This window comes from Lepidochelys kempii, chromosome 18 (genome assembly GCF_965140285.1).
Source record: "Lepidochelys kempii isolate rLepKem1 chromosome 18, rLepKem1.hap1, whole genome shotgun sequence".
Taxonomy (NCBI): domain Eukaryota; kingdom Metazoa; phylum Chordata; order Testudines; family Cheloniidae; genus Lepidochelys; species Lepidochelys kempii.
In genome coordinates, this window is record NC_136397.1 from 24,747,245 (window position 1) to 24,891,423 (window position 144,179).

A 144,179-nucleotide genomic window follows, 5' to 3' on the forward strand; every position below is an offset into this window, starting at 1 on the left:
TTTTGTATATTACATTGGTGGATGTGCAGGTGAATGAACTGGTGATGGTGTGGCTGATCTGGTTAGGTCCTATGATGGTGTCGGTGGTGTAGATATGTGGGCAGAGTTGGCATCGAGGTTTGTTGCATGGATTGGTTCCTGAGTTAGAGTTACTATGGTGCGGTGTATAGTTGCTGGTGATAATATGCTTCAGGTTGGTGGGTTGTCTGTGGGGAGGACTGGCCTGCCTCCCAAGGCCTGTGAAAGTGCGGGATCGTTGTCCAGAATGGGTTGTCGATCACTGATGATGCGTTGGAGACGTTTTAGCTGAGGACTGTATGTGATGGCCAGTGGAGTTCTGTTGGTTTCTTTCTTGGGCTTGTCTTGCAGCAGGAGGCTTCTGGGTACACGTCTGGCTCTGTTGATTTCATAGAATCATAGAATCATAGAATATCAGGGTTGGAAGGGACCCCAGAAGGTCATCTAGTCCAACCCCCTGCTCAAAGCAGGACCAATTCCCAGTTAAATCATCCCAGCCAGGGCTTTGTCAAGCCTGACCTTAAAAACCTCTAAGGAAGGAGATTCTACCACCTCCCTAGGTAACGCATTCCAGTGTTTCACCACCCTCTTAGTGAAAAAGTTTTTCCTAATATCCAATCTAAACCTCCCCCACTGCAACTTGAGACCATTACTCCTCGTTCTGTCATCTGCTACCATTGAGAACAGTCTAGAGCCATCCTCTTTGGAACCCCCTTTCAGGTAGTTGAAAGCAACTATCAAAGCCCCCCTCATTCTTTTCTTCTGCAGGCTAAACAATCCCAGCTCCCTCAGCCTCTCCTCATAACTCATGTGTTCCAGTCCCCTAATCATTTTTGTTGCCCTTCGCTGGACTCTCTCCAATTTATCCACATCCTTCTTGAAGTGTGGGGCCCAAAACTGGACACAGTACTCCAGATGAGGCCTCACCAATGTCGAATAGAGGGCAACGATCACGTCCCTCGATCTGCTCGCTATGCCCCTACTTATACATCCCAAAATGCCATTGGCCTTCTTGGCAACAAGGGCACACTGCTGACTCATATTCAGCTTCTCGTCCACTGTCACCCCTAGGTCCTTTTCCGCAGAACTGCTGCCTAGCCATTCGGTCCCTAGTCTGTAGCTGTGCATTGGGTTCTTCCGTCCTAAGTGCAGGACCCTGCACTTATCCTTATTGAACCTCATCAGATTTCTTTTGGCCCAATCCTCCAATTTGTCTAGGTCTATCTGTATCCTATCCCTCCCCTCCAGCGTATCTACCACTCCTCCCAGTTTAGTATCATCCGCAAATTTGCTGAGAGTGCAATCCACACCATCCTCCAGATCATTTATGAAGATATTGAATAAAACCGGCCCCAGGACCGACCCCTGGGGCACTCCACTTGATACCGGCTGCCAACTAGACATGGAGCCATTGATCACTACCCGTTGAGCCCGACAATCTAGCCAGCTTTCTACCCACCTTATAGTGCATTCATCCAGCCCATACTTCCTTAACTTGCTGACAAGAATACTGTGGGAGACCGTGTCAAAAGCTTTGCTAAAGTCAAGAAACAATACATCCACTGCTTTCCCTTCATCCACGGAACCAGTAATCTCATCATAAAAGGCGATTAGATTAGTCAGGCATGACCTTCCCTTGGTGAATCCATGCTGGCTGTTCCTGATCACTTTCCTCTCATGCAAGTGCTTCAGGATTGATTCTTTGAGGACCTGCTCCATGATTTTTCCAGGGACTGAAGTGAGGCTGACTGGCCTGTAGTTCCCAGGATCCTCCTTCTTCCCTTTTTTAAAGATTGGCACTACATTAGCCTTTTTCCAGTCATCCAGGACTTCCCCCGTTCGCCACGAGTTTTCAAAGATAATGGCCAATGGCTCTGCAATCACAGCCGCCAATTCCTTCAGCACTCTCGGATGCAACTCGTCCGGCCCCATGGACTTGTGCACGTCCAGCTTTTCTAAATAGTCCCTAACCACCTCTATCTCCACAGAGGGCTGGCCATCTCTTCCCCATTTTGTGATGCCCAGCGCAGCAGTCTGGGCGCTGACCTTGTTAGTGAAAACAGAGGCAAAAAAAGCATTGAGTACATTAGCTTTTTCCACATCCTCTGTCACTAGGTTGCCTCCCTCATTCAGTAAGGGGCCCACACATTCCTTGGCTTTCTTCTTGTTGCCAACATACCTGAAGAAACCCTTCTTGTTACTCTTGACATCTCTGGCTAGCTGCAGCTCCAGGTGCGATTTGGCCCTCCTGATAACATTCCTACATGCCTGAGCAATATTTTTATACTCTTCCCTGGTCATATGTCCAACCTTCCACTTCTTGTAAGCTTCTTTTTTATGTTTAAGATCTGCTAGGATTTCACCATTAAGCCAAGCTGGTCGCCTGCCATATTTACTATTCTTTCGACTCATTGGGATGGTTTGTCCCTGTAACCTCAACAGGGATTCCTTGAAATACAGCCAGCTCTCCTGGACTCCTTTCCCCTTCAAGTTAGTCCCCCAGGGGATCCTGGCCATCCGTTCCCTGAGGGAGTCAAAGTCTGCTTTCCTGAAGTCCAGGGTCCGTATCCTGCTGCTTACCTTTCTTCCCTGCGTCAGGATCCTGAACTCAACCAACTCATGGTCACTGCCTCCCAGATTCCCATCCACTTTTGCTACCCCCACTAATTCTACCCGGTTTGTGAGCAGCAGGTCAAGAAAAGCGCCCCCCCTAGTTGGCTCCTCTAGCACTTGCGCCAGGAAATTGTTCCCTACGCTTTCCAAAAACTTCCTGGATTGTCTATGCACCGCTGTATTGCTCTCCCAGCAGATATCAGGAAAATTAAAGTCACCCATGAGAATCAGGGCATGCGATCTAGTAGCTTCCGTGAGCTGCCGGAAGAAAGCCTCATCTACCTCATCCCCCTGGTCCGGTGGTCTATAGCAGACTCCCACCACTACATCACTCTTGTTGCACACACTTCTAAACTTAATCCAGAGACACTCAGGTTTTTCTGCAGTTTCGTACCGGAGCTCTGAGCAGTCATACTGCTCCCTTACATACAGTGCTACTCCCCCACCTTTTCTGCCCTGCCTGTCCTTCCTGAACAGTTTATAACCATCCATGACAGTACTCCAGTCATGTGAGTTATCCCACCAAGTCTCTGTTATTCCGATCACGTCATAGTTCCTTGACATCACCAGGACCTCCAGTTCTCCCTGCTTGTTTCCAAGGCTTTGTGCATTTGTATATAAGCACTTGAGATAACCTGTTGATCGCCCCTCATTCCCAGTATGAGGCAGGAGCCCTCCCCTCACAGACATTCCTGCCTGTGCTTCCTCCCGGTATCCCGCTTTCCCACTTACCTCAGGGCTTTGGTCTCCTTCCCCCGGTGAACCTAGTTTAAAGCCCTCCTCACTAGGTTAGCCAGCCTGCTGGCAAAGATGCTCTTCCCTCTCTTCATAAGATGGAGCCCGTCTCTGCCCAGCACTCCTCCTTCATGGAACACCATCCCATGGTCAAAGAAACCAAAGCCTTCTCTCCGACACCACCTGCGTAGCCATTCGTTGACTTCCACGATTCGACGCTCCCTACCTAGGCCTTTTCCTTCCACGGGGAGGATGGACGAGAACACCACTTGCGCCTCCAACTCCTTTATCCGTCTTCCTAGAGCCACATAGTCCGCAGTGATCCGCTCAAGGTCATTCTTGGCAGTATCATTGGTGCCCACATGGAGAAGCAGGAAGGGGTAGCGATCCGAGGGCTTGATGAGTCTCGGCAGTCTCTCTGTCACATCACGAATCTTAGCCCCTGGCAAGCAGCAGACTTCTCGGTTTTCCCGGTCAGGGCGGCAGATAGATGACTCAGTCCCCCGGAGGAGAGAGTCCCCGACCACCACCACCCACCTTCTCCTCTTGGGAGTGGTGGTCGTGGAACTCCCAACCTCAGGACATAGCATCTCATGCCTTCCAACCAGCGGAGTCTCCTTCTGCTTTCTCGCCCCAGACATATCATCTGGTCCACTCTCCGCAACGATACCTGTGGAGAGAACATGGAAGCGGTTAGTTACCTGTGTCTGTGTTACTGGAACCCGGACATTCCGCTTACCTCTTCTGGAGGTCACATGTTGCCAAGCTTCTTCACTGGCCTCTTGGCTCCTCTGTGCAACCTGCTCTATATCTGTAGAGCTTTGTGCCCCTAGAAGCCTATCCTGAGTTTTGTCCAGAAAATCCTCAGTTTCTCATATGCAACGCAGGGTTGTTATCTGTTGCTCCAGACCTTCAATCTTCTCTTCCAATATGGAGACCAGCTTGCACTTTGTACAGACAAAGTCGCTTCTGTCCTGTGGAAGAAAGACAAACATAGCACATCCAGTGCAGGTCACAACAGCTGAACCCCCCCCTTCCATATCACCTTCCTACTACGAGCTTCCTCAGAGCAGTTTGCAAGACGTAAGCCTCACTGGGCTCACTCCAGGCGAACTCCCAGGCAAACTCCTGCTGCGAGCTGCTCTGCTGTCCCCGCTGCTCAGCTGGTTCTCCGCCGCTCAGCTGGTTCCCGAAGCTCTGGCTATTTTTAAACAGCCAGGCTTCCCTGTGGCAAACAAACAGACACCCTACTGCCCGCCCCCTGCAGGCTAGCAGTCAATCAGACACTCACTCAGGCTCTCACACTGCCCCCCCGCCCCCAGCAAACACACGCTCGGATACTTCCTCAGCAAGCAAACAAACACACACACACTCGGATACTTACCAGTCCCAGGCAAACTCCTGCTGTGAGCTGCTCTGCTGTCCCCACTGCTCAGCTGGTTCTCCAAATAAGGATTTGTTTCCTTATTTCCTCGTGTGGGTATCTTATTATAACTCTAGATATTTCCTGTTACCTATATGACGATTCAGTCCCTTCTCCATCACATCCTGTTGTCAAAGTTCTGCCCTGACTTCTTGCCAAACCCTTCTTTTTGTCTCCTTCATTCACTTTTGCCTCTTTTCCTTTCTTTACACTTGGAATGGCAACATCCCCTAAATGCCCTCACTTTTCCTTCCTCAAATCACCCCTAAACCATGTTCATGTGACCTAAGAATAATGCTGACACAAAACTCCTCTTTCTACTACTTGTGTCAGCTGTTCTATATTCACTTCTGCCTTTAGTATGTACAATTTTGTGGGAAGAGATTTTGTCCATTTGTTACATGCATTTTTCCTTATGTAAGACATGTCATAAATAAATGACATCTGACACTCACTCATCGCTGACTGGTGTGGGTGTGAAAGGAAGGGAAATTCTTTTCTGGCCCATGTGGCAACCAGCTGACAATTTGAAGGATGAGATAGCAGTATTGTCTCTTTAGCCTATAGATCTATGGATTGTTTTTGGCTAAACTATCCATCTGTTAAAGCCCTGACCCCCTGACTCATAGAGGTTGCCTACATGCTGGGTGAACTGGTATAGGAAAAAGTGTTTGGCTACACAATTTCTGCCACAGTTTAGCTGAACTAGTGTTTCTTCTGGGGTTTTGCCTTTATAATTCCAGTAGCTGGGATGTTCTTTTCAGATGTAAGATGCAAACTTGTTAATTTTGTTACGTTTTCCATGCAAACAGGGAAAGAGAGTGATTCTTATAAAACATATCTACAAAACTCTAAATAGTCTGGCTACCAGCACTGAAAACTACCCTATTATATCAAGTCCTTTATCCCAGCTCCTCTCTAACCCAGCCCCGAGGGGACACCAGAAAAGTGATTATGCCAGAAGTTGAAAATTATGGGGATTACTTACAAATTTTCTATGTATTTTCAATTATTCTGGTCACTAGAGGCTGGGGAGGAGCAAGGGCCCTTCTGCCTTTGGGCCTCCCCCAGGCTCCAGCGGCGTTTCTCCATGTCTGCCCCAGATAGGGTTGCCAACTCTGACTGAAGCTATTCCAGGAGATTTTTTATTTCCAACATGACACAATGCCATTTTTCTTAAAATATCCTATTAAAATCTCCTGGATTGCTTTCAGTAGTCGCCAGGAGATCGATGCTGATTCTGGGAGACTCCAGGCCAATCCTGGAGGGCTGGTAACCGTAGCCCCAGGAGACCTGCTGAGCGCTGCCAGGCTCCCTTCCCCCAGACAACTGGATCCCCGCAGAGCTCTCGCCTGCCCCTGCCCACTTGGCACTGGCCAGGGCAGGAAGTGCGTCTCCCAGCCAGGACTGGCCCTGTAGCCGCTGCACGGAGGAGGCACTGGGCAGTCCCCGACAGAGCAAGCTAGAGCTGCAGCTGTGATGGCAGGAGCGTGACTGAGGGGCCCCGGGTGGGGCAGTGCCCGCTGCGGCCCCCCTACCCAGTAACAGGAGCTGGCCAGAGCCAAGCTGCAAGCACCAGCTCCCCTGTGGACAGAGAGAGAGAGAGACACGCTGAGAGCCACAGGCACCTACAGACATGCAGGACAGACACACACACAGATACCTACAGAGAGAGAGACAGATACTGACAGACACGCAGGGACCTACAGACGCCCAGGACAGACAAACACATACAGGCACCTACAGACATGCAGGACAAACAGATGCACAGGCACCTATAGACAACCAGGCATAGGCGCCGTCTCCATGGGGAAAAATTGGTGGGTGCTCTGCACCCACCGGCAGCCAAGCTCCCTGCCCCAGCTCACCTCTGCCTCCTCCCCTGAGCGCTCTGTCCCCACTTCTCCTCCCAGCGCTTGCCACCACAAAACAGCTGTTTCGCGGCGTAACAAGCTGTGGGAGGGAAGGGGGAGGAGCAGCAACATGGCACACTCAGGGGAGGAGGCGGGGTTGGGGTGGGGATTTGGGGAAGGAGTCCAATAGGGGCAGGGAGGGGGCGGAATTGGAGCGGGGACTTTGGGGAAGAGGTTGGAATGGGGGCAGGGTAGGGGTGGAGGCGGGGGCGGGGGAGCACGAGCACCCACCGGCACCAGGAGAAGTTGGTACCTATGCACCCAGGACAGACATGCACAGGTACCTACAGACACCCAGGACAGACACACACCCAGGATAAACACACACATACATACAGACACAGAGAGGTATGGAGACACTCAGATGCAGGAACAAATACATGGAGATAGGGGCATAAATAGACATAAGTACAGACACACACACACACAGACACAGAGGGATATTTTCTGTTGTTGTCTGCAGTGTTATTATAGCTGTCTCAGTGCAGTGTTGTTATAGCTGTGTTGGTCCCAGGATATTAGAGCGATGAGGTGGATGAGGTAATATCTTTTATTGGACCAAGTTCTGTTGGCAAGAGAGACACTTTGGAGCCATGCAGAGCTCTTCTTCAGGTCTGGGAAAGGTACTCGCAGCATCACAACTAAATACACAAGGTGGAACAGATTGTTTAGCATAATTAGTGACACATTTTGTAAGAGGTTTCAGAGTAACAGCCGTGTTAGTCTGTATTCGCAAAAAGAGAAGGAGGACTTGTGGCACCTTAGAGACTAACCAATTTATTTGAGCACGAGCTTTCGTGAGCTACAGCTCACTTCATCGGATGCATACTGTGGAAAGTGTAGAAGATCTTTTTATATATACACAAAGCATGAAAAAATACCTCCTCCCACCCCACTTTCCTGCTGCTAATAGCTTAGCTAAAGTGATCACTCTCCTTACAATGTGTATGATAATCAAGGTGGGCCATTTCCAGCACAAATCCAGGTTTTCTCACACACACCCCCCCACACACACACAAACCCACTCTCCTGCTGGTAATAGCTTATCTAAAGTGACCACTCTCCTTACAATGTGTATGATAATCAAGATGGGCCATTTCCAGCACAAATCCAGAGTTTAACAAGAATGTCTGGGGGGGGGGGGAGGGAGGAGGAAAAAACAAGGGGAAATAGGTTAGCTTGCATAATGACTTAGCCACTCCCAGTCTCTATTCAAGCCTAAGTTAATTGTATCAAATTTGCAATTGTACAATCATACACATTGTAAGGAGAGTCTTGATTGTCATGCACATTGTGTAAAGAGTTGTCACTTTGGATGGGCTATCACCAGCAGGAGAGTGAATTTGTGTGGGGGGGTGGAGGGTGAGAAAACCTGGATTTGTGCTGGAAATGGCCCACCTGATGATCACTTTAGATAAGCTATTACCAGCAGGACAGTGGGGTGGGAGGAGGTATTGTTTCATATTCTCTGTGTATATATAAAGCCTGCTGCAGTTTCCACGATATGCATCTGAGGAAGTGAGCTGTAGCTCACGAAAGCTTATGCCCTAATAAATTGGTTAGTCTCTAAGGTGCCACAAGTACTCCTTTTCTTTTTTTAATAAAAATTGTGAAGATCTCAGATGCTTTGGCAATGTGAGCCATATAAGAACCTTGGATAGACTAACATTTTCAGCTTTCAGTGCAAACATGCTGGGGCAACACTTTTTCTAAATTTACAATACCAGCCTGCTCTTGTGTAATATATTGCCATTGGCATCTCTGACACTGCCTGAAGTTATCTTTTAAAGAAAAAGAGCAGACCAGTAACGTGCTTCTTTTGTCTTTGTAGACTGTCACTGTATTAATGCCAGAGGAGGTGCCTGAGAGCTGTTAGCTGTAGAGACACAAAGTTGCAGCCCTCAAGATGACTGAGGTTCAGATAGATCGCTCTCGACTCCCTCGGGTTCAGGAAGGTAAGGCTTGATGTTGCAGGGAGGAGGGTTATTTTACAAAGGTCTCCAAACTTAATGTTTATTCTTTACAAATTGATTCAGATTTGTGTGATTAGTAGAACTGTATTTACCAATAATGAAGCAAGAGTTCCAGGCAGTGGATATATCTAACTGGTCGCCAAAAATCTGTACTGTGTGCACATATGTATGTTTGAGTATATATGTGTCTGCACTGCTCCCTTTATGTGTCCCAGGCATCAACATTATGCTGCTTTCCTTCTCATTTTTATACTTTGGAACTGCAGAGCGGATGGCACAGATTTGGAGTGATGCCAGCATGGACTTTTTTGTTTGCTTTTAAAAATTGAACATATACTTAAATCCTGCTTCATGTAATTTATTAAATGGACTAAAAATAAGTTCCAGGATGTGTTCTAGTTAATAAATGCCCATTCCCAGCTGCTCTAAGGGTAACACTATACAAAAGGGAAAACAGCCTTGGTAATTTTACCATTGGTCTGTTTTATTACTCACTTTAGTGAAGCCCTCAGTAGATCATGTCCTGCACTGTTTGAGCCCAAGAGGGTCAGAAGTTTTCCTATACAGTTTCAGGGAAGGCTAGAACCGTTTCTGCATAGTTCTCTTTCTATATGTGGGAGACACTGCCTAGTAGATTATCCCTAAATTTGACCTACATCTGATCTGAAAAAGGTCCTCTAGATTCTAAATATCTGATATTAAAATTACCCTATTATATGTCACTGAAAAACAAAAATCAGCCACTGAGATAGCTGTGAATCCTTCTAAAAATGCATTCTACTCTTTGCGTTGGCTCTTCAGCAGTAGTTAACTAGCAAACTCAGAGGCTCAGCTTCTATAGTTCTGGTGGCTCGAAGAGGCTGCACAGTGCAAAAAGGAATGTCTCTGAAAGAGAGATGTTCCAAAGAGATATGATGCACTGGCTTTTCTGGATCCTAGATTTCCCAGGAAAATTAGGGATTCCTCTGATCTGGGCTGGTCAGATGGTTGTCCCCATTAGGATGCCTGTCTGGCCAGCCCCCCAGGAGAAGCTCTCTGAGGATTCTAGTGGAGGTTATGCCAGAAGACCTGGTACCAGAGTGTGGTGCTGTTCCTCAAATATTGCCTCATAAGATCTGTCAGAGCTATAGCACGTGGCTTTGGTGCTCTGATCCAGCAGGCATGCAGATTACTTGAAAATGCATGAAATCTTGGTTGTTAATTGTTTCCCAAGTTAAAGCCATTTTGTAAAGATGCAAAGGTAGCTGGTAAATCCAGATATAATTCTCCATGAGAAGCAATCATTGCCAAAATCTTCTTTAATTATTTTAAGGCTAGTATGACATGTATAAATGCTCTAATGGTCTTGAGGTTATGTCCAAAGGCACAATCAGTGTCGCCAGTACTACACCCATGTCCAGTAATTATTCTTCACAAATAAATGTTAAAAGGTACCAATCAAACTTCTTTTAAAATTGCCCACTTCAAAGCAAATGATTGCTATAACCAGATTTACAGTGGTGGGCTCCTTGCCTCAGCAAGTGATGACATAGTGTGGATTTTCTGCTGTAGTAGCAGGTTAAAAAGCACAATAAACAGTGTGAGCTAAAGAAACAAAAGGGAGAGAAAATGAAGGGTAAAAAGCAATGGGATCAGTAATAAAATTATTTTGATCTGAATCTTATCTGAATGAATCAGTCTGTTGAAATATCTTTAAAATGGCAGTAACTTCCCAATGACCAGAGCTAGCATCTCACTGCCTTGGGGATGTGCTTGGCAAGGAACTTTGATAAGAGATTTTTGTGATGGTGGTGATTTTGATTATCCATGTTAAATAAAATAATTTGTCTTTCCTAGAAACTCTATTGGTTTCTACCATGAAGCATCTCATCTGATAGTCGGAGAAGTAGAGGAGGAACAGTGAAAGGCACCATATGTTTTCACTTTAGCCTTTATGGCCATTTGGGATATGAAAAAGTTATATTTTTCAAATCCTAATATAAATTTTGTAATCATAACACTGCAGAATGTTTTTGTCTGGTGAGCTGTAGTTCTTGAAGGCAAATGGCCTGGTGTATAGATTGTGCCGACATGTTCCTCTTGCAAGCTGATTAGGGAATTGAAATAATTGATTCTGGTCATGTGTATATGGTGAGATGCAGCTCTTTCCAGACAAATACAGCCATCAGCTAAGTAGGGAGAGCTACTATGTAGTGGTGTAAAAGAAAATCATCTTCTCTGGGAGCTTCACCCAGATCTTGTGGGGGAAGGATGACGTCCAAGGTATTAAAGGTGCTCACTTACATTATGGTCTCCCGTATGCAGTAATTTTCACTGTTTTTGTCCCCCTCCAACCTCATATCCATTTCCTATGGGTGACCTTTCTCCAGGGGAAAAAACATTGAAAGGTGATAGCTTAAGTAAAGTTAATTAATGTACGGGCTTTGTTTATAAGTTAAGTTGTAGCATTTCTACACATCTCCTTGATCATTTCCTTTGTGGTGAGTAACCTTATATTACAGTTTTGTAGCTATCTTCTGTGGTTGGGGCTAGTACCAGCACATAATCTGGGGCACAACAGAAATTAATTGATTTACTTTTGGAAGACTTTATAAACTCATGTGGCCCTGGATGACATACATATGCTATATAGTCAAGTAACTATGTATAATTCTTTTCATTGTCAGCTCTCTAGTAGTCTCTTCTCTCCTGTATATCATCAGTCTTGAAGTCCTAGTGGAGTTTACGTTCGGATGGCCCTTTCTTCTTCTCCTTCATCTGGTCCAGCAGCCCTTTTGTTACTTCCAGTTCTAAACTCAGTTTGTAATGGGGACTTAAAGCCAGTAAATTGCATTAGCAATCATAAGGTTTGCTTAGATGATGTTTTATTGCTGTTTTCTGGCTGATTGGCCACTTCCCCAGCTGTCCCACAGGAGAGATAAGGACTGATTGTTTTCTACTTCACTTAAAACAAATCTCCTAAAATTGCACCATTTATTCTTGAAAGGCCACCTGTGCCACCTTGCAAATATTCTGCTTTGAATGCATCTACTTTTTGCATTTCCCTATCCTCTTATTTTGAGGGTTGTTTGCCTGCAAACAGGATTCTTGTTTCCTTAAACTCTAGAGCATCTCCTGCTCATTCCCCTTAAAGTGATAATGCTGTTGTGATGTCCCAGTTGTCTGTTATAGAAAGAATTTTGATAAGTCTGAGGAGTCTGAGTTCATGTGAGGAATATGCAGCAGGAGTGTTTGTTTAGCACAAGGCACATATTAAAATGTTAGGTTGTATCTCGATTGGTCAATTAAAGATTGCCCAACTTTATAAATATTATTTTGCCATATTTGTCAATAGAAATTGAATTCTAGCCCATTCTTCAAACTTTAGAATAATGCACACAAACAGGGCCTGGAAATCTGTCAGTATTTGGATATACTCTCCATGGAGCAAGGGGAGTGGCGTGTTCTGTTTCCAGCAAGGGGGCAGTGCACAGAGCTCCTGAGCTTGGCTGTCAAATTTTAATGTATCTGGGATACCAGGTTTGAACACCAGACTTGGGGTTTCTCCAACTTAGGTCTTGTGGTGAAGCAGGAGCTTACTGTTGCAAGTTGCACATGGGACATCTTGTTTGAAGTACAGCTGTTTCCATGAAAGTATGTGGGAGATCAGTAATAGTCATTTTGATGAAAAAGAGTTCCTTGCTGCTCTGTATGCTTGCATTTCATGTCAGAGGCATCTGTACCGTGGCTGACTGTTTGGAATATCCTGGCTTGTTTGTCTTTTCTTTCTCTTTGAGTTGTGTAGCTGTTTGAAAGAGTCTCTCTCCAAATAGCTTCCAGTTGTTCTTTGCCTGTCTGTTCTGTGCTCATTCCTGTTTTGATGAGAAGATGCCACTCTAAACCCACAGAGCAGTATGCAAAAATATTCCTTGAATGTACTTGTTTCAATTGTGGGGGAAGCATGCATTCTGACGACATGCATAACAAATTATAAAATGAAGGAGCTAAACAAGTGGCTTTGAAGCTGTTGTTTTGCAGGGTTCAAATTCTCCTTAATTAAGTACCTCTCCTTAAAGTCCAGGTACCCTTCTCCCAAACTGTGATCGTCCCTCACCCTGTCGGTATAAATAAAAATTACATGCTATTTTTTAACTATCCATCTCACTGTATAGAGTATATAGATATACTTTCTCTATAACTCAACACAAAGGCTCTCCTGTGTCTATAAAAATAGCTGCTTTTGTGTGATCCTGCAAGTAGAAACGACCATACAAAATTCCAGTTGCTTCTACTTTTTAGTGTATACATTTGAGTAAATATAGTTAAAATGCATTTTGAAGTACTACATTTGAACAGGTGTTTTCCATTCTCCTAGAGGCAATTTGCCAGAATTGCTTATAAACCGGATCAGAAAGCAGTACCACATAGCCCTAGTCAGAAGGCCCTAACATCAGCCACAGCACTTTAATTACATGGAGAAGGGGTGGCCAACCTGTGGCTCTGGAGCCACATGCGGCTCTTCAGAAGTTAATATGCAGCTCCTGGTATAGGCACTGATTCTGGGGCTGGAGCTACAGACGCCAACTTTCCAATATGCCGAGGGTGCTCACTGCTCAACCCCTGGCTCTGCCACAGGCCCTGTCCCCACTCCACCTCTTCCGGTCCCCTCCCCTGAGCCTGCCGTGACCTTGCTCCTCCCCCCCCCCAAGTCTCCTACACGCCAGGAAACAGCTGATCGGATGTGCGGGGAGGGAGTGGAAGGTGCTGATCGGTGGGGCTGACAGTAGGCAGGAGGTGCTGGGAGCGGGGAAGGGGGGAGCTGATCGTATTACTGTGGCTCTTTGGCAATGTACTTTAGTAAATTCTGGCTCCTTCTCAGGCTCAGGTTGGCCACCCCTGACATGAAGTGACATGATCTTTAAGTACAAACAAAAACTCAATACAATGTATAATGTAGCCTTCTACAGCACAGGTTTTCCATGAACAGAGACACCTGACTTAATTGCTGAGGCCTGCTCATTAGTAAGTGTTGAGCTTTATGCCAGTGTGCTAAAGGGAAGATACACAGCTTGATAGTTGCCTCCCCGTGCTGTGCCAGGTGATCATAGAAACTTTGAATATGCCTTAAAAACTGTCAAAGTCTAGTGAAATCCTCAGATTTCATTAACTACTTCTCTAGTCTTTCACGTGGTGTTACATAAACAATGCAGATAACCCTAAGTACAGATAACCAAACACATAATTTCAACACATAGTTAAGAGTAAAGTCTTGGCAGCTGAGAGCTGCAGCTTCTCAGACTGTGGAATGTAGTCATGTAGCTTCCTATAGCCGGGGAGTGCTATTACCTTGGTTTTCAAACATGCCCAGTTTCTGATTGAGCTGGTGTTATCTGTGTCTGACAGATTGCATTCTTAGAGAGGGTGTTACTGGATGAACTTCTGATAGCTCTTCATTTCACTAAGTCCTTGTCTATACTGCAGAGTTTTGTCAACAAAAGGCAGCTTTTGTCGACAAAACAGTGGATACGTACATACTGCAATGTGACTTTTGCCAGCAAAAATACCCTGTTTTGGTGACAAAATAAAACCACCTTGATATGAGAGACAAGGGTTTTTGCACAAAATTTTTGTCGACAAAGTGCCAGTGTATACACCATGCTTGATTTTATCGCTTTAATTGGCGTCCAGGAAGTGTCCCACAATGCCCTTCCTGACCGCTTTGGTCAGTAATTTGAACTCCACTGCCCTACAGCCACATAAACAACCATCCACCCCTCCCCCTTAGAAGCCCCAGAAATTTTTGAAATTCCGTTTCCTGTTGGCTCGGCATGGAGAGGTCTCATCACATCTTCCCAGGCGACCATGACATCTTATCGCACCAAACACTCTCCCATCTGGACCACTGCGGAGCTGCTGAATCTGCTCAGTATAGGGGGAGAGGAGGCTGTGCAGTCCCAGCTGCACGTGAGCCGTAGGAATTTTGATACCTAAAGGCAGATCACTAAAGGGGCTATGATCAGGACATGCTGCAGTGCAGAGTGAAGATAAAGGAGCTGAGGCAGGCGTACCATAAGGCGAGGGAAGCAAACCATCACTCCAGTGCTGCACCTAAGACCTGCCAGTTCTATAAGGAGCTGGACACTATCCTCGGTGATGACCCCACCTCCATCACCAAGAGTCCCATGGATACTTCGGCGGGCCTGGAGGCGGCAGAAAGAGGACCTAACCCGGAGGATGAAGTCATTGATGAAGAGGTGGAGTTAGATGATGTTGAGCTCCCGACGGGGTGGCCCAGTGGGGCAGGCAGGCAGACAGGCACTGTTCTCCACTCCGGAGGGGTCTAGCCAGTCTCAGCAGTTGCTCTCTTGTGAGCAGGAGAGGAGACACCTGGTAACTGGCTGTGTTTTGTGTAGCACAGAGGGGTTCAGGGTATAGAAATGTACAAGGCTGGCTGTGTTTCTGGGTGCTGGATATTTCCCTTTGCAGCTAATCAGTTCGGTTGAACAGGGTGCACACCAAGATCTCATGGGAATCCTCCAGAGAGATCTCTAGGAAAGTTTCCTGGAGGTACTTGGCAATCCTCTGCCAAAGGTTCCTTTGCAGAGCTGCTTTGTTCCTTCCCCATGGTAGGAAACTTTCCTGTGCCATTCGGTAATCATTTGTGCAAGGACCAAAGTGGCACACAGGCAAGCAGCATAGGGACCAGGGCAGAAGCCACAAGCATGTAGTAGATGTACCCTCGCTTCCCTGCTTATCCTCAACAGTGAGATATCTGCAACAATGACCCCTGCCTGTGGAAAAGTGTGAAAGAATTTTAGAATTTTTTCCCAAGTCGACTGCACCACAACCCCTGCAGAGTGCTCTTTTCGCCATGTAGAGCACCCCCTGCCCCAGCCAACACTCACCATGCTTTGGGTGTTTGTCGAGATGTGTGCTTGCCAAGAGTCTGTAAGAAAGTGATTGTTTGGTTCTAATAAAGAAAAAAGTTAATTGTAGCTTCTTGCAGCCTCTGCTCCGTAACAGGGAGGGCTGGCAGTGCTGTTCTCTTGTATTCTCTCTGCCATTAAATGAGGATTAGTAAAAATGAAGAATTTCCAAATTACAAGTGACTTAGTGAAGTAGAGGGAGAGAGTGCCTCCCCTTTTGACAGCAAGCTGGGTGGGGATGCATGCTTTACTCAGTAAATTGGACTATGTTCCTAATTAATTTTTTGTTTTAACCTTTTTGATCTGCAGTTTGTTGAGATTTTGCTGTCCTTGAAGACGGTGTGCTGGCTCACTGTCTGCAGGAACAAGAGAGTAAGAGCTGGAATCCACAGTAGGGAACAGAGCAGAAGCAGTTCTGCCATGGCAGTCCTTATCCCTTCTCTCCCCTGCTGACCTGTTTCCAGGTTTTGTATGTGTTTCCTGCCTGCTTTTCCATAGACACTGAAGAGCAGTGGAAGGGTAAAGCTGCTCCCGTGTGCATTTCCTCCAGTCCAGCTAGTTGCTGCAGAATAAAACAGTTTAACCCTTCCAGAGTTGAGTTTAGAGGACAAATGTGAGGCAGACTGTAACATCCCAGACCTTGGACAAGAGCCACTGACTAATTAAAGAGGCCTCCTAATGGTCACTGGAATGTATCTGTCCTACTTACCCTGGGCAGCAGATGAATGGCACATAGAGGCTGATTTTAATTTTGCATTTTGCTATCCAAGTGCATAATCCCTTTAATCCTTCACTCCATGGATGATGTTTTTTGTTTCTGTTGTTAATTAAATGGAGTCTATACAGCCTCAGTGACTCAAATTTTAGGACAAATCTGTGCACTTAAAGAAGCAGGCTGGCCCAGGTCTTCTCAGGCAACATGACATTTAAAAGGACACTTTCAAGGTTATTGCATAGATGAATTGGCCTTTCCTGGCAGCCATCCGTACAGAAGCTTCCCTTCACCATTCCAGAAGTGGATTCTTATTTATCAAATAATTCTTAGTATTACAACAAATACTAATAAATCATCCCTATGGTGTCTGATTTACTGCAGGGCTGATAGTGATTGGAGTGGAAACCCTGCCTCCCTGAAAGGGAGATGATAAACAAGAGTAGGGACCGAACCAGGGTGAAGAGAGAAGGTATTTGTGCATCAGTTTGTTTATCATGGGGCACACAGCAAAATGAACCTTACCTGCTGTATCAGGGATGCAAGAATTAGCAAGGAGTGAATTTGGAGTGGGAGATAGGGACACATCCACTCCTGGAATTTTGAAGGGGAGACTTACAGTACAGGGTCACTCCCCAAGAAGTCAGTGTTTGGCCTCCTATCCTTGTCCCTTTAATAAGTTTGTATTTTTTTTACTAAAGCTTTTAACACAGACAACACCAGATGAAGACTATTAAGATGAGGCTGGAAAATGTTAATGGGGAAGGCCCGCAGAGATGAGGTGTGGGGAGAATGGGTAAGAACAGTACTGTACCTAGAAGGGTGTATTGCCTGGTGGGGCCTAGTCTGAGCAGCTCTGCCAGATATTGGGTTGTGGCTGGCCAGCCTTTTTCTTATGGTTCTGTAATAATGGGAACACATCTGGCCTTTCTTTACTTTTAGATTTTTATAAACAGGCTCCATGGTGAGCTCTGTGCATCGTCGTTCTATAAAAACCCAGCTGGGATGATGCACGGGGAGAGCGTTGTCTCGAAGGCAGCCAGGACACAAGATGTGTAGGGTGGTCTAAAAGTTAGTTAGGAGGGACATGTGGTTTTCTTCAGGGAATATTAGGTTTTAGTCTTACATGTCACAGGGGCATAAGTAAAACATTTTTATTTGGGGGTGGTAGAATTTTGTCCACATTTAATAAAGTGAGATAAATGCATTTCTGTTCCAAACACAGTGTTTCCTTTATTTATTAATGCAATACCTAAGTGTGTATGTGGAGACAGGGGGCAAGAGCCAAACCAATCACTAAGCCCCCAGTTGTGTCCACCCATTATTATTATTATTATCTAGCACAGTGGTGTCCTGGTCCATGACTAGGGCATGCAGGTGCTACAGAAGAGGTGGGCAAACTACGGCCCACAGGCCACATCCAGCCCACAGGACTGTCCTGCCTGGCCCCTGAGCTCCTGGCTGGGGAGGCTAGCCCCAAGCCCCTCCCCCACTGTTCCCCATCCCCCGCAGCCTCAGCTCACTGTGCCCCCGGTGCAATGCTCTGGGCAGCAGGGCTGCGAGCTATTGCCGGGCAGTGCAGCTGCAGAGCTGCGGCCTGACCCAGTGCTCTGTGCTGCATGGTGGCGTGGCTGGCTCCAGCTGGGTGGCACGGCAGCCTGTCCTGGTGCTCTGGGCGGCACGGCTGTAGTGCCGCCAGCCACTGGTGCTCCAGACAGCCTGGTAAGGGGTCAGGGAGAAGGGGGGGTTGGATAGAGGGCAGGGGAGTTCGGGGTGGTGGTTGAAGGCAGGGGTGTGGATAGGAGTTGGGGTGGTCAGAGGTCGGGGAACAGGGTGGTTCGATGGGGCAGGGGTCCCGGGGGGTTGTCAGGGGACTGGGAACGGGGGGTTGGATGGGGCCGGAGTCTGGGGGGGGCATCAGGGGGCGAGAAGGGGGGGGGTTAGATAGGGGGCAGGGGCCGGGCCACACCTGGCTGTGTTGGGAGGCACAGCCTCCCCTAACAGATCCTCCATAAAATTTCAGAAACCCGATGTGGCCCTCAGGCCAAAAAATTTGCCCGCCCCTGTGCTACGGTAATACAAAATCATCATCATCATACTAGTTGTTGGTGTTCTTATCTAAATCTAGATTTGGGAGTTGTCTCATTATGTCAAACTTTTGCTTTCTTATCCACTTGTCAATGGAAAGTAATGAGTGTTCCCTGAGCCTCCCTCGGAAAGTGACTTTCAGTTTCAGCACCGTGAAACCACTGCCAAAAAAAACAACCCTCACTTGAATATCCCTATGGTTAGTGGTAGACCACATCTCGGAGGAAAAATGCTAGGCAGCAAATGATATTCTGTTGCAAGGAATAAGTTTAAAACATAAAGTGAATAATTTAATGGCAAAGAAGATTAGCCTGGAAGAGAGGTTAGGAATCTCTCTTACACTATTAGTTTAAGCCAAGAAACTGAAAGAGTGAGAGCAAAAAGCAATCTCAAGTGTCTAGCTCAGGGGTCTGTTCTCCTGACAATGGTGAAGACTAAAATTCCTGTCTTAGGAGAAGAGGTGCAGGTCCTAGTCTCCATCAGGGAAGATGCCCTTGTGCTCTTGACCTTCCAAAATACAGGTAATTGTTTTGTTGTTTGTTCTCAGAAGCAAATGCTGGCATGGCAGTCTTCTAATCTTTGAAACCACCCCACTTTATGAAAGATTCAGGCATACTCTTCATCCAGCTCATCTGATTGTATTTTTTCTCTTTCACTGTTGAGATTTAAATGTCAGTACAACTTTATTGTTGTTCAGTGTTCTTCCTGCATGATATCACAAGAGAAGAAAGGTGTCAGTATTGTGATGCATGTGGTATTCTTCTACAGGTCAAATAATGCAAAATAAGAGATCCCATTCATGTTTAGGTATCACATTTAGGAATTTGATATGGATAAATATAAACTTTTTAATCCTTTACCATTTTTTAAAAAACTCTAGTTTCCACAGATTCTGTACATTTTTGGCATTTTGGCATGCAGGAATTTTCACCACCTGTAATGGCACAAAATATGTACAGCCATCTGCAGCCAATATAGACTGATTCCTTAACTACAACATGGATGAAGTCTTTGGATTTCAGTGAACCTGCTTAAGATGTTATTTGCACAGGAGCAAATGAAATGTTTAAGAAATTGCATCAGTTGAAAACTTGGGCAGACCAATGAAATAATATTCAGTACAACCTGGCTTCTGCCACATGGTAAGCCATGATAAGCCTCTTCATGTCATCACTGGCGGAGACTTGTGCCAAAGGCTCCTCTTAACAGAATAAGTTCTTAAAGGGATATTGCCATTTTGGATATTGCCATTTTCCCCCTAAAGAAATGAGGACTCTGTGAATTGTTAAAACAGATTTCTGCATCCTTCTTAAAGGTCTTCCAATTACTAAAATATTCTGAATTAAATTCAAGTCTCAGGACACTTTTACCTGTTGTGAATGCCCACAGAGTGTGTGCGTGCACCCTGGTACTTATATTTCAGAGAGTGCATGAGCTGCTCTTTGAGTGCATCACACACATTCAGCAGAGCTAGGCTTGGCGATATGTGGTTATGTATTTTTAAATTATGCACATTGCCTGAAATAAACTGTTTTCAGGCGTTTTCTGGAATCTTTATTTCTGTGGTATAAATACATTTCCCCTTCCTTGTGTCACTGAATGGATGCTCTGTTTTGCAAATTGGATATTAGAGATTGGACCTGCTGTTAGGGAGCACAATGTGAACTGTAGACCTACAGTTCACTGAAAATAATGTGCTTTCATACCTTGGTGAATGCACACTTTCAGTCAGAGGTTTGCCATGTCCATGGAACCTCCCTGAACATGCTCAATCAGCTTAATTAAAATTAAAAAGACAAGATGTAACAACAGTTAATTTGTTTTTAGTGAGATGTATTTATTTTTTTGCAAGAAAGGAGTGATTTTTTTCAGGAGGGGGTTGGGTGACAGGAGTTGCATGTGTTAATTGTGGCCACAGTGTTTGTGTACGTTTTTTCATCTTCTGGTCTTGTATATCGCTACATGGGATGGTTCTTATATGATTCAATATAGGAAGCTTCTTTTCCTCCACTCTTCATATTTTCATAATGTGACTCAGAAGGCAATTGTATTTGGCTTTTTGGTGGGATTTTAACTTTTGAGACAATAGAATTCAGGACATCTGGTGTTGAACTGAAGTGCTTCTGTCCCTGTGTGCTGAAGGACTTTTTCCCCCCCTCTTGTATATTCCCCTCTTTTTTAGGGTCACTGTCTTTGTTTCACACTCTGATTCAAGAAAGTGAAGTTGTGCTTTAGAGATTTGTGTACAGAGTGAACTTGTTTTTTCAACTCCACTTTGGGTGGCTTTGGGTTTGGAAAAACGATCTTGTAAATACTAAAAACTTTGTGTTAAAAGTGCTTAAACTACTTAAGAATCTAAGAGTAAAATTTTCAAAAGTTCTTAGCTCCTTAGTCACTTAGGCACTTTTGAAAATTTTACTGAAAATTTTTTGGTATAATTTATGGTATACCATGTTTGTATTTCACTATGCTTCCGTTGTTCATTCTATACATCATGCAGTCTTGCCATAGATTAAGAGTGAATTCAGGCATCCAAGTGTCTGTCACTTTCAAAACTGGGACTCAGCTGTTTTTGAAATTTTTACCTTTTATCTTGAGAGATCATTATTGGCAAAGTTAGACATCAAATATTCCAAAGTTAGACATCAAATTGAAAATTTGGTGCAATTACTTTTACATTAATCATTCAATATTCAGTACATTATATGAGAGTTCTTGTCACTGTGTTGAAAAAACACAGTTAAATAAATATAATTGTAATGGTTTATTTGTCTATTGATGGATTTTCAGTTTACAATATTTGTCTTGGTTTAGAATCAGCTGTACTTTTGACCTCTGTCCCAAGCTAGGGAGTGTTGTGTATGTGATTTGGAAGAGACCACCTCTAAGGCCTTGACATCTGTATTGTCAAATAAGAACCAATGATTGGGCTAAGTAAAGCCATTAACTTTGGTTCCTGCAGACATACAAAACTACCTAAGGCTTATTGTCATTTAGCAAGCAACCCTGTGAACATCATACAAATAATATGCATTCTTCACAATATTTCTCATTTCTATGTAAATGTGTACTCTACTTTTAAAAAGTCATTTAGAAATTACATAATCAGTGGAAATAATCCCTCTGTATGCTTACAAACCAGTCTAATGTTAACTTTAGGTTAAATATCATAACATTTTCTATGTGAGAAAGATACATTGGTGCAGCCTAAGGTGTGAATTTAAACTGATATAGTTAAACTGCTACAACTGTCTGGATGGACACTCTAATTTCAGCTTGCGCATGGCTTTTTTCCGTGTAGCTTTAGTTGTTAGGGAACAGGTTTAAAAGTTTAAGATAAATTGACATAATCTATGCTTAAACTGAAATTAGAGTGTCCGCACAGGGACACTGATTTACCTAAATTGGTTTAAAAACTGGTGCAACTTTTCTATATAGACAGGCCAAATCCCCGAGTACTATACATGCATACCTTGAAGGCAATCACATGAACTGTTTAACATAATAATAATACTTATGTATATAGTATGCTACATGTTCAGAGCACTGTACAGACATTAACTAATCCTCGCAACACTCTGGGAAATGAGGGAGGGGGTATTATTATTATCCTCCCTGTTTTACAGCTGAGGAAACTACAACAGAAAGGTGAAATGACCTACCCAAGGCTACACAGTGAGTCAGTGGCAGAGCCCCTGACTCCCAGTTATGTGTGGAATACATTAGTGTATTCAAAGATTCACTCTGCATCTTGTTTAGGTGGGTGGAGGATGTGTGTGGGATGAGGACAGTAGACGTTATTAATAGATTTTGTGGTTTGCTTATAAATCAGTCTGTTTCTTCCACGTGAGTAATTCTTTTTGGTGACTATTCATATGCTTAAAACTGTTATTACTATATAATAAGTACACGCCTTTATGGAAATGGCTTCATACATAGAAAATATTGTGCAAAATAATTTGATTGCACCAAAGCAAATCCAATATCCATAGTTTTGTTGCTATGAAAGGAATAAAGTAAAGACCACAGTATATTCACGGAGAATTATTTTTTGAATTATTTTCTCTTTTATTCTAGCATGCTGAAATTGCAGAAATTTTCTTGGTTCTTTTGATATTTTCACTGTAGATGCTGCCATTCTCTGCATTTGAGCTGTTCCGCTAATGCCTTTAACTTTAATCTGACTAATTTGCTTGCTTGTTTTTTGCTTTTTTCCCTCTTAAAAATACAAAATAAATAAAATATTTCCTCCTCTTCTTGCTCTCAGAAAAATGATTTACTCACAGCAAATTATAGAATCCTATATAGACTGGACTAGTGGCATAGAAACACAAGAGTGGGTTGATCTGGATCTGCTCTCTTGGCCTTAATCAAGTAGCTTCTTCAAGTTAGGAGGAGGAGACCATGTAGAAAATCATGCCAATCCCAACATGTTGTCTTTCTTTGCTTGAATGTGATGAACAAGGCTGTTGTGAAAATTTGTTTATATCTTCTGTGTAACCCTTACTACCTTCACTTTATATTTGCATGTATATACAAGGGCATGCCAAACTTTCATGTCATTGGTACAACCAAAGAGCAATCGACAATGAGGAAGAGGACGATTATTGCTTCAGCCCTAACAGTAATACTAACAGCCCAAATGCAGCTGATGGCAGGGGAGGATGATGCAAACCAGAACAAGACCATAGCTGGAAATATTCAAAAGAGCTTCTCAGTAACATTAATTCAGACTGTGCTGGAAATGTCACCTGAAACATGCTTAGGGAAAGCTGCCATTACACTAGACACCAAGCACCGTTCAGGAAAGCCTTTCTGAAGAGGACTAGAGCCTGTGAAACAGCTCTGTGGAGGGGCTCCAGAAACTCTCCTTGCAGCTGAGACGGGGAGATTGGGTTCAACTGCAGTAGGACAAGGAATCAGGGAACACAGGGAGAAAAGGTATATAGGAGACATTTCTCTAAACGTCCTGGGGAAAGCCAGCTCAGACAATGAGAACTGTCCTGAACACAGCTCCAGGGCCAGAAGGTAGGTCTCACAGTCAGAGTCGTCCCTTGGGTAGGGCGAATCAGGGCGACCACTCCGGGCCCCGCATTTGGGGGACCCTGCGGGCCAGCACAATTGGCCAGCGCAATCAATCATAGAATCATAGAATCATAGAATATCAGGGTTGGAAGGGACCCCAGAAGGTCATCTAGTCCAACCCCCTGCTCAAAGCAGGACCAATTCCCAGTTAAATCATCCCAGCCAGGGCTTTGTCAAGCCTGACCTTAAAAACCTCTAAGGAAGGAGATTCTACCACCTCCCTAGGTAACGCATTCCAGTGTTTCACCACCCTCTTAGTGAAAAAGTTTTTCCTAATATCCAATCTAAACCTCCCCCACTGCAACTTGAACCTCCCCCACTGCAACTTGAAAGTCCCAGAAGAGACTAATCCATCACTTCTGTCCTGGGCCCCCTGGTTCTGGGCTCTGCACTTTGGGGGCCCCCGCAGGCTGGTGCGATTGGCTGGAGTGGTTGGTCCCAGAAGAGACGAATTCGTCACTTCCGCCCTGGGCCCTGCACCCCCCCCCCCCGAGGGATGGCCATGTTCACAGTAGAGCCAGAGTAGGGTGGGTCACTCACATCTCCCTTTTAGGAAAGGAAACTCTGGCCTCAGATCAGGTACTAGTAATTAGACGCATTGGAGTTTAACCTTATCTGGGATTTCTTATTAGAAAATGCAGCCTACAAGTATAACTAATGCTACCCATGCAAAGACACAATGGTAAAAGAGTTTGACCACCAAATAGTGTATCCCAATGGGAATAATAGTTTCACTGTTTATTATTATTCATATATTTGTATTACAGCAGCACCAACAAATCACAGGAATTAGAAACGGAAAATGCCATTTAATACACTCTTGTAGACCATTCCCCTTTGGCCATGTTAGGATTATTCCCTATGTATATTCTTTGTCTAGTCTTGTTTAAAATGTACCAAGTGATGGTGCTTTTGCCACTTACTGTGATAGACGATTCCACAGCATAATAGATCTCGGTGACAGGATTTTCATTTTAGTCATCACATGTTCAGTAGCAGGGGGAGTGTATTGGGCTTTGGGAACCCTATAACCTTGAGGAACTGAATTCAGTGGATACTGAGGGAAGAAAATCAAGTCAAAAACTTCCTTTTCTTTAATTAGAGGAACAAGAAAATCATCACCGCTTCTCTCTCTGCTCTTCTTGAGTGATGGAGGGCCAGTCCTGTTTCGCTGTGTTTATAAAAGCTTTTGAAAAAAGAAAAGGAGTACTTGTGGCACCTTAGAGACTAACCAATTTATTTGAGTCAAAGGATGCTAAAGCCAAATGCAGTGTTTGTTTTGGAAGGGAGAATTTTTGCTAAGCTGGTTGACTTGTGTTATTTCTCTTTGGGACCTTTTCCCAGTTTTGTCATTGTTGATTATTCTTTGATCCAGCATGCTGAGATTGGGAAGTCTTGGGATTCCCATTAGTAATAGCTTCCTTTTTGACCAACTCTGCTTTTCTGATGGACCCACCTCAGGTCTCTTTCAGTCATGTTTGATACTTGTGATTTTGCAGTTCTGTTCACATGAGAATCCCCAGCAGTCTTGCAGCACTAACCCCCTGAAATGGCAGATGGCAGAACTAGAACTTGGGAAACAGGAGCAGTTCCTACAAAATGAAGAACTGTCTTGGAGACTGCAGGAGGAGTAGTGGACTCATGCAGTAGGTGAACCTTGAGCAGAAAGGGAGCACATTAGACCTTAGCAGTGGTGTTTCTCAAATTGGAAGTTCTAATTTGATTATATTTTTCTATGGGATTGTGTGCTACACACAATCCTATCTCCATTATCTAAAGTACATATACCCTTGAGTCCATATACAGGCCACCGTGACAGGCTACTGGTTAAAACAACTTCAGTATCTCAGAATATTAAGATCTGTTTTTAATAAAACCAAAAAAAGTCACTTTGCATAGAAATAGCATAGATTTCTCCCTTTGCCCCTTGGAGCTGTTGCTGCTGCCTGCTTTCCATTAGTATCTCTTACTATTGATTCTCAACAGACTTTTTAATCTATTCTTCAGAGAGCAAGGAGGAACCAGGAATGCAATGACAACTATCGAGCAGCCCAGGTGGCTCAGGATGAGGTAACAGGCTAAATGCAAGCTGTTCACATTTCTCTCATTTGTTTTTCTTGGCAGTTAGAAAATGTCTTCCTGGCCCGAGTGTGTGTGTATAATGTGGGGGATATCAGGGCAAAATTCCAGGACTGTGGAAGAAGGAGGTGGCTCTTCCTTAAAAATACTTCAAAAAAAGGGGAAACGCACTGCTTTCTTTAGCTTCCAAAGTCAATGCCACTTCATGGCCCAGTTGTTGGCATCTGAACAAATAAGCACCAAACCCTTGAAGACGTATATGTTGCCCCTGTAACATGCTGTCACTTCCTGGATGAGTCAGACAGATTAGGAAAGTGAAAGCCTCAGTTCACACACACAGGTCCAGACCCCATGGTAACTGCAGTAATAGGGGAAAACATACAGCACAATATGAGTGTAAAATGGGGTTTGAATAAGATGTGAAATCTTGTAATGGTTGCCCAAATCTGGTGCTGGCTTGAGATGCAACTTGTTCCTGGATGTCCTGGCAGCAGCTGTTGCCAAGTGTTCCTTCTGGTATCTTCTTATTATTTATTATTTGTATTATTGTAGAACCTAGGAGCCCTAGTTCTAGACCAGGATCCCATAGTGCGGACGTGGCCAACCCGCAGCTCCGGAGCCACATGCGGCTCTTCAGAAGTTAACACGCGGCTCCTTGTCTAGGCACCGACTCTGGGGCTGGAGATACAGGCGCCAACTTCCCAATGTGCCAGGGGTGCTCACTGCTCAACCCCTGGCTCTGCCACAGGCCCTGCCCCCACTCCAGCCATTCCCATTCCCTCCCCTCAGCCTGCCGTGCCCTCATTCCTCCCCTGTCCCCCCCAGAGCCACCTGCATGCCATGAAATAGCTAATCGGCAGGTGCGGGGAAGGAGGGGGAGGCGCTGATGGCCGGGGCTGCTGGTGGGTGGGAGGTGCTGGGAGCTTGGGCGTGGGAACTGATCGGGGGCTGCTGACGTATTACTGTGGCTCTTTGGCAATGTACACTGGTAAATTCTGGCTCCTTCTCAGGCTCAGGTTGGCCACCCCTGCATAGTGCTATACGTTGTACAAACACAGAATAAGAAAATGGTCCCTGCTCCAGAGAGCTTACAATCTAACACAAGAGACAGACAGATACAGACTGACTGGGGACTACAAGGAACAGAGAGACAATATTGGTCAGCATGAGAGGCAGTGGGCTCAGCACACCAGTAGCCTAACCATTGCCAAGTTTTTGTAGGCCTCACAGCAAAGTAGAGTGTCAAGGGAGGATTTTGAAGAAGGTTGATGAGTTAGTTTTACAGGCGTTTACCAAGAGCTTCTCCCAAGTGTACAGATCAGTATGGGAGATAACAAAGGTACTTGTTTGAAAATTTTAACAAGTGAGTGATAGCGGCCAATTGGAGATAGGAGCTGACTCAGAGAGGAGATAGCTAGGAAGGGGATAGGTTGTGAAAGGTCTTGAAAGTGAAGACAAATAGCTTACGTTTGATGCAACAGAGAAGAGGGAGCCAGTAAAGGGATGCAGAGATAGGGGTGACATGGTCAAAGTGACAGGCTAGGAAAATGATCATTGCAGCAATATTTCAAATGGATATCAGTGGGGCAAGACTGCATTTGTCAAGGCTAGAGAAAAGGATTGAAGTATGTTGCAGTAGTTGAAACACAAGATGATGAAAGCCTAGACAAGAGTTTTAGCTGTGTGGATGGATAGAAAAGGCTGTATTGTAGAGAGATCATACAGAGAGAATCTGCAAGACTTACACATAGCCTGGGTGTGAGGATCTAGCAAGAGGTCTGAGTCAAAGATGTCACTGTGGTTACAGGCCTGAGGGTCTGGTGGAATGGTGGTGTTATTCAAAAGTGATTGAGAAAGTGGGGAGGAAAATTAAGAGCTCTGTTTTAGCATGTTTAGTTTGAGTTGATGGCTACATATCCACAGGGAGATGTCAGAGAGGCTGAGATTTTAGTTTGGAGAGAAGGACACAAGTCTGGGCTAGAGAGGTAGATCTGTGAGTCATCTCCATAGAGATGGTAGTTGAATTTATGTTTGTGGATGAGATTATCTGCCCTTGGGAAGCAGGTTATGTCCTTTCCTTTCAGAGCCAGAGCTCACCATGGTTACTTACGCATTGTCATCTCAAGGCTAGTTGGGTACACTTAAACTAGTTGGAAGTAGCAGCTAGTGAAGAATCAGCTCCCCACTTACTAAGCAATGTTTCCTGCTAAGAGCATATCACAGGTTAGCTCTGCAAGGTGCACTAGCTGCCAGGTGACTTCTGATTTCATGCTATTGGCTTTGATCTAAAAAGTCCTAAATGGTTTGGATCCTACCTGCCTGAGACCTCCTCATGTGATAAACCAGTAGTTACAGTTGCCCAAGACGCCCAAGCTAACAGCCTCCTGGTTTAAATGGGACCAAACTAGTGGCAGGGTGTTTCTCCGTGAGAAGTCCTCGACCCTATAACTCCCTTAGCACCTTGGGTCACCAAAGGCCAAATTTGGTGACTTTATGCCAAAAGTCATGTTCCTCTTGGGGTGAGAAGATTTGTTTGTTTTATAGCTGTCCGTGAAATCCTGTGTAATGCACCTTGACCTGTGATAGATGCAGGGCTGTCTTTCTGTTGTAGGCAGTAGTTAAAGACAACTACACTATGAAATTAGGTTGAATTTATAGAAGTTGATTTTTAGGAAGCAATTTTATACAATCGATTGTGTATGTCCCCACCAAGCGCATTAAGTCGGCAGAGTGTGGCCACAGTACTGTGGCTAGGATCAACTTTCGGAGCGTTGCACTATGGGTAGCTATCCCACAGTTCCTGCTGCCCATTGGAATTCTGGGTTGAGCTCCCAATGTATGATGGGGCAAAAACATTGTCATGGGTGGTTTTGGGTACAGTTGCCCCTCCCTCCGTGAAAGCAACGGAAAACAATCGTTTCACGCCTTTTTTCTGTGCAGACGCCATACTGTTGTCAGTTCCTGGGGCTTTTCCTGTCTACCTGGCCAGTGCATCTGAGTTGAGAGTGCTGTCCAGAGCAGTCACAATGGAGCACTCTGGGATAGCTCCTGGAGGCCAATACCGTTGAATTGCGTCCACACCACCCCAAATTCGACGCAGTGAGGTCAATTTTAGTGCTAAACCCCTCTCTGGGAAGGAGTACAGAAATCTATTTTAAGAGCCCTTTAAGTCGACAAAATAGGCTTGGTTGTGTGGACGGGTGCAGGGTTAAATCGACCTAACGCTGCTAAATTAGACCTAAACTCGTAGTGTAGACCCGTGTTTGCATGTCTGTATCTCTGTCCAGGATGCTTTTGGACCTTTAAAACCATGTTTATGTGCTCAGTGAGAACTAACATTCTTTCACACTGTCTCATGACACTCTAGGAGACTGCTAGATATATGCAGAACCAAGAACTGAAAGCCCAGTGGAGATCCCATGAGACAAACCTGGAGACAGAACAGTGATGAGGGGAGCAACTTATCTGAGCCAAGGAGAAGCAAGGACAAGAAGGTAACATGTTAAGTGTCTACCACTTGGACAAAATACTCCAGGTCACAAGAAGACCTAGCTAATGAAACTGAAGACCGTACATAGAGTCCTCTGTGCTTTTATAGCAGCAAAGAGTCCTGTGGCACCTTATAGACTAACAGACATATTGGAGCATAAGCTTTCGTGAGTCCCATGCATCCGACAAAGTGGGTATTCACCCTCTAAGGCTTAAGCTCCAATACGTTTGTTAGTCTATAAGGTACCATAGGACTCTCTGCCACTTTTACAGATCTAGACTAACATGTCTACCCCTCTGATACTTGTGCTTTTATAGTTACAGCAAACAAAATAACGTGGAAATCTGTCCCAAGGGTTCTATCCTATCTGTCCCAAAAATATTTTTGTAAGGTAGGTGCCGGAAACAAAATTCACCGAAGGGCTTACTGACCAGAGAAGAGGAGATGCCTGACAGATCAGGGCATCAAAACAAGCTGTGGAGGTTAGTATAGGAAAAATAGAAATTAAAAATAAGCAAAATGCTTGAAAGTTTCTCTGCTCCTCACCGGTTCAAAAATAAAATAACCCTTCCCCTTCATTTTCCTACAAAGCAATCTCCATATTCTGGCAAGCCCTGGTTTTGCAGCTCCACTGCACAGTTGACACAATTACCAGCACAGCTGTTCACAGTAATCACAAAGATGTAATTCACATAATCTAATGCTGTCCATGCCAAGTGGAGTCAAGCTTCAGTGCTTTATTCACTGGAAGAATTGGTGATGTTCTATTCTAAAGGAGCTCATGGGAATATATCGTCAACTGGTAGAACCAAAGACTCAGGCAGAAGGGACCCAACAGGAGAGTGGGGTAGAAAAAAAACAAGGAATTAAGAGAAACTTCAGCCACATGAGGAGCTGGTAATGCTTGACCCTTTTCTCTCTGAGGGGTAGTGAGGAATCCAAGCAGCTGACCTCTGTTCAAAGTTCTCCAGATGTACTGAAGCAACAAAGAATAGTTTGAGCTGTGGCATGCATCTAATTGTCTGGCTCAATAAGTAGAGGCCTGGACACTTCTTATATGGATCTGGAGGAGAGAATAGGAGTTGAATTGGTCAGCCTGGTTAATGGCTACAAATTTATTTTGATAACTCAAATTCTCCTATTCCTGAAAAACTCTGTTTCAAATTAAAACCTTAAATTGGTGCCAGCCATTGAACTATGCTACCCTAATAACCTTCAGGTTGGAAGGAGGGCTGCTTAACACCCCTAACATTTAAAGGTTTAATGTGGATGTCATGGTAGTAGACAGAGAGGTGATTGCAGATGAGATCATAAGGCTGAGAGTGCTTGTAGCCAGGGGCGGCTCTACCAATTTTGCAGCTCCAAGCAGTTGCTGCCGAATTGCCACCGCCGCAACAGCAGCAGAGCTGCTGCCGAAAGCCGCTGCAGCAGGAAGAGCAGCAGAGCTGCCGCCGAATCGCTGCCGCAGGACACGGACGGCCGCCCCATTCTAAATGCCACCCCAAGCACCTGCTTGGAAAGCTGGTGCCTGGAGCCGGCCCTGCTTGTAGCCTCTTACACACACTTGCTCTCTAGCTGTGGTGGTTAGCTAACAAGCTCACTGGTCTGAGCGATACCACCCCCAGAAGGAAAGATTTCATCACATAGTGCCATTGGGCAGACACCTACCAGAGGTTCAAAACACCCACATTGAGGGAGCAGCGGTGTAAAGCAACCTGCAGCAATTTCCATTATGCAGTCAATGGCTGAAATGAATTCTAACATTAGCTGTGGGATGAAAGAAATATTGTCTGAAGTATAACTGTGTAAACTATTTATTTGAATTAACTTAGAGGCCTTAATTCAGAACCAGCCCCCAATTTTCAGACCCCTTTAGTCTCTGACAAAGTTGCTAACATTATTAGAGTTCAGCAGTTCCTCTGAACTACATTAAGGTTAGTTTCAAGAAAAGTCCCATGAAGTATTTACCTTTTAAGGAAAAACTGTTCATTGTTGTATCATTACTTGGGAAAGGTAGGGGATCTTTCCCCATTCCCTGCTTCATTTGGGATGAGCTCAGACATGTGAATTTCAGCTACTGAATTACAACTTCCTTAAATGAATAAATAAAAAATGCAGTTGGTCCAATAAAAGATATTACCTCATCCACCTTCTCTCTGAGTAAAAAATGAAACTATAATGCTGACAGCCAAATGCGGCACAGGACAAGGAGTGTCTGTTTACTATGATCATCCAGGGGATTGTCCAGGGCAGTGCTGTGGGTAGCCATGTGATCTAAAATGGACAGTCAGAACATATGACACATGCTAGTACTGACCATGGTTTGCTCCTGGGAGTGATGCACTTTTGGATCTGGGGTAGCATGTGCTTATGTTCCTTTGCCTTTTGAATATCAGAAGCCAACTCATACAACTGTGTGGCAGAAGGGAAGGAGTATCATTATCACAAAAGGAGAGGGATTTCTTGAAGCTGTGAGTAGGATTTGACATGCCAGAGGCTTCTAGCTAGCATTTGCAAAACATTATATATTACAGGTATCTTTCATAAGTTGGTTTGCACCCAGTGCCTCTACGTATTGTACTGTGCTGCTCTTTGGTGTATCCCAAGGGACTCAGTAACACTGGCTTTTTTCCAATACATCAGAAGTAACAAATGTGGCTGAAATGAAATTCTTTGCTAGCTCTCAGCCTTTGGCTCATCAGGGAGGCAGCATGGTTTTATGGGCTGCATTCTTACTCGAGTTCAGCTGCTGACTTGCTGGGTGGTGTGAGACAAGTCTTGAACCTCTCAGTATCCATTCCACCATCTATAAAATGGGGATGATAATCCATCTCTCACTGGGATGTCATGAAGATTAATTAGCTAACATGCATAAAGCACAGTATAAGTAACATAGGGTCAAAAGTTTACCTTCAAAGAGTTGGCAGGTTACAATTCAAGTACAATGGTGTGTTCCTAATACCAGTGGGGGGATTTCATGAATCTACACAAAATTATAAGGACCAAATTATTCAAGCTTGGTCTCACTATAGATCTTAAAAACCTTCCCCCTTGGTCAATGTACACCACAGAGCTGCGTGTCTGTCTTCTGTCTCATGGATCAAGTCAGCATAAACTCTTGTTATTGTCTTAATATAAAGAGGTATGGCTAGATGCTGAGGAACCTGGATTCCCCAGTCAGAGGTCAGACCCTGGAAAGGTCAGACTTCCCAACACAAGGAGGCATCATAGACAGAACAAAGTAGGTGTTTTTATTCAGACTAGTAATCTCTTATATGTATATATTCTTGACTATTTTAGGGCCTTGTATACTTGTGAGGGAGTAAAGTTTTAGAGCCTTGTGTAGAAGAGTTATTTTCCAGCTAGTGCAATGCTCTCTCTATCTGCAATGGGGTCTCAGTTTCATAACAGTTCAAAGGGCAGTTTGCGGAAATAAAGATCCAAGATATTCAATGATTTTCCCAGTACTTTCCCTATTTAAGCTAATGTACAATGTTGATATATCAGTCACTCAAGGTAGATAAAAGAACAAGAAATACATGATACAGTGTGTCCAGAACTTAACGTTGCAGCTGAAATGTGTTCTTGTAACCTCCATCTGAATGTATTAGGGAACAAATCCAAATTTTGATATACCAGCATTCCAATTTCAGGAGATACTTCTGAATTCTGAATAATCAAAGTTTACCTTAAAGAAGTTAATCTATATTATAGCCCACCACCAAATAACTTGAATGCAGTAATAGAGACATATATGGGACATGGTAATAAGATACCCCTGAATGTTCTTCTAGGAGGTATGAGGTGAGAGTAAGAGTCACTCTTGCTGTAAGAAAGGACTGAAATAGAACGTACAAGTTTCAGATCAAGATTGCCCAGATAAGAAATGACTAGCTGTCTTAGTTCTGTAAACATGTATGTTCAGAAACTGTCTTCAGACATTTGGAGAAGAAAACTTACAAATATGAAATCCTACAGATGCAAATAAAAAGACAAAAGTATGTAAATCTGCTGTAACATTCAATGTTTCCACAGGCAACAATTTCCTCGAAATACTGATGAAGATCTGGACCCAACTTTTAAGTCAAAAAAGACAGAACCACCTGCTGAAGTGTTTGCATCCTGCTCCCAAGGTAATAATACTAGCCATGCTTAGCTCCACAATCTCATGCTTAATAAAGCCTGCTGTCCTCTCACATTCCAGTCCATGCAGGAGTGGTGTTGGAGTCTCTCTCTATTTTTTCTATTACCTATATAAAATGAAATCTGAGCCCTCATTAACCTAATGTTCTTACTATCCCACATGTGCCATAGTTTGTGGTAGGTCCACTTATGTACAAAGTCCAATGCTCACACGTCTCTTATGATAGGATTCCTCATCAGCACTGGATTGCTAGTGTACAGTTGGTAAATCTGAAGAAATTATATATGGGGAAACAGTAACTGTGCCTGTAAACAATGACTTGACAAAAATTGGAGGAGTGATAAAGAGGATAGGTGACTGATACATAGCAATCTGGATCACTTGGTAAACTGTGCAAGCAAACAATATCTGTTTTAATATGATTAAGGGTAAAAGTATATATTTAGGAATAAAGAATGTAGGCCATACTTACAGAATGGTGGGGGTGGGGGAGACTCTACCCTGGGAAGCAGTGACTCTGAAAATGATGTGTGGGCTGTGGTGGATAATCAGCTGAAAATGAATTCAGTGCTGTGGCCAAAAGAGCTAATGCAATCCTGAGATGTATAAACAGGGAAATCTTGAATAGGAGTTGAGAGGTTATTTTACCTCTGTATTGGGCACTAGTGTGATCACTGCAGGAATACTATATCCAGTTCTGGTATCAACAATTCAAGAAGGATGTTGATAAATTTGGAGAGGGATCAGAGAAGAGCCACAAGAATGATTCAAGGATTAGAAAACATGCCTTATAGCAATAGATGCAAAGAGCTCAATTCTATTTAGTTTAACGAAGAAAGGTTAAGGTGTGACTTAATTACAATTTATAGGTACCTACAAGGGGAACAAATATTTAATAATGGGCTTTTCGGTCTACCAGAGAAAGGTATTATATAACAGGAGCCAATGGAAGTTGAAGCTAGAAAAAATTCAGATTGAAAAATAAAGTATAAATTTTAACAGCATAATTAACCATTGGAACAATTTATGAAGGGTCATGGTGGATACTCCATCACTAGCAATTTTTAAATCAAGATTGGATGGTTTTCTGAAAGATATGCTGTAGAAATGATTTTGGGATAGTTCTGTGTTACACAGGAGCTCAGACTCGATGTTCATAGTGGTCCCCTTCTGGTCTTAGAATCTCTCCCATTCTTTCAAATAACACTTTTTAAATGAGGAATTTACACCTGTAACCCAGGACACCTAGTGGCTCATTTTAGTCCTCCTGCCATTTCTAGTACAGCTGGAGTTATTCATTCTATTCCTTCTTTTTGCAGCTGCCCAGTCACACACTGTTCCAGTTGATAGCCTCTTTGATTATCAGACCTGCCTTTATTTCACCGACCAAACGTCAGCCTGAAAAGCTAGGACACCAAAAATCCAGGGACAAGAAGGAAGGCTGTAAGCAGCAGTGAATCCTAGAGCCTACTTCCTCTAGCAACAATAAAATATATTTCTTCGTCATAGCTGTGAGTTGAATGATGACTCCTTCTTCCTGTCTTAATTACCAATGGCCAGATCTACATAATGCAATTCCTTCTCTGTTCAAGGTTTGCTTTATTACTTTGGTGGAGCCTTTTACTGAACTCAGGTGAATGCACAGAGGTTGCTATTCCTGTGTGTTAATGGACATTGAATCATCATAGTTGCTGTATATTAAAATTCAGTGATTAAATTAAATTAAATGAAAGTTTAACTCTGGGAGAAGTAATTTGTCATGTTGTTGTTAATACAATCAGGGATGAATCCAAAAGTCTGCATGTCACATTTTTCCAGGATCTTTAGGGAGCAAATTGTTTCAAACAATTAGATGTACCATCATGAATTATTGAGTCAAACCGTGATGCTACTATTGCAGTTGAAATTCAACTGTACAGTATATTACTTGTTTACCTGCCAGTGGGATTAAATCTGAATTCCTTATTTCATCTTGTTAGAATTAAGACTTCAGCATAGCTGCAGTGAGACTAGACGTGCAAATTAATTGCTCATTATATTTTCCTCAATACTGCTTGGACAAACTTACCTCATTTTTTTCAGAAGAGGAGAAAATGTCTTGAAAATATTTTCCAGAAAGTATTGAAGAAACTAAACTTGAAAAGATGTGAACAATAGCTTAACATTTCTCTTGAAGACTGTCATATAAGTTGAGGAGACTACATGTGATACTGCAAACTGCAGCAGACACTTCTGACCTGCTGAAAGGGAAAGGAGCTTTTCAGCTGTGTCTACTATATACATGATGATAAATGGGGGTTGTTCAAAAGTGCCATTATTTCAGAAGAACAGGTGCTTCTCTGGGATCTAGAGTGAGAACAGGCCATTCATTGTGAATATAGTAAAGGCAGGTACTACTGGAATATGTTCTAGGGAGTACATGAGCCCATGGCTAAAATTTTAATATTTTATAAAAAGACACTTTACAGATTACTATTGATTATTCAAATGCTGTAAAAGTTTTGAGATATGTTAAATATATTTGCTACAGATATTGTTCACTTGAGATTACCTTATTTCCTATAGAGTTGTTTTTGACATGGAGCATATTGAAGTGCAAAGCACATTGTTTAAAATTGGTGCTGTTTTAGTTTTGCACTTTCATGTGTGTTCATTTTCTGCTTCTTGCACCTTTCATAAAATCCAGTAGCACAGGCTGCTGTTCAGCAGTTCTGTTGGCAAATAAGAACGTGTCCCTTGTAGGAAATGCCCTGGTAGTGTTCTGAACCTTCCTTTGCGTTTGTACCATGTGTTAATTTCAAGCTCTTTTTATAAACCTACTTGTAGATATATGCATTATGCCCTTCATATTTCAAGTTAAATAAAATAGAAGTTTTTAAAATGGAAGTTAGCCAAAAGAGGCTCACAGCTGAACTCCTTGGCCACTTGTTTCTTTCACTGGCTCTGGTTTTCATTCTTTTCTACAGCACCAGAATTGACTAACTAAATGCCCCACATACTAGCCTTTAATTTACTGGCAGAATACTTATGTCACAAAGTAATTTCTACAAATGTTTATTCTTAGAAACACTTTCTACTAGAATCTGCCCCCTAAACTGTCAAGCCCTGTTGAGTCAATTTACTAGCTGAGGATGTGCCCCAAGGACTTTATATTTCAGTTCAATGGAATTTTATATGGAGCTTAAATGCTCAGCATAACACAGAGGACACAAATCAGGTGTGAGAAGTAAATGTCATTAAATCAATCATACGTGGAGAAGAGTTATATGTGAGCACAAAAGATTCTCTCACCAATCGAAGTTGGTCCAATAAGAGATATTACCCCACATGCCTAGTCTCCAAAAATCAATCAATAAACAGCTTGGAAAAAGTACTGTAGTGTGTGTGCAGGAAAGGAAAGGAAAGGAAAGGAAAAGGGAATAAGAATTTCAAGTACCTGAAGATATGCATAGAGTTCTGTGTGTCCAAGAGTGAAACTCCAACTGTTGGGGTGCAAGTGTTTTCAGGGAAAACACCACTGCTGAGGTTCTAGATTAGAAACTGATCACAGTGTAATCTGTGACATTCCGAACTTCTTACAAGAGCCACACATTCATTTATAAATAGGGTGGTAGTTTTTTTCCACTCCTTGGTCATTACATCTTAAAACTTGCAAATATGACTTTTGTTTGTCAACACATTAATTGAGAGGAGAAAAAATATAGGAAAAGTTTTATTTTTTTTAAAAAATCTTATTTAAATATATGTAAATATGTAACTTTTCAGGCAAGGCTTCAGTTCCAGACTCTTCTTTTCGTACATTTTGCTTTGTAATCAATTATATATACATTTAATCAAAACCAGCGAGTGTGGGTTTGGTGAAAAATTACTGCTACATAAGGCTTCTCTTGCATGGAGGGAGTGACTGGGCTCTCATTCATCTGCCAGAAACAAACCCACCAAAACCAGTCTTTACATGACATGTTGATTTAGTTGACTTTCATTATATTTTTGAATAACATTTAATGAAAAAATATAATATACATTTATGGTGCTGTAAAAGGGTACAATTATCACTGCCAATGCCATGACTCAAACATACACATTCTTATTCAAATTAAAAGCAATAGTGACTGATCAAGGCAGATACACTTTCTGCCACAAAAATATTTCCAACGTCATAGTTCTACCTATGAAATTAGCAACATAGTAAGTTATATTTTACATGTACTGTACCTGCAATATATGTACTGTATTTAACATATCCAAAAATCAGAGGGTAATATTCTAAGATCAAAAGGATGAAGCAGTTCAGTTGCACTACTCACAGATCAAATTAATATCCTGTCACAGTGTATCCCAGGGGCGGGCAAACTTTTTGGCCTAAGGGCCACATCTGGGTATGGAAATTGTATAGTGGGCCATGAATGCTCACAAATTTGGGGGTTGGGGTATGGGAGGGGGTGAGGGCTCTGGCTCGGGGTCTGTAGTGGGTCCAGCAATGAGTTCAGTATGTGGGATGGGGCTGTGGGGGGCGGGCTCTGGGGTGAGGCTGGGACCAAGGGGTTCGGAGGACAGGAGGGAGATCAGGGCTGGGGCAGAGGGTTGGGGCGTGGGAGGGTGACAGGGGTACAGGCTCCAGGTGGCACTTACCTCAAACAGCTCCCAGAAGCAGCGGCATGTCCTCCCTCCAGCTTCTACACGGATGTGCAGCTAGACAGCTCTGCACACTGCCCCCTCCGCAGGTGCCACCCGTGGCCGTAATTCCCGGCCAATGGGAGCTGCGGGGGCAGTACTTGGGGTGGGGGCAGCATGCGGAGTCTCTTGGCTTCCCCTATGTGTAGGAGCTGGAAGGGGGACATGCTGCTGCTTCTAGGAGCCGCGCGGAGCAGGGCAAGCCACGGACTGGGGCAAGTCCTGGACCCTGCTCCCCAGCAGGAGTTCAAGGGCTGGATGCAGCCCCTGGGCCGTAGTTTGTCCCCCCCCCCGCCGGTGTATCCACGCCACCTACAAAGCCAATCAATATAACAGCTATTTGGAAAGCACAGAAAAGGTGTTCTGAGACATTTGACAACCCTGACTTACCATATTCCTTTTAACTTCTAACTAAACTGGAATAGGAAAGCATTCTGTAGGGCAGGATATAGAAATTCATTCCCAGGGCGTGAGGGCTTCTGGGAGTTGAAATAGTATCAGTCTAGATTTTTATACCACACCCATCAGTGTGATAGCTGAGCACAAATTAGGAGGGTCTACAGTTCCAGACATGAAATGTATTGGAAAGAGCAAAGTTGTGGAAGCTTGTACACTGGCTGCCTGCACTGTACCTAGCTGTAGTCAGTGTTTAGTCTGTAACTTCAGGAACATTATTCTCACTCCCAAACTTTAATAAGTAAGCTATAGCATAGACATCTACTAGAGGTAACAGAAGAGCAGTTTGGCTTGTGGTTCCTGTATTATTGATGCTTTTTAGTCTCTAGAGCAAATCATAATATTTTAGAAATAATATTCTCAGCATATGAAAAAAAGTTAGCAAGTTTGCTTTCATTTTAAAGATGCTGCCCAGAGAGTTTCATTAGAATTAGAGATGTTGGCAAGGGCTAATTTTTAAAAAGGTGTGTGGCTTTGTTTGTTTTTTTAGTTTTTTTTTTTTTAAATATAAAGACCAACTCTTCTGTCTGTAGGACAGTGATGTACTGAGAAAGACCTGCTTCATCCACCACCGACTGCATTGTTCAGTCCATAAGTTTTAAAATTCACTTAACCTGCTTCTGCTTCCCCTCCCCCCCCCCTTACCCCCATTATGTAACCAGGCTCCTGTCCTGTGCTCTGAAAGGAAACCACAATTGGCTTCCTTAGAAAGTCCAGTTTCTAATTCACCAAGGAATCCTTGAATAGTTTGGATTTGCTACAGTCATCACAGTCTCCTTGTTCTTCCTCTGGAAAGCGGCAGCTGCAGGCATCCTCCTCCTGAGTCGATTGCTCAGGTGTTACATTCACTAAACAGAAAGAGATGATTAACTTGAATTGCACTTTTTAATCACTCATATTTCATTTTCCCTCAGCAGGGACTGCATGGTGTTAACAAGTTCTTCAGAATTATTCAGTTATTTGCCCTGAAATTGCCTTTTTCTCCAAAGAGATTTCCTGGTAAGTTAGTCTATTGTGCTTTGCTTTCTCCAATGCACAGGAGGCTCTCATTGAGGTGAGGAGAGCTGGCGGCATGGAATCTCCAGACTTCAGAGAACAATATTGCTTTCCCCTGTAGATTGAAATACCACTATTGGCACCAAATGTGTGGATTTATTCTAATCCATATATGAAACCCTATCAGTTCAAGGGTTGATTTTACTCATAATTTCTTTAATGAAATTTCTACTAATGGAAATAACCAGCAAAGATTTAAATATACACACACAGTCAACTGGTGTTTGACTACAACAGAACATGTACATGCTTAATTCTACTTTTCCTACCCAGCCCATGAACGTCTCATGGTTGAAATATTGGATTTTATTTTCAGCTGATACTTCAAAGTGTGTGTGTACACGTACACATATACACTATATATATGTTTAGTTTAGTGCCAACATGGTAACAGTGTACCCAGGTTCTCCACTCCAAAGAGCTTACAATTTGAATGGACAGAAAATATAAACATTTTCAGGACCAGCTTCAGAAACCCATGTGTGTCTGTATGTCCTCCTCCCAACCTTTTGCCCAGTGGTTAGGGCACCTGACAGACCACTTTGCATCATGAAGAGAGAAGATTCTAGTTTTCATAGCCTGCCTCCCAAGTGAGTGCCTTAATCACCAGGCTATAAAGTCATTTTCACTTTCTCTTTGGCCCAATGAATATTTAAGTAGTTAATACGTAGTGGAACAACTTCAACAGGAGAGATTGAGAGCAACACACAGAATAGCCTATAGCCTGGTGCTTCAGATGCTCATTTGGAAGGGAGGAGATGTGAGTCTGAGTCATTGCTCCACAGTGTGGATTCAAATGTGGTTCTCCTCCATCCCAGGCAAGTGCACTAAATCACTGGGATAAAGGTTAAAAGGGGACAAACATGGATGGACACACACGATTTTCTGACTGAAATGAAACAGATGATCCAAAATAGACTCTTTCAATTTGCATACAAATTCTGAACATTTTCTGAACTGAACCACTTTTTTTTCTGATTTTTAATTTGCTGGCTGACTCCAAAAAATAAATTACTCACCCAGCTCCAGTCACTCCCAAATCCCAAAGGGCCCCGGGAGACCTCCTTTGTAACATTTCTAAAGCCAATTTCTTCCCAATAGCCTGCTTTTTTTTTTTTTTTTTAAATAAAAATCTAAAACCTGGTTTTCTTTTCACAGTGTAGTGACTTTCAAAGAACACATTTAAGTTCAACTATGCTGCTACTCAGGAAACTCTTAAACCTGGATTCTTGCCTGCTTGCCCACACTAGGAAAAGGAAGATTGTAGGTAGCATGTCTTACTTTTCTTGAACATAGCAGGTAGTTTCTTTTTGTCGCAGATGTTGAGGCACACATACAAAGGTAGCAGAAACATTATGCACACTACCACAGCCCCAGTAACAGCGATGCCGATGGTGACCACCTGAAGATCCTTCCCTAAGAAGCAAAAACATTTCTTAAAAATGATTGCAGAGCAAAGCTCCCCTGCAATGGAAGCAGCTGGATTATTTGTCCCTGAACAACTAGAGCTACTTTTCTTTTTGCTTCTTCTGCTTAGAGTTGTTGCTGCTATACCAATCTGTGAGACTGGAGACAAATAAAAGGACCCTTAAGTTCAGTTATAAGCATGAGAGCTATAGTTTAGCTAATTCCAAGACAAGTTGTAACTATTTCACTCTAGTGGGGAATTATTATGCAATAACTCACCTTGTACATGGATAGGGACTATGATGGAAATGGTGGCTGGAGTCATAGTTTCTGAAGCTTGTCCGCAAACCACATCATTCCTATTAGTCCCATTCACCAGGACCTTATCTGGAAGGCATCTTAAATACGTTTAAAAAAAAAAAAGGTATGAAAATGAATTAAACGCAGACCTCAAAGCTATAATCACTTATTTTTTTTAAAAAAAAATATGTACTTACTTTGTCCATTGTCTGCAGGGACCATTGGTCTGATTGTTAAATGTCCCATTGGGACACTTTTGGCAACCTTTGACAAATACAAATGTTACCATTTATATAAATTGACGTTTAAAATGGTACAAGAGACATTATTGTACAGCTGAGCAAAAATAATGTTGCATTTATATATCAATTTTCATCATCAATGGCTTGTATAAACAAAAATGTGAGGATAGGTAAAGTTCTTATATTAACTAAAGTAAATATTTTCATAAGTGGCTTTCATTGTAAACAAGTTGATTGAGGTCCCTGAACTGAAAGAACTAACAGAACTAATTCTGTTAATGTATTTCAAGATACTGAAGAGTCAACTAGCATCCTATGAACTGTGCCCCAAGGCCAGAATGTCTCTATTCTTGCTATTCCAGAGTTCTGCAAGTATCTTTTCTTTGTCACTCGTATTCTAAAGGACCAAGGCCTATGTTTCTGGCCCTACCAAATTCACAGCCATGAAAAATGCGTCATGAACCGTGAAATCTGGTCTCCCACCATGAAATCTGGTCTTTTGTGTACTTTTACCCTATACTATACAGATTTCACAGGGGAGACCAGCCTTTCTCAAACTGGGGGTCGTAACCTAAAAGGGAGTTGAGGGTTGTCACAAGGTTATTTTAGGGAGGTCATGGTATTACCACCTTCACTTCTGTGCTGCCTTGAGAGTGGCACCTGTTGGCTGGGCACCCAGCTCTGAAGGTAGTGCACCTGCCAGCAGCAGTACAGAAGTAAGGGTGGCAATGCCATACCGTGCCATCCTTACTTCTGCGCTGCTGTTGGCAGCGGCTGTGCCTTCAGTGCTAAGCTCCCGGCCAGCAGCTGCCACTCTCCAGCAGCAGCACATACCCTCAACCCTACAATAACCTTGCGATGACCCGCCCCCATACACACACGCCCCCCTCCATTTTTGGTCAGGACCCCTACAGTTACAACACTCTGAAATTTCAGATTTAAATAGCTGAAATCATGAAATTTATGATTTTTAAAATCCTATGACCATGAAATTGACCAAAATGGACTGTGAATTTGGTAGGGCCCTACCTATGTTAATGGAGTTTTACTGAGCTAATGGACCAGCAAATAATACAATAAGGCCTCAATTCTGCAAACAGTCACATGGTCTTTTCTACTATTATTAGCACCTAAGAGTTTTGCATAAAGTAATGGGACAAAGGCAGCCTTACCTTCTTCAAGAGGCTCTTCACCTACTCCACAGTTTTCTACACATTTAGAACAGTCTTTTCCAAAACAGCGATGCCCATCGTTACATGCACATTCTGCATCCACTGTTGGAGAACACTCCCTTTTATATTTGAATTTTCCTGTAGAGCAAAAACAGATATCCCATATTGGCACTCACTCCTCAAAGCATCTGGGTCAGAAACAAGCCCATCCTAGTAAAACATCATAATAGGGAGCTGTGATGAGTAGAGGGACCTCCTGCCTATTTGCTTCAGAGGATTCAAGCTGAGAGTGCAGGCCAGAAAAGTGCAATGGATGCACCAAACTGATTTTCACTTTGGCAATTGATTTTTTTTTTAAAGTTAACTTTTTTTCCCCCTTTTTGGTAATACAGGGGTATCCAAACTGGGCCCAGCTGAGGGCCTTATTACAAAGCCCTTGTGACAGCTAGGTACCAATTTTTTGCTTACATACTTAATATAGTCACAAAAATACAGCCATGCACTTCTGACTCACACACAAAACAGGAGCTGGAGTATGTTGGCATATCTACCTTTCCACAATTTTATTTCCAAGTGAACCTTTGCATGGGGGAGGAGGTGGTAGCAGAAGGGACACCATACATAGATATACTGTTTAAAAGGCCCATGGATCCAGACATTATTAATCATGTACCAAGAGTGCGCTTAGCCTAGCTTCCAAGGCTAAACAATTCCATTTACAGCTCAATGTCTGTGTACGCTACACCCTGCTATGCTCAAACATCTACTAGAACAGGGATGGGCAAACTATGGCCTGTGGGCCGCATCTGGCCCACCGGCCATTTTAATCTGGCCCTCAAGCTCCTGCTGGAGAGTGGAGTCTGGGGCTTGCCCCACTCTGGCACTCCAGCTGGGGCTCAGGGGCCACTCCACACAGCACCCAGAAGCAGTGACATGTCCTCCCTCCAGCTCCTACACGTAGGGGCAGCCAAGGGGCTCTGCTCCACAGGCTGCCCCTGCCCCAAGCGCCGCCCCGCAGCTCCCATTGGCCAGGAACCGTGGCCAATGGGAGTTGCAGGGGCAGCACCTGGAGATGGGGCAGCACACAGCAGAGCCGCCTGAATGCACCTGTGTGTAGGAGGCGGAGAAGGAACATGCTGCTGCTTCTGGGAGCTGCTTGAGGCAAGCATCGCCTGGAGCCTGCACCCCCCCCCCCCGGCCCCAACCCCCTGCCCTGATCCCCCTTCCGCCCCCCAAAGCGCTCAGTCCCAGTCCAGAGCACCCTCTTACACCCCAAACCCCTCATCCCCAGAGCCCTCACCCCACACCCTGAACTCCTCATTGCTGGCCCCACCCTGGAGCCAGCATCCCCAGCTGGAGCCCACACCCCAACCTCAGTTTCCTGAGCATTCCCTGCCCGCCATTCAATTTCCACAGGCAGAGGCGGCCCTCTGGCCAAGACGTTTGCCCGCCCCTGTGCTGGATGGACCTGTGGGGGCAGCAGGTTAGGGAGCCGGGCTACAGGAAAGGCAGTACTGTACCTTCACAGCGGCGGCATCTGCTGCACGCCCCCAGTGCACTGGCCGTGGCGGAGAAAGTGCCCGCGGGGCAGGCGCGACACGCGTCCGGGCTCTGCCCACAGTCCGCACAGCTGAGGAACGTGCCTGCGAAGGAGCCGGAGAGATTGGCTGGCTCCAGCCGTGATACCCGCGGCGCTGCTGCGCGCCCAGGGCCGGCCCCAGCGGCCGGCCCGCCGCGCCCCGCCGCCCTCCCTGCGCCCCAGGGCACTTACCGGGCGGGCAGCGCTGGGGCAGCGCGGGTGTCGCTGCGGCCGGACCCAGGCTCAGCGCCAGGCCCAGCGCCAGCAGCGCCGCCGTCACCAGAGGAGCGTGGCCGCGGCCCATGGGCGCTGCGGAGAGAGGCGGCTGCGGGGCTGCGCGTCTCGCTGCGTCTGAAAGGCAACACACCGGCCTGAGCCGCCGCTGGGGAGCGCCAGAGCCAGGCCGGCCCCGGCCGCGGCCCCGGCCCCGGCCCGGCCGCCCGGGAGACCCCCTGAGGGGAGTCCCTGGGGAGAAGCCCCGGGGAGAGCCCCGGCGAGCGCCGAGCCGCCCGGCCACCCCTGAGGGGAGCCCGCCGCGCAGACCAGGCGCCTCATGCCCCCTCCGGGCCACGGCCACGGCCTTACCTGCGGAGCTGGCGACTCCTTCCCGGCCGAGCGCCTCGCGGACTCTGCCGGCGCCGGGCTCCGAGCGGCCCTTGTGTGACCGCCCCCGGGGCGCTGAGTCACCGGCCGGCGGGGGCGGCTCGCGGGAAACCCCCACGCGCCCCTGGGAGCGCGAGGCCGGGGTCGCACCCGCCCACTCGCGAGCTCTGCGCTCTCCCCGGCCTAGCGAGGGTCTTGCGAGGCACCCGACTGCGCCTCTCTCCCGGGCATCACCGCTGCTCAGAGCCGCTCTGCGCCGTCCACCCGCAGATCCCAAAGCGCTCCTCTCGCCCTTCCTGTCACTCCGGCACGCGTAGAAGTCTGGCCGCCCCAGGGGATTTTCAGATGAACCAGCCTCAGCACCAGTGTTTTTTCTGTAAAATCCCCAGAGAAGCCCAGCTATGCAGAGGAAGGGCCCAATGGCAGGAGGCTCAGACACCAATATTATGTCCTCTGGCTTCAGCTTATCTCATCTCACCTTACTATTATTTGTAGTATCAGAGCACCTAGGAGTCCCAGTCTTAGACCAAGTCCCCATTGTGCTAGGTACTGTACAAAACAAACTAAAAAAAGGCAGTCTCTGCTATTGACAAATTGGCCCTCCCATACACTGGGACCCTAGGAAGCTTCCCTAAACATAAGTGAGAAAACAGGCAGCATCCTTGGTTAACTAAAATCTACAACCTTGCCACGCTCTGAAGTACTTGCCCAGATGAGTTTACATAGCCAATATTATAAAAAATCTGTTCCTAAAGATAGGTTCCTAAACCCATATTAAATCATTCATTGATGTAAAAATTCATTAATGCAGCTTTAAGGGAATCTGGTGGTGTAATGTGCCTTCTGCAACATCAAGTTCAGCAAAACTCAAACTTCTGAAAACAAGGAAATGCAGAGTTAAGGTATGTGTCCACTAACCTTATCTCTGCCTCCCTGGAGCTAGCAATAGCTCCTGGAAATCATCTGCATACATGACAGCTGCATTTGCTATAGTAGGGTATAGTTGTATTGACTAGTGGAAGGATTAGTTGTAAATGTGATATGAAGTGATCTGGGAGGATGTGTGTTTGAGCCCCTTTCCTGATCCATGTCTCTGTGATCAATGGAAAGAAGTCCATGTGTACCTTGAGAGATTCAGTATGCCTTACTTCAAGTGTGTTGTGTAGGTTGTTAGTAGCAGGGCACAGAAGTCTTTGTGCAGGGAACTGTCAGCAGTTGGATGGGAGATGAGTGTTGTCTGTGATTTTAATGAAGGGTAAGTGAATATAGTGTTAGATGGCATTGTAGGTAAGGGTGAAAGTGTTGTAAAATGCACTAGATGTGGTGATCTTTCAATGGAGTAGGTTAAGTGTTTGAGGGTAGGGCAGATGTAGATAGCTCCTGTACAATGTACAGGCAAGCCTGTGAGTATGTGTATTATCGATATATTGTAGCATCACTCAGAGATGGCAGAATTAAAGTTGAATGGGTGTTAAACTTTGTATTTTCTGATTTTCAAAACTTTAAGGTAGAGTTCTGCTGAACTCGACGATCTGGAAGGGCATGAGATACCACCAGGCAACCTTAACTCGGCATTAGTTAAATTTTTGGTCAATGAATTTCTAGTTCTTTTTTTTAAAAGAAAGAGAAGCGTTGATAGGAGATTGTGGTCATTTAGGCAGTTGTAATTATGTAGGTGTGCAGTTCGGACACTACTGTGGGCAGGTAACAGTAATTATAATAAAAATAATTAATACCTATCTCTTTCATAGCGCTTTTCATCAATAGGTATCAAAGCATTTTACCAAGGAGGGAAACATCATTATCACCATTGTACAGATGGAAAAACTGAGGTACAGAGAGATGAAAGGGCTCTACATAGCCATCTGCAGCATAGGAGGCTTATAGCGGTGTGAAGTTGCTCATTCATCTCAATGTGATGTTCTCAGCTGAATAAGAACACTCCAGGTAGATAAATGCAGCCCAAAACTATAGCTCTGAAAAATTTGAGCTGTTCCACTTATCTCAGTGGTGCTATCATATCTACTCCCCGATGCCAGTGCTTGAGAACCTGTGATATGCATCGAGCATGCCCATTCTCAACTACTCACTCCAGTCTCAGCAATGTGTTCTTGGTCCATGCTCCCAGCATGCCTATTCTTACCTGGAGGCAGAGCTTCCCCACATACCAGCTCACATAAGGGGACAGGGAGAGGGCCTCAGAGCCCTTTAGAGCAAAATGGGCCCTCAGATCCTGATTATCACATGGGGGACCAGGGAAAGGGGCTCTGACCCCGAGAGGGACACAGCTCCCCAGATCCTTACTATTGCATGGTGTGGGGCAGGAAGAGGAGCTCAGACAGCTCCAGAGAGGCAGGGATCTCCCCAGATCCTAATCACATGAGAGGACAGGGAGAGAAGCTCAAACACTCCATAATGGCAAGGTCCCCCAAAATCCCAGCACACATACAGGAAGGGAGAATGTGAGGCTGACAGGCACCCTTTGCCCCAAACCTTCCTGCTCTTCCTGCCACTCAGCTCATTGTCACTCCTCCCAGTGTCCCATCTCTGCCCTCCCACTCCCGCTGACAAGAGCCCCAATCCCAAATTTGGATCACGATTGGGGAAGAGCCAAAATGGCTTTTGTAAAGGGATAATGTGGACAAGGATGATCCATTGGATATAGTATACTTTGACTTTTGGAAAGCCTTTGACAAGGTCCCTCATCAAAGTTTCTTAAGCAGATTATGCAGTCATGGGATAAGAGAGAAGGTCCTCTCATGGACCAGTAACTGGTTAAAAGATAGGAAACAAAGGGTAGGAATTAATGGTCAGTTTTCAGAATGGAGAGAGGTAAATAGCGGGGTCTCCAAAGATTTGTAATGGGACCAGTGCTGTTCAACATACTCAAAAATGATCTCGAAAAAGGGGTAAACAGGTGACAAAGTTAGCAGACAATACAAAATTACTCAAAATAGTTAAGAGACAAGGTGGGGGAGGTAATATCTTTTATTGGACCAACTTCTGTTGGTGAGAGAGACGATCTTTTGAGCTACCCAGAACTCAGCCTCAGGTCTGGGAAAGGCACTCAGAGTGTAACAGCTAAATACAAGGTTGAGCAGATAGTTCAGTTTAAAGCTGACTGTGAAGAGTTACAAAATGATTAGGGGTCTGGAACACATGACTTATGAGGAGAGGCTGAGGGAGCTGGGATTGTTTAGCCTGCAGAAGAGAAGAATGAGGGGGGATTTGATAGCTGCTTTCAACTACCTGAAAGGGGGTTCCAAAGAGGATGGCTCTAGACTGTTCTCAATGGTAGCAGATGACAGAACGAGGAGTAATGGTCTCAAGTTGCAGTGGGGGAGGTTTAGATTGGATATTAGGAAAAACTTTTTCACTAAGAGGGTGGTGAAACACTGGAATGCGTTACCTAGGGAGGTGGTAGAATCTCCTTCCTTAGAGGTTTTTAAGGTCAGGCTTGACAAAGCCCTGGCTGGGATGATTTAACTGGGAATTGGTCCTGCTTCGAGCAGGGGGTTGGACTAGATGACCTTCTGGGGTCCCTTCCAACCCTGATATTCTATGATTCTATGATCTCATAAAAGTGGGTGACTGGCCAAGAATATGGCCAATGAAATTCATTATTGATAAAAGCAAAGTAATGCACATTGGAAAACATAATCCCAACTATACATACAAAATGATGGGGTCTAAATTAGCTGTTACTGCTTAATAAATAATCTGTTAGTCTTTAAGGTGCCACCAGACTCCTTGTTGTTTTTGGTCAAGAAAGAGATCTTGGAGTCATTATGGATAATTCTCTGAAAACATCTGCTCAATGTGCAGCGGCAGTCAAAAAAGCTAACAATGTTAGGAACCATTAGGAAAGGAACAGATAATAAGATAGAAAAATCATAAAGTCACTACATCAATCCATGGTATGCCCATGACTTAAATAATGCATGCAGTTCTGGTCAGGGATGGCCTTACAGGAGGGTGCCGTGGTCAGGGGGGTGCTGTCTGAGTGCGGCAAGCTGTTGGGCCTGGGCTGCCAGAGCTGGGGGGAGCCCTTGGCCAGCTGGGTGGGGGGTGGGTGATGCTGCTTGGAGCTGCCAGCCTGGCAGGGATGTACAGCCAGCAGGGCTTGCCCCTTCTTGCGGGCACAGTAGTGGCTGCACACCTGCTGTCCTGCTTGGTGTTTGGGGATGTATGGCCAGGGGAGTCCCCGGGCTCAGAAACTCCTCCTTGTTGAGCCTGGCTGGCCCTCACGCCCGCACCCCACGCTGCTGTTCACAAACTCAAAGAAAGGGTGCCAAAATACAAGTTCGCCCAGGGCACCATTTTTTCTAAGGCCAGTCCTGGTTTTGGTCACCCCATCTCAGAAAAGATATACTAGAATTAGTAAAAGTACAGAGAAGGGCAACAGAAATTATTAGGGGTATGGAACAGCTTCCATATGAGGAGAGATTAATAAGAGTGGGAATTTTTATTTTAGAAAAGAGATGATGGGGGAGGAATATGATAGAGGTCTATAAAATCATGAGTGGTGTGGAGAAAGTGAATAAGGAAGTGTTGTTTACCCCTTCACATAACCTGCAAACTAGAGGTCAGCCAATTAAATGAATAGGCAACAGTTTTAAAACGAACAAAGAAGTACTTCTTCACACAACACATAGTCAACCTGTGGAACTCCTTGCCAAAGGATGTGAAGGCCAAGACTATAACAGGGTTCAGAAGTGAATTAGATAAGTTGATGGAGGATAGGTCCATCAATGGCTATTAGCTAAAATGGTCAGGAATGAACCCCCAAGCTCTGGGTGTCCCTAAACCTCTGACTGCTAGAAATTGTGACTGGACGACAGAGTTTGGCTCTCTCGATAAAGTGCCTTGTTCTGTTCACTCCCTCTGAAGCATGTAGCACTGGCCACTTTTGGAAGAAAAGATACTGGGCTAGATTGACCATTGGTCTGACCCACTCTGGCTATTCTTATGTTTTTATACTAATCCTACCCCATACCCCACAGGAGTCACAGCAACTTTTAATGATATCTGAGGAAAATGTGGATTTTAGAGCACTTAGAAGTCACCCGTTAACCAGAAAGGAGTTCTTAAGCATATCCTTAAATCCCATAGTTATAGTTAAGGATAAGTGCTTTGCGGAATCCAGGTTTATGTGGTTTGCCCAAAATTAAATAGCCAATTGTAGTTGTAGAACAGCCAAGAATAGAATTCATCTCTCCAGTACCAGCTCAGTATCTTAACCAGAAGAATACCCCCTCCTCTCAAAATATTTGCAGGGAATAGGAAGAAGCACTGAATGATCATAGATTACATAGCACTTGAATGAAGTTGAAGTGTTTCATGGTATAAAGCTACCTTCCATCTCTTGATTTTGTGATAAACTCATTTTGGTTCAAATTTGGCTTTTCTAATTTTCACAGTGGATTTCTGTTGCTTCATATTCTCTGTACTCTACATGCTCTTAAATATAAATATAACGGGGGACTTCTTTTTTTATTATTATTCATATCCAGGCACTACCTGGTGTGACCCAAAAAGAATTAGCTATTCTTTCTTAATGAAATTATCCAAGTGAATGGTACTTTTGATCATGAAGTGTCAATCATTCCTCTGTCCAGTGAAGCACGATATTGTGCTAAGGATGTGAAGGACCTTTATCCAAGCATAATACGAAAATGTTTTCTGTAATTTCAACCTGTTTGTAAATGCCCTTCTCATTATGTCTGTTACAATAACAAATCAGGTACAAAAGTATAACATTAATAAACTTTATGCCTGAGATTTTTTCAAAGACACAGGGCTTTGGGACAGTCAGTCCCATTAATAGTAATTGGGCATCCAAATTCATTAGGTGGCTCTGAAAATACACATTTTTAGTAACCAGATGCATGTATAACCTGCCTATCAGTATTATATATAGGGTGCTGCCAAAATAAAGTAGCTTCCAGACAAGAACAAGGTATGATACAGTACATATTGCGTATAGTTAATACAGGGCAGCGTTTTGCTATGAGTGTTTGGCAGATTGTGCAGACTGGGAAATCCCATGAACTGCATCACAGAAATTCAGCTGTGGGAGTGTTAATCACTGTATAGGTTGTTAACAACCCCCATAACATTAAAATTATCACCATGAATTCTAATCTGTCCTCAAATGAAAAAAAGTGAGTACGTCAGAACTATGATAAATTTAACTACTACTGATCTCAATTTCTGAATGACATTTTGTGGGCTGCAATGTGACCCTTCATGCAGAAGTGAAGCAGCTGATTTCCCATCACTAGATTTAGCACATTTTTTCTTACAAGGCAGCAGTATGGCAGACTTGAGTGCACTGTGACAGCAAAAGAAAATAAGATTAATTTTTAAAATTATATTTACATATTAACTAAAGAGAGTTATTACAGAACAATCACTGTTCATCATGTTTAGATTTACAGATTTTGTATTGCTTAATGTGAATACTACTAATAATTTACACTTACTAGTACTCTATGTCAAAATTTATTCTGAGCAATAATACTTTCCAATTACATCGTGCTGCTTAGGTTAAATTCTGCCCTGATTTTCAGTCAATGGGGTTGGTCCAGTAAAAGATATCTCACCTATCTTACCTCAATCAATGTGGTATAAGTCTGATGTGCAGAACTTGGTCCTATATCTTGAAAGTCCTAAGTGTTAGCCAACTGAAAGGAAAACTTGAAAGTGCTGTATAAATATTAACCAACTTGAAAATTTTCAAGTCCCTGATTTTTCTAGGAAGGTTTTTAACAAGTTCACTCTCAGTTCCTTAAAAGAAGAAAGGGGATGCTTCTTAGAATTCCTGGGCTAAAATAAAAAAGTTTATTTAACAAGTCTTCTCTCTCATAAAACAAGCACCTGCTTACACACACAAAAATTTGGATCCATCATGTTGTTTGGTTTCAGCTGTTAGTCTGAGCTCAATTAATGGTTTTCAGACTAGAAAAGGAGGACTTGTGGCACCTTAGAGACTAACCAATTTATTAGAGCATGAGCTTTCGATCAAGTGGAGGATGAAAGGGATGCCCCAGGGTAATAATGGAATGTTTACAGACGAGGAGAAAATCTGCTTCCGAACAGAAGAAACATTAGCATCAGGTTCTGGGAGGGGTGGATAATGCTCTAGTAATATCTTCTCTGGAAGGGAGGATCCCTCGGGAGAGTAGTTCTGTCCCTCATTAATCCCCGGCTGGAGTGTGTGTGGAGGGGTGGGGGTTAAGAGCGACCCTGCTGCGGCCAAGGCCAGGGTGCCGCACGCCAGCCCACTGCGGACTGGGGTTGGGTGGTGCTGACCAATAGCGATGCCAGCTTGGGGCGGCACGTCCTGGTCCCCGACGGCTGGGGGCAGTGCCGACACTGATGCCGGCTGAGGGGCACTGTGGACTGAGCCCCTACGGGTTTGGAGGGGCTGATGCTCACTGGGGCCCGCTTGGGAGCAGGCATACCGACCCTTTTCGGATTGCGGGCCGCGGTGGTGCTGACCCGTCACGGCGGCGGCGTGTCCCCATCCCCTGGGGATTCGGGGGCGAGCAGCACGCGCCTGCTGTCAGCTCGCGGCCGCGCGGGCCGGTCTCTGCGGATCCGTGCGGCACGAGGCCTGCGCGCTCACCGCCCGGCGGGCGCGGCGGCGCCCCCTCGCGGTCCCCGCCCCTCGGCGAAAAGAGGAGGGCGCCATGGGCGGAGCCGCTCGCGAGGCGGGCCGCCTATTGCAGCCCCGATTGGGTCTCTGGGCCGTGGACGGGGCCGAGCAGCCCCCACCCTGCTTTGCCCCGTCCACGCTGACGCAGCGCTGACCATCCGCCAGGGGGCGGGTCTGCTGCTGCGGAGGTGGCGTGACTCCCGCCCGCTCGTGACGTCACCGCCGCCCCCCGTCACCCGGGCGGCCTGCGGGAGAGGCTCAAAGCTCGGCTTGTCAGCGCCCCCTCCCCGCCTAAAGGTCACGACCTTCCCTCACAGAAGCCAGCCGTTATCGCCCGTACCCGTCAAGGTCCCGAGGCAGCAGCACCGCGTCACGCGGGGTGCCCCGAGCTCAGGCGTCCACCGGAGGCGTAGCTCTCAAAGCCCCCTCAGTCTGTGCGCCCCCGGCGCCCGCTGAGGGGGAGGCCCAGGCTAGGCCCCCGCCCCCCGACACCTGCTGTAGGCCCCGTCCCGGCAGCACCGCCCCTTGGCTGGAGGCGTCAGTGACCAGGGCTCGGACGCCCATGGAAGTGACACTAAAGCCCAGCGTGCCAAGCAATAAATCAGGGTTTTGCCCTCATGCATGCCCGTTATCAGCACTAGGCCCTGGCTGGCAATCCAAATAGTGCTGGCTGGAGCCCTCCTTTACCAGGGCAATCGCCTGCCGGCGTCCAGGACCATCCCCCCCGCCCCGCGCACGCCGTAAAGTCTCAGCTCTTTTCTTCTTTTGACGTCGGCATGCGGGGAGGGATAGCTCATTGAGCACTGGCCTGCTGAACCCAGCCTTGCGAGTTCAATCCTGGAGGGGACCATTCAGGGATCTGGGGCAAAAATTGGAGATTGGCCCTGCTTTGAGCAGGGAGTTGGACTAGATGAGGTCCCTTCCAAGCCTGGTATTCTATGATGCTGGTATGCATTTAATACAAGGTTTTCACCATTTCCATGGAACACTTTTGATATGGGTCTGACACGCTTAGTGTTTTAGAAGTTTTATGTAATGTCTCATTAGTCTCTTTGAAGGCCTTCCACAACTTTTAGAGACTGTTTCATTCCCATGCAAATAGAAATAGCCCCTTTTCAGGAAGCCTATTAGAAATACATCAGTCTCAGAGCATAAATATGAAATATTAAAATTAATATTTATATACCAGGTGCAGTTCATATCAGGAAAGGTAGGCATTATCAGATAGACTTATCCTTGATTGTTCTTTGTGCACCCTCCCCTGTGTTTACTATCTCATTGGGTCTCTCATTTTTAGTTCTAACTGGGAAAGGAGTTCTTTTGTGTGATTGGCTTGATTGCTGGGGGGGGGGTTGTCTTTTTGGCACATTCTCTGATAAAGATTAGCTATCTGATGACAAGCATATTAAGTTAAAAAGGGAAAATACTATAAGTTGTTTCCTGTTTCCCCTAATTTCTGACTACATATTCATGAAATATAATAATAGTCATAGTTAATATTTAGCCTGGTAAGTTCTTTATCCTTTGCATTTATTTTATTGTGCTGTGCTGAGATGTCTGTTCATAGGCACCTTTACATTTTATTAAATAAAATAAGTGTTATCATCATTAGGGAAAGAGTATTTCCAAACCCTGACATAATTGTAACTGATATCAGCAACAGTAAAATGTCTCCTCACTTCTGAGCAAAGGGGTGAAACATTTTCATTCCTTGTGCCAAATTTGTCCTTTCTTTTCTTCACAGCCAGTTTCTTTTCTAGGTGTAATCTTCTACTTTTTTTCAGGCACTCGTTTTGATTCTTTTACATGGAAATATTGTTGACTTGGAAGCTTTTAGTACTTAAAAGTCAGGTTTCCTTATTACTTACTTTCCTACGTGCTGTGTTTTGGCAAGAAATGGGTTAACAAGAAGAGCGTGTACTTCAGGGGGGGGTAGGACTGTTCCATTTATCCTGGAGGAAAGACAGAGTACTAAAAAGCAGAAATTACCTGTATTGTACTATTTTAAAGCAAAATGCTAAGTTATCAAATGCATCTGTCCGAGCACGACAAAAAAGAGGAAGGTCTGAAGGCATGTGAAATAGCAACAGCCAGCCTGCAAAGCCCGTGACATCAGCATGCTTCCTGCGGCCAATAAAAGGCCCCTCCAGGATGGAAGCAGGTTCCTTCTGCCTGCCCGCCCGCCCCATAGGTAAGGAGCTGCTTGGGGGTTGCGGGGTTCCAGGGTTCCCGGCTGGGCTGGGCTGGAGCTTTGCCTTGCTTTTCTTCCCCATGAATATCAGCGTTTTTGCCGCATTGATTGTCAGCGAGCCGCTGCAGGCCGGGGGTGAGGCGGGCGAACGTAGCCTGCTGGGACGCCGGGGTGCGAGCCGTAACCCAGGCTGAAATAGCAGGGATGTGCCTGGGGTCTGATGGAGGGCGCAGGCTGATTACAAACAGCCGTCCTTGCCTGCGTGTGCCCATGTAGGTTCGGACTCTGACCCGTCTGTAGTTTCATCCGCACGCCTGTGGCTACAAATCTCTTTAATGTCTCTTCTTGCTGGCACTGTGGTCTTGATCACTCTGCAGTATAATTTTGTGCTATTCCTCTTCCTATTTTTTGTTTATAAATTCTGAAAAAATAATCTTGTGCCTTCAAATGCCCCATCCCCTAAATTTAAAAATAGCTGTTGGGACATAAATATTCAGTCGAGCTTGGCTGAGTTCATAAGCCATTAAAATATATTTATTTTCTGGCTCATGTATAGTATTTTTCCTTTCTGCATTTGGGTTAGTGCCTTAAAAGGACACCATCTTGTCCCCAGCTTTCCAGGGGCTGCCTTTCCTATTTGCATCTGTCGGCAGTCATTGGTCCCAGAAATGTGCATTTACCCATATAGGGAGGATGATCTTCACTTACTGGCTGCCACTGGAATAGTAGGAGGTGCCTGCACAAAATTGGCACCATGAGACTACTGACAGAGCTGCATAATAGGAGATTTATTTGCCATGCATAGTCAACCTGCTAAATCAGGGATGGGCAAACTTTTTGGCCTGAGGGGCACACCTGGGTATGGAAATTATATGGGGGGCCATGAATGCTCACGAAATTGGGGGTTGGAGCGTGGGATGGGGTGAGGGCTCCGGCTTGGGGTGCAGGCTCTGGGGTGGGGGTGCAGGAGGGGGCTCTGGGCTGGGACTGAGGGTTCAGAGGGTGGGAGGGGATCAGGGCTGGGGCAGGGGGTTGGGGCGTGGGAGGGGTGCAGGCTCTGGATGGTGCATACCTCAAGCAGCTCCCAGAAGCAGTGGCACATCCCCCTTCTGGCTCCTACGCGGAGGTGTGGCCAGGCAGCTCTGCAGGCTGCCCTGTCTGCAGGCACCACCCCTGCAGCTGCCACCCCTGCAGCTCCCACTGGCCACAGCATGCACGGAGCAGGGGAAGCTCCAGACCCCACTCCCCGGCTGGAGCATGAGGGCCTGATTAAAATACCTGAAGGGCTGGATGTGGCCCCCAGGCCATAGTTTGCCCACCCCTGTGCTAAATCAAGGACTTGTTCTGAGTAACTTGGCTCTGTAATCTCCATGAATAATTACTGTTTTTATTCTGGTAGCACCCACAATGTGCTAGGCACTGTACACAAATGCCCACAGAGGAGGACATAGAGTTTACTCCAAAGAATTTACAGTCTCTGAAGATAAAAAATTTATAAAGGGCAGAGAGGAGGAATACAAACGAAATGTGTACAGCTTCCATATTTAAGTAGTGTATATATACATGAACCATGCTTGACATCTGTTCAACCTGTTTGTTATTAGCTAGCCAATTTCTTGTGAAAATGAGTTTTGCAGATTCTTGTGGATCTTTTGAAGAAAACTATCAGCTCTTTTATTTTAGTACTCCCTTAGTCACACAGTGACTGGAAGTTCTTGCTATGACTACATGAGTCAATTTACTTGCTTAGTGGATTTGGTACTTAATTGGCAGAAGATAAAACTCCGTAATAAATTAGGATTTTCTATACTAAATTAGACCAGAGGTCAATTTACTGTAGTTTAGTATCATGTCTCTTGACAGTGGCTGGTTACCACATACTTCAGAGGAAGGTGCAGTGGAAAGTTATTCCCTAAATCTGCCTATAGGGGAAGCTTTTTCTTAATCCCATCCACTGGTGGCTGGTTTATGCCCTGAAACAGGTATGGTTTATATCCCTCTTATTCTGTCTATTGTAACCGACCATTCTTTAGTAGAATGTTTTTTAGATCCGTTTATATGCATAAACTGTTGGCCTCAGTGGTATCTTGTGATAGTGAATTCCATAGCAGAAGTATGCAATGTGTCTTTTAAAAAGTATTTTTATAGGCTCCTGTGCAAAGATGTAATGGTAGTTAAGTCCATAGCAGAGTGGAGGAAAAGGCAGTTCTTTGGCCACGTCTTTTGTGAATGTGTACAGAAAATGGCTTGTTGCTCACTAATCGCTGCTGCTGCTACTGCTGAAGAAACAGAGCAAAGCAGAGAACAATAAAATTAAGTTTAACAAATCCTATTCCCCCAACCTCCAAATTTGTCTGGGTGACTGTGTCTAACATTTTTTTCTTATAAAGAATGCCCAAACTGCATGTGCATTTTTGGGTGGAAACCCCCTTACTGGAAAAAACTCCCTGCTAAACAGAGTGGGTGAGTTGTGAAATGCCTCCATTCCCAGTGGTCATCAATGTTGCCATCTTTCTGATGACCCAAAAGTCACTTGTAAGTTGTGTTTAACAAAAGATTTGTCACCATAAACATGAATTTAATATGTAGTTTATGTGCTGAAGCCACAAGATTAGTTCTACTTAATAGTCTTCATTTAAATTCTCTTGAAAATCTTCTGCACATTTAGTCTTAAATATCTATTTCGGAGACTCACTTTTAAAAAGAATCTTCCTTTGTTCTATTCAGTCACTTCAGGGCAGTTTCCCCACCCTCTTCCCCACAGAGATTGGGAAATGCCAGAAAATATATGAATCAAACATGTGAAGGCATGGGTAGAATCGTTACAAATCAGAGGAAACTCCTCCTGCATCAGCTGTCCAGAAACTAAATACCAAATATGGGTTTAAAATCTAATTTAAACCCTTCTAATAAGAGTTGTAAACAAGACTTCAGGTGGGAGTCAATAATCTCTCTCCCCATCAGTGTGGGTGTGCACTCTGAAAGCAAATCTGATGTTCACCTTAAACATTAACACTGGCAAATATATATTGTGTAACATTTTTAATTAGACCAGGCTTCTCTTCCCAACTCTGGACTGATGCACTGTATCCCATTGGACAAGTTGTTTAACCCTTCTGTGCCTTAGTTTCTCTTGTAAAATAGTGGTGGCATAATTCACAGCATTGTGACTGTTTTGAGATCTTTTCAATTAAACATGGTACAGAAGTGCAAAACAGTACTATTCTGTGGTGCATTTCGCTATTGGGCAACATTTGAATAAGGCACAAGAATTGCCCCGCTCAGAAGAGGCTTTTATTGTAAATAATCTGTTAGAAACAAAATGATCTAGGTCCTTCATAAATTTCTTATGATGCAGTATGGTAGAAATAATGGCTTCTTACAAAAATCAATCGCCACCACATGAGGAAGTCTAGGGCAGTGGTTCTCAACTAGGGGGCCTCGAGCAGGTTTCAGGGGGCCTCCAAAGTCGCTGGGGCCCAGGGGAGAAAGCTGAAGCCCAGGTCCCTGAGCCCTGCCACCTGGACTGGTAGCCGAAGCCTGAACAATGTAACTTTGTGGGGGGCCCTGTAGCATGGGGCCTATAGCAATTGCCCTGCTTGTTACCCCCTAACACTGGCCCTAGCTTTTATACGCAGAAAACCAGTTATTGTGGCACAGGTGGGCTGTGGAGTTTTTATAGCATGTTGGAGGAGGGGGGCATGCTCAGAAAGAAAAAGGTTGAGAACCTCTGGTCTAGGGGATTCACCCTCTAACAGTCTCTCTTTGTTCCTCGAGCAGACTCTTTGCTTTGTGGGCTCTGGAAGCTTCAGTGTAGCGGTGGGGTCCAGTGAAAATCAGAAGTACATCTTAAAGCTGTTAAAACATGGTCTCAAAAAGAGCCTTAGTGATTCTGGCTAAAGGAGCAGAGGAGATGGAAACTGTTATCCCCGCTGATGTTATGAGAAGGGCTGGAGTGAGTATGATAACCACTAGAACTTTTTATGACCATTTGTTAAAACAAAAGATATTTACCAAGTATTCTCACCTTGAATCAATCCTCAGTGATGGAGAAATTGTTTTATTCAGTGGGCTCCTGGATGAACATGCAACTGGGCCCTTTTATTTGTGGTTTGAAAGACAGATGCTCACTCATACAAACAAGTACTCATTGCTGCAGAATATGAATTCATAGATTCAATAGGCCAAAACATACCTGTTAGAAAAAGCATCCAATCTTGATTTAGAAATTGTCAGTGATGGAGATTCAACCATTGGAACAATTTACCAAGGGTTGTGGTGAATTATTCTCATTGGAAGTAAGGTGTAAATATATATCAATCTGAATCTGACTAGCTCCACCTTCCAGATATTGGATTGTGTTCTATCTTTCTCTGATAGATTGAAGAGCCCATTATCAGATTTTTTTTCCCAAGTAGGTACTTACAGATTTCAATCAAGTCACACCTTAATCTTCTCTTTGTTAAGATAGATTCAAGTAGCTCAATCTATTTATCGCTATAAGGCATCTTTTCTAATCCTTTAATTTTTCTTGTGGGTTCACTCTGAGCCCTCTCCAATTTATCAACATCCTTCTTGAATTGTGGACACTAGAACTGGACGCAGTATTCCAGCAATGGTCATAGCAGTGCCAAATACAGTTGTAAAATAACCTCTCTACTCCTACTCAAGATTTCCCTGTTTGTGCATCCAAAGATTGCATTAACCCTTTTGACTGCAGCATTGCACTGGGTGGGATTATCCACCATAGCTCCAAAATCTTTTTCAGAGTCACTGCTTCCCAGGTTGGAGTCCCCCATTGTGTAAGTATGGCCACATTCTTCGTTCCTAGATGTATACATTTACATTTAGCCATATTAAAGTGGATGTGTTCCAAACAATGTAAACACATTTACGCTGTGAACCTAGTAGTGACTAGGGCCGATATGTAGGTATCTATCATCCTCTCAAAATATGTGCAACTCCTGTGTTAGTGGAGAGAGTTTTCTTTTTTCTTAGGAAGACTAGACCCTTTTGTATTCATCAAGCTAATGACCTTGATTATTTCACTCAGATCTCTCCTTGAAGCTCTGCTTTCAGCTAGCAGTCTCTCACTTACCACCTGTAGAGTGCTCCCTATTTATCACTTGTGCACCTGCAAGTATAGGCAATAATCCAATCTTGATCAGGTGCAAGAGTGATAAATAAGATTTAAAAAAACCAAAACTGCAAAGTGAGAATTTAAATGACCAGAACCTCAAGTCTGTGCACATGAAGCAGCCAAAATAAAATGATACCTCTCCCCTTCTTTTTCATCCCATTAATTTGTTCACTCCCTTGTGCTGGTGCTCCTTAGAGCACAGATCTTTCCTTATTTTTCCCTATAGGGTGCTGTGCACATCTGTGAAACTGTGACCAAGTAGCTGAGAGTCAGGAGTCTGGAGCTGAATAAACCGATTTAGAGAGTGTCCTGTGAACCAGGACCAAAAAGATAATGGATCATTTAGCAGGCCTGCTTAATCTGACACTACTTTAATCTAGAAACCTGTGGAATGCTGGATTATGTGATACAGCTGTTAGACTTTCCAGATTCAAATAACTAATCTTACTGCAGGTACTTCTCATCTAATTTTACTTCTGAGGTGGGAAACCTTTGGTTTTAGTCCGATTCTCTACAGCTTTTACTATTTCTTGGTTTAAATAATCTTTTAAACAAAATATACCTCTGCATACTACTTCAGAATTGTCATCTGCACCCCCTTAAAGCAGAGCATTTTGCTGTTGTAATGGTGTCTGTTTTTCTGTCAGATCAAGGTGATTATTGCAGGCTTAACAGGAAAAGATCCAGTGCAGTGCAGCCGAGATGTCTTCATTTGTCCTGATGCCAGTCTAGAAGATGCCAGAAAAGAGGTTTGTCATACTGACTTAGCATAATGCTTTACAGGACCTTCTTCACAGGTTAGCAGTGGACTTGGAAGGTTATTAGTAACGCCCAGTTTGACTGATCGTAGCAGCACTGCACAAACCCAGAGGCACATAATTTAATTCTCTCCCTTCTAGTGTTGTCCTGCAACACAGTATCTTAGTTTTGCACAATTTTTAACATTCTGTCCAGGTATTTGACTTGGTAAAATGTTTAACTCCGAGCTTTACTGTACATGTTACCCAGACTCTCTGACAAAATAACATAATTTGGAACAAAAGAAAGTTTCTGTTCAGGAAGGAAGTGCTGCTTAGGGAGCTTTGCAGCATAGCACCTATTAGCACATTGCAGAGCTGCCAATCACACTCTGGAGCACTAAACTCCCCATCCACAAAGACTTATTGTGTAGGCAAAGTTTGCCTCAAATCAAGTTTCTCCAGCAGTTCTTGGCCTGATATATGGAAAACGAAACAGTGTTTTTCTAGTAGCTCCATTAAGTGAAATATTTTGGTCGCTCATCAGACTTCGTTTTGAGTAAAGAGCCTTTCAGAAGCAGAAAAGGTAGAATTCCTCTGCTTCTCATTTTAGTATGTTTTAACAGTCATAAAGACAAACTCCCCTGGGTGAACGTGCATGCTCCTCTTCTGTAGAATTCTGCTAAGTAAGCATTTCTTTCTTTGTTTAGGGGCCGTATGATGTGGTGGTCCTGCCAGGTGGTAACCTAGGAGCTCAAAATTTGTCAGAGGTAAAATCATGAAGATAATTCACAGGCCTGCCCATATATCTGTAAGTGTTGCTTATTCTCCTGCTACTGCAGCAAATTCAACCCAACATTTAATTAAAAACAAAAACAAAAAAACACAGTAAGCTGTGCAGCTGCAGTCTTAGCCAGAGTTATCCAGTGTAACAATGGGGAAGTACTCTGTTATAACTTGTAGTATGGAGATGCAACATCTTGTCGTAAATGATTATTGAACAGGATATAAAGTATTTTGATGCCATAAGAAATTAGGAATTGCCATACTGAATCCAATTTAAGGTTCATCTAGTCCGGTATCCTGTCTAGCAATGGCCAGTAGCATCTCTTTTAGTGGAAGGCATAAAGACTAAGGCTGTCAATTAATCGCAGTTAACTCACGCAATTTAACTTAAAAAAAAAACTCTATTAATATTATTAATTGCACTGTTAAATAATAGAATACTAATTGAAATATATTGAATGTTTTTCTACATTTTCAAATATATTGATTTCAATTACAACACAGAATACAAAGTGTACAGTGCTCACATTATATTATTATTTTTATTACAAATACTTGCATCTGCCTCAGATGAAAGTGAACATGCGTTGATCTGCACTCTGCTTTGGATTGTTCTCTAGTAGAACCCAACATCAGCATGGATGCATGTCCTCTGGAATGGTGGGGCATGAAGGGACATATGAATCTTTAGCCTATCTGGCATGTAAATATCTTGCCATGTGAGTGCCTGTTCTCACTTTTCAGGTGAAGCATTAGCTCCTGCAAATGTAAACAAACTTGTTTGTCTGAGCGATTGGCTGATCAAGAAGTAGAACTGAGTGGACTTGTAGGCTCTAAAGTTTTATATTTTATTTTTGAGTGCAGTTATTTTTTGTACATAATTCTACATTTGTACATTCAACTTTCATGATAAAGAGATTGCACTACAGTACTTGTATGAAGTGAATTGAAAAATACTTTTTTTGTTTTTTTTTTTTTTTTACAGCACAAATATTTATAATAAAAAATAAAGTGAGCCCTGTACTCTGTTCTTTGTTGTAATGAAATCCATATATTTGAAAATGTAGAAAACATCCAAAAATACTTAAATGGTATTCTATTATTGTTTAACAGTACAATTAATAGCAATTAATTTTTTAATCACTTGACAGCCCTAATAAAAACCCTCATTAAGCAGATATGGAATAATTTAACCCAGCAAATTGGTCTCGTTGTCTCTCCTAGTTAACAATTGGCTTAAGCCCTGAAGCATGAAGTATACTATAACTTCCAAAATGTTCCTTATGTTGATAACTCTGGATATTCTTAATATCCAGTCTCATTTTGAATCATTTTGAGTTCTTGGCTTCAGCTACTTTCTGTGGCAAAAGTTCAATCACATGTTGTGTGAAAAAGTATTTCCTTTATTGGTTTTGAATTTTCCAGCTTTTGATTGACTGTTCCCTGTCTCATAACACTAAAAATTCCTGATCTACTTTCTCTACATAATTAACTATTTTTTGTATGTATTACAGATCGTGCAGCATGATTTGTGGGTGTTTTGTTTTTTTTTTTTTAAATAATTCCTTAATGTAATATTATTTCTTTGTGCAGTCTCCTGCCGTGAAAGACATTTTAGTGGACCAGGAGAACAGAAAAGGCCTAATTGCTGCTATTTGTGCAGGTAGGTACAGTAATGAACTATCTTGTATTGTAACCTACTTGGCTGCTTTAAAGGACTGTCTGGGTAACTACCTACTTTAGAAAACTCTTTCAGTACTGTTGTGTCCCAATAGCTCAGTAGCAAGAGTAAAATGTAACATGCATAGAGTTCAAATGGAGGGGGGAGAGGAGCTATAATCTAACAAAGTGAAACGCTATATATAGGGCCCTACCAAATTCGCGGCCGTGAAAAACTCATCACGGCCATGAAATATGGTCATTTGTGTACTTTTTACCCTATACTTTCATGGGGGAAACCAGTGTTTCTCAAACTGGGGGTCCCAACCCAAAAGCAGATCATGGGGGAGTTGCAAGGTTATTTTAGGGGGAGGTCATGGTATTGTCAGCTTTACTTTTGCACTGCCTTCAGAGTTGGATAGTCAGAGAGGGGCAGCTACTGCCAGGCACCTAGCTCTGAAGGCTGTGCCATGCCAGCAGAAGCACAGAAGTAAGAGTTGCAATACTATACCATGCCACCCTTACTTCTGCACTGCTGCTGGCGGCGGTTTTGCCTTCAGAGCTGGGCTCCCAGCCAGCAGTCGCTGCTGTCTGGCTGCTGAGCTCTGAAGAAAGCACCCCCACCAGCAGCAGCGCAGAAGTAAGGGTGGCAATGCCATGACACCCCTACAATAACCTTGTACCCTCCCCACAACACCTTTCTTGGGTCAGGACCTCTACAGTTACAACACCATGAACCTTCAGATTTCAATACCTGAAATTGAGAAACTTATGATTCTTTTAAAAATCCTATGACCATGAAATTGACCAAAATGGACCATGAATTTGGTAAGGCCCTAGCAATATACTAGGGTGTTCTATAAAATACATGCTTACGCTAGCAGTCTCTCTGCCAGGAGCTATGTGCTGGCAGTACGCCGTCAATATAAATTTCTCAGACATAAAGTAATGTGGCCCTCTGTTGCCCTTTAGCTTTGGAGGAAAAATTGTAAATATAAGATTACAGGTTCACCATTCCTCATCCACATGGCAGTGGTAACGAGAATTATTCTTGCCTGGCTTGGCTCCTAGACAGACTGCATGACCAGGTATCTTATTCATTGCTTTATAAAGTGCTTTGAGGTGTCTGAGGTATGAAAAGTAATATAAGCAAGTGCCAGCTCTACTAGTTCGACTCTAGATGAAGTAGTGGTCGGGAAAAGGCTTTCATAAGTGATTTCCTTCTGCCCATTGACATGTATAAAATGTATTTATTTAGTCTAGTCATAGGCATTTTTGGAATGCCTCTTTCACTTTTGTTTCTGATATGTCTTTGTTCTTTTGAGTGCTGTGGAAGTACAGAATGTCATTTTAATTTGCTATCACTAGATTTATCTGATGGCTTATCCCGGGTACCTGCAAAGTTCTGAATTTCCTCACACTTGGGGGACAGTAGTTTTCTATTTATCCTCCTGCTTTTGCTATAAACAATCAAGATGAATTTTCAACAGTTCTGTAAAGGACACCATTCATAATAATGGAAGTTCACTTGAAAAGAGTCACTGATTTAATTATAACTGTTTGCAAAGCAAACTTCTAGCTGAATAACACAAGTTGCTTCTTTCCTGGAACTGGCCCATGAGTCAAACTTGAACAATACACAGAAACTGGTAAATCTTATTTTCTGGAATTCCCATAATGGTTTTTTCTAGGTCATTTGTTATATAACTTTCTGCTACATTCCTTCCTCAATTCAGTTCAAATGGGAAGTGTTATCTCCTCTAAATGCTGTTATTACAAATAAAAAAGTTACAGCTCCTAGCCCATGATTTGGCTAAGATATTGTATGTTAATACCCTTCCTTGGGCACTTGGCACACAGTTGACTGTCAACTGTGAGGTTTTCCCCAGAATATTTGTAATTAATCCTTGTTAGCAGCTCTCTGTTCAGTGTCATATTCTGCCTCTTTCCCCCAATTTAAGCAGATATCCTAGCAGTATGACTGACTTGTTGTAGAAGATGGGAATCAAGTACAGTGATCACTTAATCTGCAAGACAATAGTTTTTATTCAAAGATTTAGAACTAAATAACTTTCTGGTTTTTGATGTACGTTCTCTCCCCTGGGGGATTGATTTTGTTTAAAGGAAATGTAGGACACCATGTACCTGTATTTCTCTGTTGGGGCCTTGCATTTATTCTTCTATAGTTCTCATGTGGGCTTAGACTGTGTATGCATCCATGCTAGGCCTCTCCTAGGCTTTTGTGAGGCTCATTCTTTGAATGTTTGTTAAAAAGTACCTGTCTCCAATGGAGTTTACACTAGTGACAGGCTCACTTTGTATTACTTGCAGGTCCCACTGCCCTGCTGGCACATGGGATAGGGTTTGGGAGGAAAGTTACAACACACCCTTTGGCCAAAGATAAAATGATGAATGGAGGTAGGTATAAATATTAAAAGGCAAATGGATGTGTTAAACTTAGCATTTATCTGTCCTGAATACTGTGGAGGAAATGGATCCACGGACCTGTGCCCTTCAGTATTGCCACTTGCCAGAAAGAAGCGGGGGGGAGGGTGGAGCGGAGGCGGCCTCAACAAAACACTGCTAGGACCATTTTCCTCTCCTACTTGAGGCCTGCCAGCTCTCCCCTTTCTGAATTCTTACTTAAAAAAACCCAGCAACCAAACTAAAATGGTTCCCTTCTTACCTTCCAGAAAACCAAGCTGTCAACGGTGATATTTTTCTCATGTAGCAAACTGCTGTGATTTGGGGAAGGCATGTCATGCACATTTCTCATTGCACTTTCTCACCACTAAATGGAAGGAGGGGAGGAGAGTGTAGCAGAAAAGGGGAAATATGAAGATGGGAAGGGTATCCACCACTTCTTTCCCAGAGGGAGCTTGAAAATCTCCTAACATCATGTTTATAGAGGTGGTCTGTGATTTCTAGAAATACCCTGAGAATTAAGAGGCACTGTAAATCTTTCTCAGTGTTGACGGGCTTTGTTATCAGGGTATATGTTGGTTTAGGGTAACTTAAATTGTGTCACTCTGGGATAGTCTTTTGTTTTGTTTTCCTTATTGACTAGTGTTGCAAATCCATACAGCACTGATTAAAATATTACCTGGTGTCCTGTCTAAGTACAGTTAGTCCTGGTCAATTTGAACTATGTCCCTTCCCCCTCCTAGAATGGGGTCCAGGTAAGGCTCTAGTGTTCCATTTGGCACTAGCTGTTGGCTTCTCCAACACTGGGATTTCGTTTCCAAGGTGAGGCTTAGTTGCACGTTTTCACCTGGAGCCAGTTATGGCCACTAATTCCTATGCTTTTAGGAATAATGGCCTATGCTGGAAAGATGACCTGCTTTATGCCAACACTCAATATGGACTTTGCACTGGAGTTAGCACTACTATTGCTAAGGGCCTCATACAAGATATACAGCCCTTTCACCTGTCTTGCAGTATCAAAGCCATTCCCTTCACAGACAGTATGAAGTGGATACATGAACCTTTGAGGGATTGTAGATTTCAATGGAAATCACTGTAGCATTTTCTAATGTGTAATATGATGAATTTCCAAGATGTATCTAAAAGCATAGTTTAATGCATCAGAGCTTTCACGAGAAGGTGATAGGTTTGCAAGCCACAGGCATTAATTAATGAAGCACACACTGTCTTAATTAGCAGTACAAGTGTTGCCAGCTATTGGGAGAGAAGGGGAGGGGTTTACTGTGAGGTTTTTATTGTGGCTTTTTCCTTAAAGCACTAACCATAAGCATGTGATTGGGAGAGAGTCTCAACTTTTATTTAAAAAAAATCCTAGGCCTCATAACAAAGAAAAGCTTTAAAGATTTGAAAGCCAGAAGTTAGAGAACACAATAATTTTTTTTTTTTAATCTCATGGTTTTGGTGGATCTGACTCATGATTTTTGAACACTTGGGGCTAACAGTACTGAGCAGTATGGCAGATCTGGAAGAATTTGCCAAATTGCTACTGGAGTTGTGCATGAGCTGCAACAGCCTGAACATCTTCTGTGTTCTGTTTTTCCTCTTTAAGAACACTACAAGTACTCTGAAAACCGTGTGGAAAAGGACGGGAACTTTCTCACCAGCCGTGGTCCTGGCACCAGCTTTGAGTTTGGCCTGGCTATTGTTGAAATACTGATGGGGAAGGAGGTGGCTGATCAAGTGAAGGCTCCTCTTATATTGAAAGATTAGTACAGAAATCTTGATGAAGGGGAGGAGAGGGAGAAGAACACAAACTCAGATGGAAAGTTTCTTGTGTCTCTTCTTAAGAATAATCAAAAAGCTATCTTCTCCATAAAATCTAATTGTGGGTGAACTCCTTTAGCACAACATTTGATGTAACTAGCAGTAACGCTTATATTAGGAACTGGAATAATTCACAAGCTAATGGTTTTTGTTCTTAAAGAAATTGACTTAAATGGATCTGGTAGCTAATGAAACTTCTGCACTAGAAAGATCTGTGAATGTAAACAATAGTATTATGTTTAATAGTTTTTGTTCATGTGATTCTGAAGCTTGTTTGCTTGCTTAAATAAAAAGGAAAGGAAATCGGTTTAAAAAGTGGATTTCTGCTTGTGTTTTGTTTCATTTTTTGAAACTGTGCCAGAATATTTCTTACCGGTTTGGTTAGTAATGTTGTGATCTTAATTTCCATAAAAATTTAAACCTAGAAATATGTGCAAATTCTTGTGACATCCTGATGGATGACAGATTAAATTGTTTACTTGTGGCACCTTAGAGACTAACCAATTTATTTGAGCATAAGCTTTCGTGAGCTACAGCTCACTTCATACGATGAAGTGAGCTGTAGCTCACGAAAGCTTATGCTCAAATAAATTGGTTAGTCTCTAAGGTGCCACAAGTACTCCTTTTCTTTTTGCGAATACAGGCTAACACAGCTGTTACTCTGAAACCAATGCTTATATGGTAATTCTAGTGTTCTCTAACACACACACACACACACACACACACACACCTACCTCTTGTCACTCTTCTTAGTGAAAGCAGCAATGGCAAAACCAATTAATTAAGAACCCCCTACACTTGTCATATTTGTAAGGTTGCAGCTAAATGATCTTTTCACGTGTGCTAGTCAGAGTGACTTAGTTAATGAAATGTTAAAATAAAATTTGTCAGAAATATTTTGTGCAATGTTTCTGAATAATGTGCGCAAAGAGTCCTAGATCAGATCCTTCCATGTCTTTACCCCCCAATGTAGTTAGAGCACAGTCATATACTCCCTTGGCCTCACCATGCTTGTTCTTTTGCTTACCACCAGACAATTATTCCGAATTATACCTTATTGTATTACCCTAAATAATTTTGCTCCCTCATGGTGGTTTACACCTGTCAGATTCTTGTAGATAGTTATCTCATTTAATATTTATCTTTCTCTCCCTCTGGCAGTAAGGGGCATGCACTGGAATCAAATTATTAAAAATTGTGCAAGGCCACACTTGCTGTTCTTAGGGGTTAGCTTTGGGTCTGTGTTCAGATTCTCTGGTGATGTACAGCTTTCAGTGCTGAAGATCCTAACCCTAACTCCTGCTGGTGTCCAATCCAGCTTTTTTTAAATGGGGGTGGGGGGTATCTTTGTGGGAGCCAAACATTAATAATAATCTAAGTATAGACAGTAGACAAGTCAAACTGACATTTAAAATGGGATTTTTGTGCAAGGAGGGGAAACACGTCCAGCATATTGTGCTTCCTTTGACAAGCTCTGCGTGTAGCCTCACTGGCATTCAGTAGTCTAGACAAAAATCAGTATAAGCACTGACAGTCAGGCTACGTCTTACCAGATTGGGTCTGATTTGTAATTTTATAAATAGCATTCAGCCTTTGGATTTAGTAAAAGAATTTATGGTTAAATTAGTGTCATGCTACTTCCCTGCATAAATAATAATGCCAACATTGGTTAAAACTCTGGAACCATTTCCAATTTATAGCACACGGAGGCTCAGATGGTTGAGTAGTGAAACCCTTGATGTCTCTGTGCAGAACACAGCGTATCAGCCATGTTTAACAAATATACCCCTTTCATGCCACTGAATATTCTTGATACAATTTGCTATTCCATTGAAAATGGTCACAAGGGCAGAAGCATTTCTGATCAACAGTGGGATTAATTGGAAGCACAACAAATAGTTCATCCTTCATTTTTTCACTAAACCTTTAATACTTTAAATATAAAAGGCATTTGGGCTTTTCAGCTGTTAGTTTTTCCCTTAAGAAATCTGTTGTCAGACCATCACTAGCACTTTAAAATGACAAAGTAAATAACAGATCGGGAATGAAAGTTAAATTCATGGCAGGAGTGTCTGTCTGCATTACTGTAGTACAGGAATAGACTCTTAGATCTGGACTATTGTACAGTAGAAATTAAAAACAACACATGAACCATGAGGTCACATCTGATTCATTTCTAAATCACTGACACATATATAATTTAATTTAAAAAGTGAAGTTCAGACTTGTCCTTACATTGCAAAATGGTATTACTCTGGTCAAGTGAGGCAATAAAACAATCACTGAATTCCTACATTAATATTCAAAGAAGGCACTTTGCTGTGAAGTTAATACATTCACTTTGATCTGTTACAGTCATTCTGAAACATCATAGTGTGCTACCTTGTGATCTGGTCTTGTCCACTGAATTTGGGTATCATCAACTTTCAGTTTTCCTATAATGGTAAGTGCTAATAAGCTTGAAGTCAGCAGTACCATTATTTCAGTTCTATGTGACCCTGTCATAGCCAAGAGAACCATAGCGGGGAACATTTCCTTAGCAATTGTCTCTGGAGCCATCGGCTCTTTGGCACCATATAGTCACTTACCAGCAATCAAATCTTGTGCGCTGAAAGTATTACCACCACAGAGCCTCAGTGACCCTCCCTTCACCCATCTAGTTGAGAGCCCAGCTCCAAATGCTGCTTTTGGAACTAGAGAAGAACTATAGGATGGTTAGAGGGCATAGTGTATTTATACCTTAGACCTATGAACTATAGGACTCAATGTTATGTGTGCTTCAGGGCAGTGGTTCGCAACCAGGGGTACATGCACCCTGAACGGGTACATCAACGCATCTAGATATTTGCTTAGTTTTACAATGTTACATAAAAAGCACTAGCAAAGTCAGTACTAATTAAAATTTCATACAGACAATAACTTATTTATGCTGCTCTATATACAATACATTGAAATGTACATACAATATTTATATTCCAATTGATTTATTTTATAACTACTGGGTAAAAATTAGAAAGTAAGCAAATTTTCAAATTTGCTGAGACACTATTACTATTTCATATTTTTATATCTGATTTTTTGTAAGCAAGTAGTTTTTTAAAGTGAAACTTGGGGGGTACATAAGCCAAATCAGATTCCTGAAAGGCATACAGTAGTCTGGAAAAGTTGAGAGCCATGGGTTTATACTGCTCTATATACTATACACTGAAATGTAAGTACAATATTTATATTCAAATTGGTTTATTTTATAATTATATGGTAAGCAAGTTGTTTTTAAGTGAGGTGAAACTGGGGTGGTGTGTGGTACGCAAGACAAATCAGATGCCTGAAAGGGGTACAGTAGTCTGGAAAGCTTGAGAACCACTGCTTCTGCTTCAGGGCACAAGTCAACCACTAACTGGGGTTAGAACCCACCCACCCTAATCAAGAGGTTATTCCTTAATTGACCACGATGAGGTTTCTTGCACCTTCCTCTGACCTGGCCACTATCAGACACAAGCCCAGGAGGTCCATGTAAGCCAGTTTCCTATCTGGTATGCAATCACTAGATTCCTAAATGCTTAAAATGCCCACTGTGTTGGCTACAGTTGAACAGTTTGAATAGCTACAGAGATTTTTTTTTTTTTTAAATGAAACTACCTCTCATAACAGCTTTTGTTCCGCACAGATTCATTACACAGATACATTGAGTGGATATCCAGGAGCATTTCACAGTTTGAAGGTAGTAGAAACACCAGAATTTTGCATCCATGTCAGTTTCCCCATGTGGGTGAAGAGGGCACAGTGCAGGGGTTAGGTAAAGTGCTTGGGGCACAAGAGGGGGTGGGGAGCCAGGGGCAATGCGGGGGCACTATGCCCATGAGGGCTGGGGCACGAAAATACGAGTTCACCCAGGGTGCCATTGTCCTTAAGGCCATCCCTGTTCATTCTCACAGAAACCACAACTAGCACTACTTGTCCCTCCTTGCTGACCAGATGAAGTGGATGAGAGACTGACCGCTCCTGTGGTCAGGGTTCAGGCACGGGGCAGCACTAGAGGCTGCTGCCTGTCAAGTACTCTTAGGGACTGACAGTGACAGGACCTGTAGCATCTCCCCAGCACTACATTTACCCTAGTAACAATTTCTAAATTACTTTTGTAAAACCTCAACTCTTTTTGTCCCAGTTTTCAATGGTTTGTAAGTTTTCTTCAGTACGCCCCTTGTCTGGCCTCTTTTTCTAGGGCTCTTCCAGGCCTAGGGCATAAATTATGCTTTGGAAATATGTTAGTCCCCATCTTATTCCCCAGCCCTAGTAACAAGCTTTTTCCTCATCAACTCTTGGGTTTGCCTTGTAAGTAATACTCAGAACACTGTTAGAGCCAAGAATGAAACTCAGATTGGTAACGAGTAGGTGGTGATAGTGTCATGCCACCTTGTGGGATATGATAGTTACAGCAACATTGCAATAGCATAAATGACCTTCAGGCTGCAGCCCCAGTGAAATGTTAGCATAACTGGTACACCCTCTGGCCATGCAGGACTTAATTGGAATACTTTACTTTCTAGTGCAGAAGGCGTATGTGTTAACTTTTGATCTTTGTAAAACAAAGTATTGTATTTAAAAAAATAAGTACAATAGATACTTAGTCATTGCCCTATCTCCCTGAAAGGGTGGGAGGGCTTGCAACTTGGGGATCAGCTTACATATAGTTAGATAGCACATTTATTTCAAAGTAGTTTTGAATGCTGCAGTATTAGAATGCTCTGTCAGTGCAGGCTAATGTTTAACTTAAAAACAACATTCAGTGCTTAAAGGTGAATAATTCCATTACCTGATTAAAACAAAGCCACATGAGTGAGCAGAATTAAATAAAAAATAAAAAAATAAACTGTGGCTAACAGTTTGAACTCTCAGCTTCCAAATGGAACTGGAAGTAAGATGGGCTAGAAAAATGCATCAGACCATCTCCCAGATTCAGCCCCACTGCTGCTCAAACAACAGCCTCACATCTTTCCTCTGCTGGGCTTTTTCTTAGATTCCCTACACTGACTGGGTTTATTCATTGATGGAGATAAATCATTGGCACAGGGGCGTTCCCTGGGGAAGGTTAGCATGGCCAGGGCATCACTGAAATGACCCATTGGCTGCTAGTATAAAACAGAACAGCCCTGCGAGTACTCTAATTTATGCTGAGTATGGCCCAGTGGCCAGACAGCCCAAGGATTGGGGGGATGCAGAGGTGATTTAAAGTCAGTTTTATACCCCTCCTCCACAAGATCCACAGTGAACCCTGCCTACGACTCAGGATCTATGCACCAGGCACAGCTTTGATAGCGTCATGACAAAAGTTCCTGGCTTTTCCTGAGGATTTATGGCAGCATGTTTGTGGCACCTGCATGCAACACAAGCTCAGAATGTTTCTGGAGTAGGAGGCCTGAACAATACAACCCCATGTAACTGTAAAGGCAGAACATTCTCTCTGAATGATTTTGCAGAGAGCCTGGAACATCCTATACAAAATGTTTACCAAAGAGAAAAGGGGTTTTCTGCAAATGAAAGCAGTGGGGGCTAGTTTAATCCCCATGTAAGAACAAGAGAATCCATCAGGGTGTGCTCCTCCAGTGACATCTCTGCCCTGAGTCATAGGCCTGTGGCAGGGGAAAGGCTTCTGTCAATGCACTGAAGACTTGTACAGATTTTACATCATAATAGAACATTGCTTAAGCTTGGAAGCAACCTCTTACGCAGTAAGGATTCCTTACACAGTACTGAACTCTGTCAATCTCTCCCAGGTGAACACATGCTTGGATGTGTGACCAGGACACAGGCAATATCTTCTTGACTAACTTGTCAACATGATAGATGGCAAAAGGATGATAAATCACAAGATGCAACCTAATATGCTCATAGCCTCTTGCATTTTCTGAACTGTCACAACAGTCACTAAACTACCATGCCCAAATTGCAGGGCAATGAGTAAAACACCGCTGGGGTCATTCACACTCCTTTATGCCTTAGTATGCGAAGAATGCTTGAACTGGCACAGGGACTATCAGCAAGGATGCCACATATTCCCATCTATCAGGGTTTCATGAGAAAAAAGACAAGAAGTGGAGAAAATATGGAGCTACCTTTAATTTTTCGGAGCATATCCCCTGTTGTATGTTAGGATGGACTCCTCGCCACAGAGGGAGACAGATGCATATACCATCACTTGTATGTGTGTGACATGGGTGGAGGAAGGTGCAGTAAAAGAAAGATGGTCCAGAAAAGAGTAATACTGAGGACACGGTTAGAGCCAAGAATGAAACTCAGATTGGTAACAACATGTAGGTGGTAATAACATGTTTTGGGCTCAAAGGGAAGCTGCAGACTTTAAGCAGAGAAGCTCCTCACTTTGCCTGAATCATTTTGTGTAGCAATGAATAGTGTCAGTGTTTCCAGAGTTTTGATGAGTGTTGCTATCTGAGATTTGGAGAAGCTGACACCTTTGCAAAATTAACCACAGCTAGATTTAGCGCATCCCAGTGTTTAAATAATACAACAACATTTTATGAGCAACCACAGGTGTGGCTTCCATGTATGACTCACACCCAAAAAAAAAAAGTTTTGTGTGGATGAAAATAGGCATTTTGGGCAGGGATTAAGCAAGGCCGGAATTACAATGCCGGATGGGTGTGTGTGTGTGTGTGGGGCAGGGGAAGGGTAACACCTCTTTCAGTCTATACAAAGGCTAATCACAATGTTACTAGGTAGAATTCTTTACAATTATATTTGACCAATATTAAGTACATATGATATAATTAAAACCATGCACTAAATTTCCAGTGGAAATGACATCTGAGAAACAGCTGCCAAAAACACTCATTCAGCTGCTAGGTTTTATTAATACTACCACTTTTAGAAAATATTTTCAGGAAATGAACACAATGCTTCCAGCAAATGAGTCAGTTTTACATGGATCAGGCCTGTAGAAGACTGGAAGTTGATACAAAAAGTGAAGACCCTAACATCTTTTGTTATCCTCTGTGTAAGCCTTTTCCTTGTCAAATTTACTTGTGAGAGACAGGCATTTATGTTGTGCTGCGTGCGCCAAAGGGCCATGATCCTCATACTCCCAGTTGTCTTTGTATAGCTATCTGTTGTCGCAAACTGTCTTTTTGTTCTGTGTTTGTGCATAAGCTAGCATGGGACGGGAGGTGGGATGGGGGTGTGTGTGATCTAGGGCCAGGACTTTCATGCAATATGGTAATAAAAATAATTATTAATCCACTAGAAAGAAACACCCTGACCAAGCTCTGAGCCTGTGCATAACCCTGAATTCTTGACAAAGCTGCCTTGATATGTATACCACAGGAATCCGCCCCCAGTTAGGGTATGGCATCTTTGTGTAAGGTGTCATTTCTCTCTGTCATTCCAAACCTAGATTTGCATCACAAAATCTTTACACAGGAATAAAATCAAGGTTCGTACAAGAACAAAATGTGAACTGCAGGTATGGAGGCCTGCACTAATTGCACTTCAATGGGACCAGTGTCTGTTGCCACCTAGGAATTCCTAGGAATACTAGGGTGTTGCTGTTTTTTTGTGTGGTTTTTTTTGGCTGAGGGACGCTGAGTTTAACTGATGTTTATTCCTAGGCCCGGCCCGGCTCCCTAGGGCCTGCGAGAGACAAAAATGAAACCAAGCGACGACATTTGCAACAGCCATAAATAAAATACACGAGTCCGGGGGGGGTGGGAGCCCTCACCCCCCAGAAGCCCGTGGCACCAGTGGGTACAGCAATTGTTAATGGTGCCGTAAACTTTTGTTGCAGAAAGTTTAGAACAAGATCGGTCAGCCCTCCCAAAATCTGATTTACTTTCTCCTTTGGTTCTGTTTCATGAGGTTAAAAAAAACCTCCAAAACCAGTGGCGTAAGATACCCAACATTATGACTATGTATACTGTACCCTGGGAAGGAATTCACAGCATCATTTGCTTTATGACAAATATACAGGTGGGAAAGGGCTCACAGTTAAGTGAGAGCAATGTGTCACCTAGCAGGCAACCTAGTCTCCCTCATGGATGAGATGGGGATTCTGGAGGAAAGGTGGAAGCCTTTATTATCCCTCAACTATAGACATGGAGTCTATAAATATGTTAAATCACATCTAATCCATCTGAGAGGGGCCAGTGCAGTAGAGTTCCCTTTTCTGGTTTCAAACCCCTCAAGCAGTGCAGCTTCCACAACTTCCACTGGGAGATTATTGTACAGCACTTAAAAAAAATAAATTATCCATATAGAAGACTTTTTATAGGGTCACCCCAACTCTTGAGCTATTGAAGGTGGTGTCACTAGTATTGATATATACTCATATGCCCCTCTGCTTACTCCTTGGCTGTTAAGGAGAGGACCATATTTCTAGTCACATATACTTTGAAATCTGCTTGTCCTGACCAGACCTCCCATCTAGCAAGGGCCTTTCTCTTATGCAGTACTGAACTCTGTCAATTTCTGCCCAGGTGAACACATGCTGCCCAACCCCTGCACATTCAAACCTGTGATCAGAAGTTCTTGTCAAGGCATCACATCTTGCTTGGGCAAGTCTTATGTGCCAGTGGATGAGCAGAACCACCTCTGCTGGCTGGAACCTGCAGAGCTGCCCCTGTAGCAGAGAGGCTGATTGCTCATCTGGGTAGCTGGAAACATGACCTGTGACCCACGCAGGATTTATCCCTGAAAACATACAGGAATCCTGCACAGTCGAGGAACGTACACAAGATTTCCTTGGCCAATGCCCTCCTAAATTTGCTGCCAGTGAGAAGCATTAAGCCATGGCATAGGTTCAGGGTACCTGGGAAAACATCCTCCCATAAGGCTTTTTAAAGGGAAAGTGGTCAGAGTACTGGAAAGCATGCTGTATGGAACAATCCTGTACTGTCCTTGATGAAATGGAAAAGGCCTATTAGCTCACGCAGTTCAGCTCCAACATCTATGCTTCAGTTGACAAATAAGAATGGTAGCAGCTCAGGAGAGAAAGCGTTTGCACCATCATAGAAAGACACCAGTGACTGTAAATTTAGAGTCGCACAGGCTTGTAGTGTGCAATTCCTGTTAAAACCGAGAGTTAGGTGACTAAAACCTTGCAAAACTTTGGAAATTTGGGCGGGGGGGGAAGAAAGACATGTGAAAGGAAGATTAATGAGTTTAGATGCACAAAAATCAGGAACTGCCCAAGCTTCTCATTACTAAGCAAGCGCAACAGGCCCATATACAAAAACTGCCTCCAGCTTGAGAAGGAAAATTGACATGGCTAGATGAACAGGAGACATGTCAGCTCAGAGGATAAAGGACTTCTCTGCCTTCCCCACCCCCCAAAAAACAAAGTTATAAGCACCTGAAAATGAACGTATTTCTGCCACCATAGCAAAAGGTATATGACCACCATGAAGGACACCATGTAACAGTATGTTAGCCTCTGACTCCACACTTGAATTGCCTGATTAAATTCAGCATCCTTCTTAGCAAAGGTTATTTCCCAGAGATGTGAAACTCAGAGGTTGGTATGATTACACCAGTAGAATACAAAGTTTTAACAGAGGAGGCAAAAGAGGGAGCAGGGGTTTTTTTAGCCAGATTGGCAGCAAAAAGGTTTCAGCACACTGGTGTTCAGTTCACCATCTCCACTCACGTTGTTTGCAATAAATCAGTACTGAGCATATATGACTGGGAGTTCCCGCAATACAGATATTCTTCCCGGAAGAGGCCATGGAACATTTCTGGAATTGGACTATTTACTATTATTCATGAATGTAGCAAGGCAAAAAAGGAAAAACAGAAGAACTTTTCCAGGGCATGGACTGGATTTTATTAACAATCTAATAGTGTCAGAGTTTAATGCATTTAGCATGAAGGGCTGCAGGTGCTAGCCCGTAGTGCTATGTTAGGTCAACTTGAAGAATGACAACTTGCAAAGGACTGCTTTTTCTTTCACAGTGCTCATCCTCTTACTAAAGAAAAATAGTGGACAATAATTACTAGCAACTTAAAGCTCAGCAACTGCTCCAGCTTTACTCCATCTAAATAAAATCTCTTGCTCCCCTATAAAATAGAATTACTGATGCCTGGGCTACCCCTCTCATAAAGTAAGTTAAGGTCACTGTTAGTGAGCTGGACACTTTAGGTCAGTATTAAGACCAAGTCTCTGTCCTGAGGAACTCATAAGTCAAAAGAGAGAGCACAGCCAAATATTGGGATGACATAAACCGCAGCAGTGTTATGAGTGAACAGAGATATCTGCTTCTTAATTTGAGTTTAACCTTGGTTTTGTATTTTGTTCATCTGAGAAACCTCTGCTGAGGGCAGAACTAAGGCTCTCAGCCTTTCAGAAGCAGAGTGCTTTGAGGAGAGACTTGAAAGAGAAGGTGAAGGCATGACCGACTGGGCTAGGGAGGGGTTTCCAGGAATCTGAGGCCACGTGGAACAAGGCCTGGAGACAAGAGTGGGAGGAGGACATGAAGGGGGTGGTTAGTCATGCAGCTTGGGTGGAGCAGACAGGGTAAGGGGGCGAGGCAAAAGGAGAAACATTTCTAGTGAAGCGACACCTATTAGGCTACAGCATGGCTGATAATCAGCACTGAAAACAGGCTGCAATTTAGTGTTGCAGCTGGTTTGTCAGCTACTGTGGGAAGATACTTGAGAACGTGTGGTGTGGTCAGGCACGTAATTAAATACAGCTCCACTTTAATGACAGGCTGTAGCGGCAATTCCTAAATTCATACTCTGCCTGAGAGGAATTCAAAAAAGCCCAAATGCTCTTATAGACTGTATTAAACCCAAGCACAGAAATACTGCTGAGATGATGTATTCTAGTAGATCTCAAACTAGCAGGGGAACAGACTCACCTGGGTGGGTCCAGAGCAGACAACAATAGGACTGGAAAAACAGGCAAGTGGTTACTGGAAAGCCACTTAACTTTCCTCTGGGCTTCCACAACAACCCTCACTGCAGAGGGCTTTAGGGACAGCACAAGCCCAGTGACCCACATTTCTCCTTTACTCCACTGGTACTCAGTGAACCTGCAAGTACATATGCGACTGGCCTGATGATGCCACCAACAGCTCTGAGCAGGGTTAGATGAGATTGTGGTAAAGTCACCATGCCACCAGAGCTACAGCAATGGTGGGAATTTTTAAGAGAGCTTCATGCAGGTGTAGCCTAGAGGTCTCTAACTATAAGAGCTAAATAATTAGCTTTTGTTGCAAAAATAAAAAGCCCTAGGTGTGGAAATTCAGTGGATATGGAACCCCTATAAACATGGGCCCTACTTACCTTGAAATATCACTTACCTACCTCACAGGGTTATTTGGACTTACTAGCTAACGTGCTTAGATTACAAGATCATTAAGTCAGGGACTTTATCTGCGTGCTTGTCTATTCATTGGTGCTATGTACTAATATCTTTTCAGGGTTCATGCACTAGGTAAGTATTGTGTTATATAAACAATGCTGCCAGCGTCTTTCCTATTGAACAGAAAAATTAGTTTGAGTATAGAGTTATACTTTATTTCACCTAGAAAAAACATCCCTTCCCCTACCTTCCCTCTGTCCACTTTTGGACTTTTTAGCCTCTGAGCTCTTCAGGTCAGGAACACTACTGACCTCTTTTGTGTTTGCACAGCGGGTAGCACGTTGTGGGTGCTACCGGAAACAATAATCAATAATAATAGGTTTACTAATCTTGATAGGCTGTGTATCATGAATTTATGGCACATCTTATTGGCCAACTTGATAAATTAGAGACACACCCTAAAATAGGCTGGCAAAGCTACACAATGAAATGAAACAAGAACAGAAGATGTATGCAACGTGAATGAGTAAACACTGCTGTAGGAACCTTAAGATTAGATCAAGAATTGCAAAAATTAACTGTGAAGCCTTAAAATGTTGTATTAACATGGTTTGCATTTATGCAAATTTTCCTTTTAGAAAAACCACACTGAAAATTAAAATGCATGAGACTTACATAAACCACCAAATAAATCAAGAAACATTACATGTATCATAAATAAGTATATTATAACTTTATTAAATTCAAGACATGACAATATTCAAAATAAAACAAAGTGAATAAAATCCTTTTGTTCAATACTGTACACATAATGCAGAAATATCAGTGCATTTTCTATAGCATGTATTTCACCTTCATTTAGTTTGTACTAAAACATAAAAGTAAGCTTTAAAATAGCTCAAATATCTCATTCAGCAGTTTAAACTGTAAACAGCTTGTTCATTTCTATTAGGAGGAGAGCATTATAGTAATGGACCTCCATTAATGAGCACCTCTTCTCTTGTGCTTATCTATAAAAGGATAAATATGTGGAAGTATGCACGAGAAACAGCTAATGCACAAGTGTTGCATCTCCCCGGACCTAAGTGGAACAGTGAGGCAGACTATGTGGGGGGGGGGGGGGGGGGGGAAACAAACAGAAAGAAGTAGTATCTGACGCAAAGGCAGATGTGACTGACACGGTTTGTAAATGGAATCATGTTTAATTTACCAAAAAAACAAACTACACAACCAGAAAATACTGAATAGAAACCAGAACACAAGACCAGCTTGTGTTGTGTGTTTCTGTTTATAATAGTCAGAAGTTTGTATACTGTACCAAATAAGGATGAAGTCATTGCTGACCATTTACTAGCAATTGTGGATAGATACCTTTCCCCTGTCAATTTTAGGGCACTAACATGCATTCCTTGGACCCCTTATGAAGAGAACAATGGGTGAAGGTTAGCAGTAGCTGGTCCAAGTCTCTGCTAGGAAAATCTGCAGAATTCTGCCATGTGCCTTTCAGAGTAACAGCCGTGTTAGTCTGTATTCGCAAAAAGAAAAGGAGTACTTGTGGCACCTTAGAGTAACCAATTTATTTGAGCATGAGCTTTCGTGAGCTACAGCTCACTTCATCGGATGCATACCGTGGAAACTGCAGCAGACTTAAAGTCTGCTGCAGTTTCCACGGTATGCATCCGATGAAGTGAGCTGTAGCTCACGAAAGCTCATTGCTGCAGTTTCCACGGTATGCATCCGATGAAGTGAGCTGTAGCTCACGAAAGCTCATGCTCAAATAAATTGGTTAGTCTCTAAGGTGCCACAAGTACTCCTTTTCTTTTTGCCATGTGCCTGTTAGTGGGTGAAAGAATCCAAGAGGCACCATAAAAAAGCAGAAGTCTAACCCCTGTCGGAAGCCACTTCACTAAAAATTTTACTTATATCCTACTAAGTTTTCAAAATATTGAAGATATTAAAAGAAGTCTAAACACTTTCCAATACACTTCCAAGTCTTTAAGTAGATGTCAATTTCCTTCTAGCCAGGTTAGCACATCCAAGCTAAAGAGAACAGGGTTTATTCCCAGCAATGCTATTTTCTGCAAAAGATTTTAAAATGCCAAGCCTATTATTTTGGAAATGCCTGTGATATAAAACAAAAATACTGTACTGCACTTTCTTCCCTGATTTCGGTTTTAGACATCAAAACTGGATTTTTTCTTAATATGCCTTTACAAAATATATTACTCTAGGATAGTGTATAACTGGCCAACATGGCTATGGTTACTCCATGTGTTTCTATAAATGCTTTACAGTCTTCAATTATACAGACCAAGATAGGCTTAGTCCAGACAAACAATTCAGAGATATGCATCATAAGACAACTTTACCATTGATACTTCACTTTTCTGCTGAAACAGGAAGAATTCCATTACTTCATTATTTGAGAACCTTTCCTTGGATCTCAAAAACTTAGCAACATGGTTAAGATCTACTCCATCCTAAGCAACTATCGTGAATTATGTTCCAAGAATCTATGGAGAAACCACATAAGACAGGTGTTTCCGTTTCATGTGGCCAACCATGTCCATTCTAGCTTTTGAGTCCTGCTTTGCTGTGGCAGCAGCTGTGGTGCAGTCACCAGACCAGGACTTCATTTCTGTGCTTGAGCTGGTTTCTTCTGCTTCTCTGAAGAATTTCTCATACTTGTCCAGATATGAAGGCCTTTCAGGCAACAGATAGTAGTGTGTTGAACTGGCCTTCTTACCATTTTCAATAATGGGAAGAATGCAAGGGACCCTGTTCGCAGATCCATCACTGTTTTGTCTTTGTAGAGCTTTGCTGCTGACATATTTAGGATCAGGGGCAAAGCTCTGTGTGGGGGGCATGACCCCATTGAGGTACAATGGCAGACTTTTAGGGCTCGGTGTACGGGAATTGCTCCGTGATAAAGGTTCTCTCGGGGGCACTTTGGGAGGCCTGTCTTCATCACTGTATGCGCTAGAAGTGACCTCTGCTGACCACCTTCTATAATCCGGTTTGAGCGCCCTAGGAGGTATGGGAACCCTAGGGGGGACCTCTGGTTTGTCTTCATCAGAATTAGGAGAAGCCCTATTTAAGTGGCTAGATAGCCTCACTACTGGTTTATTAAATGATCCAGCTGGCCCTGAATGAGACCTTCGTAAACGCCGATGCAGCTGTTGTGGAGGAGGACATGGGGTTTGTGTACATCCATTTAGGTTATTTGCAGAGTTATCTTCTGTTTTCGGTCCTGCTGGGGCATCAAAATAGGCATAATTGATCTGTCCGCAACCCCTAAAACTCCGCCTACTTGGAGCACTGGATTTAAAAGGAGGAAGTTCATAATCATCTAACAAAAAGTCAGTGTCTGAACTTGTTAAGAATTCCACCTCTCTGTCGACATCATCTGGAGAGAGGTCCTCAGAAATGGGCAGTGGAGGTAGTGGCCTAGAGCTGCGGTCACTGGAAGATGCAGAAGAAAACTGAGGTGGTCCACTCTTTGTCAGTGTATGAGGAGGCATCTCCTCAGAAACACAGCCCACAGTTACTGACAGTTTGCTGAAACTAGGAACAAGATAATCTTCATGCTTTGAACTAAGCTTCTCACTTTTGGGACTAAGAGGAGATGGGCTGGATTTCTGAGGTGGGACCCTGACACAGCTTTCAGTAAAGCAGTAGCCATTTGTTGGTACAGGGTTTGAAATGTGCCCTAGGAGGGGAAAATAAAGTTAAGAATGTCTGTCTACATCCCCACCACCATGAATTTGTGACAGATGATCTAGCCATTCATTTGTTCCCAATTCAGCACTAGGAAAAATGCATCCTTAAAACCTTAATTAACAGAACTCTTAACTACAGTAATCCTGAAACACACCTGCATAACAATATGTTTATGAACAGCCAGCTGTTGTCCCATACATATAGCTTGCTTTACACAGGACACTGCACCATTCCTAAGCAAGCTTCACAGCATGCATCCTCAAAGTACTCCTTGAGGGATTCTGTGGGACTGTGCACCCACAGAAAATGGCCCCCCACAGATTTCCTGTGTTTTCCTGCAGAAAATGGCAGGGAAGCAAAGGGAAGCTGCGCGGAGGGATGACCGTGGGTGCTGTTTGGGAGTGTGGAGGGAATTGCCCCCTTCCAAACAGAGGTGAGGCATGGGGGGGGCCACACAGGATTACATGCCACTGCCCCACCCCTCATTCTGCAAGTGCAGAGCTGCCCAACTGAGAGGCTGTGTCGGCTCTGAGAACTCTGCAGCTGAACACTGCCTCCTGGGTCCTAGTGCTAGTTATCCGCCGCTTCTGTGTGCGGGGAGCCTTCCTGCTTTCTATTACGTGCAACAGAGTGCCCACGGTTGGGCTGGGTAATTGGGGGGGGAGGGGGAAAATGAGGGAAGGAGGGGGTGAGTAGGAAGAGGCAGTGGGGAAGGAAGGGTGGGTGGAATAGGGCAGGAGGAGGGGAAGGTAGGAGTGAGGGTGGGGGATGGAAAAGAAAAGGGGATGAGGAATCACAGGAAGAAACAGGAGTTCAGCATGTGGCATCCCCTTGGCAGCAGCTGGGGCTCCCCCGTTAAGCAGGCCCACCGAACCCCCGCCCAGACAAGCCCTACCTCCCTACACTCGGATCCCTCCAACGAGCCCCCCCACACCACTGATCCCCAACCAGCTGCACCTGGACCCCCACCCCATCAAGCCCCATCTCCCCACACCCACTGATCCCCAACTACCTTCACCTGGATCCCCTGCAGAGTCCAATTGCCCATGCATCCAGAACACCCCAATGAGCCTCTGCATCCAGATCTCCCACTAAGCCACCCACACCCAGATTGCCCCACACAGAAACCTCTCACCTGGATCCCCCTACACTAAGTCCCTCCACACTTGGATCCTGCTGAGCTGAGCCTGCCCATCCACACCTGGTGCACCTGGCAAAGAGGAAAATACCCTGGGACATTTCTGGGGCAGGCCCAGCCCTTGCACTGTGTCAGTGTCAGGTGTACCTTCACTGCTGAGTCTCTATACTGGGCGCAGGTGGGGGCTTCAGGGTGATCTCCCACCTCAATGCTCCTCCTGTGCACCCCACTGCCATGCTGGAGCCACATTTATTGACGAATAAAATTTGCTGAATTTTGCAGAATTTAATATTGTGTGCATAATTTTAAATTTTTTGGTGCAGAATGCCCTCAGGAGTATCAGAGGGAGAATATTCAACACCATGTAATATATATATGACTTATATTATAGCAGTGCTCCAGTTAAATAAGACAATTAGAGACCCATGGCACAACTTAGATTAAAACAGGGATGTCTCTCCATGAGAGATGTTTTAACATGCAGTTGATTTGCCCCAACCACTTTGCAACTATTTCCACAGAGTTCTATCCTCGTTAGCAGGTTTTGCTAAATATTTGACAACACTCAACTATTTACACTAAATATTTTCCTCAGAACAAATAAAAGTATACTATTAAGATACTAGGTAGAAAGTCAGAAAGACGTTGGAGGAGAGCCAAAGTGTTTAAATCTGTCACTAGAGGGCAGCCTGGTGTCTAAAATCAGAAAGGTTTCAGAGTAGCAGCCGTGTTAGTCTGTATTCGCAAAAAGAAAAGGAGTACTTGTGGCACCTTAGAGACTAACATTTATTTGAGCATTTGTTAGTCTCTAAGGTGCCGCAAGTACTCCTTTTCTTTCTCCTATTGTAGATATTAAAAGGGACAGATTTTCTCCAAAACCACTTCCACTAAACAGTTTGTATCAATACAACTCAAAATCTTCTGTGTACATACCAATAGATGTACAATGTTGCTGTGCTGATGGATTCAGATTGTATGTCATTGTTATAGGGTCCATGTTAAAGAAAGTCCTGAAAAGGGAAAAAATATTCTGAGTCAGTGAACCATGAACAAGCCCTAATCCCAGTTATTGGGTCCATCTATGTCACTTGCTTGGTAAGAACTCTCAAATCCACCTGCAAGGTTAATTTTCCCCACTTACTTTTCAAACCCATTGTGGCCGGTCCAGCAGGTTTTCAGACTCCCTATGCCTTGGCCATTATGGAGAAATCCAGTTTTTAATGGACCTCTCATTTCTTGAGCAGCAACTCCTGCCGTTGACATTGTGCCTTGCTCTGCAATGTCTCCAAATTTTAGAAATCCACAGTTCTTGCCAGGTATCCTGCAGCTTTCATTCCCTTCAGAGGAGAGGAGGGTGTAAGTACCACTAAGCAAACTGAGTGAGTCTCTCATTTTAAATGCCACCCAACTCTCTGAATTACAGTGACTCCTTTGTGAGAGGGCCCCTCTGGCCCAAACACCTGCTGAAAAGAAGGAAATATTTCACACATCAAAGTGTTTGTCCTTCTGTTTCTGTGACTGTAAAAACAAATCCAATAATTAGAAGTAGTTCTGTAAGAGTTCATTTTTGGAGAAACATCAATCCAAAGATTTTCAAGTTTCAGTAAAACAGGTGATGAATAGAAGTTTTATGCCAGCAAATTCAGACCTTGTACACATATTGACAGTTACTCAGACACACCAACTTTGCCAAAACATACAAATCGTTGTATAACATTGTATTAGACAAACCTCCTTCTGTATTATTGTGATAAGGAGTCACTTTGCCAAGGGTTTTAACCTAAAAGGAAGCCAAAACACAATAGCCTGACTTCAAATGTAATCTGGTCAAAGACTCATTCTAATAGACTAAATATAAAGTGACTGCTTAAATCAAAGGTTTGATCAATTCACAAGGGTTTCAGATAAGATCATTATATTGAATAATTAATCACTTTAAGTGTTAGCTACTAGAAATTGATTTGTTGGTCTCACAAGGTTTCCTCCTAGCATGTATACCACAACAGTTCCAAGCAATGGGGTTGAGCAAATCTAAACGAAGTAGAGTCATCCTTTTCTACAAAGCTTGTTTTGAATCTGTGCACAATAGTTTAGTAGGCACATTTACATTGGGAAACAGAAGTTCTGACAAACACTTGAAATTCAATTAGAAATTGTAATATATGGAATATGCTGCTTTACAAGGTTTTGCTTGTGTGAACCCACCTACTCTCCCCACAATTTCTGAAAGATCAGCTGTACATTCTGGACAGTGGAGAAACTGCAACTCAGTGAAACAAAACTGCATAAAGTGAGGAGGATTAAATATAACAAGGCAGGAGAACCTCAGTCTCCTCACCTGAATAGAGAGATTAAATGCCCTAAAATCACTTTAGAACAGACCCTTTACCTGCTCAAGGAGTACAGTGTATTGTTTGGGGCAAGATAAAAATGACATTTACATGATCATGAAGAGATAGATGTTTACTGAACATGATCAGTTATACTCCACATCTCTGGGTACTTGAAAGGAAACTCTCTCCAAAAAGTAAAACCCGACATGTGTTTGGGACCAGATCATGCTCTGGTATGCTTTTTAAGGGATACCCAATGAATAGTCTGTACTGTTGGTAAGTTCGGTTCTCTCCCACCTCCCCTGCCTTTCATTATTCTATCCCCTAGAAAGCATGTTAAAGAATAAGTAAGGAACCTGCCTGTTCTCTGTCGAGAGAAAGCAAGTTTGTGCCCAAGAGAAATGGTACAGGAATAAGAGTGCATTCTTCTGCACCGATAAATTAACCTCCTGTTCCCATGATACTGGAAGAGGTAGGTTCCACAGAACCATCTGCAGTTTTAAGGGGACATAGTACTCAGTCCTAAGTATGGGACAAGGCAAGCTCTCCAGAGTTTTAACTCATGCTCTAACACCAACTCTTGCTGCTACGTAGGGCAATAAGTCATTTATTTTCTCTGCTTCAGTTCCCTCAACCATAAAATGGGGGAAAATACTAATTTTTCGGCCTCATAGAGGCAAGAAAGATAAACGTCTGCAAAATAGTTTGAGACTGTATACATGTTTGTAATTCTTAATGAGAGCCAGTAATACAAGATAAAGCAACATGGAGGTTTTACAAACCATGAATAACCATGCACACATTTGCATCAATGCAATCAATGCAGGTGGTTTTCTTTCTTTCTCCCTCAACCCAAGTGTTTTTAAGGCCACAACTATACTACCCGCCGGATTGGTGGGTAGTGATCGATCTATCTCGCATCTAGTGTAGACATGATAAATCGATCCCCGATCGCTCTGCTGTCGACTCCGGAACTCCACCAGGGTGAGAGGCGGAAGCAGAGTCAACGGGGGAGCGGCGCTGTCGATCCCACGCTGTGAGGACGCAAAGTAAGTGATTCTAATTCCATCTAAGATACGCAACTTCAGCTACGAGAATAGCGTAGCTGAAGTTGATGTATCTTAGATTGATTCCCCGCCCCCCCGCGTAGTGTAGACCAGGCCTTAGTCAGACATGTTGCCAGAATTTAGAAGGGAGAACATCAGCTTTGCTGGAATGGTGCAAGACTCAAACTCTGCCATTTTTTCTATGACAGGATTGCACCATGGTCTTTTAAAAAAAAAAAAATCTTTATTTCAGCTCTTCCCTTTTCATAGATACTCACTATTGAAACAGACTATAAACTTCTTAACTATGAGACACTAAAGAGCAGCATTTATTTTTAACGTTATCTAGTTAATTCTTACATCACTAAATCAAGTTAGATACACTCGTCAAACAATGGAAGCTAGGGTGGATAAAAATCTATGATTAAAAAACAAAAAATCTGTTTTTTTTTATTTAAATACATTTTTCTTTTTAAAAATAAACCAATTTGAAATTATGATAACTTACATTAAGGCATAAATTAAAAAAAGTAAAAGCTATTAACCTGAATAAAATGTATGTTAAGCTATATAATTATTAAATAAACTTGGATAGCTACAGTGTATCCTCCTGGTTAGCAAAAAGTACCAAATGTAGTGTAACGGCTATATTTAGTTCCAAATCAACATGTTTGAATGGTCACCAACCAATAAGATTAAAATTTTCTTTAAGAAATACATGGATATGTAATTCTGGAAAGCAATTAAAGCCATTCTATTAGCGGATAACTAGCAAATGAGTTAAAGATATATGAGACTCCAGTTAAAATATTAACCTCTCATTCTTTCAGTTGTACAAGCACAAACAGGGCTATCCACTACGGGGCTGAGATTCAAGGTAGGACACTGATCCTCAAACTCAGTTTCATGTAGCATTAAAGAAAGACATCAATCCATGCCAGTTTATATCACATTGAGCAAGTGTCCTAAACTAGAAATGTTTGTTCCAATTGGAGTTTGACTGCTTATGTCATGAAGTTGTGTCAACATTTTAAGTCTTCACTTGTTGCCTAGAGGACAGGTAAGGGCTCAATTTACTAGCTACTTCACACTTGTTAAATTGTTAGAAGTGGCAAGAATTAGAAAATGCAGTTTAAAAATAATTAATCTGTAGGCTAAAATACTAAGAATGGGTCCAAGCATTTGCACTAGATTTGATTTACCCCAGTGTTTTCACCTTATTGTGCTTACAAGAACTGGCAAGACCATAGAGAAAGTGTCTGTTGCAGTATAAAAAAACAAGCTGAAATAGGAAGGAGACTGGTGTTTAAATAGTTTGAAAGCACATGTAGAGTAGAGTGCTTACTCTGATTACATGAAAAAGCCTGCAGGGATTCTAAGAGGACCAGCCTCCACCTGCTCCCATGCCAAAACCACTAGTAGTAATTAGTGTATGTGTCAACCTCCTAAAATGCTGTCTAAATCTCAGCTTTCAGAGCGATTGTGCAAGTATTACCTGCTTTGAAATCCCCTTGGAGTTCTAAGCTTCCATTTCAATAGATACTTAAATATTACACTCAGAAAGGTACTTCTCATTATTTTTTTAATTCAGAAAACTAGGTGATGAAAACAAAGACAAGTTGTGCGTTCATAAAGCCTACTCACTTCAAACAATAATCTCTTTGTGAATTCATAGAAGGTGACCTGCCTCTACATTTCAATAGGGAAATGTGAATGGACTGTTATGAAACTGTCCCAGCTTCCTATGTTCTTGAAGTGGGAGTAGGAGGGGAAGCAAAAAGGGCAACATAACTGCATGTTCTCCTTTACTACCAAGTCAGTTTTACCTTTTTGCATCCTGGGTTTAAAGGGTTTGTGCTACTATTTTAAAATATGTAGCAAACTGCTTAGCATTGCGAACTTGAAGCTTAGTAAAGAGCAAACCCTGAGAATCTATGAGAGACAGCTGCATTAACTCTTGCTTTTGGATGGTACACTCTCAATAAGGTTACTGAGGAATACATTCGAAAAAGTCAGTATTGTTCATGGATTTATGAACAACATTAATTTGCAGCAGAAACTCATTTTACAGAGAAGGTGGGGTGAGACCATCAGTTATGTGACAGTTACTGGGTTTGTGGATTAGCAAAGATTTAATAAAATATTGTACTTTCATGAAATCACATGACAATTTAATTCATTTTACAAAATATAATAGGATATACTAGCCATACCATAAATAAAGCTAAATTACTGTGTCCTTGGTTTATGATATTTGTTGTGCAAATGAATGAGTTAGCAAGTATGGTTTTCACAATGGGTTTCCCAGTTATACTGATAAACCCTACTTGCCTGGACTAAGGTGATTAGAAAGATACACAAATTATAATATTTTCAGGAAGTCCTCACAGGCTTGTATCTAGTCAAGAAGCTAAATTACTATAAAGGAAAACTACAATTAGTTCTTGCTTCAGTCACTAAACTCAGGAGACCCAAGCTAAAGCAATGTAAAATAATGGGTTTGTGACAGTTTGTGATCAGCCATTGCGCTCCATCATGGTTAGCAACGTAACTAGACAAGGAGGGAATTAAATTTAAAAACATTCTTCCCAGACCATATTGCCACAAGTATAAATATTTGGATGTTACAATAGTATATAATATATGGCATGCCCTATGTAGATTTTTAGCAGCTCTCCTTCTGAAAAATATATCTATGCACATACTACAATTACATTGCAGCTACAATATTTGTTTTTCATATCTGACCAGAAATTAAAATGTGAATTTCCATTTCTCAGCTCCAACTCAGTCTATTGTTATGATCTGGCAGCAATGTTTTATTAGACTGCAGCCATTTTTTCTGAAAGCTATGGAACATTCAGATACCTCAGTTATTTATTTTTTGGCATTTCTGTCAGGCAATCACCATTACAGTACTCAAATTACTCCTGGGTGAATTCTGCGCAGAATTCATGTCCCCTGCAGATTTCTTAGCTTCCACACTGAAAAATGACTTTCTGACAAGGAAGCAAAGGGAAGCTGCAAGAGCAGTCACGCACCACTCCCTAGCAGCGCAGGTACAGCATTTCAGGCACCCAGAGCAGACGGCTGAGAGGTAAATCACCGCGGGGTTGGGGGCACCCCAGTGGCTCCTACCCTGAGCTGGGATCAGCTGCTAGTCCCAGCTGGGCTGGAGGCAGGAGAGGATGGACTTCTTCTTCCACTCCAAGAAGTAGCTGAGGCTATGTCAGACCAACCCTCAGAAGCCTCCCCCAGACCAACCCTCAGAAGCCTCCCCTGCTTCCTGCCCCCATCACTCCTCAGCTGTCAGGGGAGGGGTCACTGTACGGGGAGCTGGTACCCCATCCACTCAACCCCGTGCATCCAGACCTCCCATACCCAGACACCCTTGCCAAGCCTCACCCAGTACATCCAGAACCCCCCTGATCCTCCATGCCCAAAACCCACCCCACTGAACCTCAACCCCTGCATCTAGAGCCCCACTGAATCCAGACTACCAGCCTCCAGACCCACCCCTGCACTCAGATCACCCCCCCACAGAGCTCCCTGCACTCAAACCACTACCCTGAGCCCCCACATCCAGACCCCAACACCACTGACCACCAACTAGCTGCACCCAGACCCCACCCCAAGCCCCACTCCCCCAGCACTCAGAGCCCCCACCCCCCACTGAGACCCCCACACCCAGACCCCTCCACTGATCCCCAACAATCTTCATCTGGAAGCCCGTGCAGAGTCCCATTGCCCCTGCATCTGGAACCCCCCAATGAGCCTCTGTGCATCCAGATCCCCCCACACCTAGACCCCCCACTGAGCTGCCTGCACCCAGACTGTCCCACACAGAATCCTTTCACCCCATACTGAACCCCTCCATACTTGGATCCTGCCTGATTGAGCCCACCTGCCCCACACCTGGCGCAGAAGGGCATGGCCCCTGGGTGTTTCTGGGGCAGGCCCAGAACTTGTGCTGTGTCAGGGTCAGATGCAGCCTCACCGCTGAGTCGTGTCCTAAGGGTCGGGCGGCTGCAGGGTGATCTTCCACCTTCATGCAGCCAGTGGCCTGTGCTCCTCACTGCCATTCTGGAGCCTCTGCATTTACTTATTGACAAATAAAACTTGCAGAATTTTAAAATACTGTGCACAGAATTATTAAATTTTGTTGTCACAGAATTCCCTCAGGAGCATCAAATCATTTTGATATGCACAGGAGGTCAAACTGTGCTTTCAGGATGCACTACACGTAATGGAATTGGATGCAATTTGCAGTGAAAATTGTTGAATGCCTACAAAAAACCTGGACAGGGATTACACTCTGTGATGCTACCTGCTGAAGGGATAACAGATCATGCTCTATGACATAAGGAAGTATAAGCTGCATCCATCTACTACACATTCTTAAAAGGAAAAACATTGCTACTTTAAAGCAGTAAGAACACATGTTCTTAACCTAATTTTGCTCACCTTGCCACCACGTATCATTAACGAATCTCAGAAGCAATTCATAGGAGGGGCACATTTTTGTCATACAAGTCATCCGTTCAGCTTAGCTCTTCCTTATTTGACAATATGATGTAATTTCCTCCTATAATATACTTTTAGAAGGAGATTTCTGTTAATTTGGAATGATAGCTAACCCTTTATGCTGTTTTTAACATTTAACCATTTCAGATCCTAATTGGAAAGCCTATTGATGTTACTATTTAATCTACCTCCTGAAACTCATGGCATGCTGTAATTAGGCTTTGAAAGTCGAGTTTCTCCAGTGGTCATTATATAATGCCAAGAAACTCACATCTGGCAAACGGTCCTAAGAACATGGCTTTTTAAAAACCATTTGTTTTATACATGATTGTATCTTATTTATAGAGCACCATGGTAAGTGTGCTTAGTGCTTTTCAGAACAAGACAGTCTCCAACTCACATCTGCGATCTAAATCACACAGTACTTCATGTGACCAAAGACTGAAAATTAAATCCTTTATTGAGAGCAAGTGGTAGCTTGGTGCACACAAACAGGAAGACTGTTCAAAGCATAAAGGGCAGCAAGCAGGGTGAAGATGACAAAGGAACAAATAGCAGCTTGGAAAAAGATGGATGATAGAAATAAAAGCAGAGATGGGCAGAAGTGGAGTTGTGTAGAAGCTTAAAGTTGTGGTAGAAGAACAGCTAAAGCAACTAGAACAGCCAAATTATGTGACAGAGTTGTGGGAGACAGTGATTTTTGGATGGAATGAAGGGACTTTTCTATTTGCCATCTACAGGGGACTTAGCCCAGGTTTTAACTGTACTTAATTTGGTGATCCAAAAACAGTATTTAGGAGCACTTCTAAATTGCAGACTAAAAACTAACAATTAAGTAGTGAAATGACTGCCCTGCCTCTGCTTGTCAGATTTCAGTCTCATATTCAGCCTTGATATACAGCGGTGGTTCCCAACCTTTCCCAACTACTGTATCCCTTTCAGGAGTCTGATTTCAGCTCTGGGCAGTGGGGCTTTGGCTTGAGCCCCAGGAGGCAGGCTTGGGCTTCAGCATGTATCTTAGCTTCATGGGGCCCCTGCTTGCCACCCCGTACTACAGGCCCTGCACTTGCAACCGCCCTAAACCCATCCTGAGGTTGAGAAACATTGATATTGTATATAGAGCAGTATAAACAAGTCATTGCCTATATGAATTTTTAGCTTGTACTGACTTCACTAAAGCTTTTTATATAGCCAGTTGTAAAACTAGGCAAATATCTAGATGAGTTGACATACCTCCTGGAAGACCTCTATTGCCACCCCCCAAACCCAAACCCCACCCCCGGGGATATATGTACCCCGGGTTGAGAACCACTGGTGTATAGCATCATGAAGTCTTATAGTGGATATAGCCAGCTCACATTTAAAAAATAAGACACACAACTTAATGCATAACTGGTTCAAATTCTGCCAACACCTAAATAACTATACTAAATTTGATAAATTCCACATTACTGTACCAGAAATTCAGAATTAAGATTTTTCACTTCTACAATACCTCCTGTGCTTGGAAGGAGGGAAGGTGAGGGTCTTGAATCAAAACTTTAATTTCTCTCTCCAAAAGAAAGGTGTTAACTAAGCCCTAAAGAACCCTGTCAGCTTTCTGTCCTGGGCACACTTGATGAAAGCCTATTAGATTATTTGGATTTTGAAGACAACTTGCAAAGGACAGACAAATGAGTTCTGTGGCCTTTTTTAGCTTCTTTATGGTACATAAAGAACGCCTGAGAGGCTTGGTTAAAATATTCTGCTTGTTTTCTTCACGAGAAATGCAGACCACATCTGCCCTGGAGAACTCTATGGTGATGGCAGAACTATAAAATAACATTGAAAGAGACTAAAAGTGGGGAGACTTCAGTTTGGCTTTTTAAAATGTAGGTTTGTTGTTTGTTTTTGCTACTACCTATTTTAACTCCTGTGTCTATTCAGTAGTTGGGACAAAGGCTGTCTTTGTTAAAGATTCACACTCTCCTCTTCCTCTCCTTACCCCCACCCCTTCAATTAATGTGTATGAGCTCACAATAAGCACCCGAGGCAAGCCCCCACTCCCCTGCCTCCCTGTGCCAAGATTAGGAAAGTCAGATTCAACATTCCTGATCTTTTCAAAAGGTAAAGGCTGTCTACATTGGCAACTGAAGGATAAAACAGTGTTAAAAAAAACAACACACCCCCCTTGAAAAACAAAAGTTTTGCCAACGAACAGCGCTTTGTCCATAGGAAAACTCTCCTGCGGTCGGGGTGGAAGTTTTTTGTCGGCAGGAACACAGACTTATCACTGTGCTGGGGGAGTGCTCGACCCCCAGCTCTGCCGAGGCCCCACCCCCACTCCAACCCTTCCCTCAAGGCCACGCCCCACCCCACCTCTTCCAGCCCCCTCTCCCAAATGCACCATGTCCTCCCTCCTTTCCCCTCCCCGCAAACAGCTGATTGAGGCAGGTAGGAGGTGCAGAGGGGAGGGGAAGGTGATGACAGGGTGGCTGCCGGTGGGTGCTCAGCACGCACCATTTTTTCTCCATGGGTTCTCCAGCTCCGGAGCATCCACGGAGTCTGTGCCTATGGGCAGGAGAGCTCTCTCCTGCCAACAATCAGCAGCTGAAAAGAACACTGGGAGCTGGTGGAAAGAGCGCCTCTGAACCCTGGTGTGCATCCTTCAAGCACTGTACCATAGAATGACAGATTCAAAAATCTGCCAGTGACCTTGTCCCTCAGAGCCTTTGCCATCCAATATACCATCCTTACCTGCAAACCAGGAATAACAGATCATGGCTAAATTATACTATTAAAAACCCTCAAGCTGTGAATAAGTTCCATGAGACCACTGAAGTTTCAAAGCCACTATACACCATTCACATTGTGCAAGTAGAGTAGTGTGTATTCACAGGAAGTGTACAAAATGAAGATATATGTTATACATTAAGTGTACAGTGCTGTCTTGGGTTTTGAACATTAAAAATGGGCTATTTTGAAAAAAACCCAAGCCATGAGCCCATATTAAGGGCTAGAGTGATCAAGAAAATTTAAGTCATCTTAAATTAGTATGCAAAAAGAAGCATCTGAACCCACAATATGCTTTCAGTTTATTTAAAGGTTAACAAATCAAGTAGAAGGAAAAAGAGTTGCTACTACCCACTCTGATGGTTCAGTCCAGAGGAAAAATATTATGGCAGAGTTATAACTCCTGAAAACAGAAGTGTGTAATGGGAATACAGACCTATAACTAGCCACATTAAAGTGTGCTGCAATAAGTTAGACAGTAAATGTGTGAAGTGTAACTAGTTTTCATAAAACTTCGTATAAGTTTTTATACAAAAAAACCTTCCTTTCTATGCTGCTTACAAAGTATACATACTGGTGCAGAGTTTTAAACTATACATTTGCTTTCTCTAACTTCTACAGCTAGGTGATATAGAGTGGTCAATTGCACATTCATGTCCAGCTGTACCTGGAATTTCAGTTACTAGCTTTCAAACAAACAAAAATAAATTATCTTTTTCTGGCTCAGTTTCTTCATTCATAACAGAAGGTCTTGTTAATGTGCCAACAACATTTTAGGATGAAGAATGAGGGCCTCAATGCTGGTGTAATACTTAAGCACATTGAGGTCACTGGGACTACTGGTGTGAGTAAAGTTACACATATGCTTAGGTGTTTGTAGGATCATGGCTTAAAATTGGAACTTTTATATATCGTGTATTTTACTACTTGGCAAAATTAATGTAATTAAATTGCCTGCAGTATGCTCAAATAGCACAACAACATAGCCAGGTTAAATAATAAACATTTTCAGGAAAATGTTTCCCCTCCCCCTTCTAAAATCCAAATATTTAGTTAACCATTGCACTTGAATGCCTTATTAAATAATAAGTTACAGTAATAATTATGACTGAGAGAAGCAAGGGTAGACAAGATACAAGTATCATCTTTTTTGGATCAACAAAAGTAAAAATTACAAATTTTTGGACCTAAAACATCTTATGTTCAATACTGGCAGGTGACTCAGAAGTTAGGTGATTTTGTAACTTAGTTCATCCTATAAAATATCATTACATACTTAATATTTTTTTCTTTCAGGACCACTGTGACTAGTCTGTAATAAGGTAAACAATTAATGGTGAAGACTGACTAAAAGACTTTCCTTGCCTTCCAGAGAACTTGGAGCTAAAGTTTTAGTCACAGGCCCTTAGTTGCGCTATGATCCCTGTATCTGTTAGCTGAATTTAGGGAAGCACTTAAAGCTGGGGTTCCCAAACTGTGGGTCAAGACCCCAAGGTGCATCATGAACACATTTTAATGGGGTCCCTTGGGCTGGTGTTAGATTTGCTGGGGGCCAAGGCCTGAGGGCATCAGCCCTGGGCACGAAGGCTAAAGTTACATGCCGCCACCCAGGGTGGAAGTCCTTGGGGTTCAGCTTTGGCTCTGCTGCCCAGGGCAGCAGGGCTCGGGCTCAGGCTCCAGTCCCCCCTCCTGAGGTCTCGTAGTAATTTCTGTTGTCAGAAGGGGGTCACAGTGCCCTTTGAGAACCACTGACTTGAAGTACAACTTTAAAAAAGGTTTCAGAGGAGCAGCCGTGTTAGTCTGTATCCGCAAAAAGAGAAGGAGGACTTGTGGCACCTTAGAGACTAACCAATTTATTAGAGCATGAGCTTTCGTGAGCTACAGCCCACCTCCTCGGCTCTTGCATCTCTAGAATCTCCGCTCTAGGAGCAGTTCAGCCTATGGGAAGCCAAACACCGTCTACACTGGAACCTGGATAAAAGCAGACGCGGGTGAACCCCCACGTTAACGGTCACTGACCCGCAGCGCCGAACACAGACGGGGCTCGAGGGGCCAGGAAATAGCTGGGCACTCAGGGCTTCGGCCTCCCCTTCCCTCACCCGACAGCTGCCTGGTCACCAGTCCCGCCCCACCTGGCTGGCAGGCGCACCTGCAGTCACCCACACGCCTCCGCACAGTGCGGCCCCAGCCCGAGCCACGGGTGCGTGACTAACCCGCCAGGCCCGGTCCCGCCAGCCCAGGGCGCTGCTCTGCCCGGCGCCGCGGCTCGCCCCCTCCCAGCGCGCTGGCACCCATCGGACAGCGCGAGCAGCCCCTGCCCAGCTCCGCGGAGCGCGGGGCGCCTTCGCTCGGCTGCCCGCCGCGGCTCCGGGCCCGCCGCGCTGCGGGGAGCGGCCTTTCCCCGAGAGCCGCGATTGTTTAGTCCCGGCGGCCGCGGGCAAAGCCAGGCTCGAGGAGCCAGAGGCCGCCGCGCCTCACAGCAGGGCCCGGCTGCCATGGCAACGAGCGCTCCCGAGAGCGGTGCCTGGAGAAGTGGGGGCCGAGCCCAGGGTCCCTGGCGGGGCAGCCCCGCACTCCTGGAGCGCCCCGAAGGGGGCCGATCCCGGCGCAGCCCTGCAGCCCCGGGAATCACTCACCCAGACGGCGCCGCGGCTCCGCATATCCCTGCCCGCCTTGGGGGACACTGCGCGTGCGCCACACTCAAACCCCGAGTACCCCACGAGCACGTTCCAAGTAAATCCTGCGCGCCCGCGGCTCGCAGCCGCCGTTCTTATACTGGTGGGCGTGGCCAACCCTGGAGACCACGCCCCTGGCCGGGCCGCGCCCTCCGCCATCACTGGCTTCAGAGATAAAATAAGCCTTAAAGGGGCGACGGCGGGTGCCGCGTGAGGGCGCGATTCTGAGGCAAGCTGACGCGGGCCGTGAGGCCCAGCGTGCGCGAGACAGAGACACGCCTCTGTGCGAACGGCCAATGGCACGTGCAGCTGCGCGGGCGGAGCGTTGCCCTGGCAACGGCTCCTGGCGTGCAGGCTGCCTCCTAGTTCCTCCTGCTACAGCACTGTCCTGCTTGGTGCCATGGACTGCCTCTGTGCAGCGCCCTGCACAGCCAGCCCCTGGGTGCTACTGCTATGCAAGGGACTAATGCTCAGAGTGCTGCCCCTCTGTGGTCTGTGCCTATAGGGGCTAGAGGCAGGATGGCCTAGTGGGTAGGGGAGAAGAGTGGGGGTTCAAGTCACTGCTTTGCCACAGAAGCCAGGTGACCTTGGGCAAGTCACTTAGCCCCTCTGTGCCTCAGTTACCCATCTGTGAAACAGGGTTAACAGCAGTGCCCAATCTGTCAGGTATTGAGTGACCATATGTTAGCTTTTGAGATGCTCTGCTACAGCATTAATGAGGATAAAGACAGATATATAGTGTGCACCACATTTGTTCATAAAAACGTATTTCGTAAGTCTGACCCTGTTAATGCATTAGAATTGTTGGACTGGAAGGGACCTCGAGAGCTCATCTAGTCCAATCCCCTGCACTCATGACAGGACTAAGTATTATCTCTAGACCATCCTTTACAGATGTTTGTCTAACCTGCTTTAAAAATCTCCAATGACGGAGATTCCACAACCTCCTTAGTCAATTTATTCCAGGGCTTAACCACCGTGACTGGAAGTTTTTCTGAATGTCCAACGAAAACCACCCTTGCTGCAACTTAAGCCCATTGCTTCTTGTCCTATCAGAGGTTAAGTAGAACAGTTTTTCTCCCTCCCTTTTGTAACAACCTTTCATGTACTTGAAAACTTGTTATCATATCTCCTCTTGGTCTTCTCTTCTCCAGACTGAACAAACCCAATTTTTTCAGTCTTCCCTCATAGGTCATATTTTCTCATAATTTTTGTGGACAAATTCAGAATCAATACTATGTTGACAACTCCCATCTTAACATCTGTCTTTCTATAGATGTGACCAAGATCTCATAGTGCCTTGAAGAAAAATAGATTAATAGATTTTAAGGCTAGAAGGGACCATTTTGATCATTCCATCTGAACTCCTGCATAACAGACTGTAGTATCTCACACCCAAAAAATCTGCATCACTCCCACAACTTCTGCTTGAGCTACAGACAGCATATCTTTTAGAAAGGTCTCTAGTCTTGATTAAAAGACTTAAATAAATGGATGAAAAGCAGCTGACTCAAACCTAAACCAGGGAAGACAGAATTAATATTGGTAGGAAGAGACAGACATTCTGGAGAGGTGACTGAAACCTTGTCTTCAATAAAGGATAAAAATCTAAGTCATCTGCCCATCAAGGAGGTGTGCATCACACTGTACTCTTCTCTGTTGCTGGACAACACAGACTGCAACAGCAATGAGGATGACCTTCTCCCATCTCCAGGTGGACAGACCTTTCCATCATGATCAATGTCTTTCCTCAGTTCTAGTTTAGATTTCTGGTGGTGAAAATGAAGGCATTATGGAAATTCAACATGTATAACATGTAGCCACTGGCAAATTAAGAGAGCACATCTCTCTAAGCATCACATGATCCATTGGCTTCCTATTTATTTCTGGGTCCAGTTTCTATTCATGTCATATCAAATTGAAATCCTCTTCCCAATCTATAAATCCCCTAAAACACATTTTGCTATCCTTACACTGTGTAGTACCTTAATATTGCTTTCAGTGGGACTACTTATGTGAATAAGGGGGCAAAAGTAGGCCATGGTTGTTAGAGAGATTGCCTCTCTAGCTGCTACCCACTGAGAACATTACATTCTGGAAGAACTTTGCAGTTGACAGAGCCAAGATGAGACTCTTGGGACCGTGGGACAGAGTTTTCTTGATGGTCATTTAGACTGCAATCTCTGTAGGGCAGGATATTTTTTATTTTATGTTTGTACAGTGACAGCACAATGTGGCCCCAATCCTAACTGGGGCAATAGCACTGTAATATAAATAATAAATAGTAAGAAGGTTCCTGACAGTGGAACTCATAACTGCAGGAGACCAAGTCTGAGTGTTTTCAGAACACAATGCAATTTTGGGGAGAAAATGCCCCACTGTCCTCTAAAACTACAATTTTTTTCACATGACCACATACTGAGAATAAGGTGGGAAAAATTAGGAAGAAGATGAATAGAGAAAAACAAAATGAAAGAAGCATGGAGGGTTGGAGAGGGTCAGGTCCCTTTGGACAACTTTAGCTCCTAGATACCATGGTATACCCTTTATTCAGTTACTACAAACCATGGCAATGGGAATGTTAGAAATAGAAAGTTAACTAGTATCACATTAGCAAAAAATATACACAGGAAAAATGGACAGAGCCACAAGAACAAAGTAGAGACTTTCTAATTTAATAGTCTCTGCTATCATTTTTAATTTTCTTCCTTTGGGAAGTCAGCTGTCTAAGTAACAATGCATCGTTTGTTGCAGCAGGTAATGGTTTATTGAACCAGGCCTTAAATCTAGGTTTTGTTTTTCTTTTTTCTGTAGAGGCAAGTAAGTAGCTGACTGAACTACTTTGCAAGCTCATTTCAGGAAAAGCTGCATGGGAAGGGAATGTTCCATGAAACCCAGGGAACAGAAGCCTCATTGTTCCACTTTGAGGATTTTTCTTCAATTACGCTATCCCCTTGATGTGCCCTAGCACACCTTGATTGTCCATTGACACTAATAAAGGTAGTTAATCCTGCTTTGGACTAGATAAACTATTGGTCGCCTAGCAGACTGGCATGCATGCAACTCAGGGATACGTTGAGAGAGGCTGGATATTTTAAGTTTCAGAGTAGCAGCCGTGTTAGTCTGTATCCGCAAAAAGAAAAGGAGGACTTGTGGCACCTTAGAGACTAACAAATTTATTTGAGCATAAGCTTCCGATGAAGTGAGCTGTAGCTCATGAAAGCTTATGCTCAAATAAATTTGTTAGTCTCTAAGGTGCCACAAGTCCTCCTTTTCTTTTTGCGAATACAGACTAACATGGCTGCTACTCTGAAACCTTAAAATATTTTGACATTTATCATTACTATTCACTGCAACTGAAACCACATTAATCAACAATGCTAGAGAAAGATGCTACAGTAAATGTTTAAAAAGGTTATTAAAGAAATAGGTCAAAAAATTCTCAAACTTCTTGCAGGTTGTTTGAACTACCACTTTTCATTATGAACTAGTTTGTGTGTGTGTTTCCAGCTGGTTTATATGTATATGTACATGCATACACACACACACATACACATTTACAGAAAAGTCCTCTGGAATTTAATGGACTATATTACTCAGAAAATTATATCCCTTCTACAGACTTCTATGAAATAATTAACAAACCTAAATCAAGGTTAGCATTTTATATTAAGTTCTGTAGGTAGTTCTAAAGTCATTTCTGTAGAACTTATTACATTTTTATAGAATCCTATTTGTTTAACCCCTACTAAATTCTACAGGATTTTTTTTATAAAAGTATGGAGAGCCACAAATACGATTTGAAGTCTATGTGCTTATCTCTTTCATTCATAAGGCTGTGGGAAGGGTCAGTGCCCCACCTCACAATTTGATAAATTGGAACAAATATTAAATGAAAAGCCATGTGTTAAAAATACCTCTACACTGTTTCTGTGCCAGGGCTATATGCTTAACTGAGATGACAACTGTCACCTAAATTAGAAGGCAACACCAAAAACATATGTATAACTATTTTGCTACCTGCAAACCTGGCTGCTCCTCTCTCATGATCTGTCCTTGAATCCTCTGTTCAGTGAGGTCTGTCTCAACAGACAAAAGGCTATTTGGAACTGAATTAATCATTTGTTTGATGTTTCTCAATTGTCTTTTTATCATTTGCTTCCACTGTAGCTTCAGTTCTCTGCTTTTCCATTAAGGCTTATTTCTTTACTCAAATCCAGTTCCTGACTTCTTCCTAGTGAATATTGCCAGATACCAAACACATATATTTCCTGGAATTATCTCTAGTTCCTAATTTCACTTCCAGAACTGTTTTTTCTGTGTGTTCAACTTTATAAACATTATTAGTTATTATGGGGAAATGCAGAGATTATTTATTGATGGCTCTGTAGATTCATATTACCTAAAAAAATCCAAGAGAGTAATTTCTGTAAGTCTCATTGCAAAAACAGTTAGTATTTCTGCCCTCTAAAAATACTTAAACTATTTACTCAGCATCTTTTCTGAAGATATGCAGAAACCTGTATTGTGACTCATTAACTAAGCCACCAGGGTGTGCTCGCTCTCCCTTCTAAGTAATGGCAAGCCCTTCACTAGGAGATTCCAGAAATTCCAATCTCAAGGCCCACAATGCAATGGAATATATACACAATGTAATCTATCTGTCTGTCCATCCAACCTAGAGGGGAATATTATATTTCTCTTTACTGACCTCATCACAAAGGGGATGGGACATTTGTGAATTTTATCTTTGGAAAAACTGATTTTGTTCACTTAGAAAAATTTAGTTTTTTCTCTATGCAATAAAAATAATTCTGAAGGGTCCTCTATTTTCTTCATGCTACTGAGACACTGAAAATGAGAAGTTTAAACTGGTTACCAAACCAACAAGGACCTAAACTCATGTATTTTGAGGATGCTCTCATTAAGGTCTGTCTCCTTGCTCCCTCTTTCAGTGATAGTGAGGAAAGCTTTGGTTTTCTTTAACTGTAAGAAGAAATAACATAAGGGTTTTATTCTCAACTAATTTTCTGAAACTCTGTACTCATAAAGGTTTAATCAATTAAACTTCACCGTATTGTGTTTCTTTTGTCCATGGAATGAGCTCTTTATTAAGGAACTGGAAGAAATCCAAGGCTTAAAATATCTAGTTAACTGACCAGCATCATAACAGTTACCAACCAGGAATGTAAATCTTAACTGTGTTGGGGCTACAGTATGTAAAAGTGATTTTATTTTGGGGAGGAGTTAGGAATTTCGAGCACTCAATACCTCTTGGACTTTACCTACATAGTAACTTGCTGAAAACTGAACTAGTTTTGGCTGGTACACGCTGCTGTTTGTTTCATACATATCTATCTATTTTTTGAATGAGTGGTATGTTGCCTAATTTTACATTTAACAATGAATTTGAGCATAAGCCCTTACCTTCTGTATATGCAGCCTATGAGCTAAGGGAGGAAACCATCCTAAACTGTTTCTTTTGTTAATTTGCTATAGCCTGAGTGCTGCCATAACAGAACACACTATTTGTTTTTAATGGTACCATATAAGTTCCTGAAAAGGAAAATGCATGTCACCGGATCCCATCTGTTCCTGGGTCTTTGAGAGTTCTGGCTTCACTGCCATGTAGCGGCTACCCTTGGGAGCCTTCCACTGACATTGTAGTGGCTTGCTTGGACACCCCTTCCCAAAGTTTCATGCAATGAATAATCCACACTGACATGGAAAGTTTTGTTGGAATTCTTTGTATTGAGAATCCTACAGGAATTCTCAAATAGAATGTTGTGTCAATGTTCTTACATGGCGCATAAGGATGTCTGTGTAGACAGATCCAATGGAACAATAATAATTAATGACAACACATTGCGTTTCTACAGCTCTTTTCATCTGAGGACCTCAAAGTGCTTCACAAATATTAATGAATTGAATATTAGTAGTGATGGGACTTGGAAAGCAGTGTGCAGTAAAACTATTTCAGCAAATAAAAGGTTGACCATTTCCTTATATAAAGACAAGTGCTGCACTCCTAGTACCAAATGTTGTATGTGAGGGTATAAAAGGTAGCACTCACAAAGTGGTATCCACCAGCAAGTGCTGCTAGCTTCTATTTGATCCAGAGAAAACCTCAAATGGTAATAAATACCCCCTGTAGGTAAGAGTGCCTGATCTCCTTTTGTAACATAAAGGCAAGAGGAACGATGAAACCAACTCTACTGTACAAATCTGCAGTTAGTTTCTCTTTTGTTATCTTCCCTTTGGGGCATCCTATATAGCTTCCCTTCAATAGAAATAGCCCTCCCCCTTGGACTCTTATTCTTATTGGTGGATGGCTCTGTTATAGTCCTTATCACATAGGTCTGCTGCTATGGCACCATAAAATAAAGGTTATTAACAAGGAATGGGGAGGGGGGGTGTTGGGAAGTGGGAGGGTTTTTCTTCAAGTTAGTTGAATGCATGTGAGAAATAGTAAAGCTGGGTGTGTGCACGAGCAAGCAAACTGGTTTTACTTTATGGAAAGAGAGAAAACATGGAAAATGAAAGATGGGACCTAACAACAGAGAGAAAAAGAGCGGTGAGGCACGGCATTCAGTTGTGTTCGTGCACTGCACTATGGTGAGGTGCAGGGGGGATTGGTCCACAGCACTGGGGTGAAATTCTGCAGTGTAATGCATTGCATGGGGGTCAGTTGTATTAGGAATGTAGTTCATGATAGTACATTGCAGCAAGGTGTGGTGCACTGCAGGAATTGTATTCTATTTACTGCTGGTGCACTGTACTTGGATTATACAAATAATTCTGTTATGAATGGAGCATTGCACTAAGGTGTGCACTGGGGGCTGTCAGGTGACTCCATGTTTCTGCTGAGCGGGATTGGAGTAATCTGAAATTCACTACTAGGAATTAACCCCACCCAACCCCCAGTCTGCATAAATGCATTAGGCAAAGAGTTGTAATGTGTACTTGCCTTGCATGTGGTGCCAATAGCTTGGAGTGCTATTATCACAAATGAACTTCGGAGTGCCGATTTTACCTTAACAGGACAGAGCCCCCAAACCCATTTCTGCAGTATCCTGGGAATACTCACTGTTTCATTTTTTAATCCTTGATAGTGTCTGAGCACCTCTGGCCCAGCAAAGGATCATTGTGCTGGCTCCTGGATACATCCCTGCAAGGTCTCCACACCTTTATCAGTGGGCCCGCTCTCCTTTCTGAGCCACTTTAGAGGATAGTTAGGAGCCAACTGGTATGGCCTTAAATTTCTCTCTCCTATTGGGCCCTCAATATTTTTAACAAAGTCCTGATTACAGGTTTGTGGCAGTGGGCTTTGGGGGCTGTTTTCCATTTTACTGGATCATGACATTTAGCGATGACACCACTTATTGTTGGAACATACAAGAAAGTATTTAGCAGTGATAGTAATAGTGTCCGCTCTTTCTGAGTCACCATGGTGATTGCTATGCTTAAGAATTTGCATCTGCAGACGAAAAAGTTAAGAAATGTTGTCTCTACCCCATTTTTGCAATGTAAAAATACTTCAAGACTCTTATCTTCCTCATAACTCTAAACACATTTATAAACCACTTATCACCATATTATAAAATTATGTTAGGGGCAAACCCAATGGTTATAAATACTCCATATTTCTATAGTTTCTCTGTCTCTTGAACTCTGCATTAAGTATGTGAACAGCATGGTTTGTTAATGCTGCTAATGACAGTTTCTGATTACCAGTTTGATAGTGTAGAAGGAAGCTTTAAATCCCATATCTGGGTTATTTTGCAGGTACAGGACACCTTGCCTTTCAGTTAAAATTCACAGGCATTTTATTATTACAAAAACTGGGAATAACCTGGACTCCTATTTCTGCTGAAGACGATGATAATGTCCCTGACCCTAAATTTTGTAATTGCTGAAGATAGCAGAAACACTGTTTCTGACCCTCTACTTTGATTACCCATGCTCCAGATTCATTATATCACAGTCAAATCCTTGCTGTTTATTCCCTAATTTTTACTTTCCTGACTCACTAATGGGGCAGATCTTTTCCATTCACTAAGTGCTGGCTGTAAGCAGAATTTTCATGTGCCACTTCTTGTCATTCCTGATGGCTCATGAATCTGAACAGCATTCTTAAGTGTTTGAAAAAAATGCTAAAATCTCTTTTAAGATTGCAACATGATGAATCAAAGCTAATCTTTCTACCAGATTACAGTTCTTTAACATGGGAAGTAGAAAGCTTTATATTTCTGACCTCATTTCCCTTTTTAAATATAGGATGTCACATATACCTTATTGAATATTAATTCTGTGGATAACAATTTCCTTTGTGACCAAGCCTCTCCAAATAGTAATCTCCTTGTTTTGCAATACTGGCTACTATAACATTTCTGAGCCTTGCATGGCTTGTTCACGGGAGATGTTGTCCTTGAACAGGGGCTTGGTTTTATTTCTGCATCTTGGTGAGCGTGAATTATGGCTGGTTACTTCCTTAAGCAAAGATAAGCAGCTTAGCCATTCTTTACTCTTTCTTCACCTTCTTCTTAATGACAAGGAAGGCTGCCCATGGTAAGTCATCAGTTAAGAAAACTAATGAGAAATTGCCCTAATGATAAGAAATGGATACAATTTGTTCCTTGAGTACAGTTATGCCGCAACCCTTGGCACCTTTATCTACATTACCAACCATGTACACAGACACTTTTACATTTCATTTGAAGATCCTTTTGCAGAGTAAACGTGTTGTCTTTTTAGTTATTTGATATGGTCCCTTTATGGGTTTTTTAACAAGAACAGCATCAAACACAATAAGGGACAATATAGGACAAAGCTTTCCCATCATCTAATAGGTAATACTGGCCCAACTCTGAAACCCACCTTTTTAATTGTTCATCAGCTTGAAACCACACCAATTTGTCTTAGTCTCAGACCCCAAAAGAAAAGAAAATGAGCCAGCTCACATACCTCTACCATAAACAAAATAAGACTGTTACAATACAGAGGATGCATTGTCTGTACCCGATTCAGGGAATCTATTCTAGTCACATACTTGGGCAGCACCATCAGCCAGGATGGCGGAACAAGCCAAGACATCCGGAACAAAATCAATAAAGCCAGGAACACCTTCAGGAGCTTAAATACAGTCTGGAAATCATCAAAATACAACACCAAAACCAAACTCAAGATTTATCAGATCGGTGTACTTTAAACACTAGCTTATAGTGCAAAATGCGGGGGAATGAGAAAGTATGACATGTCCAAACTGTCTTCATTCCATACAACCTACCTCAGAAAAATCCTCTGTATCTTTTGGCCCAGAACAATCTCAAACCAAGATCTATTGACACAGTGCAGCCAAGAGGATCTGAGCACAACCATTGCCAGGAAGCGCTGGAGATGGATCGGTCATGTGCTTCAGATGGAAACTGATTCCATCACCAGAGTAGCAATAAGATGGACACCTGAAGGCAAGCGAAAAATAGGTCACCCGAAAACAACATGGCGAAGAGCTGGGGAAGCCGACCTGAAAAACCTGGGGCACAGCTGAGGAACCACTGAAAGACTTGCCAGAAACAGACTGGAGTGGAAGAGCTTTGCCACTGCCCTAAACACCAGAGGCATAATAGGAACATGATGATGATGATGATGATTCTATTCAGGTTCTTATATTGCATGTTTCAGTGGAGTATTCTAATGCCAATGGTCTCCGCATTTCATAAAATCCAAAGAATGCCTTTCTTTCTAGAGCAAAGCTCCCAGGCGTACAGAAGGGAGTCCAGCACAGAGGATCTGCTCATGGACATTGAAGGTGGAGAGTTGTATTTGGCCCTTAGGTATCATGGCGATGGGAGCTGTATAAGAACCTGAATAGAACAGAGTATACAGATAGTAAGGTACACTCCCTAATCACATACAGGTCCGAGCTTATACTGCTCTGAAGTGAGGGAGATCAAACAGGGGCACCAGTATTATATTGAGAGAAATCATGACATACAAACGCAGGTAAATACATCTCAGTAGAACAGCTGTAGTGGTGGCAAGCCATGGTGTGCCATGAGGGGGGTGCTTTGAACACCATGGAGCAGTGGTGGGTGGAGAAAGTTACTGTAGCCTGTTAGGGGGCTTATTCCTTCACCTGCTTACTTCCCTAGTCCTTCTCTCATGAACAGAGAGCAACAATACCCGAAGTCCAAAGGTGCAAACAGTTCGATGTTTATTGGGGTGAACTTCCAGCAAGCATGATTCCAGTTTCCTTCCTTAGTGTCCCCCTTCCCAGCTCTGACACCACAGAGCCTTACCTGTGTCCCTGTTCCCATTCCCCCCCTTAGCAAAACATGATTCCAATTCCCCACTCCTATTCCCTGTTTCCATTTCCCCCCACCACTTCCTGATTGACTGCAGACTATATAGTAAAACTTGAGTTCTGCTTAGCTATACCTTATCATTTTACTGAAATTTAACTAGCCAATCCTAACATATTGTATATATCCCACCACCTTAATTCGTTTACATCCAGCAAAATTAATTATACAGCAGACAGAAACAATCACAGAACCAGACAGAGACCATGCAAGTAAACAATAGCAAAGTGGGAACTATAATGACAAAACAATACAGAAGTGAGGATTTCACAACTACATCTATTGATAAGTGAGTTCTTGCCAGACAGGATGCTATCACACTAAGTTTCCTTTTACATCTTCTAGACACTTCCCTTTCTCTGGAGGTGATAGGCATTATCAAGACAGGATTGTATTCCTAACAACCCAATAGCACCTTCTTTCAGTGTGACTGGTTTGGAATGTGAGGATGTGACCGTTCACTTCCCAGCTTATGGTTGCCTCTGCTGCTTAGCCAAAGGCTTTAGCCTAAGAACAGGGCCTCAGACTGTCACAGTAAGAGAAGGCCCTTACACCAGCAGACAGTGATTTTGATTCTTTCTTTTATACCTCTATAACTAGCTAAGTGATAAGAATACAGCTAAATTAGAGTAGAGGCCTTTACAGACAGGCCTGGATATCTATATCCTAACATAGCCATGCAAGGGGGACGACTGTGGACCTAGCCAATTGGTCTGTGAACTATGCACATCCATGGCCCAATATCTTAGCATAGGGAGAGTGCAGGTCCCCCTGGCTGGGCCCAGAGCCTGTAGCAATGGCAGTGGATTGGCTGTGCCAGTTTGCTGCTGAAACTCACCTTCACACAGAACCCATAAGTCAGGCTTTGCTGTATGACTAATATTTCCCCATAATGGTCTTTAAGGTGTTCAGATCATCTGAATTAGTTGACACATCATATTCAGCAGTTGGCCCACAGAATTGTTTTCTGATACGAGCTTGCTGCCCAAAGGCTACATGGTTTGTGTGAGCTCCCTTATACTATGCACCTTGATTACACCTCAGATGTTTGATACTCATTAGTATTCTGCTACAGCTGACCATAATATCTCTCCACACAGATCCTCTCATCATCTTCCGGTTTTATCACCAAATACAGATCTGACCAACCCCTTATATACGATTCAGGTCAGGCCTCTGTCTAAACCAGGTGCTTGCTTGTCTAACGGGGACCCTGCTTGTTTCACAGATTAGAGAGCCAATATTTTAACAAGTAAGTGTGCAGGATCAGCAGAAAGTAGCACTGATGATATTAGTTTCCTTTTAGGATTAGGAGTCACTGTCTCTGTATTTAAGGAACATGTATACTTCACTGGCCCGATGTAATTGCATCCACAAGAATCTGACATGCATTGGGCAGAATCAGCATGCTGCATATCCAGTCTGTCTATCTATCCAGAAAACCCACAAAACGGAGGAAATACCTGGGTCAGGAAAGAAGGTTAAATTAGAGGGCAGTGTATGCCCCGGGGTGGTGGCCCAGCTCACCGGTACTACTCACTTGCCACTAGTCCATACTACCCTGTTAGCAAGGGCTGGGTTATAGTCTCTGGCCACTAGGCCATACTGCCCCAATAGGAAGGGCTGGGCTACTGACTTAGCCCACAGGGCCACTCAGCCCCGAGACAGGGGGCAGCTCTATAGACTAAACTCTCCCCTGCCTCCAAAGGGTTATGGGGTGTATCAGCCCCGTGAGAGCATCGCACATTAGCAATGAGTCCAGAGGACCCCAGAGTTGCAAACTATTTTCATAACTGGATAGCAGACTTGACTGAAGGTGAGGTGATGGTGCTGGCCAGATCTACTCCATGCAGCTTGTGTTGTTCATTTATATCTTGCCATCAATGCATATGGTATGATAAACTATGTTTAATAAACAGCAGATAGAGTTTATAGCCTAACTTGAACAGCAGCTGCAAGGGCATGATAAACCATAAATCAGGATAAACACAGGATGCTCAATGAGCATTATAGCCAGACTATGTCACAGATTAGGGGGGATTGTAAAAAAGCTGTTTGAAAGAAGGAAGGAATGGGGCATGGCAGACATTAATTGGGAGAAGAAAAGGAGGACTTGTGGCACCTTAGAGACTAACCAATTTATTAGAGCATAAGCTTTCGTGAGCTACAGCTCACTTCCTCAGATGCATATCGTGGAAACTGCAGCAGGCTTTATATATACACAGAGAATATGAAACAATACCTATTCCCACCCCACTGTCCTGCTGGTAATAGCTTATCTAAAGTGATTTCCAGCACAAATCCAGGTTTTCTCACCCTCCACCCCCCCACACAAATTCACTCTCCTGCTGGTGATTGGGAGAATGGTCCAGGTGAATAGAGCAGCATGAAAGAAGACATGAAGTTGGGAGTAGATGAAGGAGACAAAAGACGTGAACAGGTGAGAAGCATGGGGGGAGTATAGTAAGCAGGAGAAGGTGTCAGAGGAGAGGAGGCCAAGATAATTCTCATTGTTTTATACAGAAGTAGTTAAGTGATTTACTCAAGGACAGTGGCACAGCCAAGAATAGAACCCAGGAGTCCTGACTCCTTGTTCCCTATTCTAATCACTAGAACACACTCTCTTCCTTAATTAAGTAACAGTCAAAAGGGACAATAGAAGTTTGAGTGCTAGAATTTGTCTGGTGAAGCCCATTGGCTCCTTCCTGGACTGAGTCCATTGAGATTGTCTCTGTGTATTTCATAGTCTGCAGTAAGGAACAGAACAGATTATTATTAATGAAGTGAAGCAAACTATCAGGGGTGGCATAGTGGTATTTTTGTGCCTAGGCATGAAGAATAATGCTATCCTTAAATGCAGAGGGGCCAGTTTCAACCTTGCAGAGTGTACTAACTTGCTGAGCATCGACTTCCTATCCCTTCCTCATTAGCTCCTTTGTGCCTTCTCCTTTGCCTTCCATGCTTCCTCCTCATACTCCTCCTCCACTCCTGAGCATGTGTAGACACTGGAGGAGCAACTTGGTACTTATTTCTTATAGGTTAACAATGAGGAATTCTCTCCCTGAGTGACTGATTTCCAAGCAGTCTTTGGTATTTCTCTTTAAAACATAATTAGTTTATATTTGTTTTCCCCTCTCTGATTGGCACTTTCTATTCTAATAAACCAACACCCACATATTATGCAGCCAAATGGCCCTTTCAGTTAGTACAAATCATCATTTTCAGTCCAACAAACTCAGTTGATTGTGCAAACCTGCAGCACATCCATAAAACTTCTATCTTAGTTTGTTATGCAATGGTGAATCATGAAGGAAATGCAGAGTGTAATTAAAAACAGTGATACAGAGATATTAGTAGTGTGACGCTAGAATCAAAGCATATGATAATAATTTATATTAAACATTAATCATCTGTATTAAATGTTTATTTCTATGTGTTGTTTTCAGAAATTACTCAGATGATAAGATGTCTGCTCCACAAATGCCAGACCTGTGTCTGGACAAGCTAAAAAAAACCCCTGAAAATAAGTTGAACTGAGAGTCCACTATTGAAATAGTCTGTTGGGGGAACTGAGGTGGATAAATAAGTCTAATAATTTAGACATGGGCTATTTCTAATCTTGGTGCCAAGTACCATTGTTCTTGTTCTTCCTGAAAGCACCAGGCTCAGCACCAATACTTCCAGGAAACAATGTGCTGTGATATAAGGCCCAGAAATATATCATCTTCTGTGCAGAAGAAGTGAGTTGGGTAAGTGTTTTAAGGTTACCTCAAGACTAGGCCCTCACATGACAGAGAACTTCTCTCTCTCTCTCTCTCCCTTCTCTTTTCTTTTTTTTTAATCCAGCTGGTATAATTTTAACAATAACCTTATGTACACACAGAACAGGCCTCTGAAAATATTTCTGCTGTGTTTAGGGCAGGGGTAAGATGAGCTGGTCAGTATATATCCATAGGGCTATACTGCCCATTCAAATGGTGCATATTTCATGGTGCTCATCATTACTGAGGAGTAACTGGAGTGCTATCTATTAGTTTGACTAGAATCCATGTTTAATCTGAAAACAAAAGCAGGAACAGAGCTACCTACAACGAAAGTGACACCAACCCAATGTTAATTATCAAAATGAATGTCTAACTAGTACACATGGCCAGAGTTAAGGCTATGAGTTTGTTGTTTGGGAGAGGCCTGGAGATACGTGGAGGATGAATTATGGGTGGTTGAGAAGAGGACTCGTTAGTGGAGTGCAATGTAGTGTTGAATGACTTAACTGCTTATCTTCTTGGTTTTTACGGTTTGGGTTGGTGAGCTGTGCAATTTAGCAACCTTAGACCAAAATTAGGAAAGATTTTTTTATGTGGAAAATAAGCATTACATTTAAAGTAAAAATAGGACTAAACTTTCCACAGTTATAGGAGTCATTTTCCCAACTATTAATGTAACTGCATGTGAATGTTTCCATAATTTCCCCCCCCCCCAATAATGTTGGTTGTGCTTAAATAATTTTGCTCTTTGTAGAATTCTTTTAATAATCTAAATTGGTTGGTTATGATTTCTAAGTTGATTGTTTGGGAGAAAGCAAAACCTGTCCCTTTCAAACTGCTGTACAGTAGAATCTCAGAGTTACGAACTGACCAGTGAACCACACACCTCATTTGGAACCAGAAGTACACAATCAAGGAACAGCATAGACCAAAAAAAAAAAAAAAAAAAGGGGGGGGGAGGGGCAAATAAAGTACAGTACTGTGTTAAACATAAACTACTAAAAAAATAAAGGGAAAGCAGCATTTTTCTTCTGCATTGTAAAGTTTCAAAGCTGTATTAAGTCAATGTTCAGTTGTAAACTTTTGAAAGAACTGTAATGTTTTGTTCAGAATTACGAACAACCTCCATTCCTGAGGTGTTCATAACTCTGAGGTTCTACTGTACTTTTATTTTAAAAATTGTTTAGTTTTCCTCTGTGAAGAGAAATCTCTAAGGAACAACTAAGTGCCTCACTGTCAGTGGAAGATCAGTATAAGAATGCATACTAACTAGTTACTGAATACGGCCCTAGATTAGGACTTCTACTTTGAGCAGCAGTATCTGTCTTTCCAGGAAAAAAACTGGAGAGTTTTAGGCTACAATCTACACTGCATTGTCATCGGTAAAACTTTTGTCAGTCAGGGGAGTGAAAAAAACACACCCTGGACCTACAAAAGCTTTACTGATGAAATGTGCCAGTGTGGACAGTGCTTTGTCGGTGGGAGACACAGTCCTGCCAACAAAGCTTCTGCCCCTCGTTGGGAGTGATTTTATTTTGTCAGCAGAAGAGCTCTCAGATCCTGCCAACAAAGAGTGGCTACACTGCGTACCTTATAGTGGCACTGCTGTAGCAGCACAGGTGTGCCGCTGTAAGGTGTGCATTGTAGACATAGCCTTAGTTTCCATCACTGCAGTCACCATCCCAACCACAAAAAAGCACTCTGCAGAGATCCATTGTTCACTGGTTTGTCAGTTTGGTCACCACAGAAAATGTCCAGGGGAAAATTGAGCAACTGCTGAACTTTAGTTTAATTATATTTTCTTCTTTCCCCATTTTAAATTGCCCAGTAATTTCTTAAATTTTGGACATCTCTGAAATCCCCATAACTATCTTTGCCTCAGACAGAAATCTCTGTGACACAGCAGAATTCAGACTTAAAAATTAGAAGTTACATCAAAAAGCAAGGACCTAAGAGCTCAAACAGGAAATCTCCTCTTCTGCCAAACACCCATAAACTCTCTTCTCATATCTCAGCAACAACTTTTCAGCTAAGATGGATTCTGCATCATTTCTAAATTATGTATCTAAATTTACTCTTATTTCTTTGTCACTCCCACCATCTGTCATTCAATCACTTAAAATAAAAATAATATCTTGCATTTCTATAGTTCCTTTCATCCAGAAGGATCCCAAAATGCTTTACAAACAAGACATAAAGGAACTGTTTCAGCCACACTGATACGCAGCCTCCCCTGGAGACAAAGGTAGCAGCTGTTTAACAGCATGTAGAAAAATGACATCAGAGTCAGGGAGGAAGTGGAAAAGTCTAGTTGAAACTACATCGGAAAATCAACTGAGCATGCCTCCCAGTGCTGCCCATGCTTCTGCTCCTATATCAGAATTATAAAATTTCCATGATCTTCTTTCATGAACTTCTTAGAAAACCCTTGCAAGAATAAGTGAGCCTAATCTAACAATCTAAATTACATGCCCTTCAGTTCCTTCCTTCTCTCCAGCTCCCATTTTTGTCCATAACAATACAAGTTAGACTGTACATTCCTCAGGGAAGGGACTGCCTCTTTTTATATATCTGTAAAGTGCCATCCACACCTATGGAACTGTATAAATAATACCCAATGTAGAACTGGGGCAGGAACTTGTTGTGATTCCAGTTGTACTTAAGTATTTAAAAGTTTCTTCCCCTTTGTGCATATGCCTGGGATTATGGACAACAGTTCACTAGCACCTCCTTACCATGAGCGCCGGTGGAGACGCAGGGACCAAATATTCCTGGGACAGTTGTCTTTTCAAAAGGAACTAGTCAGGAAAGATCACCAAGTTCATGTACTGACAATTGGATCTTTGTGAACATACTGTAGGCAACAATTCTTCAACTCAAGGCAACCCCATAGGCTTGTTCATCTATAATATCCATGATGAGCCACCTGGCTGGTATCCAGTATTATATAGATATCATTAACCTTGTTTTGTATCTTTTCTCAGGCTAAATAATCTGGGGCTGTGCTCCCCACACAGTATCCGTAAAAAGAAAAGGAGTACTTGTGGCACCTTAGAGACTAACCAGTTTATTTGAGCATGAGCTTTCGTGAGCTACAGCTCACTTCATCGGATTCAGTATCCATAAAGGCACCTTCCCCTGAAAAAGGCTGTTTGACTCTCTCTGATTTTTAATCTTGGCTTTCTCTTAATCACTTTTCTGGGCTTTAGCTTTCCAGCAGTCTTTTGCCAGAGGGAAACCTGTCTCCAGCTTTCCACATTAGTGGGGTCTTAGTCTTTCTTCTCCACAACTCCAAATATCTCTCTCAGCAGTGCAGGGATGTGGTCATTCCTTGCCATCTGCTCAGTTCAGTTCTAGTTAGTGACAAATATGAGAGTTCCAAGTACCTACAAAAACTCCATGTTCAAAACAGAATGTGACTGTTTAGCATGAAGAGTAAAATCCCTCCTGTCTGCCGTAGGCAGCAGGTATAATAGGCCAGGGCAGGCTATGCTTCCCCTAGAGCACCAGTGGCTGCCAAACACCAGTCGCGGGATTTGCAGGGGAAGTTTTTGCTTATTATGCACCATGCAGGTTCCGGGGCAGCTGAGAAGAAGGTATGTGGTACTCAGCTTCCTGGGTTCATCAGTAATCTCCCTAGTACATGGTGTAGTGCAGAACTGTCAGGCTAGGTCTGTACACCACACACTGTCCCCTGTAGGATCATTGCAACCTGTGGGATCAGAGCGTAACTGAGAGCTAGTCTTGTAAAATCACCTGTGTGTCACTTGTATAATCATTTATTGTTATTATTATTTACGTACAACTGGGCATGTTCCCTGCTATGAGAAGCTTACAGACTAGAAGATACACAAGGCTCAGAACAGCAGCTTAGCTCAGTGAGAGTTTGGAGAGTTTACTGGTGGGAAGCATAGAGTACCATAGGGAGGAGTCCTGGAGAAGAGAGAGGGCTCTTATTGGACAGGAAGTGGGAGACTGCTTCAAGTGTAGGAAGTATCATGGAGGAAGGTGCAAAACCAAGAGTGGAAGGCAGATGAAAGGTGCAGTAAAAGGAGAGAGGACTGGGCAAGTGAAGGAAGGAGGAAGATGAAAACAGAGTAGATGCAGAAGTGATGAGGCTTTGTGTGGCTTTGAAGATGGGGTTGGGGATGTTTGGATCCAAAATTGTAAAAGACAGGAAATCAAGGAAGTGGAAAGGCAGCCAGAGAAGCAGGAGAGGAGGATTACTTTTACAGTGGATCTTGTGTAGGCTGGCGGGGCATAGGAGGAGGCAGGGAGGAGCAGGTTCAAACCTATAGATATCAAGGTAGAGATGATCAGGACATAGACAAAGATTTCTGCAGAAGCCAGCTCTCTGCTGCAAATTCCAGATATCATGCTCGAAATTCATTTCAAATCCTAGCTCAGTCTCTCATCTAACAAGGGATCTGAATTCCATCTATTCAGTGTGTGCATATGTGGGTTTGGGTAGGACATGTCCTCTGTTTAAATATCTGTAAACAAACTGCACTATTACTTTTAGAAAGGTCTCTTCTAAAAGTACAGGAGTACTTGTGGCACCTTAGAGACTAACAAATTTATTTGAGCAGAAGCTTTCATGGGCTACAGCCCACTTCATCAGATGCATGGAATGGAACACATAGTAAAAAGATATATATACATACAGAGAACATGAAAAGGTGGAAGTTGCCATACCAACTCTAAGAGGCTAATTAATTAAGATGAGCTATTATCAGCAGGAGAAAAAAATTGTTTTGTAGTGATAATCAAGATGGCCTGTTTCAGACAGTTGACAAGAAGGTGTGAGGATACTTAACATGGGGAAATAGACCCAGCCATGTGTAATGACCCAGCCACTCCCAGTCTCTATTCAAGCCCAAGTTAATGGTATCTAGTTTGCAAATTAATTCCAGTTCAGAAGTTTCTTGTTGGAGTCTGTTTTTGAAGCTTTTCTGTTGCAAAATTGCCACCTTTAAGTCTGTTACGGAGTGACCAAAGAGTGAAGAGCTGTGGAATTAAAACTGGCACCGCCAGTTTCCTCAGCATGAATGAAATAATTACTTTATTTCAGAAATAAGCAACTGACTTAACAGAGAGCAAAGGACAAGGATTCAGTAAGATCTGGAATTTATAGACAAGGGATCTCCCTACTGGCAGGACACTACTGCCACTACTGGGATCATTCAGAGACAGGCTATATGTATTGTCCGTGCTCTGCTTCTCTGAAACAGTCTCTGTCCTGAGGGAACTGAGCATGACAGACTGTTGCTGCTTCTAAGACAAGTTTCTAAAATAACAGTTCACAGAAGATCACAGTAAATCTATCTGTTAATTACATAGACATTCCACTGTCTTAGAATTGCTGAAACCTGGACAAATTTGAAGTTTGGAAACTCACCAGAAGCTCTATAAAAAATGCAGGAAAGTTGATTGCTGATACTGTCACTGCTGGTTGTATTTTATTCAGTTACTTAAGGATCTTGATGTATGACTATAGCTCATAGCCTAATAATTGTTCAAACAGTTTGCTTCACTAGATTCACACTTGATGTTTAGTTACCTAAATGACATGATATTATTTCTGCTCCCTGACTGGAGGGCTGAAATATTAAAAGCATAATAATGAATAGTAAATAGCATACACATATATACAGTGAATACTCTTGTTCAAACAGATATTTGTATAAACATGAGCCTTCTCATGTGAACAAAACTCCATTCACATACATTTGTAATAACAAAAGTTCATGGACACAGTCAAACAAAACAGTCATTTAGCTCTTACCAACACTGTCTTTTGCAAATCAGTGGAATACTGCAATTGTTGCCATTTCTTCCATTGATCTGGTTCCCTTTTTATTCTGCCACAAGACATGTTTGCAGATCCTGATTTCTGGAGAGTGGGGTATGATGCTGACAATTTAGTTCAGAGCAAGCGTGTGGGTAGAATTGCAGTGTTCATTTTTATTTGCTATTTGCAAATTTCAAAATATCCTTTGAGAGCAAGTAAATACAGAATTAGCTGCCACAAATAACACCTGCTACCAAGAGAAAGTCAAGCCACAGAACCCTAGAATTTTCTAGTTGATGAGCTAGCAGGATGGTTAGGGAGATGTGTACTTTTATATAAATATCTACAATCACAAATTGCAGTATAAGAATAATCCTGTCAGGAAAGTGTTTATAAGATTTATGTACAAATACTGCAGTCTGTTTTCATTCTTATTGAGGCTAGAATCCCACTAAGTCAATGGAGTTGCACTAGTGTAGCTGAGTTCAGAGGATTGCTCACTGGTTGAATAAGGACTGCAGGACTTGGCTCATATGATTATAATTTTTAATATGAACTGAATTTGTTATATAAATGTTAGCAAGTTTATTATTGTGCCTGAAAGTATTTTTCCAGATAGCAGAGAAGCACTCCTAAAGGAGAATGTTTACTCAGACACAGAATGGGAGGTGGAGACCCTTTCCAAAGAGCCAAGATATTAAAGATAACCATTAAGTCCTTCACTGTGGGGTTGAGTTTGCTTTTGGCCATCGTTTGTGTTTTCAACCATCCACTTACACAGATTCAAAAAAGTTCTCTGAGATGGGCGAACTTAAAGTGTACAAAAAGTATCAGTCAGGCACCCCAAAATCATTAGATTGACTTAAATATCATCAGATTAAAAAAAACTCATAATATAATATATTAGATTCCCTAATTGCCTTTAGTTTTGAGCTTTGAGGGCTGGAAACTTAATATATTAAAAATGAAATCTGATATTCTCACAAAAGTACAGAATTCCAGGCACTCTGACTGAAAGAAAAGCATCAAATGTTAGGAGACTTGTGATGGAATCATGAAAGATGGCAACACTGCAAATAGTTTTTGAAATGCAACACTATGCACCAGTCCAATAAGAGGGAAAATAACAAAGTTATGGTGTATGAGCTCAATCAAATAGGTCGCAACTTAGAAATTATTTTAGTTTTATATTGAAAGCTATTGTCACCTTGATCACCTTGCTTGATCGGTCCTTCAACCCTCATGTGTATTGCACCGATCACAACACATCTTCCATTCTTCTCTTATCTCGGCCTTCCTTCTCCATGTGCGGCCATGTCTTTTCACGATAAAATCTTCCCATCTCTTTGGAGGTCGGTCGAGTGGTCATTTCAGTTCCCGTGGGTACCACTCAGCGGCAGCTGTAGTTCATCAATTGTCAGTGAGCCTAGTTATGTACCTGCTTTCCACAACGACAATCCACCCTGCTGTCTGATCACTTCATTGAGGACTCAGTCACGGATTGAAAGAAGAATTCTGGGGATTTCAATCCACGACCAAAACCTATTGTATTGAAATGAAAAGTGAGGTAAAGTCTAACATACTGATTACGAAGTTTAATACCTTGGCTGACAGTCTCACAGCATTATAATGAGAGGATCTCCAGTTACACAGCAACTGATCGAGACACAGTATGGTGGGTCATGTCACAGATTTCCAGAGGAGTGGGGAGGAACAAGTGATGCTGCTGTAGAAAGAGACAGAGAACTCAGTGCAGTGTACAGGTCCATCTTGCTGAACTGATGGTAACTCAGGTCAGGCCCAGCTAGCTGCCCACACTGGCACTCCAGCTTTGATTTTATTCTGCTAATTTTTAAATTGCCTTTTTGCTCTCTATTTTCAGTCCCATGCCAGCTGAGCTTTGCACTGGATGTTTGGATGCTCCTGAGGCAAAGAACCTGATCTCTGGTCTTGGAGGAGGTTGAGTCAGGAGAGAAGTAACAGACTGAGCATTTGGTCAAAGGTGAGGTAACTGCAGGGACCTCCCCAAAAGAAGCTGGCATAGTCCTGTGTGGCCAGAGAAATGTGTAGCATATCCGACTGTCTGACTCAGAGCTTGGCAAGGATTCTATTGACTGCATTGTCTGGAAATTAATTCTGGCAACACAAGAGGAAGTGAAGTGGTTAAATGAAGGTGCTGCATGTGGTGTGACAGTTACAAGTGCAACCTCAAGCAGGCCTCTGCCAGCAGATCCTGTATTTCAGGTTGGTCTGGAATCCCGAGAGGCTGCTTCTTTTTTAAAGTACTTTAGATCTAGCTGTCCTCCCTCCAGAAGAGGCTCTTCTGGAAAACAAATGTGTGTATGAAAGAGAGTGAGCTCGATGGCCTGGCCATGACCCATACAGTAGCCTGGCTGTGAAATAGTTGAGTTTCAGTCTATACTGCAGGTTGGACCCATGCTATAACTGAGTCAGGGAAAACTGTGGCGTAATCATGTTCCCTGATGTTATTGCACTTGCGCTGTGGATAGACCCAGAGCATTTACAAAGGTACAAAGACACTCATTGCCCTGTTTGGCTGCCAGCCCACCCCAGAGGTGAGAATCTGCTATGCTCTCTGTGCTGATGACCATACAAAGGTCTCTGCATATTACCACTCCCACAGGTTTTTCCTCCAGAAAGATGAGTACTAGACCTAATCCCTACTTGAAACTTTGTATATTTCCACCTTTCCAGCCAGGGTCATAATACATATGTATACTTAGTGGACGAGTCACCATGGTATCTAGGCACCAGAGTTCCTGGAGGAATTTCCTGCCTTACAGATAGGAGAACAAAAGGGTTTTCAAATCAGTATTCCAGTCAGTTACAATCCTGTTTGACACGCAGAATGACACAGTCTAATCTAAAATATTGTTATCCAGGCTTTGGCACTTCCTTGGGTTACTTTCCCTCCCACCAATCAGCTCTCCCAACTCATCCACAGAGATTCTCCAGCTTTGGAAACTTGTCCTTACCGAGCCACAACACTACTTGTGTCAGTTGCCCAGACTCCTGCAAAGGCTTATAGGAGGAAAGGTGACAGGCAAATGAACTTTTTCTGGGTTGGTAAGGGCATGGTGAGAACGCTACAGGCCCTTTCTATGGTGCTGCTCACTGCAGCTGATTCAGCACCTTCCTTGAAAGATTCAGAGGTAATGTTTTCAGTTTAAGAAAGTCTGAGAGGCAACAGCTCAGTCTGCATTACCAGTGTCTGTAGCGAATGAACTGCAGGAGTGAGCTTTCCATAGTACAGAGGGTGTACTGATTGCAAAGCTGACAGTGGCTTGCACCCATTACATTATATAAAAGCGTGCATTACTCCTTCAGCAGGATTGAGACCTGGAGGATTGAATACTTGATGCAGCATTGTCTGGTGGTCTGAGAACAGGATTGGGAGTTTAGGAGGACTATGTAATTCCTTACTTATTTCACAGATACATTGTAAAGAACAGTTATTGCCTGTACAGATCTTTGAAGATGCAGTGTGCTACAGATGATCTAAATGGTGACATCAGCACAGAAAATTTCCTGCAGATTTGTGTTCCAGTGAATCTCCTTACTGGATTATGAAACAAAATGGACCTTCTTATAATATGTGTTCTGTTTTGTTGGCACAATAAATAACATAAATAAATAAATAACAGTTGGTTGTGACTCTCTATTTGTCACTTTGCAGACAGACTGTCACCCAAATCTGTGCTAAGATGGCTGATTGCTCACTCAGGGCTGCTGGACTAGATGGACCCATGCTTTGGTCCAGAATCACAATTCCTGTATTTTGTCTACCAGTAATGAACTTTTCTCTTTTGTCTGTGCTTTAGACAGTAACTGACATTTTTTAGCATGCCTCTTATAGAAAATTGGTGCACGTCTCAGGGCTTTCAAAGTGGGGAAGAGTCCAACAAGAGTTGTCTTTCCTGCTTGCATTGATTATCACAGATATTTGTGTTTTAATCTGTAAGTTTCTTCCCCACAGCTCAGTCTCTCTTTTCATTTGATCTTTGAGAATTGATTATGTTGAAACTGTGACATTAAAATAATTTCCATGGCTCCAGATTCTGACTACACCATGAAAGAGGAAGCAATTGCTCAAGGAGAGGCCTTATCAGTAACAATGTAGATCAGTGGTTCTCAAAGCCAGTCCGCCGCTTGTTCACGGAAAGCCCCTGGCACGCTGGACCGGTTTGTTTACCTGCCGCGTCCTCAGGTTCGGCTGATCGCGGCTCCCACTGGCCAATGGGGGCTGCGGGAAGTGGCGTTGGCCAAGGGACGTGCTGGCCGCCCTTCCCGCAGCCCCCATTGGCCTGGACCAGTGAACCGCGGCCAGTGGGAGCCGCGATTGGCCGAACCTGAGCACACGGCAGGTAAACAAACCAGTCCGGAGCACCAGGGGCTTTCCCTGAACAAGCAGCGGACCAGCTCTGAGAACCACTGATGTAGATAGAAAAGGAGTACTTGTGGCACCTTAGAGACTAACAAATTTATTTGAGCATAAACTTTCGTGAGCTACAGCTCACTTCACTGGATGCATTCAGTGATGTAGATGACACGCACAAAGGGAGACACCTCCTGTATGTTGCTTTCTGAATAAATACTTCTTTAATCTGCAGGAGCCAGAAAGTCCCTTAATGGGTCTGATTGCTTCTTTTAGCATTCTGAGTAACTTTGGAGCATACAGAATTTTGTTCTTCATCAAGAAAGCAATATGCACCAGCCTAGAAATGCAGAGCCCAAATCCAGTGGGATATGAAATGAGCTAATGGGATCAGAGGAAAATTGGAAGCATTTATTTAGCTATTTAAGATACTCTGAACAAATAATTTCAGTTTCCTGTTAACATGCCAACAACCTCTATGGGTGGGGGAATGGTATCTTTTGCAAGAAACAGACAGCAAGGCAGCTAAGGCCTTTGTTGCTTTATCAGAATTTAATGATGGTGAAGCACTATACTAATATCAGGTTCCTCCAGCCCCTCAGAATCTAAGAAGTGGAGGATTCTGGGAAAGTTTCTCCCATGCATCTGCATCAAGAAAGGAAAATACAAAGCCCTAGAGACCAGACTTCATAGATTGATCTGTAAAGTTGAACATCAGTGGGGATCAAGTTAACAAAACGGGTCCCCAGGAAAGAAAGACCAAGTCTTTAAAGTCACCAGCATGGAAAATAAATTGAGAGACATGTAAAAGAGAAATATAAACCAAAGAAGAGCAGACTCCAGGTGAAGGAGGAAGCCACAGTCTTCACAGGGCCTCCTTTCTTTCCAGGGTAGGAGGTGATGGATGTAGTCCTTTGGATACTGATCAGAAGGGAATTCATTTCCCAGCTGTTTTCTATTCTCCCTTGTTAGTTTTTGCTCCCACGGTTCTATAGCAAATACCGGATCTTAGCGCCTACAGTACTGTGCAGGAACTGCAGCTTTACTCATGTGTGACTCACAGGATACTGCAAACCACCTACTGTAACAGCTGGCCAGATGTCATTGCAAAGAGAGCATAAACTGGGTCTGAATGCCATTTAGATTTATTCAGAAGCATAATAAACTGCCTGCTGCCTTCATGAGCTAGAGTTTGCATTTTAAACCCATGAGGGATGGTTGTTCTTTGTTTTCTTAAGATGCTTTTAATTCACTGTACAAACATTAGAAAACCATCAGCACAAAACTTAAGCCCTCACACAGACAAACTCTCAATTGCATAATTAGCAATATACTAGCAGGGGCCTTCTCTAAATGTCCTTATCTCCACATCACAAGCATTAGCCTGTAGGATCAGATCTCTGGAAGAGTGTGATTTCACAGGCCAATTCTGTGGGGCCAGGGGAAAGCACAGTTTATGTCACACCTCTGCACTTGCCAGCTTTTAGGTAATAACTAAAAAAACAAGGAAGCAGGAATTTGGTTAATGCTGAGACTTTTCTTTCCAGCCCTTTTCAAGGTGAGCAGTTTATGTGGTGAGAACTTGCCTCACGTCAGCACCATCTCTACATTTCTACGATTATTCTGCTGGGACTCTGGGAGCTTTAGGGTTATATAAACAGGAGGAATCCCCTGTTATTCCCACTAAGTCCCTTTAAAGCTTAAGAAGCCCAGGTACAGGGATTCCTTGCTTGTTCATGTGATGAGCTTCAGTTATATTCCATAAATGAGTTTTCCTGCACCTTTGAGGCTGTGCACAGGTTGGCCAAGAGACCCAAGCCATTTCCCTGAAGAATGGCACACTATTAATTAAAGGAAAGGCAGCAGCCACTCCTTGTGAAGGGCCTGTGGGACCCATTTGTCTTCCTTGCTGTTCACAAAATGGGCCATATGGAGCTGTAGGTGCTCAAGCAGGTTTTTCTCTGTTTCTGTAGACTGTAACCATGGTCTTGAGCAGCAAATGGTGATTCTTCAGTTCTGAGTACAGAATGCGAAGGCTGGTTCATTAACACTATGTTCACTAACACTCTCAATAACTATGTGCAGTTTGGGACACAGACAGCATGGTAAAGACTGGGCAGAGTAGCGGGGGGGGGGGGGAAAGCATTTCTCTGTTTCTGAAGCTGCAAGGAGCCAGAGAGAACAAGGGAGTGGGCAGAAGCAGATTCTGATTCCACCTCCCCAGTAAGAGAGTGAAGTTCAGTGTCCCTACATGTCACATTGAGGCATTAGAAAGCTTATATAGATGAATATTCCAGTGCCACTTAAGAAGCCATGGGACTTCTGCCCTGGTCTGCTTCTTTAGCCACATGCAGCTCCTTTGGTGAAGGATTAGAAATGATTAGAAGACACCTCCCTGTATGTTTTTCAATGTCTTAAGTGTCAGTTACTTCTAACTGCAGCAGATTGCCTGCAAATTGCACCAGATCATGGGATTTTGCTTCTGAGATTCTCTGACTGAGGAGTTTAAGCACAAAGTAAACAAAGCCAGAGCAAAGTGAAAGTTGGATGTGGGATTTGAACTTTGTATAGAACACTTTAAATATGTTCCTTGGCATCCTTTTGTAGGAGACAGAAGGAAAAAGATGTGTGTGCTCCCCTAACACCCAAACCCTCCAATGAGTATATCCATGGACTACATACATTTAGAAGAGCTCTAGAAACCAGGACTGACCCCACAACCAGCACGGTCTGTACGCCCCATGTGCTTTCCCCCTTCAGAAGAGGGAGTCTGCAGCTTTCAGAATGATCATCCAGGATGCTGTTGTTAGATGTCTGTATAAGCTCGAAAGCATGTCTATCTCATCAACAGAAGTTGGTGCAGTAAAAGATAACCCCTCATCCACATAGTCTCCCTAACATCTAGGATATATCAGTGGTATTGAATCTATCTGAGGCACAGAGCCTCTTCTCTTGCTTCTGAGTCTCCAAGGAAGCTGCATGTATTTCATTTCCATCTTCCAGGGAAAACGTGAAGGTTACTGCTGTGCATGCAGACAGAACACCAGAGGTTACTAGTTCAGATTTATTACACATTACATCATTTTATTGCAGCAACTGACTCATTAGATCAGTTTATTTAGCAATTAAATAATATTAAATGAGGAAACTGTATCAGCTATACCAGCCCAGGCCCAGCTGACAGCACAGCCTACTCCCTTTTCTAATCCGCACCCTGATACATTTATCTCCACTCCCAGAGACAGGGAGAGAGCAGTTGTACCTGGATATAGGCTAGTAGGGAACATGGATGATAAGGAGAGAGAGAGGATGAGACTTTAAAAGTCTGTAACCTTTATTACTATAATTATTATTTATTTCTATTATGGTAGTGCCTAGAAGCCCCCATCATGGCTCAAGATGCCATTGTGCGCAGTGCTGTACATTCAGAGTGAAAGAGATGGTTCCTACCCCAAAGAGCTTACCATCTAAGTAATAATGAATGATATAATTGAATGAACCTGGACGTGAAGACTGCAGGCTTTATATGAACTTTGCACTGGTCCTAAGCCCATCCACTCCTATCTCTAAACTCTGCTATTGCAGCTTTCTCCTGACCTGCTGCAACTCCATTCCTGACCCTGATACCCAATTCTGCCAAAGCACCTTAACCCTGCCCAGCAAAACCCCTTCTGTTCCACTTCCACTCCACTAATCACTGGCAGTTGTACCTGATACCAGAGATGGTTTTCTGATGTTTATGAAAAACCACTGGAGGAGATATTGAACTCACTACACTCCTTTCATTTGTAAGTTACCTCCTCGCTTCAAAGAATGTAGTCAGGTGCAGTGAACTCATGGGTCATTGATAAGGCTATGATTTTTTCATGGAGGTCGCGGAAGTCACAGAATCCGTGACATCCAGCAATTTCCATGAATTCAGCCCTGTAGGCCAGGAGCGAGTGGCAGGGGTACCCGGGAGCTCCAAGCCGCTGTAGGCGGTGGGGGTACCCTGAAGCTCCTGGTCACCACGGGTGGCAGGGGTACCCCGGAGCTCTGAGCCACCAAGGGCGGTGGGGCCCCTGGAGTTCCAAGCTGCCACGGGTGCCTGAGGTCCTTCAAAGCTCCTGGCCACCATGGGTGGTAGGGGTACCCTGGAGCTCCAAGCCGGGGGACTCTGGAGCTCCGAGCCCCCAGAACTTGGAGCAGCCCCCATAGCTGCCCAACCTCTGCAGGTGGTGTGGGGACCCTGCAGCTGGGCTCCCCATTTTGTCAGGGATATTTTTAGTAAAAGTCAGGGACAGGTCACGGGCTTCCGTGAATTTTTCTTTATTGCCTGTGACCTGTCTGACTTTTACTAAAAATATCCCTGACAAAATCTTAGCCTTAGTCATTGAGCCCCCAACTCCTGCCTATGTCTGTAGTTGTATGTGAATGGTTTGGAGAGTCCTTACAGACCCCACTAGCACCCTCCAGACTCAATAGAAAGGAGAACTGGGTATGCAAGGACAGAGAAGATGTTGCCAAAAACATTTTAAAGAAAGAGATTGTATTTTATGGATCAGAAAACACATTATCTCTTATCAGAGTAACAGCCGTGTTAGTCTGTATTCGCAAAAAGAAAAGGAGGACTTGTGGCACCTTAGAGACTAACCAATTTATTAGAGCATAAGCTTTCGTGAGCTACAGCTCACTTCCTCAGATGCATCTGAGGAAGTGAGCTGTAGCTCACGAAAGCTTATGCTCTAATAAATTGGTTAGTCTCTAAGGTGCCACAAGTCCACATTATCTCTTAGAATCTCATTTTGAGTGACTGTTTGTGCAGTAAACCCTGGAATATCTGCAAAGCAACATGCTGTGGTTGCTGAACAGGAAAATGACTTTCCTGCAGTTGGAGGATAAAGTCTCCTGTCTAATAGGGCTAATTTTGGTCAGCTGGAACAACATCAACCTGGTTCAGTCTCTTGGCTGAGAGCTGGGAGGCTCCACTCTCTGCATGAAATCCTGGCCGCATTTAAGTCAACAGGAGTTTTATCATTAACGCCACTGAAGCCAGGATTTCATTCTCTTTCCTCCAACAGGGATTGTTCAGGCCTGGCAGGGCTTCCTCGGAACACATCTAAGTTCAGAGTTAGAAGTTGGAACTTTGTGCTGCAGACTCCCATGTGCATAAAGGTCACACGTCTGCATCAGGTGATTGTCCCCACTCTGCCAAGCCAGTAAGCTGCCATTGCCAGGCCGACAGCTGCCACCAAGACATGCTTGCGCTGTTAGTTTTTAAATCACTGTTATGGTGCCATATACCTGCACACGCTGATATTCCCTATGTCTATTTTTGCCATTTAATTATGGATACCGTTCAAATCCTGGTGGTGGAGGTTCCATCCTGTAAATACTTGCAAATACGGTAACCGTGGCTTAGCTCCATGGCCCAGCAGCATTAGGGGAGGTCAGAAGGCAGCGCTGCAGTGAAAAGAAGGCCTCAGGATGGTTTGAGTTAGCACAGTTAGTTCAGAATTGAGTCCGTCCAGGTATGTCTAGAGGACACTTGCATTAGTGTAAATTTCACCTTCTTCTGACCCATCAATGTTTGTTACACCAGCTCAGACCCTCCCATATACCAACCTGTAACTTACACCCTCACCTATGTGTGATAAATGGTGCTCATACATCTCAGGGATTATGCATTGGTGTCAGTCAGGATAAAGTTGCAGCCAGAAGAAGGCCAGATCAGGAGCAGAATGAAAGCATAAGTAGGTGTAACTTATGTACATGCATCTTCACTTCTGTTGTCCATGTGTTACACCTGTGTCTGTAAGTCATCTCCGTGCAGTTTCCACTGTCTGCAAAGGGCCAGGGCCATGAGGACCTGCAAGATAGAGGCTCTTGCAGAACAAGGGATATGCTCTGTATTTATATTTCCTTAATCTACAGTAAATCACCTAGGCTGAGAGTCCATATTTGCTTTTTGTGTGCAAACACGTGAAAGCAGGGAAAGGGACCTATGTTACACTCCTCCCCATCCCTGCATTAGTTGCTTTGCTTGCAACACCCTCCTGTGCCAGCCCTCTGGGGCGTGACTTATGTCTACCTAGGCTGATGGGTCAAATGCTGCCTGCTTATGGTACCAAAATGAGACATCACTTGCAATAAATTGGAGTGATGTGAAATAGGAATTAAGTTATACATGGAGAAGAGGCTCCATGTATAACTTAATTCCTATTGTAGTTAACGTGCTGAGAGGTTGGAAGACAACCTCAGTTTTAGCCTCTTCAATATCTGATCGTGTGTGCCTATTGTTGAGTGACAAGGGACTGTTAGACTCTATCTCCCTACTGTATTACATGATTTGGGATTGCACACCATAAAAGACACTAGAGAAAACTACCCCCCTCCCTGCTCCTAATTCTAACACAATGTGCCTGTGTCTTTGTCAGACACAGTGTCTTTCTTTTGATCGGGGAGAGAAATGTTGTTGCTGCCTGTCAACCCCAAAGGGAAGGCACCAGTGATTCATTTATATTAATCTCTCTACCTTTTGCACTCTGAATTCATGCAGACAATGCAGGCAAAATTTTTCCTCTGCTGCCTGACCTATCCTACCCTTGCACTCCTAGACACTAGCCTGTTTTCAAAACAGTCTCAGTCCTGCCTTTAGCTATTAATTTTCAAAGAGCCATAAAGGAGTTATGACCCTTTTTCTGCTACCACTTGAACAAGTTAGTTCACAGCAATGTTTCCTTACATTTTAGAAAGAGGATGTTCTCTTAGCAGTGCTGCTGAGTGAAAAGTTAAGTTGGCCTCAACAGGGGCAAGATCTATGAAAAAAAAAAACACTATTTAAGCCCCTGAAACCTGAACTGTCCCAAAGATAATAAGAAGAAACCATCACATGAACAGGGCCAGATTAATCTTTTGTGGGCCCTGGCCCCTGGACCGTGCCCCACTTGGCCCTCTTTCCCCCAAGGCTCCGCCTGCTGCTTGCATGGTGGGAGGAGGAGAGAAGCGAGCAGGAAGTGAGAGGGGAAGGGGGCGGAGTGGACCGAGTGGCAGGTAGGCCTTTGGGCAGAAGAGGCCGAGTGGGGACAGGGCCTTGGGGTGGAGCATGGGCAGAGCAGCAGGGTGGGGCGGGGCCATGATCCAGGCACCAGGGCCCCTTCTGAATGTGGGCACGGCGCCCTTGGCACCATTGTCCTGGTACTGCATATAAATCCTACTTGCATGGCGATAATTATCATCAAATGCAGTGGGAAATTAAGGTTGACTATCTTCCCAGAGAAAAATTCTATGCTGTGTGTGTGTGTGTGTGTGTGTGTGTACATTCACATGTGTGTGAGAGAGAGAGTATATGCTGTGTATGTGTGAGTGTGCTGTGAGGGCCATATTGTGAAGTCCTTACCCCGGTAAGAGTCTCTTGGAAGTGAATGGGAATTTTCTCTGAGTAAGAACTTCAGCATTTGACTCTGTGCATTTTTGGGCATGCACATAACTCACAGTAACTGGAGAGAGCACTGGTCTATGAATAGTAGGATCTTTGTTCTCTGGGTTTGGTTGGCTCAGAGTTGCCAAGCCTCCAGGATTGTCCTGGAGTCTCCAGGAATTAAAGATTAATTTTTAATGAAAGATTATGTCATCTAATGAAACCTCCAGGAATACATCCAACCACAATTGGTAACCGTATTTTTACACCCCAATCGTGTGAATGGGATGCCTGCCCTACAGGGTGCACACGGGTGCTGTATCTGGAGTTCATTAGAAAAGCTCTTTGGATCTTGGGGAGAATATGTATAGGTAGTGTGAAGAATCTGGACTGGACCACTGAAAAAGACATGCACAGAAGAATCACAGTAAAGGGAATGACATAGAGAAGCATTGCTGTTGGTGGTTACCAGGGCCGTCCCTAGCAATTCTGGGGCCCTACGCGGCCCCTCCCCCCAACGCAGGGGGTGGGGGGCAGGCCTCCGTGGGGGGCTGGGGCTGGCTCGGGGGGCACCACCCCCCAGCACTCCCCAGCGGCGCGGCCGGGGCCTGGTTGCTGCACTTCCTGCCATGGTGAGTGCAGACCCTGCCCTGCCGTGGAGCTCAGGGGAGTGGGGCAGGGCTGGGGCAGAGCAGGGGCTGGAGCGGCAGGCAGCTGCGCAGAGCAGGAAATTTGCCAGATTTCCTGGTGGCCTATGCAGCTGCGTATTTTGCGTGTGGGTAAGGATGGCCCTGGTTGTTACATTAAGAGAAACCTGATTGTGCCAGGACTTTGTTCCTCATGTGTTATGAAGCACTGACAAAGGAACATACGGGCTACAGTCGCTGGGCACAACAGAAAAGCATCAGAGTGGAGATGCAGTCTTCCTTCTGAGTGTTCTTGAAAATGTTTTGGCTTCAGCTATACTCTGACAGTTACTGTATTTAATTTGGGGTGGGGACGTGAGACTTGAACAACTATTGTTATGATCAGTGTTCTGAGTAGCTGTGTAATTTACAGGGATTATTTGTTGTTCTTCAATTTTTTCTCTTTCTCTGTTGGCTGAAGCATTTATATCCCATTACCTGCTTTCTGTTTAGCTGTCAGGAGGATTTTTGATAGCATCCCAAAGACCTAGCAGTCTCTCACTGGAGGAGGATTGGTCATTTCCTTTCTATAAAGGGTGGGTTCATTGGATCAAGTGACTATTAAGCACCCACACTGGCTGCCTGGAGAGTAGGAGGAAAATGAAGAACCTGGTTCCTGTTTAAAACTCTCAGTCTGAGCCTGTTTCCTAACCCAGCTAATTAGAGGCATGCTCCCAGAATTTCAAGTCAAGCATAGAAATGATACACATCTGGGCTATGCGGCTTCTGCTGAATCCCAGAGCTGCTGCAAGTTTGTGATTTCGAGGGAAAAAAACCCCTTTTATACTTTTAAACAAAAGGAAAAATTTACACTAAATGTGGAACATTCCTTAGCAATTTTGCGTTACATTCTTGTAACACATGCAGAAAATATTTTCTAGCAGAGAAGTTTAAGTCTTGAAACATCTATTCACCAGGGCAGGATTTTCCCTTCTGGATTCACTGTGACCTACTTCACTATATAGGAAAACCTTGTTTGCAAACTTGTTTAAATGCAATTCAAATCTAGTTCTCAGTAACTCAGTCTGTAGTAGTTTAAAGGGCAGGGTTCAAAACCAGTTGACATGTGTCTCTGTGCTGAACTGGCGCCTCTCTGAAACTACTATCTTGTTCTCTAGAATTTCAGATTTTATTAAAAATGTAAGTCTATTATTATTGTGAAGAAAGCCTAAAAAGTATGAACCAAGTGCAGCCAAGGCAGAGATGTCTGCCTGAGTCTGCATTGAGCCTAGACTAATAACTCAGTCAGGTGTGAACTGCCCTATTCATCTCAGCAAGGAGTCAACAACGTAAACATTTAAATTATAATCACTGGGCATCTGAGTTAACTATTTCATGCCTCATATGTGACAGGATTGTGAGCATCACAGATCTACACAATTTACTGCAAGTGATGTCTCATTTTGGTACCATAAGCAGGCAGCATTTGGGAGACACCACCAAGGAGAAAACAAGGCCAAAGAGCCTGCTAGAATGCCTGAGTATATTCAAGCTCAAGGAGCTTGTGTAGCCAAGTGGTAACACAATTATATTTTAAATAGCTGCACAAGCTGCTGTGACTGGCATCTGATTTTGGTGATTCTCATGGGCAGAGCTTGGAAAAGTACCATTTGTTTAGCTCCAATCTGTGCCCTGTGAAAGATCTAGTATGCATAAACCACTGTCAGAAAAGGCTTTTAAAAATATTTTCTAAACAAAGTGGAACACTCGTTAACCCTCAGGGGGTCGCAAAGTTATCTGGGAGGTCGCAAGCTGTCAGCCTCCACCCCAAGCCTCGCTTTACCTCCAGCATTTTTAATAGTGTTAAATATTTTAAAAAAATGTTTTTAATTTATAAGGGGGGGGGTCGCACTCAGTCTTGCTGTGTGAAAGGGGTCACCACTACAAAAGTTTGAGAACCACTGGTCTAGTCCATACAGTGAGGAGTCAGCGCAGCTCAACAGAACCCAGATGCATTGGGCTATCAGAGAGAGTGATAGTGTATTTTAACTGAGCTCCCAGATGCAGGTGGAAAAGCCAGAATAGACATTTTCTCTTGACCCTTTGCCAGCCTTGTCTTTGGCAAGTTACTGACCTGGTACATAATAATCTTCTGTAGTTCTCCCAGTTACTGGGCGCTATCCATTACTATTTGTCTTACACAATAATTATACTTCAGGGTTAGAATAAAAAATTTCCCTGGACAAGACCTGCTATTGCATCAGAGCTGAGGCTCCTAGTCTATGAACATTCTGGCAGAGGCATACAAGCAGTTGACTGCAGTAACCTCTTACACATTAAAAAAAGCCAACACTACACTGCAAATTAAAATCGATCAGTCCTCTCAGCATGTAGCAACTGCACAGATTCTGATAGATGGGGGAAAATAATACTGCATTACTGGGGGAAATCAAATACTTCAGAGAGATTTCAAATTGCTTGTTCTATCCATTCAAAAGCTGTTGCTCTGGAAAAAGACAGCATGAAGACATTTGATTATCTTAAAGACACATCAGTCTTGTGTGTGCGTGTGTGTGTGAGAGAGAGAGACTACCATTGATGTTGTTAGGAGTAAGGTATATGATTCATTAAGGAGAGGTGGCATGCTACAAAGTGAAAGATTACGGCTGCTGCCCTGTTAAATACATTGAGCATGTTTGTTTGCACCAGTGTAAAATGTGAGTGAAAAATGGCTTGAGAATATTCCTTCCACAGCCTGATACAAGGAAAATCTAAATAAAAGGTGCTGTGTCCCTTAGGTCCTGTCTGCAGGTAGTGCTGATCTTTCACAGGGTAAATCTCAGACAGGGCTTGGGCTCTAGCACAGCACAGTGACATGCAGGCCTTGGTGTCTCCCTGTAGGACCGTCCAGAGACAGAAGGCCTCTGAAGCTTGTTAACATGCTGCATTTTTTTCTATGTGAATCCTGCTCCTCTGGATTATTTGACTATGTGCCAAATCACAAACGCTTGGAAATACTATTTCAGCATTTGTTTTGTGTCTGGGGAGCAGACTGACAAGATCATTGGTGGCATTTTCTGTGTCATAATTTGCACTTGTGCCTATATTGTTCAATTTCACGTCAGTTTGCCTTCAGCAGCAAACACACCCATTAGAACAAGGAGGCCATCTCAAGAGCATTGCTCAGTATGTCAGCTATGGCTATAATTGTAGCATCTACTTTTAAACCAGATGTTTTCTGGTGATTCATGCTGAAGTGAGCTGTAGCTCACGAAAGCTTAAGCTCAAATAAATTGGTTATTCTCTAAAGTGCCACAAGTCCTTCTTTTCTTTTTGCGAATACAGACTAACACAGCTGCTACTCTGAAACATGCTGAAAAGTGTAGCCAAACTTGGCAGTTTAACAGATATCGCCAAACACGAGGTTTTGAACAGTGTGTCATATTACACCAATACCACATTGTGGTTACTAGAAGCAAGATGAGTAAAAATATGCTAATTAGTGCCATATGTGAGTTTGTATAGTAAGACAGTAGTCTAGATCCCAGAAACATCAGAATTTAGGGCACTAAAGCTTTTTCCTCCATGAGTCATACCTGTCTTTTATAATTTGAAAACCAGTTTATGAATCATTCATGAATACTCCTGCTCTTATTTGGCTAGATGGAGGTTCATTCCTATGTCAGCTTCTGATGGGCTCTGACAACTGCACCAGGCTCCTCCTTCCTGCTGGCAGGAAATAACACTATCTGAAAATTATTAAAGCAAGTCTATTTTACAGTCATGCCCATGCTCATCCAGCTGCTTCCAGGCATGCATGAATGATTAAATGAACTGCACAACACACTGTGTCCCCATGACTAAGAGACTGCCTTTCCTGTCCAGATTCCATCCATGGGTTATGATGAACAACCTGACCAGTTATGGCCTCTGGAACAACTCTATGACCAGATAGTCAGACTCTCAGGGAGAAATGCAGTTTACGTAGAACTTGCTTATTGATCATGAACTGATTGTATACTGTAAAGTACTAGCAAAGTATGTGCTGTCTATGACTTCTACGTAGAAGGGATGATACTCAACCTACTATTGCAATGCTCAACACAGAGAAAATAATCTAACACTGAATATTTCTTTATTAATACTCAGATCAGTTACAGTAAAAAACAAACTGTAAGAACATGGAAAAGGAGTACTTGTGGCACCTTAGAGACTAACCAATTTATTTGAGCATAAGCTTTCGTGAGCTACAGCTCACTTCATCGGATGCATACTGTGGAAAGTACACAAGATCTTTTTATACACACAAAGCATGAAAAAACGGGTGATTACCACTACAAAAGGTTTTCTCTCCCCCCACCCCACTCTCCTGCTGGTAATAGCTTATCTAAAGTGATCACTCTCCTTACAATGTGTATGATAATCAAGTTGGGCCATTTCCAGCACAAATCCTGGATTATCATACACATTGTAAGGAGAGTGATCACTTTAGATAAGCTATTACCAGCAGGAGAGTGGGGTGGGGGGAGAGAAAACCTTTTGTAGTGGTAATCACCCGTTTTTTCATGCTTTGTGTGTATAAAAAGATCTTGTGTACTTTCCACAGTATGCATCCGATGAAGTGAGCTGTAGCTCACGAAAGCTTATGCTCAAATAAATTGGTTAGTCTCTAAGGTGCCACAAGTACTCCTTTTTTCTTTTTGAGAATACAGACTAACACGGCTGTTACTCTGAAACCTGTAAGAACTTTAGGAAACTTTTACAGATATATTGTTAATAGTTATTGAAATTATTTTACCAAGCACTTCTCAATTACTTATGAAACACTGGATACCTTCCATCCTTGTAATATACAATCTTGAGAGGATTTATGTTTACAGACATAAGCTGGAGCCTTCACTTAGTATCATGACACCAGTGAATTATTACTTTAATTAAAATAAATAAGCAATTAACACTTGGTATTTTACATAAATCTATAAAACTAAATATGGACATTTATGCAACATGTGTGAACCAGCCCTACCCCATCTTCTCTCACTACATAACACATTTATCTCTATACTTTCTTTTCCATTTGTTTGCATTTTACAAAACAACAATTTTTTAAATTTAACAAAGAAAGAAGGTTTAGAAACAGCATTGGCCTTGGTATGAAGCCCAGGGACTGGAAAGTCCATATGGTTGGAGTCACCTAAGTGAGTCATTTCCCAATCTTCTGACTGCCCATCTCCAGTAAATGAACCACTTTCCAATTTCTAACAGCTCTTTTTTAATCACATGGAGGAAAGGAGCCAGCATCTTTTCTGCGGCCCATGACTGGGTGTTAATGAATCATGAATGAGGGAAAGGTGCACTTACAAAAACATCTGTGGGAGCACTGAGTGTTGAGGAGAGGTACAGAGCGTGGAAGTATCATGGAAAGAGGAGCATGGAAGATCAAGGGAAGGGTATTGGGGAGTCAAACAGGGATAGAGGACTATGGGACAAATGAAGAAACCTAGATCAGGGCATAGGGAGCATGAGAAAAGGGAGTATATGAAGATGGTGTGGAAGAGCTTAAAAAAACTAGGCAACTGCAGAGAATGCTTGATGAGCTCCAGGAAGTCATTGGAGCATTTGGAATTTACTTTTCTATGCACCAAGCATCAAACCCCTGTGTCTCTGAAGTGTTTACTAGAGCAGAGGTTCTCCAACTGCTCCATGGAGAAAGCTGGCTAGTCACACACTGCTGTCTCCTCCTCTTCATTTCCAAATGCACATCATCATCAAGACAAATCCAAAAGGGACGTAACCTCCTTGCAGATTGAGCATCACCTGAATTGATCTCTAGCTAGGTCCTTAAAATGGTCTGTCTGGATGTTCAGTCTACCTCAATCATTAGTGAGCTTAGCACACCTTCAAAGCTTTTGGTAATAGTATGATTGTTGACTGCATAGCGGCTTTCCTTGGCAAATGCACTTCATAATTCATTGGTCTAGTAATATATCCATACCAAGAAAGTTGATAAAATTAAACCAGTGCTAACAGAGATGGTTGCTGAATATCTTCATTGCTGATCTTGTCCTACCACTTAATATGGAGCAGCTGACAAAAATAATGCAAACCGAAAATGTCAATTCGTTGTTCTTCAGGGTTTCTTAGCACCAATGTTTCACTGCCTTCCAACAGAGTTGGTATAATCGTGGTTCTGTATATTCACAGCATTGTAGTAAACCTGATGTCCTGACATCTCCACAGAAGCTGCAGAAGGACCCAGAATGTGGTGGCAGCAGCTGCTATGAATATCCACATCTTTTGAACATATCCCAGTCCTGTCTATGATGCTACCCAAGTACTTAACAGATGCTACCTGTGCGATATCCTCTTTGGACAGGTTACTACTGAACAGGTTGTAATCTAGCATTGGATGCTGCTTGATGGTAATGGTCAGGGATTTAGTTTTATCTAGATTAATAACCTGACCAATGCATGCTACTTCTTTCCTGATCAGATCAGCCATCAGCTCCAGCAGTCACCCATCTAAGCCAACAAGGCAGTGTCATTAATACATTTCAGGGCTCCAAGTAAAATGGTGTTCAGTTCATTGCCACCAGCGGCTGCATCCTCAAAGTTATTCATCAGCCAATATACGCCAATATTGAACAACAGTGGTGCTGGAACGCAGCCTTGAGTAACTCCTTTGGGGACAGAAACCATGCCATGTATCATTGACTTGAACATTGCTTTCTCTTCCATTATATAGCTCTTTTATCAATGACACTATCTTTGCACAGATGCCAAGTTGCCACATCGGATCCCATAAACTTGCTCCATGCAGTGACTCAAAGGCCTGAGGAAAGTCTATGAGTGCTTTGCACGGCTTATTAAATTCTCATAAAGCTCTCTCAAGGAAAAGATTTGGTCGATAGTGTGTGTAAAGGTGCACTAAGCCACACTTTGCCATAAAGTGCAATACTGATTCTAGACATTACCTCAGAAATAAAGATTTTCCTGGGACCAACAACAGTGCGATACCTGCCTATTCCTGTTCTTCTGTCCCATACTAAACTTCCTGAGCGTATTTGCCCAGGTGACATTATCCTTTCTTATCTGTACATTAACGTTGCTCACTGTAATGACGTCTTTTATCAAGATTTCATTATCAATTGTCTACAGTTGCTGATACAAATTATCTGCAGCTGCATCATTGATCTTGGCGTTGGTGGGACCATACACAGAGACGATGGTATGATGCCTGCAGTCAGTACAGAATCAAACACTGATAAATTGCTCATTAATCATGTGCCAATTCTACGATTCTTGTCTGCCATTGGGTGAGAGTACTATGATCTAAACTTGCTCAAGCAACCTAGCAGGGCTGCCTGAGAACAAAAATGTATAGTCCTCAACTTTGTTTTCCCCACTTCCTGGCCAGTGCACCTCAGATAAGGCACAGATATTGACGTTCACGGTTTTCAACTGCCTGATGAGGAGGCTAGCTTAAGCAATTTTGGACAATATTTGGACATGCCAGGCACCAATTTTACATTTACCACTGACATACAGAATGCAGAGATGGCCTTTTCACACGTTTTCACTGGTCATTTCTCCCTCCATTGCAGAAACAAACTCTTGACCATTTTGACTTCAAAAGCAATTGACCAGATTGTCACAGGTGATTGGCTTAATTAGAAACACCCTCATGAGATAAACCCATTGATCCTGGAGGACATTTCCAGATGCTAAATTGCATTAAAAGCTAAAAATAGATTATATGTTTCCCGGATGTGGGCTTTCCATGAAAGCAATTGATGCAGGTGGTACAGTGATGTAACCATCAGTGGGAGGGTAGTTGAGTCTGTGGTGTCCCAAATAGGAAGGGCTGTTACTCCATGACAATCTTTTAGTTGGTATGTGCTCCATATCTCAGATGAGTTTGAGAATTCCTGTGCTAGATGGCTTTGGCATTTCTGCAGATCCTTCACAAAGTCAAACTGATACTTGTTCTGTTCTACTACAGATGACTCTGCAGAGAAAATTATTCCCAAATCCCCTTTCTTGTCTTGTCCAGAAGATCAGGAACAATTTCCTGACGGGGAGGAGCTCATCTGGGTCATTGATGCTGCCTTTTGCAATAACATCTGCCTGCCCATCCATATTAGGCAATGTGACCAGCCTGAGAGGCATTCCTTTTTCATTCAGTGTCACTGAGCTGTACGTGACTCAGTTCTGATATATTATTTACACTGCACTGTTATACATACAGCCAGTCACACTGAACATACCCCTGTACATAAAGCAGAGGGCTTGGCCTCCTAATTTTTACACAAACTACTGGGAGCATATTTTAAAGAGCAATATGGAAATTTCCATTTAAATTCTGTACTAGCTGAAAGGCTGTGTCTCTTCCAAATCTCTTAATTGGTCTAGTAAAATCCCTATGTCATCAGTTAGGACTGGCTGACTGAAAATGGTTTAACTGTGTCACAGGCAGGTAGTTTTCTGACTCAGCTGGAGGAAAGTTGAGATGTACAGTTCATGTTGTACACAGACTTTAGAGACTCAACAAGTCTGAGACAATAACCTTGATGCAAAATGTAAATTCCAAACCCAATTGCTTCATCTTTCTGACATGAGCTTAGTTCCTTTTTAAGTAATGGAAAACTGAAAATTCAATCATGTAAAAACCATTCATGCAGGTCACTTAACGCCTCTGCATCTGTTTCCCAGTCTGTACAATGGGAGTGATATAGTGGGATTGAAATGGTTCATTAATGTTTTTAAAGCAATTTGGTATCCTCAAATGAAAAGTGTTGTGTTGTTCTTTTCAGGCCTCAAACATAGTTTCACACGCAGAACATAAAAACTTTATTCATAAAGAAAAAGGTGTTGTTGTCTTTGCCTACATGGTAATATTGACTTGGAAAGACAAATCTTGTCTCTGGACCTGCTTTGCCAAAATATTTATAGAAGGTCAAACATGATTTTCTTCCCCACTGAACTGAGCAGCAAAGCTTATTTTGCATTAAGCTGCAGGTGTGCATGGTAGCCTAGCCTGGCTCATTATCATTTCCTTTCTGAGGAAAGTGAGAAGGACCTGAGTTGAGGCCCAGATACTGGAGAAGAGTCAGGCCTCCCTGCAGAAGCCTCTGAAAAAACAGTCTGCATACAAATTCTAACAAGAGACAGGGCTGAGGGCTTAGAGAGGAACATGAAAGATGGAGGAACCCAGAGTGACTGGCCATTAGATACAAACCTGCAAGAGGGAGATGCCCCTAACTCCCAATCCAAGTATTTTTGTACGTATGCTTAATTTGCTTGTCTTGCCTGTTTCAGAACTGAACAGCACCTGAACACAACCCTCGGGAAGCTTGTCATTTTATGAGTTGTGTGCCAAATCCTGATGACATGGAAGTTAATGGTAATTCTTTCACCAACTTCAATGAGACCAGGATCCAACTATGTCTGTAGTCATAGAATTATGTGCTGGTCATTTCCCTGCATGTGAGGGGCCTCCAAGACTTAAATCTGTCACAGAACAAATGAAAACAATGGTTTTATCACGTGAGTGAGAGTTTTCATCTTCCAATTTTCGAATTTCTCTGTGTATATACAGCAAGGACCCCACTTTGAGCTGTGAAGGGATATGCTCTGTCAAGTAGATCAAATTCCCCAAACTAGGAAGGTATGATATCAGTTATTGGCATCCTGGTCTCTTGGGATCCTGCAACTGACTGATTCCTGAAATGCCCTGCACTGGATGTCTGAGGAGGGACAAAGTCTGCCAGCTACTGCAGCTTTATCCGCCAGGGGATATACAGAAAACTATCAATTCCTATTCCTCCTGTCTGGAATGTCAATGGGTGGAAGCTTCAAAGCACCCTTAGTTCTCATGCTCCTGGTCGACCTTACGGGCAAACTTGTATTTTGGTGCCCTTCCTTCAAGTTTAAGAACAGCAACGTGCGGCACAGGGAGGACCAGGTCCTGGCTTCAGAGCCTGGCCAGGCTGCACAGGAAAGAATTTCTGAGCCCAGCCATACACCCCCTGACCACCAAGCTGGAGAAAAGCAGATGCATGGCCACTACCCATGCCCACAGGAAGCGGGGACCCAGGGGCTGGCCTGCTGGCTCCACCGGGGCAAGCCCTGCTGCCTGCATTTCCCCACCAGGCTGACAACTCTAGATGGTATCACCAGCCACTCACCTGGCTGGCCAGGTATTCCAGCCCTAAGCTTGCTCGTATTCACAGGCCCACCAGCTTGTGGCACTCAACGACACCCCTGGACCATGGCACTCTGGACAGTCACACACATCACCCACCCATAAGGTCAGCCCTGCCCTGGTTAATACCCAGCTTCAGTGAGACATAAGTGGGCCCTTGGAGAAGAGCGCAAATGGGGGCACTAATACATTCTAGTTATAATCGATTATAGCAACCTCTATCCTGAGGCAGTGCCCTACTCAGACTATGATCAAGGAATTAGTCCAAGTTTCACCAGAGTTGAACTCCCTACTGACAGCATTGCAGAGCAAAGAACAAATTTCTTGTCCTGCCTAACACAGAAGGTTTGGGATCCTCAAGCTAAAATCAGTTCCTGCTTCTGTTTATCACTCCAGACAGACGGCTCAGTTGAGATTTTTAATAATCCTCCAAAAGTATATTGCGTAACTTAATGATGACAGATGCAGAAGACTGGGACTGGTGCTTCTCCCTTGATGCCTCTTTGTGATTCGGGACATTCCACACACTGGCAAAATCTGAAAGTTGTCTCCGGTACTTCAGCTAAACTAAGTTAACTGAAGGTGAATGGAAGGTTCCTTTTGGTCTCTGTAGAACCCAGCTGCAAGTTAATCATCACATTTTCAAGTTTTACTGATACTCTCTTTTGTACAGCACATTTACAAACGATAAATTATATTTTTCTTCCTTCTGAAAATACCTGTCTACCCCATACAGTCATTCACAGCCACACTACACATTCTGGGTTCTCACCACCATGCTGAACCATGTGTTTTCGAATTGCTGCAGAATCACTATGAGAAATTACACAGTCCCGGTTTGTCTAATAACTACATACTGTATATCCTCCCTCAGAAACAGCTTACCAACCATACTGGGAGGTCGTCATTAAACTAAATTCAATTATTTTCTCTCTTATCTGAGTTCAGTTGAGACAGAGAGAGCACCCTTTCTGATCCATGTGAATAGACTAGTTGTCCAAGCAGTTTGGCTTTGCTCACGTGACTGGACAAACAAATGGGCAGCTTGATGAATGTTTCAAGTTCTGCAGGAGCAAAAAGCAATTAATTATCTCATAACCAGTGCGTATGCCATGGAGTCCCATTCCCATTGAGCCTCTATTGCTGGTCTCACTTGCACTTGGTAGATAAAATTTGTAAATTCCACTGGGAAGGAGTCTGAATGTCTGTGGGTAGAATTTTAACCATTGTGACTGGCCAGGGGAAAGTTTTATCTTGGGTTGTGGAAAGCTTTGCATGTTAATAGCTTTTATCTTTGCTAAAAAAGCTTTTTCATGTGTGTCCAAAAGGTCAGCCCTGAGGGGCAATTCCAAGAGGTCAGAGTTTCTTCATTAACAAGCCCTGAGGCCCAGCTAAAAAGGGGAAGGATTGAAAAAATATCCCCATAATTCCTCTTTATATAATCTTGTCAAAACAGTTTCAGATTTCTGAGATTTCTACAGGAGTGCAGAACTAGGCTGGAAGAATTGTCTGAGTGTTAATTTACTACCTGATGTCTCAGCCTCCTGGAAAAGACTGGAAAGCAATGGTCTCCTGCTGGAGTCTTGGCCAGAGGTGAATAGCTGAATGAAAAAGCCTTTGCTCTGTATTTGAGCCTCTCTGACCTTTCACTTCCTGTTCAGTTGTGAAACAAAAAAGTAAACATTTAACTGAATGTGCTAGCCTGGGACAATTGGCCTTATTGTGGGATGAATGCCAGTCTCGTCTCTCTCTGCATAAATCCTCTTCACTGGCAATGCTAATGGATCTGCTGCAGAAGAAAGCCATGCCCTGTATAGGGCAAGACCTGCATCTAGTCAGAAACACAAGTGGTCTGTTGTTGGGTCCCTGGTAATGTCCTGTATGAAGAAGGATTGTTACATGGGGTGTGCAGATCTCTCACAGTCAGAGAGAAGAAGGGCTCTCAAGTACTTACTTAATTTTCAGTATAGAGTATTATGAGTGAATTTTTAAGTCACCAACATTACCACGAGGTTTGATTCCAGAGTAAACTGTGGAAGCAGTTAGACTTCAGCCCTAAAATTGTGCTGTCACAGTTATTGGGATAACTACCTGTAGGTCTGACTCCTCCTGGTGGTCCGATCAAGAGCACCACCTTTTCAGGTCTCATGACTCAAACCATCACCTGGCTCAGCATGGAATCATGTGATTCTCTCACTTTCAGACTGGCCATGCACTCCCCTGGTACTAGCCATGAAAGTCTCAGCAGGTTTGACTTAGGCTCAGATGCTGCAGTTCTGTTCCTTTTGGGGCAATGACGGTAGTAATCAAGGCACCACTTATTTAGGACAAAAGCATTTAAGACTAAATATATCTTAAACACAATAAAACAGACTGTATGAATATCTAGCTTTATCCTAAGGCTTATCTTCTCTGGATCTGAGAAGGCCCAATTTCTTTAGACTCCCTCTGCAGAGTCTCCCTCTGTGTCAGCATGTCCCACTAGACAGCTTTGGACATGTAACTCTCCATCCTCAGAGGGCTTTGAACTCTTTAGTCTCCTGGCAAAACAAGCTTGCTGCTCCTTGGAGACAGGAGGTAAGGTCCTTGAAACTGATAGTTTTGTGCATGGTCTTTCAAGTGCATACTGGGGTGTTCTTATCTGGGAAGCCATTGTGGTGCTTCTGTTTGTTCTTCCCACAGACCCCAGTATAAGTTAGATCAACATAGTCATGCAGGAAATTCTTATAATCCAATATACAATAACTTTCCCTCACTGACCTGGTCACATACAGGGTTCAGAAAATTGTCACATCTCAGTATTCCCACGATTATTACATATCAGCTCTGCTTGTGTCACATGTATATCTCTGGATTGTTTTGAAGACACCTTGCAGCTCCTTTCTAGCTTCCACTACACCTGACCTGACAGGACACTCTTACATCATATGTATTGCTGGGCTCTATTTGAACTAAAGTGAACATAAAAAGCTGTAATTCAAACAGCTATTCTAAATTATAACTTTGCTTTCAGTAAGTCTCACCATTATTTCAAGATTTATGGCTTAGCTCATGAGCTCTACAGAAATCAATACCACCTCAAGAAACATTTATTTACAATTATCCATTGGTTTCTGGAAGTACATCTTTCAGAAGGGTTAGCTGGATTGTTGATATGCAGTAACCATTGTTATGCATATTGCAAACATATGCTTCACAATGCCATATTATATGCAAATCCTTATACCTGTTACTTTTGCTTCGTTGCTTAAATGTACTATTGTATTGTTTGAAAAGAAAAAGAGGCTAAATAGTTCCATTATTCAAGCCTTCTGAATCTGAACATAGAAACATTATAGCTAAAGGCAAGCCTTGTCAAACATTGGAAGTCTGGAGGACAATGCCAACCTCTTGCATATTTTGCTTATTGTAGAAAGTTGCATAATTCCTGGGGTAGAATTTTTAAAGCACGTTCATCAGTGCTGAACACTAAAATTCTACCCTGCCTTGGTTTGTGAGTTCTGAGGATAGGAAATAAGTTGGTATGTGATTGTGTGTTCCCAATGAACATCAAGAAATTAGTCCTTGAAGCCTTCTCATGACTGAAAGGATCCTTCTAAGATTATGGAAATTGGATGCTTTTCTTTCTCAGGCTGACTGGCTTAAGGTGTTGTCTACAGTAGCACTGATGGAGAAACTACCTTTAACAGGTTTCAGAGTAACAGCCGTGTTTGTCTATATTCGCAAAAAGAAAAGGAGTACTTGTGGCACCTTAGAGACTAACCAATTTATTTAAGCATAAGCTTTCGTGAGCTACAGCTCACTTCATCGGATAGTGAGCTGTAGCTCACGAAAGCTTATGCTCAAATAAATTGGTTAGTCTCTAAGGTGCCACAAGTACTCCTTTTCTTTTTACCTTTAACAGGAGACTCTGGGAAAAGTACAGTAATATTTGGTCCCATATGAAAGAGCAACATACCATAGTCATAGGTTTCAGAGTAGCAGCCGTGTTTGTCTATATTCACAAAAAGAAAAGGAGTACTAGTGGCACCTTAGAGACTAACCAATTTATTTGAGCATATGCTTTCATGAGCTACAGCTCACTTCATCGGATGCATTCCGTGGAAAATACAGTGAGAAAATTTATATACACACAGCCCCTTATCCATATATAGCTTTCTGGGTACCCATAACTGAGATTCCAACTGCTGACATAACTAGTGTCAATCCCACATTAATACATTTCCCAATGTTTCCAGTACATTAATGTGGTTAACCTCATGGTTAGACATACTAAAAATCACCCCCAAATTGGTTATTTCGTGATTCTGTGGTGTAATTCTTTATCACAAGCTACATATTGCAAAATATTGCTAAACTTTATTACCTTAGGTTAAGCAATTTGCTACTTAGGCTAACTATTAAAACCACCACTAGGCCTCAGCTTATTGTCAAGCCTACCTTAGTTATTACACAAATTCTTACATTTCCTACTTCCTTTACAGCTTTAATAGATTATGTTTTGCTATCTTAAAGCATTTTAGTATGCTTTGTCACATAATATGTAATTTAATCTTGCACCCTAAAATCAGGTCAGAGGTTACAGGTCAACAGATTGGTCTCTCAGCACCCTGTGTTGCTTTGTAGACTGAATGCAGACTGAACCAACTAGTTTCAACATTGTCAACAGTTTCATCATTTTTAACCCTAAATATTTATTTATAGCCTTTTCACTCAGAAAAGGGATTTGGTGAAATTAAAGAAAAGTTAAGTTTACATCACATATAATGATGAGTCAGCTAACAGTTCTCTAAGTACACTGAAATGCTCCTATATTTTAGTTTGCTTAATGGGGGGAGGGATAGCTCAGTGGTTTGAGCATGGGCCTGCTAAAGCCAGGGTTGTGAGTTCAATCCTTGAGGGGGCTATTTAGGGACCTGGGGCAAAAATTGGGGATTGGTCCTGCTTCAAGCAGGGGGTTGGACTAGAAGATGACCTCCTGAGGTCCCTTCCAACCCTGACCTTCTATGATATGCCAGATGCCAGAAT

At 43.1% G+C, this 144,179-nt stretch overlaps 4 protein-coding genes across 14 annotated transcripts; 2 read left to right on the forward strand and 2 right to left on the reverse strand.

The window, feature by feature from the left end:
• The first annotated feature begins 14,520 nt into the window (after positions 1 to 14,520).
• Positions 14,521 to 36,149, forward strand: LOC144929537 (uncharacterized). Of its 6 annotated transcripts, XR_013634819.1 has the most exons (8): positions 14,527 to 14,908; positions 15,890 to 15,952; positions 25,473 to 25,535; positions 28,912 to 29,038; positions 29,352 to 29,516; positions 32,175 to 32,275; positions 33,070 to 33,167; positions 34,498 to 36,149. XR_013634819.1 is itself a non-coding variant. In XM_078849316.1 (5 exons), exons 1-4 carry the CDS (start codon positions 14,678 to 14,680, stop codon positions 28,990 to 28,992), a joined length of 438 nt encoding a protein of 145 aa, XP_078705442.1. In that variant the 5' UTR covers positions 14,527 to 14,677; the 3' UTR covers positions 28,993 to 29,038; positions 29,352 to 30,319. The 6 variants fall into 6 exon arrangements, 2 of the variants coding, with proteins under 2 accessions (XP_078705443.1, XP_078705442.1); XR_013634820.1 differs by lacking the exon at positions 29,352 to 29,516; XR_013634821.1 differs by lacking the exons at positions 29,352 to 29,516; positions 32,175 to 32,275 and having other exon boundaries at positions 14,528 to 14,908.
• Positions 36,150 to 36,877: 728 nt separating this feature from the next.
• On the reverse strand, positions 36,878 to 52,211 carry TNFRSF9 (TNF receptor superfamily member 9). The gene is made up of 9 exons (XM_073316793.2): positions 52,138 to 52,211; positions 44,650 to 45,041; positions 44,257 to 44,415; positions 44,006 to 44,128; positions 42,486 to 42,623; positions 41,269 to 41,335; positions 41,051 to 41,169; positions 40,646 to 40,780; positions 36,878 to 39,156 (listed from the first exon to the last, which is right to left on the reverse strand). Exons 1-9 carry the CDS (start codon positions 52,194 to 52,196, stop codon positions 39,029 to 39,031), a joined length of 1,320 nt encoding a protein of 439 aa, XP_073172894.2. The 5' UTR covers positions 52,197 to 52,211; the 3' UTR covers positions 36,878 to 39,028.
• A 2,202-nt stretch (positions 52,212 to 54,413) lies between these two features.
• PARK7 (Parkinsonism associated deglycase) lies at positions 54,414 to 67,406 on the forward strand. 2 transcript variants are annotated; one of them, XM_073316794.1, is made up of 8 exons: positions 54,432 to 54,518; positions 56,382 to 56,500; positions 58,299 to 58,473; positions 60,306 to 60,407; positions 61,106 to 61,165; positions 62,775 to 62,844; positions 65,172 to 65,258; positions 66,874 to 67,406. In XM_073316794.1, exons 3-8 carry the CDS (start codon positions 58,384 to 58,386, stop codon positions 67,032 to 67,034), a joined length of 570 nt encoding a protein of 189 aa, XP_073172895.1. In that variant the 5' UTR covers positions 54,432 to 54,518; positions 56,382 to 56,500; positions 58,299 to 58,383; the 3' UTR covers positions 67,035 to 67,406. The 2 variants fall into 2 exon arrangements, with proteins under 2 accessions (XP_073172896.1, XP_073172895.1); XM_073316795.1 differs by lacking the exon at positions 56,382 to 56,500 and having other exon boundaries at positions 54,414 to 54,518.
• Positions 67,407 to 80,060: 12,654 nt separating this feature from the next.
• On the reverse strand, positions 80,061 to 96,701 carry ERRFI1 (ERBB receptor feedback inhibitor 1). Of its 5 annotated transcripts, XM_073316510.2 has the most exons (6): positions 96,572 to 96,701; positions 95,785 to 95,906; positions 91,104 to 91,234; positions 84,402 to 84,597; positions 84,194 to 84,270; positions 80,061 to 82,111 (listed from the first exon to the last, which is right to left on the reverse strand). In XM_073316510.2, exons 3-6 carry the CDS (start codon positions 91,174 to 91,176, stop codon positions 80,916 to 80,918), a joined length of 1,542 nt encoding a protein of 513 aa, XP_073172611.1. In that variant the 5' UTR covers positions 91,177 to 91,234; positions 95,785 to 95,906; positions 96,572 to 96,701; the 3' UTR covers positions 80,061 to 80,915. The 5 variants fall into 5 exon arrangements, with proteins under 5 accessions (XP_073172611.1, XP_073172609.1, XP_073172612.1 ...); XM_073316508.2 differs by lacking the exon at positions 95,785 to 95,906; XM_073316511.2 differs by lacking the exons at positions 91,104 to 91,234; positions 95,785 to 95,906.
• Positions 96,702 to 144,179: the final 47,478 nt, after the last annotated feature.

Excerpts from the sequence above, each read along its gene's own strand:
- ERRFI1 (XM_073316508.2), bottom strand. The coding sequence starts at position 91,176 with ATGACTTGTATGACAAAAATGTGCCCCTCCTATGAATTGCTTCTGAGA. Across the intron at positions 84,598-91,103 it reads TAATGATACGTGGTGGCAAG|GGAATGAAAGCTGCAGGATA; the intron begins GTGAGCAAAATT and ends TCTCCTCTGAAG. Across the intron at positions 82,112-84,193 it reads GCAACATTGTACATCTATTG|GGCACATTTCAAACCCTGTA; the intron begins GTATGTACACAG and ends TTCCCCTCCTAG.
- LOC144929537 (XM_078849316.1), top strand. The coding sequence starts at position 14,678 with ATGCTGCAGTGCAGAGTGAAGATAAAGGAGCTGAGGCAGGCGTACCAT. Across the intron at positions 15,953-25,472 it reads CTGTCTGCAGGAACAAGAGA|AGAGCAAGGAGGAACCAGGA; the intron begins GTAAGAGCTGGA and ends TCTATTCTTCAG. Across the intron at positions 25,536-28,911 it reads CCCAGGTGGCTCAGGATGAG|GAGACTGCTAGATATATGCA; the intron begins GTAACAGGCTAA and ends ATGACACTCTAG.
- TNFRSF9 (XM_073316793.2), bottom strand. The coding sequence starts at position 52,196 with ATGGGGACACGCCGCCGCCGTGACGGGTCAGCACCACCGCGGCCCGCA. Across the intron at positions 45,042-52,137 it reads CGGCCCGCAATCCGAAAAGG|AAAAAACACTGGTGCTGAGG; the intron begins GTCGGTATGCCT and ends GGGATTTTACAG. Across the intron at positions 42,624-44,005 it reads CAGATGCCGCCGCTGTGAAG|GAAAATTCAAATATAAAAGG; the intron begins GTACAGTACTGC and ends TTTGCTCTACAG.
- PARK7 (XM_073316795.1), top strand. The coding sequence starts at position 58,384 with ATGGTCTCAAAAAGAGCCTTAGTGATTCTGGCTAAAGGAGCAGAGGAG. Across the intron at positions 58,474-60,305 it reads ATGTTATGAGAAGGGCTGGA|ATCAAGGTGATTATTGCAGG; the intron begins GTGAGTATGATA and ends TTTTTCTGTCAG. Across the intron at positions 61,166-62,774 it reads GAGCTCAAAATTTGTCAGAG|TCTCCTGCCGTGAAAGACAT; the intron begins GTAAAATCATGA and ends TTCTTTGTGCAG.